This window comes from Dicentrarchus labrax, unplaced genomic scaffold (assembly GCF_905237075.1).
Source record: "Dicentrarchus labrax unplaced genomic scaffold, dlabrax2021, whole genome shotgun sequence".
Classification (NCBI taxonomy): Eukaryota; Metazoa; Chordata; class Actinopteri; family Moronidae; genus Dicentrarchus; species Dicentrarchus labrax.
The window spans coordinates 9,197,490-9,341,668 of record NW_026136710.1 but is presented as its reverse complement, the minus strand read 5'-3'; the positions used below and the strand labels follow the sequence as shown (position 1 = coordinate 9,341,668).

Sequence of the window (144,179 nt, the reverse complement as noted above, 5' to 3'; positions counted from 1 at the left end):
CTTGGCCCCTCCTGTATGCAAAGCAGGTGTCAGCCAGGACAAGGAGGACAGCGACTACCTCACAAAGGAGGCGACAGGGTCTTGGGGGCGAAAACACACACACATACACACACACACACACACACACACACACACACACACACACACACACACACACACACTCTTAACACGTGCAGTCTCCTTCTCTGTCTCTGCTGTGTGCCCTCTCTATCTACATGCACATGCACTTCACACATATGTGCTCCCTTTCTTTCACTCACACACACACACACACACACACACACACACACACACACACACACACACACACACACACATACACACATCACACACACACACACAAACACATCCCATGGGCTGGGCTGGGGCTGGGGACAGGGATAGCTGGAGCTGTCTGTCTGTCTGTCATTAGTATTCCAGCAGGAGGCTCCTGGCCCGGCCAGACATCTGAGCGGAGCAGCCGCAGCAGATAAAGAAGAAGCCATTAATCCACGGAAGATTACCAGCACTGATACTTTATCCCACCGTAATACAGCAATGCAACCAGACTCATTCCATTTACAATGCCGTCAGAGAAAGAAAGAGGGAAAAAGGAGGTAGAGAGAGCTAGGCGAGCTCACCTTGTGGATGGAAAGATGGCAAGACACACAGAAAGCCAGCTTCCCTTCTTAACCCTCGTGATTTGAATTCCTTCTTTGATGGAGCAGGGGTTGGGCAAATGTGCGTGCGTGTGTGTGGTCTTGCATTTGATTTGTAGATGTTTTGAATTCAGAATGGGTCACCCCCTCAATCGGTGTGCCACAGATGGCCACTGTTTCAGAAATCTATGTTGGTCCAAAGAACAGCTGGCTGTCTTTCCTACACCATGCTGTGTCTGTTTAAATCTAATACCCTTAATAAGTGTGTTTGTATGGGTCTGTGCATGTGTGTGTGCCTGATTAACTTCCAAACAAAACCCCCCAAAAAACAGCCAACCAAGCTACACCTCAAGAACACCAACATGGCCGTCATTCTTTTAAGATGAGAGATCATATCCACAGTTGAAACCATCGGTCTTGTGATAAGACTATCGGCACAGTCTGGAGAACGTGATACAGTAGAGGCAAGCTGTTTGAAGATACAGTGAAACAAAGAAAAGAGGAACAATAGCACAGCAGATGCAAGAGATTAGATTGGAGTTAGATTTATACACGCTCACTGATAAAGCCCAGTCATGGTTGGGATTTCTGGATGATGAAACAACACCAGGAGGAGGAAGGGAAGGGACGGTTGACTCAACAAGCAGCGATGACAGATGAGCAGAGGAGAGGTGGAGACAGATAAAGGAGACAAAAAGATCCTGGGCAGCGAGGAGGAAGAAATGAAACATTCAATAGAGACAGAAAGAAAGATGAAGGTGCAGGAGGGAAGGAGAGAGACAGTGGGAGCAGAGCGTCCACCGCTGGTACAGTGCTGAGCTCATGTGTCCTGTAAAAATCCAATCCTTCAGACTTGGCAGATAGTGTTACCATGAGAACAGCAGTGGGGTTATTGTGAGGAGAAAGAGAGTGAGGAAGTTAGAGAGAGAGAGAGAGACGGGGAAAGGCCAGGCTTGCTCCAGCAACCATCTGTTACTCCAGCTTACCCTGGCACTGAGACCAACCTGCCTCTGGAAAGGAATGTACAAGTCCAACCATGAGAAAGGCTGCAAAACAAGGCCGGACACCAAGTCACAGGAATGACCTACACCATCTACTGTACCGATCCAGTGTCCCTGCTGCAGTACACATTGTTTACAGTTGTATAACCACCAGTTGTTTTGATATTAGCACATTTTATAATTCATTTGTTGGGTATTTGATAGCCTTGCATTTCCAGACTTTCACTGTGACAGGTGAAGAAATGAACTCCACTGATGCTCCACTTGAGAAACTAGTACAGTTATGTCAAAGTACTGCAGTTAACCTTTCAGACAGCACCACCACTTGTGTCAAAAAGCATGACTAGCTGAGCTTGCAGTCTGCCCGGTGTGAGCTCCCACTGGACACGCAGTAGCAAACAATATCGTATCATTCTCTCTGGCTCTTTTGTTCCTCCTGGAACAAAGTTAACATTTCAAAACCAAGTAAAAGCCAAAGAAAACAAATGGATTTTATAAAATATATGCTCTGATTGTGCTTCTCTGAGACTTTGTGGGAGGATTTTCCAGAGTGAAAGAAACAACTGCAGTGGTGGTTGGATTTTATGATCCAGTTGAGGCCTGGTGTCCTGGCAAGATCTTTCAATGCATAACAGGCAACAAATTTGAGTTTTTACCATTTCCTGAAGGAGAGTGACAAAATGGAAGAGTATCTTTTGGCATTAGAACCACATGAAAGGTCACATCTATCACAAATACACAGTAAGATGTCCCATCCTGATACAGGTAATAAGATAGATGTGTTTGTTAGTAACTAAACCTTTCTATCTCTGCATTAAGGGGTTATGTCATATCTATTTTAATTACCATGTTTAGGCTCCATATAGCAGCTATGGAGATGCCACTTGGTGACCACACAAACTGTAAAGTAATGAGACAATGTAAATTTGGTGACTAAACGGAATAGTCTTATGTTCAATTAAACAAGGTGGCTGCCATAGTCATCAGTATTAAATCCGATGTTGAACTATAAATCGAAACCTATGATGCGGGTATCTGTGGTGAGACTCCCATTAATCCCTTGTGTCTGAATTGAATCTGGATCTGGATTTAGTTGAATTTGAACCAAGGATGATGAGATGTGGATGCTAATGGTAGCTAGGCTCCTGGGGAATACCAGGAATGTGTGCTTACAAAGGGCCTAACTGGATGACTTAGACTTGCGTCGCCGACCATGTTGTCGTTGAATTGGACTTGTTTCTAATTATAATGCCCACTGCGTTTTTTTTACGCAAGGTCAAATTCGTTCTGAATGTGTCCTTAGGGTAATACATGAAATAAATACATTGTACACTATTTCCATTCATGGGCCCCAAGAGGCTATTTTTGTTCCCAGACTGTTGCATGAGGGACCAAGAAGAAAAGCAACTGATAACTTTATTTCCACCTCTAGAGAAATAGAAAAAGTAGAAAAAGCTACATTAAACTTCCTCACAACTGCTTCATAACAGTGACATCCTCTTCCTGGGACAGGGGAAAGAATATACATCATGTGAGTCTTAGAAGACAACCACTCACAGTGATGGAGCTCCCAGACACTCAACACCGAGCTGGGAAGCTTCCAACAGCTACCTATCCAGTCTCAGAGGATGCAGAAACCTGAGATTTTCAGCTCAATCTCAACCTAATTATTTACAAACAAATACTCTTATTCTAGGTCCAAACTGATTCTTTAAAACAAAAGCTTTTCTTCTCAAATTGCCAACCATACTTAATGAACAAAATAGACTGGTGGTTAAAACCATTGCTTTGGAGTGCTAAATGGGTGTACAGCATATCCTTTGCGTGTCCATAAAGGAACAGAGGTCAGCACTTCATATTAAGCCTTACAGCCCTCAATAAATATCTGATGTGCTTTGAATTAAAAATAACCACTTGGACAAATGTCAGGTGCTGTAACCTTTAAATTTCACCTTCAGAGCAACTCACATTCTTAGTCTTAATGCAGTGCAAAAAATGTTCACTTCCCTTTTCACTGCACAGACAGTGAGTGGCAAAAGTAGAGCAAAGAAACTCTTATTGATGTGCAGGGCTCCAGCCTGATCCCAGCTCTCTAAAGCATCAGTATTTATAGTTGTTATTTCTCAGTTTCGCCCACTTGTTTTCAATCATTAATCTTGACTATCTCGGGAACAGTTTCATGCTCGTGTGTCTGGAGAAACTCTTCATCTTGATGCTCTCCCTGCATATATGCAAGCAAAAACTGGATTAAGACCCAGTCAGTCTGGGTATGATCAAATCAAAGGAAGTCAATGGCATGCATCTCTTTTTAAGTATATACGTATTATAGTAACAGGCATCATATATCATAAGGGGCTGTCTCCAGTTGTATAGCAGTCACTCCCAAAGTCAGTACTGTGGCACCATGCAGCAAAGCCCCTGAAAACGGTTTCATATCCTATTTCTGTAGAAATTGTATTATTCATGACTAAATAAGCAACAATCAAAACATCTAACGTTATTATTTATTAAGAGTTACATCAGGGCTGTGTGGATGTGGTTTTAACACTTTTTTTTTTTTTTAAAGTCACTTGGCGATGTAAGAAAACATACACAACCATTCATACAACTCGTATGTCATACAGTCTGCTTTACATCTGCAACTGTATCTTAAAAGTGTAATTTTGATTCCATTGTTTCGAAAAGTTCCTTTCCACAGAAGCTCTGTACATAACTATGTTTTAAGAGGTTAGTCTTCTGTGTAGGAATAACTTCTTGTTGTGTATCTACATACTGAGTGGGATATGTATGTGCTTGGCCAGACTAGGCTACAATAGAGATTCAGGTTTACCTAAAAATCCAGCTTCCCTCATGAAAACATATACCAGCCTTACCTATATATTGTTTGCAGCACACCTTTCCACCTTCAATCGCTAAATTAAGGTTAAATACACATATTTAATCATCAAACACATTTGAAAGTTGCAAGGATTGCAGTGAATATCCCTCTCATTATTTCAGCTACTGTACAGTATATATTTGGCAGGTGGTGATAGATTTTTTGGTATATTTAAATTATAACTTTGTGCTCAACCATTTTTGGAGGGTCTGACCAAATGCACAATTCCATGTACAAATAATAAACTTTAAATAAAATTCTATTTTTTGTTTTGTTGTGCTAAATTACTAGTAATTTTTTCTCAGACCCTTAATTTACTTATGTAGTTTGACTCAATTAGAAATTATTCTTTTAAAATTACATTTTTATCACTGTATGATATTCTACAAAGGACAAAGAAATGGTCACAATCAGTCTTTATTATTATAGCAATAGTTTACTTTTAATGATGCCGTCTCCTTCTGAGTGATCTAGTTTTTGTGGTCTCCAAGGAAGAAGTTCAATTCCCCATCCATCCGTGACCTCCACAATTAACTCAGCGACCAATCATATCAGAGAGAGATGGAAGTGGATATGAGCCACTCAGAACTCTGGAGACTACAGGTCCTCAATACTTCATCATCACTGTCATTATCAGACATAGACCACAAGACTTGATGTTACTGGGGAGAACTGAGAAAGTGTCAGAGGGGAAAGGAAAAAAGGTTTTTAAAAGTATCTCTGTACTGTAAAGTGTAAATCGGTGCTTGAGATTGTTGTATTGTTTTGTAAGTATTTGTGTTTTGGGGTTTTTGTATTTAATACAGAACAAATCTTCATCATTTTAAAATATAAATAACCAACAAAAGATTTTCTTTCCTTTTTGTGTCAGATGGATGGTTGTCGATCTGTCAGTTGGTGGGTTGGTCCAGCACTTTGGTCCAATCAGAAATATCTCAAAAACTATTGGATGTAATGCAGTGAATTTCTTTTACAGACATTGATGATTCCCAGAGGATGACCAACAAGTAAAATATTTAAATATTTACTGGATGAATTTACAAGGGTTTGTACCAGGCATGGTTTCCAAGATGATGTACCCTACTTTGGTGATCTAGCGCCACAATATATGGTTTTCACTGAATTTTCTAGATCGCATGATCCCTTCATGTTTTATAAAGTGCCATCATCAGAATTTTTTTTTTGTCACAGGCTAAACTAAGATGATTAGCAAGGCAAACATTATACCATTATACTAAACATCAGCATGTTAGCATTGTCATTGTGTGCATGTTAACATGCAAGTATTAGCATATAGCTCAAAGCACCACTGTGCCAAAGTACAGCCTCACAGAGCCAGTAGCGTGGCTGTAGACTTTTAAACAGGAATTACTACGCAACGGTCTGCAAGGGACAGGATAGCCTTTGTCATCAGAGGGTTGTGTGCGTAGGCTCTGTGCAGATATCTGCATACCACCAATGTGTGGCCTGGCTCGCTGTCTAAATGGCCAGAACACGTCCTCCAAGCAAACTCCAGAAACCAGAATCAATAGAACTACTAAGCGGCCCTGGTGTCCGCTTCTGTTTGAGAGTATATTCAGGCCGTTATTCCTGGCAAAAGCATTTATGGACCATCATGATCCGTATTCTGATATGTGTTCATGGTTTATAATTTAGGAAAAATCCAGCAGTATATATGAGGGCAGAACCACAGTACATAACAATATGATGCATCAGCTGGATGTCTCACAGAGACACCTACAGTAAGAGAACTAGCTAGACCCAAGAATCTGCCAATCAATCTTTTTTTTTAATTTTACAAATGCTGTCTTCTAGTGGACACTTTTGACCTCATACCTTAGCATCATGTCTTGCATGGCTTCTCATGGGACCAGAGCAATGCTGTAACCCAATGTGTTATTTCCTCCTACCCTCATTAAAATCATCTGCCAGTGGCTGCTTATTTAGTGGGCTGTGTAGTCGATTGTGGCATATCGCCACCTCCCACAGAAGGTCATCGATTTTGGGAGACACTTTGGTGTGTGTGTGTGTGTGTGTGTGTTGTGTGTATGTGTGTATGTGATTTGGGGGTGGGGGTGGGGGCTTCATCAGGAAATTGCCAAAGCTCGGCTTAAATCAGAGTGCTGTTCTTTTAAAGGTGGGTCTCCAAATAACAATTTCTATTTTGAGAGAGTTTTCTATACATTCCCACAGTGCGTGTGAAGAAATACTGTCTTTAGATTAAAGAGAGGGGGTTTCAGTAGATATTAGCAGGATGTGGTTTGGGTGGTTTTGTTTGGGGGTTGAATAAAATGTAAAGGATGCCTCTTCTGTCTTTTCTGTTTTAGGTGCCTACCTCTCTGTGCACAGTCCTGAAAGTCTTTATATTCCCCAGAGACATAATTTGTCTCCCTATTAATCGTTATCAACAAGAATCAAAGACATTTTCTTCAGACACAATGTTATTTAGTAATTTAAGCCTCCTGGCATCATGCATTTCTCATATGTATTTTTTCAAACTTCTATCATCTCATTCAGTGATGATTTCATTCCATTTTCAGCAGAGCTTTAAAACTGCAATATAATTTAAAATGTGATCCTTATATCATACCTTAATGTTCTCACAGACACACGCACATTAATAACACCACCTGCGGTCAGCACATCTTTTGAATCTCAACCTGATCTTCTCTCCTCACCCATAATCTCATCTTTGTCCCACAATGCACTTCCTGCCTCCTCACCTCATCCTGTTTCCTCTAAGCCGAGAACATCTCAGCCTTGCTTTGAAATCAGGAAATGAAAGAAAGTCTCAGTATTTGGCAGAGTGAGGAACCATTCTTCCATAAACACTGTATGATAAAGGTTACCGAGTCACAGTAAGAGATAGAGCACCACTGTTTTCAAGAAAGAGCTTATTCCCATTGGTGGATGGCTTTTTCCCATTGAGTAAAGCTCCTGGTGAATGATATGGCCTGTCTGTGTTGACAGGCTGGAGATAAGGAAGTGCCCTCAGGTATTAGTTGTCATTCCTTTTCACTGAGAAAAGCAGCTGAGAGTAGCTACCTTATTTTTTTTTCTTTCTCCTCAGTGGAGCACCTTTCCTCCTCTTTTGGATGAATAGAGAAATTCACAACAACAAAGCCTTCCACTCTCATTAAGTCAGCCGCAAAGCCAAGCACCACCAAGGAGCACAATATCTGAGGCAGATGAGTAATCCCCCTGCTCAATCTAGAAGCTGGCACAGAATTTCAAATGTCCATAATAACTGCTGGAGAAGGAAGTGAAGGACACACACAAGCACACAGTCCATACACACACACTTTCACGTACTGTGATGAAAATGAATCTGTTATTGACCATTAGTCCACTGCAGCAGAGCAGAACTAAAATGTCCTTCATCTCAGAATGTCACACTGTGAGTGTATGTGAATATTTGTGTGTCCACCAATATCTTCAAAGAGACAGACATTGACTCAGTCAGGTTTTTGACTATTTATTGACCATTGCTTTTAAGGTGACCATTTAATAGATTAATCAGATAGCCCTCTTTTAAATTGAGAAATTACCTCATGACGCAGCACATTAAATAAAATGTATGCATACACCTACATCCAAAAAATATATAGATACACTGCACTGTAATTAGCTGCAGCCTAAAGAGATAAATAGTCCTTTATGGCTTCAATTCAAAGTGCAGCAATACATTTTGATACTGTATTCCCTTCTTTTGCATATTCAGCAGCAGAACAAGAAGGTAGCTGTAACTGGTCAGAAGGCAAGGCTATTGGTAAAGCCATTTAGCTCCTGCCCACTTTGGAAATATGGAGCTGAAATGCAGTGATGAGTCAGCTCTTTTGGCTGAGAGGATGAATCATTCATCATGGCCGCCAGCAGGGTCCAGGACCGGGATGGAGGGATGGAGGGGCGGAGGGGTTGAGGGGAGGTCGATCAGGACCTGATGGCAAGTTCCTCTGCTGACTCCACATACAGCGTACAGTATGCTGTAGTAGCAGTTGCTCCTGGATTCTAATGCAGCTCCCTTGGACTCTATCAGGATATAGAGACATGGAAGGAAGCAAAAAAAAAGAAAAGCTTTACTTACTAAAAATGTATTTAACTACCTGTAGAACTGTGTTTTATTCTTTGGCCCAGGACCTCTGATTCGATTAATGTAAAACTTAATCCTGAAGCATACAGTGATATTTTTAGACTTCCAAGGCAAACATTTGGGCAAGGCCCTTTCTGGTTTCAACATTACAAATCCCAAAGTGTGGTTCATGAAGAAATAGTTTTCTGAGTTTGACATTGATGAACTAACCCTTTTGTCAGACAAGAATGTTGACATTGGACGATTCTGCCAAACCCTGAATTTGATATTTTTTGTTAAATACCAACTTCTTTTTCATTTCTTTCTACAATATCTGCCCTTTGGTGAAGGATGCAGAGAGCTTGCTGTTTTAAACAAATAAACTACTGTACAGTTAAGGCATGGTTAATAAACGTGGTTAGGATGCAAATTTCAGCCTTCCTCATGAAACTCAGATGCACTATATGCCTGTCCCCCCCCAGAGGGGCGAGTATGCTGTAATCATCCGATATGAAGAGAAGTCCTAGGGATACTGCCCAATATCAGCATCCAATCTCACTAATACTCTTGTGGCTGGATGGGAGCAGGTCACTGCAGCAAGGTTACAAAAGCTTGTGAAAAGACTTGGAGAATTTCCACAGTATATTGACGGTTCTAAAATGAGATCCTCACAAATGGATGAAATATTTTGGTGTCACATACTTTTGGCCATTTAGTGTGTTTTTTCTCTTTGTGTATTATTTGTACAGCACTACATATGATCAGTCTGTATGTATTTGTAACATCACGTCAATGAGCAGCACATTCACAATGTTTTTTCACGGAGTCAGATCGTCCTCTGAAGAACATGCCTGCTGTAATGTGCCTCGCATCAGCTCTTTCTTTTCTCTGAAGAGAGACAGAGCAAGACAGTGAGAGAGAGAGAGAGAGAGAGAGAGAGAGAGAAAGAGAGAGAGAGAGAGAGAGAGAGAGAGAGAGAGAGAGAGAGAGAGAGAGAGAGAGCTTAGTTACATCCTGGTAGGACAACCTCACCCAGAGGGCTGGGGAGAAGACGAAAGGGGAGGGGAGTAGACAGAAAAGAGGAGAGGAAAGGAGAAGAAAGGAGAGATGGGAACACAGCATATTAGGGAATATGAGGAGAGCAAAGGAGAGCAGAGTCGAGCTTAGGAGAGGCATCAAGTGACCTCCTCCCTCTCCATTGTTAAAGAACATAAGAGTGAGGCTGGCTAGAGGCCACCAAAGGGGTAGAATACATTAGAAACCAGCCAGAAAGAAAAAGGAAAAAAAAGAGTGACACAGAGGTAGAGAGAGCTCATGCTTTTCATGTTCTAGTAACAGCAGACATCAATACTTGCTGGACTAATAATGCTTTTTACACGGGCATTCAGGATGAGCTGTAGAACTGTTGCAAAGGTCAAGTTGATTGTAAACTGGGGCAATTGTGTGTATGTGTGTGTGTGTGTGTGTGTGTGTGTGTGTGTGTGTGTGTGTGTGTGTGTATCCTTAATTTTGAAAATGTTCATACACGGTGTCTTCAAAGGGGACAGTTTGCAGAAGGAGGATATGGATAGTGATGAGGAGTAAAGGACTGGATTTGAAAGGATGATGAGAACAGGAAGAGGAAGTATGACATGACACAAAGGAAATGTCTGGAGAGGAGAAGGAAACAGGTGGCAGTACAATGTGATTGAGACAGATCAACATGTGGAGATCCGATTGCTGCTTCTAGGAAGTACCACCAGCAGCCTGGAGATGATAACAATCAAAATGGTTTAGATATCTGGATGTTCTAAATCAATACGTCTGGTCATTAACCCTTTGATCATCAGTGGCTGAATAACTTCTTACAGGGTAGCAAGATCTGATTTGGAAATTGGAAGAGGGCAGATACAACCAATCCGAGAGGCAGTTTCTGGAGACTAAACAAATGGCTTCCACTGAATTATTTATAATTATTGTGCCTATAGTTTTAAAGAGATTTTGGCCAGCTGTCTGAGCTTGACAAGACTATACTCAGCCAAGTCTCCCAATGAACTGCATCAATATTAAACAATTCTACATCAACACTGAGTGCCAAAGCAGGAAGTAGTGTGTCCTACTATAGCTTATGTAGCAAACAGAAAATCAGGGTGTGGAAGTTGGGATGGTAGACGGAAATGTAGCGTGTCTGACTTAAAAAAAGAGACCAGAGCTGACATCCAACTGTCATACAAGAGACAAGTTTGCCTTCTGTCACAGACCTGCAATTAAAGCCTGCATTTTTATTATTATTTTAACAGTCACCCTAAACGTATCCCTAAGTGCTTGAGTTGTGTAACCCTAACCATACCTTTACCCCAAAAGCGACACTATTACCAAAATTGGCATTGGATGTAGAAGAAATGTCCTGGATATTGCAGAATCGACCAATATCGATGTTCTTGACTGGTGATAGATTGCTACACACTAACCGAAATCTCTGGCCAAGTTAAAAAGATAAAAAAAGAATATTCATACAGCATATGGAAGAGTCCAGCATATCCCTCTCCAATCCTGCTCCATTTTTTACAATTCTATGACTGAAAACATCCTTAAATCCTCCACCACAATCTGGTTCTAATCTGCTTCCTCCTCCTACACCAAGGACAAGCTCCAACATGGTGTCTGCGCTGATGAGTGGGTGAATGGCTGTCAGCTGCCCTCCGCAAAGGAGCTGCGTGATGCCAGGGTGACACAAAAAAAAAGGGGGCAGGAAGGATTGCTACCGAGCCTGCACACCCAAGCAACCATCTGCTCCGAAATCCTTCCTGTGGGAGACAGCACCTCCTCTTCACAGTCCCCTATGGAACTGTCTGTACACCTACCACAGTTACTGTTAATGTGCTATTTACTGTAAATTAAAGCTTGTTTGTATAGTCTCACAGAGAAAGTGAATACCCTCTGCAGTACTTAGTAATCATGTATTTTGTCCTTTTCAGTTATACTCCAGTTTTATGGTTTACTAGAAATTCCTCCTCTACACGAGCAACATGGCTACTGAAAGGTAGCGAAATGTAGTGACATTTATGTTTGATGGATATTGTCTACAGGGCCCACACCATGATCTCAGTCATGAGTCAAACTTCCTCTGATGCCCTCCATTACCACTCCCAGAAAGTAAGTGCATTAAAGATCCCTTTCAGACAAAAATAAACAATAAACATTCTTAAAATTAAACTTTCTTAAAAATCTGGATTTCTGTGAAGATGCAAATATTTTTCATTTATTTGAGAGTCTGTTCCTACTTCACTGTAAAGTCCATTCTCAATGTATGTCTCAAGGTTTCAAGTTTCCACATCACATTTGTTTAAGTTGCATATTGGATTATTGGAATTCCAATCTCGTTGTCATATGTCAGCATCATTATGTACTGTACGTTTACGTCTTAAGTGAGCACAGAGACTTTCACCTTCAAGCAGATGAATGTGAAAACATACTTCTAGTGTCAAACTCTACACGTACATCATTCTGCACAGTGAAGCTCAAACACCCAAGTAACAGTACACGAAACACATGGAGGGGTACTTTCATTATTTGGTTTTTCATATTCCAATCACTGACTCAGTGATTAAGTTTTATTTAAATGGAGTAGTTGTTTTGAGGAATCTTTATGAAAACAACAAGTGCAGATAAACAGAACCAGCTAACCTCTGACAAAAAATTATTGTCTCAGAACTTTATTTTTACTTTTATTAGTACAGCTCTCACCAGAAAACCTCCCCCAGGAAATTAGGGACCTGTTAAACAAATCGCTTTTCTTTTTCATCCTGTTGTTTCAAAGCATCTCCATGCACCATGAATAAACTTATGGTGGAGAAATACTGAATCAATTGTTTGTTTATTCTGTTAGCCTAAAAGTAGACACATTTACAAAATAAATTACTATGAAAATGACCTTAGTGTTCTCAATGGTAACTACAGCCCTGATTGATTTCTGTACATTTTGCATCATTTTGTTAGGCTTTATGTAAGATCCTTGTGACCAGATGTGTACCAGTATGTGCCAGAAATATGAAAATAGATAAATACATGTACATAGATTATAAGACGAACTGAAATAATTATCTGAAACATTTTGAAGACAACACAAACCGACTTTCACCAAGTCTCAAATTACTATCATTCTCTGGCAATTTTCTTTGAAATCCTGTTCAATTTCCCCAAACACAATTTGTCACATCTGTGACATACATACTATTTTGCCCATCACAGCATGGAGCTCCCAGTGTGTTTTTTCATCACACCAGAGGGAGCCCCTGTCACTGCTCTGCCTTGTTTTGTTCCTCTGCAGTTTGTAATGCCTCGTCCCTTATGATAAATTAATGCTGGATGATGATGACGGATATCACTGTGCCAAGGTAACTGCCATTATAAAGCAGTGACTGAAGACCGGTCAACCGAGGCTGTTGTTTATACTGTCTCCCCGGTGTAAAGTGCTGGTGTGGAGCCTGTGTGATAACAAGGGTCATTAGCTTGGGGAAGGTCAGCTGTGTTAAGCTTATGCACTTAAACGTGATGAAGACTGATACCCAGCGAAAAGAGGTGACTCGTCTGAACCTGCTAGCGAAATAGCTTTAGTACTGTATAGCTATCACCAATAGCATAATAAACACATATAACACAGCAGGATCAAATACTATAATATAGTTAAAGGCAGATATTTGGGCAATTTTAAGTGTTTAATTGTAACCTGTCATCAGATTTAATTTTACGCACATGAAAAAATAATAGAATATCAAACATTTATTAAGAGTTTATATACATGGAAAAAATGTCTTAAAAACTAATTTAGACATGTTGAGCTCAAAGGTTTATTCTTGACCTTTGAAATAAAATGACAATCGCTTACACACAGGCATCGTTTCCTGTGAATCCTTCATCAACATTGGATTCAAGCAACTTGAATCCTAGCAATCTGAATTGGGATTGCAGTTGTGCGCGAGTGATCTGGCAAATTACACCCGCCCACAAAGCTTCATATGCTGATGATGGCATGCTGGCATCCTCAATCAAAATGTGCTTGATAAATGCACGTTCTGTGGCTAATAAGGCTCACACTGAATGACTTGTTCATGAGGGAAAAACTGGCCTTTTTATTTCTGACTGAAACTTGAATGGAATTTATCCATTTAAATGAGCTATGTCCTATAAAGTGTTGTTATATTGGGACTCCATGTTTGTCAGGCCATGGTGGAGGTCTTGCCATTGTTTGGAAGAATTTGTATTTCTGCCAACTGGTTAGCACTAATACTTTTAATACTTTTCAAGTTCAACTGACCAAAGTTGGTCGGTTACAGCCTTTTTTTTTTTTAAAGTTATTTTTTTGGCCTTTTCATGGCTTTATTGGATAGGACAGCCGGGGATGACACGCAGCAAGGGGCTGCAGGTCGGACTCGAGCCCGGGCCGCTGCAGCGACTCCGTACATGGGTTGCCAGCTCTACCGACTGAGCTAACCGGGCGCCCTGGCTAAAGCCTTTTCACTGTGTTTTGATATATTGACTTCCTGGTCCAGCAGGTCAGTTTTTATTGGATTTTACATATTTGCCGACTTCTATTAATTCAATTAATCATATAAATTGTGAGGACCTACTGATCAGTATTTTCTTTGATCTCTCTGTGAATGCTGATCCCATTGTGTCCTAAAAGAAAACTACCAGTTGTCAGTGCATTTTTGCTGTGACGCTATCACTAATTCTAATGAAGTAGAGTTTTTAATGCAGTCTGTTAATGAGCATTGTTCCACTTTGCTTGACAAAGTGTCACTTTTAAAGGTTAGGACTAGGGCTATCTGCAACTCTTCCCTATGGATGACAGACGTTGATTGCAGCATGTGACAAAACTGTCGCAGGAAGAGATTTTGGAAGATTTGATGGATTTGATTAAGAAAATTAAGCCATCATCTTGCCCTCTGGATGTAATATCGTCTTTTCTACTGGTAAAAGTGTTACCAGTTATTGACCCAGCTGTATCAGCTATTGTTAAGTCCACAGGATGTGTCCCTTCCTATTTTAAACATGCAACTACCAAGCCCATATTGAAGAAACCAAACTTCGATCCTGCTTTGCCAAATAACTACAGGCCCACATCCAAATTCCCATTCTTGTCAAAAGTCCTAGAGAAGGATGTTGCCAATCGACTCACTGCTGCTTTGGAGAGGCACAATATTTATGATAAATTTTAGTCAGGGGTTTCGGGAACAGCGCTCTAAGGGTTCTGAGGTTTTCTAATGAAACCTGACTGTTCCATTTTAGTACTTCTGACTAGTTGATTTGACACGAGAATGCTAATCAATAGACTATGTGACTGGGTAGGCATCATCATGCAGAAAATCTGTAGATTCTGTAGATTCCTTGAAAAACCAGCAGAAGACACACTTGTTAAGCTAATTTGGGTAACATATAGGCATCATGTCTTTTTTTGTACATTTTTTATTGAGTTTTATGTGTGTGTGTGTGTGTGTGTGTGTGTGTGTGTAAACCAATCAGTCATGACATTATGACCACCTGCCTATTATTGTGTAAGTCCCCCTTTTGACACCACAACAGCCCTGACCCGTCAAGGCATGGACTCCTCTAGACTTCTGAAGGTCTGCTGTTGTATCTGGCACCAACACATTAGCAGCAGATCCTTTTAGTCCTGTAAGTTGTGATGTGGGGCCTCAATGGATTGGACTTGTTTGTCCAGCACTTCCCACAGATGCTCAATTGGATTGTGATCTGGGGAATTTGGAGACCAAGTCAACACCTTGAACTTGCGTTCCTCAAACCGTTCCTGAACTATTTTTGCTTTGTGGCAAGGTGCATTGTCCTGAAAGAGCCCACTGCCATCAGGAGATAGAGTTTCCATGAAAGAGTGTACATGGTCTACAACAATGCTTAGGTAGGTGGTACGTGTCAAAGTAACATCCACATCAATGGCAGGACCCAAGATTTTCACAGCAGAACATCAGCCAAAACATCACACTGCCTCCGCCGGGATGCCTGCTTCCTTGCACCCGGCCATCCATCCATGTAAAGGAAAATGTGATTCATCACACCAGGCCACCTTATTCCATTGCTCTGTGGTCCAGTTCTGATGCTCACATTCCCATTGTAGGCACTTTCAGCTGTGGACAAGGGTCAGCGTGAGCACCCTGACTGGTCTGCGGCTACGCAGCTACACAGCAATGCATTGTGTGTTCTGACACCTTTCTATCAGAACCAGCATTAACGTTTTGAGCAATTTGAGCTACAGTAGCTCGCCTGTTGGATCTGACCACACGGGTCAGCCTTCACTCCCTACGTGCATCAGTGAGCCTTGGCCGCCTATTACCCTGTCCCTGGTTCACCATTTTTTCTTCCTTGAACCACTTTTGATAGGTACTGACCACTGCAGACCAGAAACACCACACAAGAGCTGCAGTTTTAAAAATACTTGAGAAATAACAAAATAAAATAAATATAATTACGATAGGCATTATACATATCATTAATATAATAATACATAACATTAATACATAACGTTATGTTATACTGTCACTTATCTGTTATGGTTGCTTCACAGAAGGAGCTGTTAACATAAAACTCAAGAAAACGTCCTTATACAACACTAGTTTCTAATAAACTATGTATTATTGTCTCAATACTACTTAAATATGAACTGAGCTTGGCTGACACTTGCAACTTGACATATGAAATAAACTCTGTTGACCTTTTAACTTTTCCGGGAAATGTTACTATAGCTTCATATCTTAAGATTTACTAGAAACGAAACGATGCTGCTGATGGGTTGGCCAATGTGTGAAAATGACATCAATCTAACTTGAGTATGTGAGCTTATCTGAGCCTGTAAACAGTGTGTGAGTGTTTTGGAAACAGAAAGTATGTGGTGAAGTGTGTCACCCACTGAGGTGTCAAAGCAAACCTGGAGGAGCAGGGTTGTCCTGTGTGAAGACTATACGAAACCACTACGCTGTTGCTCTTTACAGCGGTGACAACAATAAAACAAGACAGGAGGTTTCATTTTCACATTTGAATTTGACCATCAGCCAAGAGTATTTCTTGACTCCTTGAACCTGACGCTGTTTTTCCACTTGCTTTATTTCTAGGTTTGTGGTATTGTCGCTACATGCTTGTGTGTTATTATCAGAACAGGTTATACCACTAAGAGGGGGCATCATTTGGCATATGACTGTGTTCAGTGTTGGACCGACACAACACATTTCTTAGTAATGTGTTACAGTAATGTGATTACTTTTTTCAGTAAGAAGTAGTGTAAGGAATTACATTTTAAAAAATCTCTAATGATATCATTGCAAATCATGGGAATGCTCTTTTACTTCAACCACTTGGGAATCGACATGTTTGCTATTTTAATGGCAGTTGGTGGAGGGTTGATATCAGTTTGATCTCTGTGTGTGCAGTAGAAAGACTGGTTTGGGTCGTGTTTGGTGTGGGTAGGAACTTAGCTTCTACCAAAAGTGAAATGTGACTCCCAGTGAGTCCAAAGCAGTCTTATTTGCATACTGTGTCTTCTGAGCTAGCTTTCTAATGTAAGCGACTGACAAACCAACATTGAGCGATCACTCTGTGATTCACAGTGATTCAGTCAAAGCATTCCCTCTGCAAACTTTATGGGGGGAAATGAATTACATATGTGATGTTTGGGAATTTATATCACCACAAAGAGTTCTTTGTTTTAAAAGTAAAGTAAAAATAATAAGTACCATTTAGTTTTGTGTGAAACTGCTCAGTGAACTACAAATCTCATCTCACACAGTATATATCACCAACAGCATCTACGTTATCTTTCCTGTTTTATCCAGTAACCCCTGGTCCTGGTGAAAGCGAAAGATAAAGCAAGACCCGTTGCTTGTGTGACTACATTTGGGTACAAAACACGCAAGGATCTAGTTTCAGCGGCTCTAGGTAGCTTAGTAAGAAAAAAAGTTATGACGTCACTTATGCAGCTTTTGGTGTATAGTCTTTCTAAACAATATCTTCACAGTGTTATACTTAAACAATTTTACGACATAATGCTAATTTCTTGCAAAGACTTGCAAAATTATCTTTTAAATTCACAAACATCATATGTGTTAATCATGGCACAATTGGGGATCAAAACATTATTTGTCTAACACTGTTAAAGTAGGCTACCTGTGTGTAAGATTAAGGGGGATCTGCTGGAAGAAATGGGATATAATATTAATAACTATGTTTTCATTCGTGTATAATAACTTGAAAATTGCTGTGTTTTCGTTACCTTAGAATGAGCCTTTTATATCTACAGAGGGAGCCGGTCCTCTTCTAAGGACCCCACAATGTTTCTGCCATGTTTAGCCCAGGATGGACGAGACGAGTTTCACGTCCACTGTAGGTTTTCCTACATGCCTGGAAGGGCAGGGTGAGGTGAGGGGCATTCATTTCTACACACTGGTCCATTAATCACCGTACATATTTCTTCTAAAATAAGGTCCCTTTGTTTGTCCTCTGGAAAGGGAGGGACTTGAGGTTCTCTGTTGCACTGGTCCAGAGGATTTAACATCTTGCTCAGTTAAGAAGAGCAGAGTAGTAGCACAGTCTGTTGAAATATTGGATTGTAAATGTTGATTTTCTTAAGAAGACATTTCGAACTGTAGGGAAATTAATGTAATGAGTAATTACTGTTGCTGCTATTTATCTTTTTTAATTGGTTGTCAGTCTTCAAAAGGGTGGGTGCAGTACAGCCATAAGGCTTAGTAATGGTTAAATCAACTGGACCTGAAAACAAATAGTTTTACTAATACTACCTGTGCTGTGACAGTCAATAATTAGCAATGTAATGTTATTACTTTTTCTGAGTGCTAATGAGCAATAGATTTTTTTTAAGTAACTCACGCAAGGCTATGTGTCTAGTATTATATAAAAAAAAGTATCTTGTCACAGATAAAGATGATACAATGAAAAAGGTAGGAATGGAATAAAAATAATTAAGAAGTGGGCAGTAAAAAGTGAAGTAAGGAAAGGAATTAATTATTATGGTTAAGGTGTTGTCTTTTTCTTTCTTTGCTCCTTAATCATTAAGCTCAGTATTCAGTTCACAATTCTCAACGCCTCCATCTCTCCATCTCCTTACAGCATTTCTTCTGTCTGTCATTTCCTCTCCTTTTGCCTTTGCACCACGTCGCTCAATTATATTTATTCATGCATGCCTTGGTGTACAGTATGAATATTCTTATTAGATGGTGTTGTTGAGACCCATTTCTTTATGGGGCGTTGAATTTATATTCATGACCATAGATGCACATTCTAAGGTGTGTAATGATAGAGGAGTCATGTCCTACCACACAAGGCTATGACGGGAATAACATTTGTTATGTTTGCATCAGCTGGAATGAGGGTGTGTTGCAGGCAGAGGATGACACCTTGACTCAGATGAAGAAAAGAAGAAATATATTGGCTCTGTGTGTGATTCACAGTGGGTTTTGATCATCTAGTCTCACATGTGACGCAGATCTAACGTAGGGGAGTTGTTTGTTGTTCAGTGATGAATATTGGATGCAGAAGGTGCAACGGGGTTGAGAAAAAAATGATTCCAACATTTTAAGGATCTTAAAGTAATAAATACATTCATGTTTACATTTGTTTTATTAATGTAATGCATGAATTCAATTAGGACCACTTGTTACCTGAGAGGCTGGATTACAATGCAGCTGACTGGAAGAGAGGAGAGTAGAGACAAAAAGAATTGTGACATTATGATTGTCTCGTTTATGACAGCCAGGTAATAAATCAGGGAATACTAGTAATTCTCAGCTCAAGTGACTCTGATGTTACATCTGTAATATTACATTTTTCCACAGAGGCTTATACACCAACACTGGTCGTATGAACAAAACATCAAGATCTCATGTTTTGTCATTCAAATACAAAACACTAGTCATTACAACGCAACATTAAGTCCTCACACTAAAAGCTTTATTGTACAATCACCAATTTGAATGTGTAAAAAAAATAAAAATAGAATGGGTCATATGTTTTAGAGCAATGAATAAGATACCACCAACGGAGAGAGTAAAAATGAGACAGTAACACAGCAGTTGCTCTAATTTAGCAGAATTGAGGGACAAACAGCTGATGGTGGTAGACACAGAGTAAAAAGAAAAAGCAGTTCTCAACATACATCTGTTCTCTGCTGTGATATTCACTCACTAGTAATACAGTACACAACTTTTTAAAGACAAGCGCTCCATTTCAGACTAACTCCATAAAATGTGTTTCCAAACTGCAATTAATATTTCATGTAATGAAGTTTAGTGACTACACTATGTTTGTGCTTATTCTCTTTTAAATAAATCTGTGACAACACTATGTTCTGTTAGGTTTAGGTATGGATGTTAGGAACAATATTTTTGGTTAAATTACTAATTTGAGAGACAGATTAATATAATTGTCAAAATCGATGCAAAACAAACTGAGATATCCTGACTGTATGGATATCTTGTAGTTGTTCATGTTTCAAAAAGATTCTGGATCCTACACTTCCTATAATACAGATCAGTCAGGCCCGCCCAACCTAAAACTTGACATCCTGAGTTTTTATTTTATTAGTGTATCATTTCCCAGACCAACCTGGGAAACTCAGATCATTTTTGCAACGCAGAGTACTACCCCCCATGACCAATACATTGACTCTAACATGTAAAATTGGTGCGGTGTCCCTTTAAGGAAGGTAAGGATATTCCAGAAGGAGCCTCAGTCTTTGTCAGCCATCATGGGACAACCAAGCCAGACTGGGCCTACATACAGTAATGCTAAACATCTGCCTGCATTCCTCAATTGTCTCTTGGTGCTTTATTCCAGAAGCAGAGGGAGGTGATGCTGGCCAGAGCTGTCCTGCTACAACATCTGGAACAATGTCAATTTTATCCGGTCCGTGTCAGCTGCTCCACTGAAATCCTGAGATTCCCCAGTGTGTTTCCTCAAACCTAATCTTGATTCTTTAATGCCATGATCGAGTTTTCTTCTCCATGAGAGTGAAAGGTGTTGGACTGAAATCTATAGTAAGTGCAGCTTCTCCAGGCTGTGGAGGAGGCTTGTGGACACAAAGCTTTGGACTTATGCCATGATTTTTTTCTGCTGCTGGCTGGCCAGGGCCAACATTGTCTCTGATGTAGACACAAACCTCTGGTGTGACCCAGCCCAGAGGTGGAATGCTAGGAATGAGCAAATGACCCTTTCTTTAATTTACCGATTCTCTTCTGTAGTTAGAGTTTGTTAAAAATCATTTCAAGAAATGTGTGTCTATATTTACAAACTGGGAAATAGTCAGACTGACAAAAAATGAATAACAGATGGAGGGACAGATGAACAGACATTCAACAAGTCAAGGTAGGCAGACAGACAGATGTATAAACAAAGAAAATAGGGACAGAGACTGTATTTATCATAAAGATGAAAATAAGAGAGGACGCTATGAGGGAGTAAAAACACAGTGTTCCTCTTTGGTTGGGAAAATTGAGGGAAAAACAGCTCTTCTCTTTCTGAAGAATAGATTGTCATTATGACTACCAGCTGCCGCACAGCGACACCATGGTGACAGCTCTGAGATTGGAAATATGATTGGCTAATCCTGCAGGATGAGATGAAATACTGCGCCTTTCTGAAGACCAAGGTAAACTTTGTTGAGGACGGGGAGTTAATTGAAGTGTCACTCCATTCCTGATTTGAATGACGTCTCGGACAAATGAGAATCACTGTTCCCTTCTCCCTCACACCCCTGCTCTGCATAAATCTCTGTTTGGAGGTCACTGACTCTGAAAACAGTATCCGGTCAGTTAGTTCACACCAATATCTTAGTCACTCTCAGGCATAAAATGGTCGCTCGGCTTTATCTGCTGCCAGTAGGCTTGACTGACATGCATATTAGCTCCTCTCTCCCAAGGCTCTGAAAACACATCATATTTTCCACAACTTTCATTTTCTCTATTCAGATTGCGGCCACATTGAGGTGTCTTTGTTGCATACTAATTGTGCTTTGCTCACCTCTGAGAACAAGCCAGACATCTATGCAAGGCACCAACTATTTTTCACTGTCTCTGTTGCAATAAAAAGTGTCATCCAAGACAAGTTGCCGAATAGCTAAGATTCTGCGTCATCCGTGGAGAACCGGTGTAGATCAAAACACGGACAAAATGTGATTGTTTGGGGACAAAAAGTCTACATGGCAATATAAACACAGGCTTTCTTCATCTGCAAATCCACTTTTTGTTCCTCTCGGCCTCAAGTGATGTCCCACATCCCAACTGCTGTTGCTCCCCTTTCCCAATTCTAATTCCATGGCAATCACCTTTGCTTTTGTTTCTCAATTAAATGACAAAAAATAAGCCTCTTGTTTTCTCCCCTGAAGGATATCTGACGATTTCTCTGATGCATCACTCAACCTTCACGCTCCCATTGTTCTGCTATAAGATATGTTATTTCCTGCCCCGAGAGACAAGATGATCACAAATAATCAAATGCTGGAATAACATGTAAAAACATTACAGTTCTGAGTAGAGAGGCTCACCCAGGTACCAGATGTCTCTCTAGCACAAACATGCACAGTTTTACCATTTAAATAAAGGGTTTAGTGGAGGGACAGAAATTCAGAATAACTGAGACAAAGACCAAATCGGAATGCACAAAACAGATATTGTTTCATCACTAAGACCTCTTTGGAGGTGGAGTGGCTGCTTGTTCACCGTATCTCATATCTCTATTATATATACAAGTCTTTTCATTATATGTGGAGAAAATTCTCAAGGAGAATTGGTCGCTCACATAAAACAAATGTAAAAAAAGAAAAGCAATGAAAGGCTTCGGTAACCCTGTGTTGTTGCCTATTTCATAGATGGCTTTGAGATGAAATATTGTCTGAGTAGGCCTTGTATTTGGGATGAAATGAGTAAGATGTGTGTGTGTGTGTGTGTGTGTGTGTGTGTGTGTGTGTGTGTGTGTGTGTGTGTGGTTTAGGATGGTATGAGTAACACGATGATGTGTGTTGCAGCCAGAGGAAGAATGAGTCGCACTGGAGGACAGAGGAAACAGCAGCTGCTGTGGCACGATCACAGACTTGCATACAAAGAAACCTCAAAAAGTAAAACCCAGGCCTCTAAACATGCTTTCTCCTTTTTTAAAATAAGATTACCTGCCACTTGGCTTTTTTTCTCCCCTCAGATCAACATGCTTCTATATCTTTTTTATTTGATTTGATTAATTGATTGATTGATTTCAGCATCTTTCCCAGCCTATATGGGCTTACAATACACTAAACAGCCACATCCATGGCAATCAGGTACCAGTTCATTCATCAAATTCACATAATGCATTTCAATCACAGAAAGCTTTAGCTGCTTTGCTCTTTCTGTAAATCTTGCCAAAACAAGTCATTAAAAAGCCACTTCAATAAATTACCTTTAAATAACTAAAACAAACCAGAACCTCCTTAGCTGTCATTTCTTAAACTGGTAATTGTACATGGGATAGATCAATAAAATATATAGTTAAATAAATGCCTGCTATGCACCAGTTTAGCCTATTATTTGTTAGTGTTTTACTTTAAGTGCTGTGCTAAATTGAATGACTGTGTCTGGCTGTAATTTGTCTCCAAAGTGCTAAAATCCATTATAAGGTTTGTTGTGTATACACTCTAAAAAGTAACTCAGTGGCCCTGTTATCACCACTTAATTAAATGCATGGTTTCAAGTTAAAAATTCTAATATATTGATTTAGATCGACCTTTTAAGTTGCAAAATTTTTTTTATGAGTTGTGTTGATATAATAATGTTGGTAGTTACGTCAACTTAATATTGTGCGTAATTTAAACTGACGTTTTTGCGTTATTTGTTTCAAAACAAAAGTCAAGTTGTAATAACTTGATAAAATTTGCTTTATAACTTAATTTTTCTCCACCTTGAGTTCAGCATTTCAAGTCCCCTCCCCTACCCATCCACCTATCACGTGCCTGGGCAAATTCAGACAGTTGAGACTCTGTGTTAGCAAATACGATATACAAAGGACATTTTTGAGGTGAGTATCATTTTATTTACAAATAAATTCTTGCAAGAATTTTGGCATATTCTCAATTGTGATTTGACCAGCAGTGGACTTGTGACTGAAGGTTAGGCTACATCTGTTAATACAGTTGATGGAATATGTTGTACTAAAAACATAGTTAAGGCTAGTCATATTTAGCAGCGTAGTTTAGCCATGACTACAAAGGTACACAAAATGACTACAGAACAACTATGCAAAGCATATACACAGGGTGTAAAATGACCACAAAGTAACGCAAAACAGACCACAAAAAGATTGTAAAGATTTGTGTCTTGGGGGCCTTTCACGTCTATGTCCAGTGGTTGTATTTGGACAGACCCCTGTCCGTCTCTCAAGCACTTCAAATGTGTGTTACAGAGCCATTAAATCAATCACAAATCTAAATTGTCTAGGCAACAGTTGGAGGCAAAGTTACTAGAACTAGATAAAGATGGGTTGCTACAAAATAAAAGCGACAGTTAAATGTATTTAATTGTGTAATTTTAACTGTAACCTCTTGATCAAAATAAACATTCCTATATAGGAGAAGCAACCTTGGCTTTTAAATTTGGGTTGCAGGTAAGTGTCAGAATGCCCAGATTATTAATGATTGAATGTGCATATGTGCAAAAACCCACTCTTGCTTTGACACAGATGTCTGGCAGGTGCATGTGAGGCCAAGTTGTCAGAGCAGCAGCAGAGTCTGTCAATATGAATATTAATGTACAGTAGAGAAGCTGCATTGTTATGCTAAAACCATTCTGTCCTTCTGTCTGAGGCAGATTTACAACCAAAATGCACTGATGTACAATTTACTGTCAATTAGTCCATCAACTTTATTTATTTATTTTTTTAAATTAAAATGGAAGAGGAGAAAAGAAAGAGATGACATGAGAAAACTAAGTATTGCATTATTTTTTAAATCTTTTAAAATACATTATAATTTTTTTATGTTCTGCCCTGTTGCACAAAGTCTCCAGCCCCCACTGGCATCATCTGACACATGGTGTGTGTGTGTGTGTGTTGTGAGAGAGAGAAAGCGAGGGTATGGGGTCTGACAAAGGAATCTCTGAGTGAAATGAATGGCTAAATCTGCCCATCAATAAGCAGCTTGGGCCGGTGCCACGAGGGCTGCATGCCTCCCTGCAGATGCAGTTCCACTTAAAAAAAAAGAGATACATCTGGATCTCGACTTGTGAGTGTGAGCGTGTGAATGTGTGTGTGCGTGCATGCCACATGCAACTTGGTGCTCCTTCCAACAAGGATTAAACTCTCAGACATAGACTCATCTAATCACTGGTGGCCCAAATGGAGAGAGAAAATCCAATCCCCTCCCAACAAAGTGTGATCACAAATACACACAGAAGCAAATGTGCACCACAGAGCATGACTGGATGAAGAGCTTCCCCTCTTTCAGGCCAGCAACTTGTGCTATTTAATAGATTGGTTTATCCAAGATATATTTATTGTCTCTATACCTCTAGATTACGGTAGATAAAATATTTATATAATTTATTTAAGTAAAAGCAGCAGTGCAACAAAGTAAAAATACTCAATTACAAGTAAAATTCCTCCTAGTTTCAAGGGAAATCTAACTACAACAACTCATCTAAAATATTAAAGGTTAAAAGCCAAAAACTTTAGAAAACCATTGGTTTAATTTTCCCCAATGAATTGTCTTTTATGAGCCTTTCACATTTTTTAAAATGTAAAGTAGTAACTGAAGCTACCAGATAAAGGTAGTGAAGTAAAATGTACATTTCCCACAGACATGTAGACGAGTGGAAGTAAAAACTAAATCTAAAAACATGAAAACCTGCGAAAGTCATGTGACCTGACAGGAGGATATAGAAAAAGATAAAGATGGAAAAGAAGATAGAGATGCAACAAAGTGCTCTGGCTGTTGAATTCATCAATATATAGTGTATGTATAGTACACACAGATACAAATGGTCAAAAAAATACAAATGTTATTGTTAGATGCTGTGGCAATACCACTCATCTGTCATTCATGCCGTAGAGCGCTGTGAATTGAAGTGAAATTAAGAGAAATAGTGAGGGAGGAAAGGGAGAGGGAGATGGAGCAGATCTGGCCTGGCTTTGATTGAATTCTGCACAGACAGTGGCCAGATACACCTGGGTTCCTCTGTTCATCTGAATCGGATATTACCCCTGATTATAAAACATCAGAAGCCTGAAAAGCTGCCTCTAGTGTTTCTGAAAAAGGTGGAGCTCCTTCAGACGCAGTTCAGATTTTCTTTTCTTTCTTTCTCTTTTTTTTCTTTACAGAGGTGCTGCCTTTTGCGAGCTGTAGTGCCCTCTCACATGATTATATGCAGAGGAGAGAGGAGTACGAACAGCAAGCAACAAGCAAAAGTCAGACACCTGGGGAATTCACTCGCTAAAAACATTTTGGTTATGAAAACTATCAGGCAAAATGAGTGTGTTTTCCACTATGTCAGGCTGAAACGTGACTGTTAATGCATGTAAAGTGGTTTTCATGCACACTTAGAAAGAATATGTGTCCATCAACAGCAGGAAAATGAATGTTAACAAATGCAGACACATATACTTCCCACTGAGGCGTACCCACCTACACAGCTAAAGTCTTTGCTTATTTAAAACAGACATGATTACCTCGCAGCTCAAAAACCTTGCAGTTCTCCAGAGCTACTCAGAGCTGTCATTGTTGATGTACACCAATTAGTTCACAAACCGAATGGATCATTAAGATGCTGTTTTCATTCCTGCTGCACTGTTGTTGACATCATTCATATCCAAATTTCATTCCACTCAACAAAAAGCTAATTACTGTGTGCTTCAAACAAGATTTCTTTCAACATTTTCGATATACTTCCTATGGAAAAAGATACAGTGGTGGTGGAATATTGACTTTAAGGTATTTAATGTGCTTATAAGTTTTACGTTCATTTTATAGCACAGATCATTAAGGAGAGCCAAAACCTACGCCGTCTCCACACAATCCTTTAAAATCAATAGCAGCACTGCAACACATATAATCACACTTCATCTTCATCTTTATCTTCATAACAGTTTGTAAGAAACAGACTGTTCACTGTGGCAATGTCCATGTTCCCTTCTAAGAATAACTTTAACTAAAATCAGAACAGGTATTCGCTAGTGTACACTGAGAACTTTTCATGCATGCATCCGAAATTCAAGTGCACACAATTGTGACATCCAGAATTCATTATTATTAAGCAATTGATTAATTCATGTTTTTAATTTAATTCAATTATTCACACATAAATGCTGCATTTTAGTATATTTGAATTATATAGCACTCCCTTGCTGGGTCTTTCATGTGTCATTCATGTAAACAAAGACAATGGAAGAATGAAAAGGATTTTGATGCAACTGGATTGATAGATTCACAGATCACTCTACCAACTCTCTTAAATTATTTTCTATGGAATTCAATCTGACTGAAACTGAAAGGTTAAGCAAAAGTGTAAAAAAATGTATGTCAGTGTAAAAGACATACTTGTAAATACTGAAAGAGAGAGAAAGATAAAAATGAGCAAAAATTCAAATGATGTTCTTCGTGTAACGTGTGTGTTAATCGTGTATATTATGTGTACAGTAATTTTCTTTTACAAAAGTGAGGCTTTGAAGTAAAATATGGACTTAAAATCATTCAAGTACTACAATAATGATGGACGTAAGCCTTCTCATTCTTATTGTCCAGTCCCGAACCAACTCAGTAAAGCAGTGTTTGTATGATATAGTTTATAATAATAATAAATAATAATAATTAACAAGCACTGTCTTATGAAGACAAAACAATAATAAATACTGATTACTGCTCATGGATTGTACCCCAGTTTTGCCCTTGCTATGACCTACTCTTAGAGGAAGTGTCACTTCCTACATAATATCACTTCCCATAATTATATCTAATTATAGCGTACACCTCCTGTCAGATCTTTCTTCCTTTTGCAACACTACAGTGCATGCAATTTTGATACCTGCAAATACCACGAAAATTACATCTATCTTTGCTGTGACATTCAGCACGGCCATTCATCAGATCAATAACTTCATAATGACGCCCTGTGAGGATTTTGATAGCACTGGGGAGGATTAGACTTTTGCAGACCTCTGCCTCAGCTCCATCTTACTGATTCTGAAGCCACAGAAAACCACTGCAGCCATAATCCAGATTCAGGTACTGCAACATTTCAGCTATTGCCACAGTTTTCTCAGATAAAAATCTCAACCTATATACCTGCTGCAACCCTCCTGTCATTTCCACCCAGTTACATCAGCAGCTTTGTGTGTAAAACCTGAAAGAGAGGCTCCTGCCATTTGGCCATGCAAAATTAATGAATGTAAACTTTTTTTTTTAATGGACTGAGGTGGGTGTTTGTTTCAGTGGGCGTACTGTATATAGGCCTATGTGTGTGTGTGTGTGTGTGTGTATGCTGTGAGGGAGGATGGTGATTATAGCTCTGCCAGAAACCTTAATCCATACCAACCAGCTACTAATTCCTAACCTGATTCACCTCACACCTACTTACAAACTAGCAGTGTGTATTGCGTGTAGTGTGTTGATGGCAGCATGACAAAGGTTATCCTTATATTAAAGACAAACTGAAATTAATTCATATTTTGAATATTGATATAGCAGCAAACATCTATTTGTTATGTAAAGATATAGAAGAGTAATGGCATCCTGAGAAGATCACCCATACTTGGTGTGTTTTGTAATCTGAGTTTCTCTGTTCTTTGTTTGGATTGCTGGTACATGCGTGCATGTTAGTGCATGTGAGTTCCTCCCTGTAAAACTGTTGACTTTGAGAAGAGCGGTATAAGGCTGTCTCTTTTCTCATCTACCTGGGTGACTTAAGGGTTATTATTAAGGCTTTAATAACAAGATAGACAAAGATATCTGCTGATCTGCTTTTTTTTTACCGTGACCAAATATTGAGCAGGACATTTTACTTTTGATAATGGGTCAACTTGTCCAATAATTTAAAGCTAGGCAAAGCTTGTGCAAAACTATGCAAAAACTTCTGCATCCGTCTCTGCTCTCATATCGCTTCACTGAGCCCCTCCCACCAAACCCACAAGTTCAAACGGCAGCAGCAGCCGTCGGTTGCTCAGTGAAACCTCATGCCTCATAGGGCCTGCTCGCCACGACGTGAGCCTTACTAAAACCTCAGTCATTCTCTCTGCAACTCGTCTTCTCAAAGACACCCCTCCAGCGCAGAGAACTCCAGGCTTCAGACAGCTGTGATGCCGTCTAACAGCTGGATAAGAAGCTAGTGCACTACACACACACACACACACCATCAAAAGTTGTTTCCCACTGTTTGTCATCAAGCCCCTTTGCCACTTGTCGATATGAGCACCACGGCATCGATCATAATGAGCCAGAAGCTCTGTGTGGAGGTGAAGAGGAGGTGCAGAAGTCTAGTTTTCTCTCTGACCACTCGAATTACAACATGATGAAAGGTTATTATGGAATATTTGCCCAATGACGCCAAAAAAATACTGCCTACGCCAGCTTAAAACGCAACCGAGATGGAGAATTAGCAGCACTAGCTGAACAAACCAGCTCCTAATGAATGAATAACAGTAGTGGATGGAAATGCGCATTCATCTGCATTGTCTTTTGCCCATTTTCTCAAAATTCTGTTAAATTTGCATTACATTTGGATGACAACCTGACTAGCGTTTCATAATTCAAACCTAGTTTAGCATTCCGTATTGCAATTTCTTGTTACTTATTGACTGATATATATACTAACTCCGGTATATCTGCAATAAGCTAATATTGTTCAATGTAGCGGCCTGGACAATTTATTGGTCTACTCCCTGTAGTACTTTGTAATGAGATTCAAATCTCAATGTAACAGTGTGTCCTGTGACTACAGGACCATGAAAGAAAGACAACTAGTGCTTGTTCGACTCAGTGAATGTTGAACTATCATGAACAAAAAGTAACATCTTGTGTTAATCATTGCTAACTTGGACATTCCATTTTCTGAGCTAGTTAGCGTAGCTTGCTACCTTCCACTTTGTGATTGGAATACAAACTTAACAGCAAAATGGGTCCTCCCCAGTGTTGAACAGAAAATGCTATTTGGGCTTGTTGAAAAAGGGGAAATGTATCAAGATTTGTAAGCTGTGTGATTTGCTCCAGTCAGTAGTGCACAGTAGTTGATATTGGGTCTCCTACGATGGCGTCCCCCAGCAAGACGTTTGGAGCTAAGATGTTTTTTTCAACATTGAAAAATGCATAGACACAAGAGCTGCAGTAGCATTATAGTTTATATTCCATCACACAAAAAGTGAGGACATTTCTAAGTCAGGTCAGCTTTAAGATGTCACCAAAAGCAAGCATTTTCTTGAAGCAGCGATCACAATACCTGCAGAACGAAACTAGCATAGACACACACACACACACACACACACACACACACACACACACACACAAACTGGGGAGCTACAAGATCTGTCGGCCCATGTGAGAACCCTATACAAGTTATCATATCGTTCAGCCAAAAGGACATCCTCTTTGAAAAGCCCCGCTCACAGACGCACCGTTTTATTTGTCCTTATAATTTCGGCTTACCGCAGCTGACAAGTGTGATGTCCTTTTATACACCGGCTGAGGTGGGAGAAAGTGCTGACATGGACACTTGTCCCCTGTATTTGGTGCCAGCGGCGAGAATCTGCTGACGCCGCCAACTGTCTCAGGAAGAAATCTCAACAAAGAAGTGAAATTAAATGCCGACAACTTCTTCTGTGCTTCCTGGAGTTACGCCCCAGCTTTAATATTTCATAACTGCTTCCATATCTTTTTATTGACAACTATGACCTTTCTAGAACTGATTTCAAGGAATGTAGGAAAAAGACAACATAAGGTATCTTTCATGGAGTGTGATTTAGCCACTGGTTAGTCCTCATTTTTGCAGAGAGCCCTGTAATTATCCTGGAGTTATAAAGAGTAAATTAGATTATTCAAATATCCATTCAGGCTGTTCATTTGTGAGGGAAAAATGAATTTGCCTCAATTAAAACTAGTTACTTGTCACACACTGCAATGTTTACAAATTATATAGAAACATGTTTTCCTCTTTTTCACTTATCAAGGAAATTTACAAAAGAAAAAGATCTATTGACAAGAAATTATATTCTTTGCAAGGAATCCTTAATTCCCAACTGTTGAGAATAGTAGTTCTGTATATTACATATAAAAATGTCTTATATTTCACCATGATTCTACTTTTTATAATTTCCTGCCTTTCCTTCCTCCTAAAATACATTGATATTTTACAACTTGAATGTTTGATATTAAAACATACTGCAACATCAGGGATAGCATTAGAGTTCAGGACAAAGAGCATTACCCTAGATCTGGGTGAAGTGAAACAAACAAGTCATGTGAGGGAATTGGCCACACAAAAAAATATGGGTCACTATGTTGCCTGGAGTCTTGGATTTGGTTCCTGAGATTTAACCTAAAGGAAATATTCACCAAAATGAAATTCACAAATATTGGGACCATCGCAGGGATGGCATTTACAAACATGATTGGCAGTTTAGAGTTGCCATTCCTAAAGTAGAAATAAAAATAATATATATTAAAACAATATTATGATTTATGAAACCTAATGGACAGGTTTTCAAAAGACCCTTTGAGGGATTTCAGAGGACCACAGCCCAGTGTTTGTTGCGGTTTCCACCCTCAGGATGCTGCATGCTTTTCATTTATTTCTCTTGATTGCATGGCAGCCTTGGTGGAGAGATGAAGTGTGACCTTGGAGATACTGTGGCACCTTGTAGTGCTGTGGGTGCATCACAGATATCCTCTTTATGTATGTTTGAGTGCTGAATATTTGTGCTGTTTTGCAGTCCAACACCAGACTGAAATATTTCAACAACTAATCCAACATATTTTGTACAGAGTGTATCCTAAAGAGTTTGGCGATTCAATGAATTTTCGACCAGTGCAACCGTGAGATTGACATTTGTGATTTTGAGAGAAATATCTTGACAACTATTCACATAACACCATCATCAGATCAAAAATTTACTTTGGTTTATGACCAAATACCTGCAAAACTAACACCCTTCCCTTGAGTCTTGAGTGCTACTTAGCAAAGTGCTTTAATATAGTATAGTTGTGAGCATGTTAGCATTTTGCTCAAAGCAACACAGTGTTAAAGTACAGTTTTACCGGCCCAGTCGTGGAGGCCTGCACGTCCAGAAATTATGGTAAGGGGCACCTACAGTATCATATTTTCAAGCGGAGAGCCACTGACAAGGCGTCAGTATTTGCTGAGTTGAGAGTGAGAATGTGTTGGCCTAAAAAAACTCAAATATCATGTGATAGATATCAAAGTCACATCAAAAGACAGTCAAAGTTAGACCTATTTTAAAGCTAACACATTGCATAATACAGAAAGACTAATATGATGTGCCCTTAGCTGCATCTGTAAAGGTGAGCGTGGGCTGAATCAGGCCAAATCCACACGAGAGAGACACCACAAAGGATTGAGAACCACATAGGTTGGATCTTGTGGGACTTCCAGATCCGCTAAGTTGAATGGGTAGTGGTCAAAAATAGTGGAAATACATGTGGTGGTCCAAAGCGGCAGCAACATCATGAAAAAGGAATAGGAGAAACTGAAAGAATAACAGGGGCCCTGTTATGGCCCCTGTTATGGAGAATGTGCAGATACTGAAGCATTTGGTGCGGGGACCTCAAAGTTGGGATAATCGAAACAGATAAGATATAGTGCAGAACCCTCAAACTACTTGGACTATGGTAAAAAAAAAAAAAATATTTAGAGAGACACCTATATTTCCTAATATAAATATAATCTTTAAGGGTTTTGACATTTGTATGCAAAGGCAGTTGAGCTCTGTTTCACTAGATGCTCATTAACCAAACAGCAGGAGGCAGGTCAACGTCTTCGAGTATGTTCCCAAAGTCAAGTACATTCATTTGCAACCTGGGCTTCAGTTGCCAAAAGCATTTTAGTCAATATTTTAACACCATGCAATTAGTCAATGGAGATGTCGATGCTTAGATGTTTTTGGGAAAATCAGCCTTTTATGTACAAGTTTGAATCTCTGAAGGACAGGAAAAGAGAGTGATTTGCAGAGAATTTGTCAGGAGAAGCAAAGTGAAAAGCATAAAGGTGAAAATTTTAAGTGTCTCTCAGTGATCCGGTGTGATTGTTAGCTATGCATGTTGGTGTCTTGTTTGTCTCTCTCCTGCACTCTCAACTCTCCCTGTATTAGTCGAGATGCTTTTAAGGGGGGCTGACAGCAAAATGGATTAAATAGGGTTTGCTGACGGAATACATATCAAATCTGCGGGCATGCAATTGTGGGCTGCGGCATTTGCAAGGCTTATGACTTCTGCTGAGGCTGTGGATCCATCATGCCTTGCCTGCTCTCCTCTTCTCCTTGCTATTCAGACGTGGAGGAAGAGAGAAGGAGAGAAGCGAGAGGGAAAAGGAAAGAGCTCTTGATCACCTGCTTTGTCTGAAGTGAGTCACCTTGCAAATATATGAATAGCAAATGCAGGAAAAGTAATCTGGTGGCGCACTGGTACATCCTCCTATTTGCATACCTGCCAGCCCCTGTAGTTAGCTGCTGCATTTCAGGACTTGGCACCTCAAATACGCAATGGTATGCATATATTTTCTTCCTTTTTTCTATAACTGTGTCTCTTTTTTTCCTATCTCGCTTTCCTTTGTCTCTTTCTCACTCCTGTCCATCTTTTCCCCTCCTCTATTTGCTTATTCCCCCCCTCCACCCCTCCAGCCCGCCACCCCACTCATCCTTTTCCCTCTGTCTCCCTCAGACATCAGGGTGTATTTCCCCCCCGGCAGGATGCATGACAGGGGAGCAGGTGGAACGGAGAGCAAATGACAAATCTCTCTCTCCGTCCCTCCCTGCATCTCTCTCTCTCCATCTCACCCACTGTCCTGCCAGAGGCCCTCCTCAGCCTTCCTTCCTCCCTCCTTCCAGCACCTTCCCATCCTATCTGACCACATTGATATTCAAATCTGCCCAGGCTGTGTTCCACCTTCTCTTGCTGTGAAGGTCTTCGCCAAACCACCAAGGAAGGAAAATGTCCCCACCCTGATTCTTAATCCACAGCTAGACATATGAAAATGATGGAACATATTCTGTAGGTGCTCTGCAGCAGTCGTATCTGGCTCACTGGCCTAAGATTTGTGACGAAAAGAGCTGAAGATGGTTTACAAAAGAATTGTGAGACTGCTTTGGTAAGGAAATGGTCCACCCTAGAGGCAAATTAACTCTCCACCCTGTTCCAAACATGTGTACATTATGAGTTTGTGTGTCTGTCCACATAGCTGCTTCTGCAAGACACAATCCCCAAAGAGAGGCGGTAGAAGAATGTGAGAAAAAGACTCTTTGTCTGTCTGTCTGTTGTTGTTATTGACATGGTCCCACATGACATGCGAGTCGAGCCAATGTCTCACATCTGGCCATGAGCTATCATTATCTTTGCCTTCTTCTCTCTGATGAATCTGCCCCAGCTCCTAGCTGAGGAGCTGGGCTTTATTTAATGGGCTCTTTCAGCCGTGGTTTGCTAGGCGGAAGCCTCTTACAAACCCATTTAAAGAAGGGTCTATGGATTTCATGGCTCCCCGGGCACTCTCTCCTTCTTTCAATAAGGTGAAGTCCAAGGCTTTATCCATCCGTCAATGGGCCAGGGGAACAGTGGATGCAGCAGTTTTTAATCCCAGAGATGCCACTGTCCACTGTATGCTTGGCTGTTCCCTGATAGGAGGACCTCCTTGCGCAACTCTCACCTGGGGACTTTTTAGTTCCTGTGGCAGAGCAAATTTATTGTTACATAGATAGGGATAAAGAGTGGGTGCGTTGGACACTGCCTGAAGACAGAAACATAGATAGAAGGATGGAGAGAAGAGGATTCAGAGAAAGAGGGTTCAGATGGTTTTGTAGCAACCATGAGATAAATATTTGAATACATCGGCTTGGCATGCATGGCACTTTTCATTCATAAGCTGCAGCTCAAAGAGTTTGCAGGCATGTTAGTTGCTTTGTGAGGCTGTACTTACAGGTACAGTAGTGCTTTAGGCTTAATGTTATCATCATCATGCTAACATGCAAGGTTTACCATGTTCACATCTTGGTTTTGTGTGTTAAATGCTAGCACTAAATACATACAAAGTCCAGCTGAGATTGATGGGAATGTCATTAGTTTTGTTTTTAATTTTGACCTGATGATGGTACTAGATGAAGTCAGGAGATCACCAAAGTTATTAGAATTCATCCTGAGGGGGACATGAATGTCTGTACCAAATTTCAAAGCAATCCATCCTATAGTTGCTGACATATTTCAATCTGGACCACCTGACCAACATTGCCATCCCTAGAGCCATGGTGCTAGCATGGCTAAAACTATTTAATACACTAAATTAAATGTCTGCAAAAAAACAGTCAAATGTTAACCTGGTTAAACCTTGCAAAAGCCTGTAGAGAAGAAATATTACAATTTAATTTGCTGTCAATTCAGTAAACATAGTAACATTAGAGTGCCACTTGTTACTGGCCATTCATTTGACCATCTTTGTCCGCCTCAGCCACTGGCATACAAATGAAAGGCTTAGCAGGTAGGGCCGATCGATGTATGATTCAGTTAGTTAGAAGCAAATAAAATGTGGTCAATTTTTGCCCTTTGATAAATCAGGAGCGAGAAACATCCACACCTCTCTCAGAAATAAAAGTATTTTCTATTCTGAGTCTCTTGACTGCGCCCCAGAGAATTGCAGGGCAGTGGTTAATGGCATTATCAGAGGCAATCACTTCACTGAGGTCAGAGAATGAGGACTTGAAAGCAATAAAATTCCCCACAATGAGAAATTATCCACCAGCACACACACACGCGCAGAAACACACATGTGCACACACTATGGTATTTTTACTATACAAAAATATATTGCAGAGCACTTTAAACAATATTGTGCAGAGAATAGTGTCTTTAAATGTTGCATCATGCATATTGTCAACTGTAGAAAACTGAGTACAGCAGCTAAAAGACATAATAAAAGGCTAGTGAGTGCTACTCATTTTTAGCCATGTTTGTAGTACGGGGCTCTATTAATGGCAATGTTGGTCAGTTGGTCAGTCCTCCACCTTGGTCCAGACTGACACATGCCATGAGATTTTGCACAAGACATTCATGGCTCCCAGGTGATAAATCTTTTAGCAGCACCAGCAGTAGCACCAGGTTAAAGTTGGCACAGTGAAATATCTCAATATATTCTAGATGGATTGGCTGTGCAGATATTCATGGTTCCTAGATGATGTACCCTAATGTATGTACGATAATGAACATTTATGGTTTTGAGTGAAACGTCAACTATTTCATAGATTGCCATGAAATTTGCCACACATATTAATGTACCCAACCGGATTAATTGTAAAAGCCTTACTTTCCATCCAGCACATCATCAGGTCAAAATATATATATTTTAAAAAAGACCTTCAAAACTACTGCCATTCCCATCAGCCCCAGCTGTGCTTTGTGTTTAGTGCTAAACATGTTAGCATGCTAATATGCTAAATTAAGATTGTGAACATTGGTAAACATTATACCTCCTAAACATCAGGGTGTTACCATTGTCACTGTGGGCATGGTGCCATGCTAGTGTTCATCCGAAATTTATAATATTAAGGGTTGACTTGTTGATGATCTGAGAAAAATAAAAAGCAGTGCATCCAGACATACCTATTTATCTGCATACAGTCCAAGTGAGAAAGCCCTCAGCACTTTAGAAAGGTGATATATCCGCTGACAGTGTCTACAGATTAGAATACAATAGCCAAATGAGCTGTGAAAAGGTTATGCAAATCACTGGGCAGAAGTAGAGGCATGCTGCTTCTGTCTTGTTTGGTCCATTCGTTTGAAATCAGGAATGTCTTACAAAATGCATCTGCAAGACTATAATAAATGCTCAAATGTTAAAATTACTCTTATCTACCCTGATGTGTATGTGAATGAATTGCTTTACATTTGTCAGGTGCTGATTGAAGTGAAAATGCATATTTTGTCTAGTACACTTTCATCAATTTATAGTTATTAGCTGAAGGTCAGTGGAAAACAACTGTAATGTCATAAAATGTTTTTTTTTAAGTTGTCTTCTGTTGAAACAATATATAGCAATTTGCTTTTAATAACTAAAAATGCTCTATAAATATGATGATTAGGAACATTTTGAGTATTCATATTTTAAGGGAAACAGCAACGTTTTTTAAATCTTGAAAGTAAAAATGAAATGCTCACTCTCAGTCTCTTTCCTTTGTCTGCCGTCACAAATTGCTGTGTTCCACAAAATATATAAAGTGCTCTCATTCAAAGGAGCATTTAAGTTAAGACTGCTGAAAATTGCATTCAGATTGCACAGCAGGTTTATCTATTGTCCATTGTGCTTTTTCTGATATGTACTGTAAGTCCACTATAATGACTGTACTGTCTGTTCTCTCTACAAACATCCAACTAAATATAGTATATACCTGTATGACTGGATAAAGTAAGTATTTTTCTCTAGACCCATCAGATGCTTCTCAAAAGTCTTGTCATTAATTTGTGTTGAACATGTTGCAGATGTTCATTCTTTTCATTGTCTGTATTTGCATATTCCTGTTTAGAGTCATGGGGAGCTGGACCCAGCATGTGTTGAGAAGACGGCAGGAAAACACGTTATACAGGCCACCAGTCTGCAGGGTAAACACACACACAGCTTTGGGCAATTTAAGGCCTCAAATTCACCTGATCTTCATCTTTCAACTTTCAAAGACAGTTGAGCACACGGAGGAAAACCATGTGAGCACAAGGAAAACAATCAAACATGCTAATTTCACACACAGCATGCCATATCCAAGTCTGTTTCCAACCATTTCTGGTAATCCTGAAAACATGGAGACATTTATGAAACATTTCTGATGAGTTAAAGGGCTTATCTAAATGAAATAGTAATTGAAGCATTAATAATTCATGATCATTTCTCCTTTTAGGCACATGCCATAACAATTTGCTGGATGTAACATCTCTGTCTAGAAGTCCTCGCAGGCAGCAGCCACTTGTTTTATTTTCATTTTATGCATATTGTTGTACTTCTGTTTTGTAATTCCAGTGATCCCTCACGCAGTATCTGTAGTGCTGTAGTGTATCTTTTTGAAGAAACAGCTAGTGTGGGGAGATGGTGTGGTAGAAACAATAATATATATTGCCTTTTCTTTCATCATAATCTCATTGAAAAATCCATTTCAATTAAGAAGACATGTCAAAATCCGTCCAACTATTGTAACAATCTCTTAATTTTTCTTACTTGAGAATTAAAAAAAAATCTACATCAGGCACACCTGGCACATACAACTCATATGTATGTTTATGTGTTCATTGTGTATGTATAGGGTTGTCTGTGTTTTATGAGGGAGACATCAAAGAAATAGAAAAACAGAGACAATCATATTTGTACTTGAAGATACTATCAGGGCAACAATCATTTTATCTCTTTCTATCTCCTCTGTCCCTTCTCCACTGGCACACCGTGAACCTCTTGTAATGTTTGCTGACCCATACAGGACTCCACTGTGTCTCAATTCCAGTCTTGGGGAGTTTTCAAGGAGAGGCGTTTGAGTTCTCACCAGCATATAGGCAAATATGCAGTATAAAAGTCAAAATGTAAACTCACCTCTCAGGTGCCCCTCATTTAATCATTTTCATTTGCAAAACCCTACAGAAATTAGTAACTGAAGTCAATGTTTTCCCAGTGAAATGGTGATACGTTAATATTAATGTATCCAAAAAACCATTGGCCACCTTCTAAATCTGTACAGCGCCCCCCTCTCCTCCCGCTCTCCCACTGCTTAGACCATCTGAATCCCTGACGACTGGTCTGTTTTTAGCCGTGCTGGATGGAAGCCTGGCACCGTGTGCGGGGGAGGCCGGACCAGTGGGGATGTCCTGTTGCAGTCTGTCCTCTGCTGTACGCTGGACTCCTGGCCATCCCATATTAATCAGATTTGCCGCAGCAGCCATATGTCCAAGCAGCATGATAAACCCCGGCTGCTACCTGGCACCCGCAGGACGCACTGTCAACACAGTGTGTGCGTGTGTGTGTCTGCATGGGTGTGTGCATTTCACACGCTGTTCCTCCAGAGACTTTCCTTCAAAAGATCTGTTGAGACATCAAGAATGTTATTGGCAGAAGTATCCCAGGTCTTTTGGATGTTTTTAATTTCTTTGAAGATGTTGTGAGTAAAAATAAAAGGATGAATAAACAAAAGGGCATCAGAGGTAACCCTGAAGGAGGAGGAAGTCATTTTTGGGCCAAGTGATCATTGCCACAGTGTTTGGGAACTACATGGGGCTATGTACGTCACTTCAACAGGAGAACTGGCACTATGGACCTGAATTTAAAACAGGCTCATTCCTGTTTCCATCTGTCACCTTATGCTTAACGGCATATTATATATTTCATATTTTCTCATGATTCAGATTCCAAGGTATCGCATATTTTAGACACTGTTTGCATTACAGTGTTTAACAGCATTGTGGAGAATCTAGCCTTGTATTAGCACTGGTGACACGAGAGCAGGTTGGTGATACAAAGACTGACTGAATATCATTTCTTATCTATCGAATTCCACAAAAAATATGTATCCCACAATCCATAATTCATAGCCGAACCCTCGCAAGAGGCAACACTAACACTTGTCAAACATGATTAACTACGTCTGTATCTTACACAAATTTAATTCCTCTCTGTGTCTCTGCCAGTAAATCAGTGAACAATCACCAGCGAGCGGGCTCACAAGATTTGTGACTGAGGTTTTTCAGGTGTTTGAATGTCACAGATGGGATTATTGGGAGAAAACTTAGTTTCTGGGATGCAAACAACTTTGTTGTGGAATATGAAAAACATGCTTTTGTTATAATCAGATTTTGTTATTGCCATATTGTCTGCAAAAGACAAGAGAATAACACAAAGTATCTCACTCACACACACATATTACTACAAACAGATATTAAAAATAAATATGTTGGCATTAAGATAAATATGTTAGATAGCATGTTCTTTATAATCTTTTACCATAATTCTAAGGCAAAAAATATGTCCTAGACCCCAGGAGTAGATAACTTTCAATGGAGCTTTATTGTGAATTTTATATCATGCATGATTCATTCAACTGCGAGAACTAAAGATCAACTGAGGTCAAGAAAAGAAGTGACTTTTACACCATGCAATAGATTCAAATCCAAAGACAGTTTGAGTGTGTGAATTTGAGCGCTCTTGATATAAGAACTCTCAAGTCCACGTTTTTCATGAGATTGTCATGACACAAAATATCACTTACATCATTATATGTTTTTATATATACATTATTATTATATAATATATATTAATGCAACATTCATGCTAATAAGCATAGCCAATATTATTTCCATCAAAAGCCATCGCGGCAGATAAACGTTCTCAGATGACATTATAGTCACTCAGTCATCCAAGGTAGCCTCTTCCCCTCACTACCCACCCGCCCATGCGTGCCCCCTTTCTTGCCGCTCAACCCCCACCTACCCTTCCACCCACCCATCCTTACACTGACATACATCTGAGCAGGACCCTGCACCTTTTGTCTTGGGCTCCCTCTTTGTTAGCAGCTGGTGGACAGAGCAGCAGCCTGCAGCAGCAGCAGCATCATGTCTACTTTACAGTAACATTGTAGTGACAACATACTGCAACACATCAGCCATGTTTTCATGTATTATTTCTGAATGAAGGACAGAAGGAATTAACACTCTTATGTAAAAATGTTGTTTATTGTTTTGATTTTATTTGAATAAAGATGATGGACCTTATAGATAAGTGGGATTATGGGATAGGACTGGTGATATTTTTTTAAATTAATATATTGTATTATACATGTATTTTGATACATTATTTTATAAAATCATTTATCAAGTCTGTATTAACCAATCTATCTATCTATCTATCTATCTATCTATCTATCTATCTATATGTTTGTTTGTCTGTCTGTCTGTATGTCTGTCTTGTTGTCTCACTGTCTGGTTGAAGTGTGAAGCAGCATCATCATCACCAAAGTGAACTGCAGATAACCCCATGACGTGGCAGACACAGTATGGAAAGCCTATATAAAATTCACAGAGCCCGCATGGTGCATCTGGTGGTGGTCTGAGCCGCTGATAAGGCTTTGCGGGGCTATCTGACTTCAGTCTAGATGAAGGATGAGCTTCTCAGACGTTGTCCATCCTGCTGATGCTCCCTCGTCTCATCGTAAACTCTTGTGCACCCTCTGGTGCTTGCTAGTCTCCCAAACTTCTTTGTGTAGCCTGCTTTGCAGATTGTCTTCCTTGTCTGTGTGGTTGCTCATTATTCAGAGACAGACGGATCTCAGGTCATCTGCAGCTGCAGCAAAGAAGAAGCAGGAAAGATGGCGATCATCCATTAGACCGACCGGGCGCACGCATGAAATACGAGGACAACTTTTGGGAGGATCGCTTGAGGAGAAGATTGTACCAGTGAGTTTTTTTCTCCCCTCTCTTGCACTATATTTTCCAGTTTCGCCAAGATTTCGGCTGGGCTTTCAAGGTCTGCGAGAACGTCGGTATGGTAGATCATGGGATATAATTTGAAGAGCGCCTCGTGAATGACCTGGAAAGAGCTGACCTCCCCTCCTCCGTTTCTCCCTTTTTTATAGTCCAAGGTCCAGCCGACTTGGGAGAGGAAGCCGGGGCGAGATTTTTTTTTAGTCGGGTGGGCGCTCCGGCGGGCACCCATGCAGCCCCAAAGTCAAGTGGGTCTTCTCGCTTCCCAGTTAATATCCTAACCAACCTACCCCTCGCTTCCTTCCTCGCTATGTCGCCTTGTCTGTTTGTTGTCAAAGTGACACAAGGAAATGGACGCGGCGGTGTATAAAAGAGGGGTCGCCTGCGTGTGTTTCAGCAGCACCAGGAGCGGAGTGTTTTGTTATTCTGACATGTCTGGTCAGGGGAATTACTGCTGGCCCCGGCTGTGTGCGTCCCCCCCTCTCTCCGGCCGTGCGTGTTGTTGCGCGTTAGCTTCATGGAGAAGCCATTGCACGGATTGCTCTCCTCTCCCAACCAACCAGCCTCCATTAGCGACACAGAGGAGCTGGCATAGCCGCTGGGGTCCAGTCACATACACACTATGAAAAGCCATGTCCAGTGTGAGGAAGCTATATGTGCTAACCACCACAACCACCACCTCCCTCTTCTTCTTCTTCTTCTTCTTCTTCTTCTTCCTCTCTCTCCCCTCTTCCCCCTTTTTTTTTTTTTTTTTTCTTAAAAGAAACCTTGTCTGGTGGCGATTTTGAGTCGGTTCTCCACAGGGTTTGGAGCTAGATATCTCTTGATGGTGGTGACATGAATGTAAGCGCTGGTGGACCTTGATATATATATTTTTTTTATTCTAATGTTTTTGCTCTTATTGCTCACATTGTTACGGTTGTCCCCCTGCACTGTTTCGGATGCCTTATTTTGCTGTCACTGGTCTCAAGTCAGGTATGTCAAGACTAGTAGAGGGCTTCACCATAAAATGGAGGAAAGCAGATGAGTCTCCAAGGAGAGCCCTGGAGTCAGACAGACAGGATCTCTCACGCCAGAACAAAGGTTGTGTTCAAGAAATAATCGGCCACAATTTCTTCTTCTTCTGCTTCTTCTGCTTCTGCTTCTTCCTCTGCTTCCTCTTCTTCTGCTAGCCTTTTCTGCGTTTTCAGCTCGGAAGTTTTTAGTCTGCCATAGGAAGCAGAAGAACTCTGCAAAGTGAGGTTAGATCCTTTTTAGTGCTGCTTTCAAGGTTAACTTCAGTGTTTTGACTCCATAAACTCGCTGCTTTTAATGTACCCAATCTGGTTATAACGTGGTGAATTGGATTTTTATTTTTTTTTTAGTTAAGATTTGCAGGTGGCACTTTTGTCACAGTGCTTTTTGTGATGGCTGAGGGACACTTGCAATGAGATAGGAATGCAATGCTGAATAATGCAGTGTTTTTGGCCATGCAGGTAGTTAATGTTCAACTAAGTGGTCTCAACACATGCACACTCTTTCTCTCTCTCTCCTGTGTGTGTGTGTGTGTGTGTGTGTGTGTGTGTGTGTTGAGAGAGAGAGAGAGAGAGAGAGAGAGAGAGAGATTGGGTGAAGTAATGGCTGTTGCAGATAGTTTCTTTAAGGAAGTTCTCAAGATGATTCTCTGCTTTTGTTTTGCACAGGTTTTTTGGACCTATATCTTTTACCCACACACTCTGTTATGGCTTTAAATTCTAAATGAATTATTTCTGGAGGGACTAGTCCCCCCCATCTGTTTATTTGGTGGCACATGTGCCTGTTATTGCCGGATTGTCCTGTCTAAAAGTTATCTAATGGATTAAGGCGGTTGGTCATCTATTAACAAGCTGTAAGTTGTAATGCACTGCACAGCCTGAGGTGACTTTTCACACATTATATCCTAAAGGTGTCTGTTGACCAGCCTGTCAGGAGAGAGAAGGAGGTGTGTTTGCAAACTGTAGCGTGTGCCTGTGTGTGTGTATGTGTGTGTGTGTGTGTGTGTGTGTGTGTGTGTGTGTGTGCTGTGCTACGCTCTGCAGTTTCCCCGGCCACTGTGTGAAATCTTGCTGACAAGGAGACTGTGAGCTTGACACACTGTGCTGCGACAATGCTGGGGCTGAGAAGAGCAATCAAAATGGTGGCGATGCTCCTTCTCCCTGGCGTGGCAGGGCAAACAGGTTCTCAAGGAAGGAGCTGATAGAGGACGGGCCGGGCAGGAATCTGCTGCGGTCGACACATTTGTCTCGCAGACGGGTGCGGTGGATGTATAGTCTGGTGGATGTTCTGCAAACGAGCCCAGTGATTTAACACTTGATGTGATTGTGATGTTTCTTTTGTGGAGAAAGCTCTTAGATTGTCTCGGGGATACTGACACTGCGTGCTGTCTCTTTGCATTTGAAGTTCTTGTAGTAAGTTTCACAAGTCTTCAACACATCCGTGAGGCTTTTCTCAATTGTGAAGCATATTCATGCTACGCTAGAAGCTAATCTGTGTGCTCAGGTTCTCAGTTCAGCTCACCGGCTAAGGTCATGTGGGTCAGGGCTGTTTGCTTTCGCTATGGCAGAGATGGCATTTCCAGTACTTTGTGTTATAGTGAGGCAAGGCTGGATTACTAACTAAAAGTGTGCAACTGCCAAGGGGGCCCAGACCCTTAGAGGCCCCCAAGGTCTTGGTGTGGCAATTACTTTGTTGTAATTTGATTAATTAGAAATTTCTCTGGTAATACACACCACTAAAGTAAATTAAAAACTGAAAAGCTCAAAGCCCTACGCATTTTTACCTGATCTTGAGACCCTGTCTTATAAAGGGCCTGTGTCTAAGTAGTGGAGCTGAAACGATTATACAATTAATAAGTTGTTTGATCGACAATCCGTTAATCGTTTAAGTCATTTTTCAAGTAAAAATGCCAAACATTTTTCCAGTTACAGTTTATTCAATAAGAGGATTTGCCACTTCTCCTGTAAAGCTCCTATTAGAAACTAACATAATTATAAACAATTGCTTTTCTTTGTCATACTGTATTAGAACATTAAAAAAGAAGGAATATGAATACATAGGTTATAATTGTAAAATAACAATTTAATATATTAAGCTTTTAGTCAATGTCCTCCTAACATGGTGCATATCTTTAAACACCTTTTGTGTGTCAATTTATCACAAACTAACTGACATACTGTAAAGCTCAGGCTGGGTTATATTCCAGCTTAGAAATAGTGGTTTCTCTGACTTTAGGCGAAATGCACTGAGGAGTATGTGTGTGTGTGTGTGTGTGTGGGGGGGGGCTCAATAGGGGCCCACAGCTCATTTTTGCCCCCGGGGCCCTTAGTAGGGGTTTATCCGGCCCTTTCTGAAGTTGCCGTAATATGTTAAAGAGACTCCATTTTTAATATATGTACACGGCATTGATTTATTAAATGGATAACGAAGAATCCTGCAACATGGGGCTTGTAGCTTTAATTGTAATTTCATGGTCCAAATGTGTGACTGACTCAATACGTTGTTTGGAGGCTATCTAAATCAAACTGGTTGAGTTTGACCTCTGTGTTAAATATTTAACACGCATTGTAGCTGCGGTTCAGCTTTAAGGTGACAGGGCAGAACTGAACTCTGGTAGATACTTTTAGAAAAAAATTACATAACTGGATTTTTGCAAGGTATTTCAGGATTATGCTTAAAAAGCTCGACAGAGAGGACAGAGGATTAAACAAGAGAGACTTCTGTGATGGTTTGAACGCTGGAAGGAAGTGGTTGTGAAGCTCATCGCTCACTCTGATACTCCTTCTGTGTCTCTTGCAGACACACACACACACAGACACACACACAACTGCCCTCCCTCCCTCTCTCTCATTCACTCACTCACATTGGGTGATGCACTCCTCCATTCTTCTCTACCTGGGGCAGTGAAGAAGGCTAGGGAGACGCACAAAAGCAAATTGAAATGCTCCAGTGAGTGCTTTCTTGACATGATGCATGGCTCATGAGATGCAGCTTGGCCCTGCTGCTACACTTGTAAGTGTGCTGAAACACACAGGCCCCCAGATCCAAAAACACTATAGTCATTACAGTGCAGCAAAAACCTCACTACTCTCTCTTGCATTTTACCAACCTTCACTCCATAAGCATGTTTTCTTTCTTGATTCAGATATTTCATGTGAAAGCAGGGCTTTGTTACTGTAAAAACCTTGTGAATAATTGAATGCTGTGTAACAACATATGGGCCGATGTGAACAACTAAAAAGCAGCATCATGTCAGGGTTTAAATGGAACAAGGAAGTGGCTTGCTAGAGGTGTCATTCCAGTTTCTGTTGTCAGTTGCCACGTCACATTGCTGCAAAACTGGTTCCTCCTCTGTGCTTTCCATCAGAACATCAACAGTTCAAACGTTAGCTTTACTCCTGCTGTAAAAAAAAGAAAAAAGAAGCTTGTCGCTCAGCTCATAGTTGTATCTCTGCTAGTCTTTTCAGCGTGCATATGGTTAGCATATAGGGGGTTAGTTTCATACACAATGCAGACTTAAGGTTTAAAGCGTCCGTCCTGATGTGATAGTTTATGCAGTGAGATAAATTAAGCCATCTACACGGCAGACTCAGGTTTCCAGCCTGAATTCAGGATTTATGCCCTTCCTCTATCAGACTCAGGGAACCAACTCTGTCAGCCTCGAGCTGCCTGTGGTGGAAAAAAATCCTGAATTCTTTGGAGACGCCCGTTCCTTGGGCAGTGTGGTGCCACTGGACAAGGCCCTCATTGAGCAGGAACAGGAGTGGTCTTGTAGAAGGGATCCACACTGGCTCGGCCTACGAAGCAACAGAGCTGTCCAAGGACGATTAAATATTTAAGAGCTTGGAAAGGAGGTCTCGGTGGTAAGTTAATATTGATGGGTCTCTCATCTTTCCCTTCTCAAACTTGCTGCCTCAAGAGGTCGGTTTGGTGGACCTGGAGAGGAACCTCTCCTCGTCTCTTCTTAGATACATTTATCTTTAAAAAGGCTGTGCAAAAGTCTGTCCTCCAACGTTTCTGCGAGTAAACCAGACTTGAGTTTGACTTTTTCAGTTCTTTTTTTTTTTTTTATTACTTCCTGTGTCCTCTTTTGGTCACTCAGAAATACTCCATCCGGACTAGCTTGTAACCTCACCCACTCTCTGTAACTGTAGTAACTGCCATGTCAGGCTTATAAGGAAGTCAGCATTGCAGTGTTTTCTGGCAGTTGTCCACTGAGCACCGCTTAAAAGAATCCCTTCAGTGCATCTCACAGCCTTTTCTCGTCATCTTTTTTTTGTTCTTTTGTTTGTGAATTGGTGGAATTGGATTGTGCACAAGGCATTTTAATGGATAAAAAGAAAACAGGAGTGAAATCAAGATTTTAGACTGTTGATTGAGATGAGTGAATTCAGTGGAAGTCACATCATACAAATAATATACTTTACTCCATTACTGGATTAGAGTTTGGCACATTGAGAGCTGACCTTAGTGTGTGTTTGTCCCAGTTATCGATATATGTTGTCTGATTTAATACAGGGTTTATTCGAGACAGCAACAGATCAGGAAATGGTTTCCTAGGAGAGATGGACTACAAGGCTGCATGGAATGTAAGGTTTCCTGGAGTAATTGTCTTTGTGGAAAAACACTTCCTGGTTTCTCTCCAAGATCTGTCCTTGGACATCCTTCACTTGCCCTGACTCTTCAGTGGTGTTTATTTAGCCCATAAAGGACATCTGAATGAAGCTTAATGCGAGCCTCATATGTCTGTCTGTGAACACGTATGGTTTAGATTTGTGTATTGTGTGTGTGGCAGCAAATGCATTTGTTTTTCTGATGTAGCCTACTTGTGTACAGTACTTTATAGAATTCCTTTTCTGAGAATTTTTCTCTTTGAGCTCGAGGGAAGAAACCTCTTGAGAAAACCAAATATATCTACCTATTCCTTCCCATATAAAATTGTAAAAATAATCACGCCTAAGGCTATTAATTAAATTATGCACTTAATCATTTTTGGATGGAATATTTAATCATGTTGCTGAGGGTTGCCCCAAGTTTTGTCTTTTATGCTTTTCAGTCTAGAATGATTTTACTTCTCATAGAAGCACTGAAACATGTTAAGAATTTTGTGGGTCACCTGTAGTTGATCATGTTATCTACAAGAGATTATATCTTCTTAAAGTTCTGTATGACAGGATGAGTGAAAACTCCATATTTAGAGGCACGATCCTCAGATCTCATCAGGACGTTGCCTTCAGCTTGTGAGGAACAGCGGAGCCGCACTCTAGGTGGCCATCTTTGCAGCGTACAAAAACCACACATCTCACTTCTGCTTTTGCTGACTGCCATGACAGTCTGCAGAGGAACAGACAGGAGGGGAAGCTGCTCGCTCAGGTCTGTGCTGTTAAAGTTAAACACTTCCATCTGTGTAACAAGATAGCAGAAGCGAGCAGAGGCAGCTCCACGCAGCTGAGCTGAGGACAGTCAAAGACCTTGAGGAGCACAAAATGGTGGATGGCCATGCCACTGATACTCCTGCATGATTGGCTGTGTCTCCTTGGCCACAGTGGGGCCGGCTGTGTGAAATGGAGTCCTCTGTGTGGAGCCCTGGCCCAGCCTCAGCTCTGATGCAGAAGATAATTCTGTCAGCCCCAAGAGAGAGAGAGACACAGAGAGAGAGAGAGAGAGAGAGAGAGAGAGCAGCCAAGTGAGGTGACTATACTAAGGGGAGGTTGAGCAGTAGACTTCCAGAGAATTCAAACTCATGTATGTCTGCGTGTTTTCACCGTGTAAACACGCAGACTCTCACCACTTGATTTTTTTGGGTTCAGACTTTTTTGTGTGGTGCTTTTCGCATTGAGTTGACACGGGGTGGCTTGAAAAAGAACGACTAGATGAAAAGATTCATTTATGGTTTTGTTAACAGGAATGAAGAGAGTGACTATGTAAGGGTATTCATTATCTAACCTTTACACCCAGCAGGCTTTAGCTGAGGGATTTACCAGCCCCCTGTTTTGTTTGCTTTGTGAAAATTTGTGGCTTGTGGCTTGAGGGTCACATAAATATCTCTCACGATTAAAACGTAAATGCATAAAGATGAAATGCAGATGTAAAAGACTGTAAGTGCCAACATTTGGAATGGAGTAGTATTTTTTGGGTGAGTTTTCACCATGACAACCTGAAGACAGTAGCCACATGGAAGATGGCCATTAATGCTTGTCTCCTCCTAATCTGCTTGGTCATTATCTCCTGTGCAAAAGAGGTCAAATGTTGTTACCGAGTGCTCTGTGTTGCTGCCGTTCTCCTTTTCAGAAGGAACAATTGCTTAACACAAAGGCTACCCTTGGAGCAAGGTTACTTGTACCATCATGGCCAGCTTCTTTCTTCTTCTTCCTTTTTTTTTTAGTGCAGCTTCAGAGAGAAACATGTAATTAGCAAGTTGGATGTCTTTTGATTAAGAAAAGAAATGTCTTGGGTTGCAAAGAAAGAATATAAATAGGGGAGTGACTGCAGTGATATTAAGTATTAAAGGCTGTCTGACTGGGTGGGTGATGTCAGGTAACCATCTGTCAGAGAGGCAGGCTGACACAAGCACGGTCTGACCTTGCAGTATGGACGCCACACACATAAAATAGAAAATGATCTTCTCTTCCTGGGATTAGAGTAGCATTTGCAACTGGGAGCTATGCTAATGGCTTTCCTCCCTCTCTCTTTCAGCTCTTCTTTCTCTCCTTTTGATGCGAGGACTTGCTTGAAGGCCTCAGTCAGCAGAATACTTTGAGGTCCAAAGATCAAAATCCTTCACTCCTTCGGACTCTGCTCGTTGTCCTTTTTATTACCGAGGTGGCACATGTTCATACAATGTAATGCGTCAACTCTGATGTTGAATTAGATGATCCCCAGCATGATATTGACCATTTTTAAGGTCAGTAATAGTGTGTAAATAACCATACAGTAAAATATAATTCAGGTCTGCATCTCCCGCTTAATTTTGTTCTTCTCCTTTACCTGAAATCTTTAAGGGTTGCTTGGGTCCGGCAGTGGTGAGGTGTTTCTTTTTAAATGCCCTCTGAATGTGGCACCAGTGAAGGTCAGGCTGCAGACAGATCAGCAAAGCTTGCTGGATTGCAGTGTCTGAAAGGCTCTGCACCTGTATTTACCAGTCCTCTGAGACAATGTGGGATTACTGAGCTCGTTTCCTGAATGTTCACCAAAAATCCAGACTTCGTTTTGTCTCAGTCATTCAGTTAAAGTAACCAGTAAAAGGCAGTTAAACACAAAAGGCTACTGTTTGTAGTCCCTCTGTGCTAGAATGGATGAACATATCAGTTGCACAGTATGCGCGCATAGCTCATTAATTCAGGATCGTAATTGTGTTAAGATTCAGTTAGTTGCATTGAAAATCAAGAAGCTAATTTATCATTTTAATCTTAAATTAAGTGAAGTCATAATTAGATCAAATAAAACTAGATTTTCATTAAATGTCAAAATCTACAGAGACGAGCGTGGACAGCGAGGAGCCAACACATCATGTTTGAGATGAAAGAAGGATATAGATTAAGAAACAGACAGAAAATCAGATCTAAGACCTTTTAATTTTTTCCATGCCAAACTTGAAGACTTGGAGGAATTATGGCGCCATCAGGACCTTATCTAGATCAGGTCATCTTTGTGTGATGGATGGTCATGTAAAGAGGAAGCTCTAAAGGAAAAACTACCAAGAGGCCAACAGCAAGCTAAAAATAACTGAAGGACTGTATAGCAGAGGCATCCACAACATGCACTTAGCAAGAGTTTTATGTGTTCTGAACACTTCTGAGCTGAAGGGCAACAAGATGAAGACTGCTCCTCACCAAAAAGCACATGTTAATTTTGCAAGCATGTGGTTCATTCCCATGACAGGAAGTGGAACTTGTGATCTGATAAAACCAAGGTAGAATGTTTTGATCTTAATTCCTAAATATAGAGCGATGGCACATTGAGTACAGGTCATTCATTACCTTAAGGACAATGTAATGCACGGCCCGTAATACTACACAGCTGTTGTGTAGGCCAGAGGGGGAATAGTTTAAGACACCAAGACAGAGAATATGTTTCCCCTCTAAAAAATGGGTTAATGGTTGGAAAGGAGTTTCATCTTGTATGAGAAAAGTACCCAGAACCCACACAAGCAGAAAAGCAATGTATGCAATTCTATGTAAGGTCCAAACTGAAAAGTTTCTAACACCAAATTTAAAAAAGGACTTTTCTGCTGAAAACAAAAACAAATCTGTAGACCTTTTTTTAAGAATCTATCAAATGAAAACAAAATTCAAATTTAAAAAATAAACTACTTTAAGTGAGTTAATACATTAACCACTAACCACATCCTGTCCCCACATTGAACCAGTGCAGTCAAACTGAGCAGTACTACATGATGGGCAGACCTCCCTTTAGCTTCATTTGAAGGACCAGCGTGTAACATTTAGCAGGATCTATTGGCATAAATGGAATGTAATATGCATAGCTATGTTTTCATTAGTGTATAATCACCGGCGACTAAGAATCATTATGTTTTTGTTATCCTAGAATGACCCTTTTATGTCTAAAGATGTCACAGATCACCTTCCATAGAGGCTGTCATGTTGAACTGCCATGTTTCTACAGTGGCTCAGATCAGACAAACCAAACACTGGCCCTACCCTTTATTTAGTTTTTATTTAGTGCTTGGAAGGTGAGGGTGAAGTGAGGGATCCGCAATCTGCAAACATTTGCTAAACGAGTAAACGGTGGCAACAAGTGGCAATTATGGGACGACGGTAAATGCTAAAATGTAGTTTAACAATGTAGCATGAGTAGAGAAGAGTCATAAGGCTGGAGAACCGACAGACGTTTGTTAACTTTGGTAACATTAACCCTACCAGGTCAGGCTGTAGCAGCAAAGCACATGAAGTACTGCACGTTATAATTCATATTTATTTATTTTTTGTATAATAGTGTTATTTCTCATTTCATAAATGACATAATATTGTTTAATGCAGAATATTTTGCTCTATATCAGATATTTCAGATGGACTTGTGGCTTAAGATGAAGGAGTGTTAGAAGAATGTTTCTTGTCAAGGCCGTGTCAGCTGGTTAATGGTTGACCTACTTTTTTGAATGCCATATGCTTCCTGAAACAGATTTGTTGCCAGATTAACACCAGTGTTTTTATCAGGTGGCTGATAATATCTCATAGTAATGTTGGTGGTTTAGGACTTTTTGGGCCATTCACAGTTGACAGTTGATTCATAATGAACATGATGTGGTCTCAGCATCTGGATCCATATGTGTGAATATTGCTGCTCAAGCTGCCATATTTATTCAAAATATTGACCTCTGGGAATAAAAACCAAAACAGAATCTATAAAAATTATCATAGTTAGAAAGTACCCTAAGGCTTAGATGTTAGTTTAAAATAATGAAAATCTAAATATTGTAAGTTAAAGATGTAAGCCAGCAGTTTACAGGGAGCTGTGTGATGGCATTACTGTTGTATTTCCAGCTCTATTCTGCTTTTTTCTGCTGTATTTCATGCCATTCTCATCCCTTTCATCCCATTCCAGCAGATGTCTGATGAATGTTATGACAAAACGTTCATACCGAACATTATTGATTCCTCACATCTCCTCTGAAAAGGCCGGGTCCATTGATCGGCCAGGTGGGATCGATGTCTCATCTCTGTGTATTCAGACTTCCTCAAATGAGCAGCACCATGTGATCATATCATTTAAGGAAGCGCTCTGCTCTGATCACAGGCAGAGAGCAGCGGGGTCACTGTCCAGCCAACTGTTGTTCTTATCACCAGAGAGCTGAAACGCTGTTGTAATGAAACAGATATGTCAAGAGCACAGTAACAATCTAACTATCTGTTAGAATAAGGTGGTTAGATTGTGGTATTGTAAATTAAATTGAAGTGAATTTTTATGACATGTTTATATGCATGTACAATAATCAGAGTATTAGAGGCCAAAGTGACCATACTAGTTAAAGTCGTATAGGGTTCTAGCCATATTAGTTTGGAGGCCCATTTTTATTTTGTGATTTTATTTTAGACTTTTAGATTTTTTTTTTTACTTAAATATATAAAAAGTTTTGGAAATTAGATTAAAAAAAAACATGTTCAAAAAATTTGCATTTATGTATGTATTTATTAATTTTGTATTTATCTTACTTTCAATTGCTCTTGTGTAGCGCACAGGAAATTAATTGGCAGCTGTTTTGATCATCAATTTCTGATTCATCAAGCAACAAAACAAAGAGTCTGCAGCCATGCTAGAGGCTCTGTGAGGCTGTACTTAGAGACAGCAGTGCTGTGAGCTAAAGGCTAAAATCAGCACGCTAACAAACTCACAATGACAATGCTAACATGCTGAGTTTACCATGTTGTCCATCTCTGTTTACCATGTCAGCAGGCTAACATTTGCTAATTAGCCCTAAGCACAAAGTGCAGCTGAGACTGTCATACACTAAAAGTAAAGCTTGGCCCGATGATGGAGCTAGGTAAAAAGTCATTAGGATTCATCCTCTGAGCACCAATTTAACCAAGATAATTCAGTTAAATGTGGATTTGTTGTTTTTCTCTGTTTTTTATTGTTAGGAACTATAATCTTTGGGGTTTGGACTATTTGTCAAAACATGCATTTTGATCATCACATTGGGTTCTTGGAAACTGAGATTGACATTCGGTACTCCTTTTTGACATTCTGTTGAAATAATTATCAGACTAAAAATGAAACTGTTAGTTGCAGCCCTACCCTCGTGCAAAGACAGCACCTCATTTGCATTTTTCTTTATCTTCACTCTCCATTGTCTGCTCTTTCAGCTCTTTATTTTGCATGAGGACTGCGTTTACTGTAAACTTTGGTGTCTTCTCGTTGCAGGAAACCCAACACTTTTGGGTGCAACGACACAAGACTGTGTGAAAATAAGTTTAAACTGATCTGATTTTCGTGAAAATCTGTAAAAACCCAAAATGATGAGCATTAATGAAACCCAGCTCCTACATACGGTATCTCCACTTTACATGCTTACTAACACAATATGAGACTCCCATGCAGTGTTGTGGTTGTATCTGTCAATATGTTATTCTTTTGTCAGGGGATTATTGGAATATGAAGGTCACTCGGGTCAGACCAGCTTTTCTCTTTTGAACTAGTGTTGTTATCTGCTACAGTGCCGACAGATAAAAGCCTAACTGTGAGCCAACACGAGTGTAAGCTGCACGCAGGCCAAAGAATCACTACAAACCAGACGCTGCTATTTTGGCTTGCTTGCATTTGAGGTTACCGTTTCTAATCTGAAAATAACTTCCAAAATGTATATTAAGAAATTCTTGGGATATTCTTTTTATGGAATAATGCTCTGATATATTCTGAACCCATTTCTTTAATCTGTATTTCGAGACCTTCAGGTATGACAAAGCTATGAAGAGTCCAAGACAAGTTGACACTGGAATTCATACCTTTGTGTGAGGTGGTGATGGCACTGAGTAACTGTGTGCATGTGCGTATATGTGTGTTTTTTTTCCTATGAATGCTGTGCCTGCCTGGATAAGAGAATGTAGGCACATGCACATATGGTTGCATGTTAGCTGACAGTGTAACAGTCCAAACGTTAATTATGCTTCCTGGTTACCCTTTGGCTGTAGCAGCTCTGTGTCTGTTCACCATAAATAATACAGCAGGAATGTGCTGAGAATTATGATGTAAATGTGTCTGGCCCCATAACACTGTTAACAATGTCATGTTACTTAATTTTTTTTATTATATATTTTTCATTTAAACCTTCAATATCTAATTTTCTGGCTTTCATTTTTTTGTTATGAACACAACATCAACATATCATCACCTTTTCAGTTGATATGGCAAACTCGCTAGCAAACAGTGGATTATCTACACATCCAGCAGTTATGGATCAATATTAGCATTTATTTGGAGTCGTGTTTCTGGCCAATATTCGCTCTATTTTCTCTCTGTTATTGGCGTCCACCAACTCCTGAAGAAAATATGTGTCCCTTTACCAGCTAAATGTTCCACTATGTTCACCAGCTGGTTGTTAACTGTGTCCGTCTGCCATTTGGTGCTGAGCAGGTATTGTACAGTGGGTTTTTAGAGCTTTTTCCACTGACAACAGCTGCCTGTTGAGGCCGAAAAAGATGAGTGAGTGTGAACCAAAACAGTAAAGATGCCGGACAGCTTAACAATGAGCTGAAACTTACTATAAGGCTCCATAAACCTGTGTGGAGCATCACTACGGTCGACCACTTTTCACATTGTCATTTGATTATAGCCGCTTTAAAGGGAGATTACACACAATTTGCCAAATAGCAGCCACAACCTAAAGAATTATAAAGTCAGTGAACTGACTCAACTACACAGCAATATCTATTTAAATGTACATTTATTAGCTAACATTAGCCACCTAGAGTTACTGTTTTTACCAGACCAAATAATACTGCAATAATAACTTTCTTTGTCATATATGATAGTAAACGGTTTATCTTTGGATTTTGGATTAACGGTCAGATAAAACATTTTAACATGACAAAACAAATGACCAACCAGTTCAGTTAGATATTATAATTCGTATACACACCGATCAGCCATGACATTATGACCACCTGACTAATATTGTGTAAGTCCCCCTTTTGCCACCAAAACAGCCCTGAACGGTCGAGGCATGGACTCCTCTAGACCTCTGAAGGTCTGCTGTGGTATCTGGCACCAACATGTTAGCAGGAGATCCTTTAAGTCCTGTAAGTTGTGAGGTGGGGCCTCCATGGATCGGACTTTTTTGTCCAGTACATCCCACAGATGCTTGATTGGATTGAGATTTGGGGAATTTGGAGGCCAAGTCAACACCTTGAACTTGTTGTTGTGTTTAAACCATTCCTGAACCATGTTTGCTTTGTGGCACAGTGCATTGTCCTGCTGAAAGAGGCCACCGCCATTAGGCAATACTGTTTCCATGAAAGAGTGTACATGGTCTGCAACAATGCTTGGGTAGGGGGTACTTTCACACGCCATGGTGTTATGGCTGATTGTATATGGGCATCAAGGAAATTCAGGTTATATTTTCATTAGATTATTATATATGCAGGTGTCACAAAATTGTTTGTTACAGATCAGACTTTTTTTGGGGGGGGGATTAAAAAAGGATGCTAAGGTTAAGTGAGTTCACTACAGCTCAAACAGCCATGGTGAGTTAAGATTTCCTACAGATGTGGAAGGAGTGACTCAGTTGTCCTGACCCTCTAGTCAGCGTCTGGGGTGGCTCTAAACTCAACCTGTTTTAGTTATGCCGAATATAGTTAGCCCGACATATTGTCCTTTTTGAACAGATTTAGTGCTCCCTTCAGTTAGTCGTGGTATGAAGACTTAAAATGTTTTGCATTGAAATGCAGCTTGCACATTGTTTAAGGGTCTTTTACAGCCAAAATGGAAGACTTGTGGCGGAAAATGGTTCTGAAGTAGCTCTAAAAATACAGAAAAATGTATTCTGTGATAAGTGCTGCACATGAAAGAAACTGCTTTTGAAATTGAAATACTTTTGTGTGAGTGTGCGTGTGTTTTCAGGCAGAGAACACACACAAATCAGCTGCCTGGTCTAGAGCTGCAACTCCTATTTATCTTTGTCATTGATTAATCTGGCAATTATTCTCTTAATTGTTTATTTGTTAGTGTATAGAATGTCAGAAAATAGGTAAAAATGTCCATCACAGTTTTCTGAAGCCAGACATGATGTCTTCAGATGGCTTGTTTTGCTTGACCAACTGTCCAAAACCATAAAATTACTACACAAGACAAAGAAAAGCAGGAATTCCTGATACTGAGATGTTAAAACAAGAGAATGTTTGGTATTCTTGCGTGAAAAATTACTGCAATGCTGCATGTAATAAGTATCCATTTATGTTAATTTGTGTGACCACTGACTACTGTTCGTCTACAAAAATACATTATAACTGTAATATTACAAGTTAAAGGCTTATGGAACCCAGCACAGTTGTGAATAATCTCATGCACAGGCTCTAAACATCACTCTGCGTGTTACACCTAATGATGCAGTCACCAGGTGTAGCAAAAGAACAACTTTGACTTTGAAACTAAATCCTTACCTCAGACTTTCTGGTTTCAAAGTCCCTCAGTTGTACCTGTTAAAGAAAATGATTAAAGGTTAGGTGCCAAAATAAATATTTCTTGCTGCTGCTTGACTTGGCCCATACTTGCATCAGCAGATGTTGGATTTCAGGACGATGATTTGAGCCCTCAGATACAAAAAGCTACTGAAAAGCTGCACGGTCTATGATAAAAACAGGTATTGTTGAAAATCAGCCCAGACGTCCTCAAAGTATTTTATGTAAATACATAAAAAAATCAAAACAAGGGTATATCTGGAATGTGATGATTTTATTAAATCATTAAATCTATAATTGTATTAAATAAGTTTGACTAAAATGTCATCCTTCCATAAAGCACAGTTTGAAAATGAAATGAAATGAAATAAAAGCTGACCTTTAATGACCTAATAAAAAATGCCATATGATCCTAAATGTTAATTTAATAAAATAATAATGGAAAACATATTTTAAATTGGTGTAACAGTGCAAATGTTTCTGAATTACAAATAGATTTAAATATTGTATCTTTATGTGTCAGGAGTGTGTTGCAATATGTGGAATCTCATTATTTTGACTGGATATTACTTTGTGTAAAGATTCAGAGACATGTAGGCAGATTTGGCACGGAAAAGCAGGTTGTGGCGTTAATGTTAACTAAACTTAAAACCAAAAGTGTGATAACAAGGGTGGCTGGGCAGGCTTGCACATGGCATGGGAAGACTATATACCAGTAGGTGATCCAATGAAAATAAATATGTGTTGATTGATGCAACTTATGTTACACTGGTGGTAGTTCAAATACATTACAATTGTGTTGTGATGTGTTCATGGTCAAAAAATGTCTCCCTTGTATATTAGCATAAACTACAATTAAATCTAAAACAAAGTTGTTAAAAACATTGACAATTAATAAAAAAGTAAAAATTTAAAATGAGAAAACTACCAAAAGGTGACATGTAAACACAATTGTACTGCTTGCTTAAGTGTAGAGCTGAAATGATTAGTCGAATAATCGATTGATGTAGATTGTTGCCAAATAAGTCGCTTTTCAAGCACAAATGCCAAAGTTTGATGGTCCAACCTTCTCAAAAGTGAGAAACATCTTTAAGGTTTGGAATGTTGGTCAGACAAAACAAGCAATTTCAATTTGTTTCACTTTTTAATAGACAAAATTATGAATCAACTCTGTGAAAACAGACATTCAAAAGATCAGAAAGGAAACCATTTGCTAGTTGCAGCCCTACTTCAACATGCATGGCATGCCTGCAGCTGCTTCACAGTAAAAACCTATCATTGCTGCCAGTATTGTACCTCCCTTAAATTTGACTCAGTTTTCATTTCCATCAGTTCTTATACAAATACAGCACCTGATGCTCTTAAAATCTAGTCTCTACATTTCATGAAAATAATCATCATTCTTATTGACCAAATATGTTATAACCTTATTGCAGCATCCCACTACTGGTTGGCATATTTCATGGCCCGGCAAGTGCTTTAACGTGGAATAATGTGCCCAAAAGACAGGTGCATATTATTACCGTGAAGAACATTTTGGGGTAGGAAATAGTGAGAAAAGGGAATTAGCAGTAATGAGATTGTCACAGAGTGTGAATATTAGCTATTTACACAGAGAGCCAGTGCAAAGGCTGCTGGTTATGAACCAGTTTGCTGTGTTGTGCATACGTCTTGTGTCTCGTGCCTGTGATAAATGTATGATAAAATAATCACAGCAAAGAATTCATGTAAACAAATCTCCCTGACACCATGTTTGTAGGCATTGAAGCCTGGTTTTCTGTTTTTGGATACCTTCTAATATTTACACTTGTAGGAAGGTCTAATACATGTTTTTGTTGAACAGAGATGATAGTTTGCCGTTGGTTTTGGGGGGTGCGGGGGGTTTGTGGTTTGATGGGATTTATTATCTAAAAATCAGAAATTGTATTTTCTGTTCTTGGTTTATGGAGCATTCTTGATGAACGTTGTCATGTAAGCAAAATATTTAGAATGAGGTTTGGCTGGAGTTTGAAAGGTCATGTGTTTAGTTTTGCCATACATTTGCTGCTTTATAACAATTTTGTGTTCTTTTATGTGTCCAAGTTGATTTTGGTCATGCAGCTTCATATTCATCCATGTAGAGCAGGGGGACATCTAAACACCTGTACAAATACCAAACCAAACAGTAGCCATGGTACCAGTATCCTGTTTTGGCCATAGTTTATTGTATTGCACTATATTAAGCGGTGTGTTATTTGTGTATGAGTAACTGTTAAACACAATATCAGATATCATATGTTGAGTTCTCCAGGGCTGATGACATCAGATGATGGGAGTAGCCATCTTGATCTCCAGCTCTCTATCTCCTGTTTGTGCAAGAGGCCAAATTGTCACTGGTCCTGTGACGCAACATTTTCTGCTCGTCTGCAGACACAATGAGATCTTTCTCTGCTGTCTTTCCGTTCTCTTCTGGTGGAGACTGTGGGCTAAAAAGATCTAGAAAAATCTAAGAAAGAATTTAAAGTGTTACACTATTACCTTTGCTGTTGTTTTTCTCTCTCTCTCTTTTTTTTATACCTTTCTTGAAACTAAAAATGTATTGATTTTTCTCTGGTGTCATCTCATCTCTGCAAAAAAAATCAATTTCTGTGACTCTGGTTACCTGCTGTTATTGCCACTGTATTTTTCCTTTAAAAAGCAGGCTGTCATTTCCAATCAATGGGTCATTAATTATTGAGGGTGTGCAGGTTGACAAGATGCACGTCCTGTCTTGTTTGCTAGATGAATTATCTGCAGCCAGGGTGCTCGGCATATAATAATATAACAACACATCAGTGGATTTTTCTCTCCCTGACGGCATGAGATGGTAGCACTAACCAACAGTTAAGGACAAAACCTCTGTACTCCTAATCAGCTTAATGCTGGCTTATTCAAAGGCCCTCTTTCAGACAGAGCAGCTGCTGTCAGCCAGTTTGAGTAGAGGGTGTGACTGCTGGCAGAGCTCGCCGATGCAGAGAGACCGGTTGGTGATTAACAAATGTCAGTAGACTTTGGAATCTGGGGAGCCCAGTCTGATGGCTTTGTCCTCTGTTGCTTACCACTGAAGGTCTTCCAGGTGGCTCTGTCATGCTCTCTCGCTGCCTCCCTTCTCCTCCCACCCTTTCCCCTCCAGGCCCCGCTCTCCCCTTCTGCTTCTCTCTGCCCTCTTCTCGTCTTCTCCTCGGGGCTCAGGGTTTACAGAGCTCTGAGATAAAGAAGTTCAGACATGCCTCGCATTTTTAGACCCCCCCTTGTGGAACGTAGTTGGCAGCTTCTCCACAAAGTCTTGGTGTGTGGAGCTCGTGCTGACCTATTCTGTCTTTCTTTGGCATTTCTCTGAAAATCTCTTGATGTGAGAGATAATGTCCCAGAGAAATGAAAGTGCAGAGGCAAAGTCAGCCTAGCAAGAGTGTGAGATGTTTTCTGCTGAGCTGTGTGGGCAGAGGGCTTGGGTACAGTGCTGTACATCTGGCAGATAGATTTCCGTCAGCAGCTCTCCAGTGTCAGGCTGCCTGCCTTTGAGGAAGAGGATCAGATCTGTGGGTCCATGTTGTGTGCTGGCTGAACACCTAAGCACACATAGTCAGCTCCTAAAATGGCTGCCCTTGAAGCTCGGCTCAGAGGAGGATCTGAGCAGCTCAGTCGCTGCCTGTTAGAGCCCCAGCTGACTGGATGAAAGCAGTTACACAATCTCACCCATTAACTTGGTGTGGCGCAGGGACTGACTGGCTGAAAAGACACAGCCAACTCTAAGGCAGATGGTGGTTGTGTAGGAGGCTTTTTTTTTTTTCCTCCCCGGGCATTCCTCTCCCCTTTTCTCCGAAAGGATTCTCTTGATATCCATGTCAAGGAACCTGGCATTAGGAGGCAACTTTGTTCAAAACAGCAGTGAACTGCCAAGAGAGCAGGGTGGGGCCCCGTGGTGAGGCTGTAACCTGACCCTGAACAACAATGGATCCCCTGGTTGCTCAGGGACATACTGGCAGCTTGGCTGGCTCACATGGAGCTCTCCACTTGCTGGCCAGTTGGGTGTGGGAAGCAGGGCGGGATTCCCAACTGTCTCTGGCTCAATCTCACTTGAAATTTCTTGGTTTCAGTGTCCAGATCAGTAGACTGAATTTGATCGTGCTACTAAAGCTATATTTTATTTTGTCTCTCTTAAAATCAAAGCTGACCTGGTAACATAATACACAGTTTCTATTTCACCTCACATTTGGAGCTACTGTGCAAATATTGTGTGAAGACATTTTCTACAACTTAAATACAGAAGCGTTTTTGTTAGAAGAAGTTAGTACAGTGTATCCAAAGTCTGTTTTTTAACTTCAGTAATAATTCTGTCACAAGATAGTCTGACTTCTGGTTGGCACAGTTGACCCTGCATATTATACAGCAAGAATTCATCACAAGTACTGTACCAATTTAGGTTTACACAGATTCACGGTGGACTGTTAAAATACGAAAATCGAAAATCAACCCACTTTGTGGAGCTCCTTCTGGATCCACAAAAGGCTTTATACAATATTTTTCATGTATGCAGTAGTGCTCCCCAAGGCCTGTAATCAGACTTAGCGCTAAATCAGCGCAATTCACCTTGAGTTTGGAATGGCCATGTCAGCATACAAATTACGTTAACTTCAATAAAATCACTCTTTTATAGATGAACTGAATAATCTATAGGACCAAAGGGAAACATAGACCAAGAGGCGTCATATGGTGAGCTTTATTTACTACACCACAGCCTTTGCATTCCTTATTAATCTGCTTATTGGTCTGTTTTGATCATTTGGTCTAAATTATATAATAACATAATATATGGTAATAATATAATATATAATAATATAATGTTTACATAATATAAAGCGCTGAATTAAATAAAACATGTTCACATATGTTAAATGTAACATCAGGCTGAATGACATAAATATATGTTCTCTATAAAGCTAAATGCTCAAATCAAAAATATATAGCTGTGCTGTATTTATGCCACTCCTGCTTTAAAGCAGTGTTATAATGCTGCTCTTGTATGAATGTAACTTAATTAGGATGTTTTTCCTCATATCTTTAAGAGGCATCAATTAAAGTAGTAAGTGTTGATTATGATAGTGTTAGGGAATTTAGTGAGTTTTAGGTATTACTACAGCCATCAACAAAAACTCCTCATTCTCTAGTTTTTCAGCAAGAATATAAGGAGAACTGATGGTTATAAGATTGGATTTGGTTGGACTCTGGACACAAACCACGACGTATTTTGATTTAGACTTTTGGCATTAAGGACAATGGATTGATAAAAGGGTCACACTTTATGTGTGAACTATTAATCCTCTTTGAATAATATTGTATGGAATATTTCTGTGTCTGCTTTATAGGAAACACAAATAAATGCTAGTTATAAAGAAGTAGTACTTAGAAAAGTGGCAGCTTTCAACAAAATGTGTATTTTAGTTTGGAACGGGCCCATCCGTGTGTTACCATTTCTATTAGTAATAATATAGCATAGTAATAGTTGCCTTAAATTTTAAACTCTGTATTGTTGTACAGTAAAAGCAAACAGTGTCCAAAAAAATCTATTATTACTGTGTCAGCACACAAAGGAGTGGCACAAAAGAGAAACACATCAAAAAAAGTTGTTGCATACTAAGGCTTCCGTTCCTGGTGATTTTAACAGTTACAAACATAACAGACATGCAGTGTACACATCGTGTGTGTGTTCACTTTAGTTGTGTGAACTTCATTGTTGTTTTAGTGTTGTATTTCAAATTTTTTTTATTTTTCTCTATGTGATATGCAGGGCAGGCTTTATATGAAGGAGTTAATGAGGTGAATGTCTACCAGAAGAGCTTTAATCCATCTTGAAATTCTGTCAGAAGATGTTGCTGTGCGTTGGTTCAAATATGTTCAGTGCTGGAAGATTTCCATGGTGTTCATGAAACTGCTCTTAAGCTTACTTACTTAGTGGTTTGGGGATGTAATCATCCTGAAATATGGAAACATCATGAGCGACCAGCGTTGTACCACAGGGTGCACCTTGTCCTATAAAATGGTCTTATACTATAAGGCTTTTGGTAATTATGCATCTATGGAGAGCAATCAGCAGACCTAATGAGTCCAACAACATAGGCGTAACCTTACCCTTACAGATCCTTCATGTTAGCCCCATCTTTGTGCATGGGCCTTGGGTATTAGCAGTTTACATATGAATGAAATGCCAGCTTTGTAAAATCAAATGTACAGACTGGCTTATAGAGGTGTTGATTCCGTTCCTGTTATGCATCCATTGCTTTACTTTCTTTAAGCCGTGTTTCTTTTGTTGATGCAGTTTGTATATATTTAATATGTGCAGTTTTTTTGCGCCCCATGTACTAAGGAGTCCTTAACCCATGGCCCTTTGCTGCATGTCCCATTTGCTGTCTGTGTCTATTAAAGGCAAAAATATGTATACATATATATGTTTTTTGTCCAAAACTATGGCGTGCACCTCAGTATGCACCTATTGTCTAAGCAAACATAATATGTTCACAGAAACACTGTACTTTACTTGTTATTGTGTTCAAAAGACAGTGTGAAAAGATTGTATTGATTAGGATTTGATTTGAGAGTCAAGGTTGTAAACTCTGCCCTTTAACTACCTGTATCTCAGAACCAGTGTGAGCTACAAGTCCTATTTGTGATATTATATGGTTTTTGAGACAAAATGACAGTTGATTAGAAAGCCATGATGAAAGAGCTGTGAAATGATGGCCACATCATCAACATCCATTTCTCTGGTCAGGTCTAAACTGCAAAGCAGCCCAAAGACATAAAGCCTTCATCTCTCAGTTGATTCATTCAATCTTATTTCAGAGCAGTTGATACAATCTGATGGAATAGTCTGCTCTAAATACTGAGCTGTGGAGCTGCTCTCCAGCTGTTGCTTATCCCAAGGTAATAAAAATGGGACAAATCAGCCCATAATCCCTCCTCAGTCCCTCCATTGTTCTTGGAATGATGCTATGCTAAAAAATGGGACCTTCTTAGTATTCTAAGTAACATCAGCATCTGCTGAATTTTTCTCTTTGTCATGTTTTGTTAGGCTTTCTATCAGAGTTTGTGAGCAGCTTCAGGCATTTCAGTGATTGAAAATATTCAAATTTTTATAAGAATTGGTGACCATCCATGTGGTTTTGTCTTCATAATGAGAAACAGAAATTTGTTGCAGTTTTGCATAAATGAACATTTAATTTGTGAGAATATGACTTCTTGTAGAAGCAAAACTCAATCATTTTAATTTTGTGTAATTTGTTTGTTTGGTAGGTATATCAGTAACATATTTGATTTAGACTTGAAGGCTCGTAATGGTTCTGATTTTTTGATTTTGTTAAAATTTTATCTTCTAATCTTCCATCTCATCACTACTACATATTATCAAAGCAATCATAAAGAAATAAATGCATTGTAGGCTGAGTCTTAATTTATCCTGGTTCAAATGACATTCACAGTGTACAATTCTAACACAATTTTTCTCTCCAGTGCCAAATTTACATGTGTGATACATTGTGTTGCAAATTCTTGCGAATGCAACATGAAGAATCTCTAGAACTATAGTTTCTAGAACTAACTAGAATAAGACTCTGCTGCTTTAGAACGATGGCCTTTGAGCTCATAATCATGAACATTTGAAAGCATTACATCTTTTTCTGGCCAATGTCTTACTTGTTATGTGGAAAAGGTGTGCCATCCACCCTGTACTTGATTATTCTTTGTTCACAGCAGGAATTGCCATTGGTAATCATGCTAGATCATCACAAAGCTAATTTCTATGGAAGGAGTTGTTCGCTACACTGAATATTGAAGCATTACAGGATATTAGTCCTGAAGTCTTGAACGGACTTAACTGACCCTTAACTTGCATTGTAATGGGAAGTTAGCCTATGGCTCTCATGAATATTTTAACATTATTTTCATAAATTACTTTTCTTTAATCACAACTGCTTAATTAGACATTTACTCTACCACATACCCCCTTGGAAAATGCTGTTTATCCTCCTGATGATTTTTTTCTCTCTCTTTTTCTTTGCAGGTTTCCCTGATTTTCCAGGGAGTGCTCCCTCTTTTTAGGGATGGAGGTATTGCAGTGTGATGGCTGTGACTTCCGTGCAGAGTCATATGATGACTTGAAGACCCACATTCAGGAAGTACACACTGTTTTCTTGCAGCCTGCAGATGCAGATGAGTCTGACTCTCTGAAAGACGAGGATGAAGATGAGGAGGAAGACGAGGAATATGAGGATAAGGATGACAAGGATTATACGCCTCCTAAAGCTGGAATGAGTATGCCTACCACATTAATTCAGATGTTACAGTTAATTTGTTGAGGATTAGGAAACACTGTTTTCTGTTCCCGTTTTAAAGGACTCTTCGTAGTAGGATGATATAATACATTATTAAGCAGAATAAAAAATATTGAATTGTTGCTGGTTTTATTGACAGAATCAGCAGAAAGTCTAAATAATAACAGCAAAATGTTACTGAGTTACTATTTTTCTCACATGCTTTCTCGTCTTTTCAGGCCCCAACTCTACTGACAATTCCAACCAAACTCCACAAAAGCAGACAGCTGAAACCCATCTGCCGTTTTACCAGTGCAAGTTCTGTGTCCGTTACTTCAGATCGAAATCATTCTTAAGAAACCACACCAAAAAAGTGCATAATGTTGTAGAGGAGGATTCAGATGCAAGTATCTCCTCACAGAAAGCTAAACAACCCAGCTACACTGTTATAATGCACAATGACCATTCAAAAGTGTATTCCTGTCAGTATTGCACGTACAAGTCTCCACGCAAAGCAAGGATAATGAAACACCAACTAATGTATCATAACAAAGTTCCCTCAGAGAGGGCTAGAGATCCTTCAACTGAGACTGGAGAGGAATCTGACTCAGCCATTGGACTCATGAAGGGAACATTTGCCTGCGAATGGTGTGACTATCAGACTGACCAGAAGGACAGCTGGACTAATCACGTGGTGAAAGAACACAGCGACAAGGTCAAGATAGTTTCCTGCATTGCGGAGCTGGAAGGGGAGACGAGTGCAAGCTCACCCAGACCAGATTCTCCCTCAGCTTCCCGAAGCCCGACTAGATCAAAGATGAGTTTCGCTGGAAAGGAAGAGTCAGTAGGAAAAACAGTAGAAAACACATTGGAGAAGTCAGTCCCAGAGATCTCATCCTTTCAATATGCACAGATAAGTGCAGTAACACCAAACAGCACAGGTTCCTCTATTTTGTCCAAGAGGTTTGCTTCATCTGATGTCTCTAACACTGTCATAGACATGGATGCCAACTTACTTAATGAAGACGATTCTAGGAGCAGCTTAGATGATGATCATGATGATGATGATGATGAGGAGCTGGGCGATATAGATGATCCCAGCTATACTGGGACCCTGTCAGCAGATGCAAAGCAGCTTTTAACTGATGATGATAATAAATTACTGGAGACTAAAGGAATACCCTTTAGAAAGTACATGAACCGATTTCAGTGCCCCTTCTGCTCCTTCCTCACCATGCACAGGCGGAGCATCTCCCGCCACATTGAAAACATTCACCTTTCTGGTAAAACCACAGTGTATAAATGTGATGAATGTCCGTTTATTTGCACGAGCCCTCTTAAACTAGGCACGCATAAACAGAGCCACAATTCCTCAGATTTAGAGACCATGGACCTAACAAGTGATAGCCCAGATCCTCAGAATGACAGCGCTGCAGAGCCAGTCAATGGGGGTAATGTAAGTTCCAAAGTCAATGGAAAAAAGGTAACCAGCACATCGAACGACCAGCCGAATCCTCATCGCTGCACACTCTGCAGCTTCTCTACCACGACTCTGAAAGGTCTTAGGGTTCACCAGCAGCATAAGCATTCCTACTGTGATGACCTTGATCCCGCTGTCTTTGAAAGCCAGCTGACTGACCAGCCAGACTCTGAAGTGGACGCTTCTCCAATCTTTCTACAAAAAACCCAGACCTCCATTTTAGGACTTGCCACCAAAAAGCCCTTAGTAACAGGGAAAAGAGCCAGGAAGTCTATTAATGACTTGCCTTTGGATTTGTCCTCAGTTAAGAAGAGAACTAGAATTGATGAAATTGCCAGTAACCTTCAAAGTAAGATAAGCCAAAGCCAACAGGACATGATTATAAACCTGGATGACATGGATGATGAAGATGCAGGAGAAAATCATGCCAGTGCTGATAAAGAGGATACAGACCATGACAATAAAAACCCTGTCTTTACTTATAACACACAAGAGCTTCATGCAAGAGAATCAATGATCTCGCACGAGGGAGGCAGGATAGGGAAAAGAAAAAGCAACCCTAAGTCAAAACCTAGAAACATTCCTATTTCCCTAACTCTTTCAGATGATAGTGAAAACATCTCTGCTGACCCCAGTGACAGTACTATTCAAGAGAACGCTGATTATTCAGAGGAACCAGGAACTGCACGTTTCTACTGTAAACACTGTGATTACCACAACAAATCAGCTCGTAGCGTCAGCACCCATTACCAGAGGATGCACCCTTACATCAAGTTCAGCTTTAAGTACATCCTGGACCCTGAGGACCAGAGTGCGGTCTTCCGCTGCTTAGAGTGCTACATTGAATACACGAATTACAACGATCTACACCAACACTATATGGATCACCACCCTGAAGCAAGCAATGTGCTCAACTTCAATCAACCAAATCTTGTATACATGTGCCGCTTTTGTTCCTACACAAGCCCCAATGTCAGGAGCCTAATGCCCCATTACCAAAGAATGCATCCTACAGTGAAAATTAATAATGCTATGATCTTCTCCAGCTATGTAGTGGAGCAGTCCCACAAGACAGGCGAATCGCAAACCCTGAGGGAAATATTAAACTCTGGCCCCAAGAATTTTAACTCAGCCACGTCAACCCCCAGGTCCTCCTCCAGCCCAGTGCTGAAAACTGTCTCCAAGACCCCTGAAGCCAGTGCTGAGACAGACCCTCTCAAAGAATCTGTAGGTGGCAATGTTGTCGTCTATGATTGTGATGTTTGTTCTTTTGCTAGCCCCAACATGCACTCTGTTTTGGTCCACTATCAGAAGAAACACCCAGAGCAAAAGGCCTCTTATTTCCGTATACAGAAAACCATGAAGGTCATCTCAGTGGATCAATCACAGTCTGCAAACTCTTCATATAATCTTAGCATGGCTACACCTCCAAAACAACCAAGCACAGCACTGTATGGATCAGATGAAGAAATGTACTACTGTAAACACTGCGTGTACAGCAACAGATCTGTTGTTGGTGTGTTGGTCCATTATCAAAAGAGACACCCAGAAGTAAAAGTGACTGCAAAATATATCAAACATGGTGCTCCTACCCCTGGTTTGATGAAATTAATGGACGAATTGCAAATTGCAGCTCCCAAACAGTTTATGAAGCAGTTTCAAAACAATGGTCACGATGGCTCAAACAACTCAAGCCCAAAACCAGGAAGTGGTGAGAAAGGTGAGGACGAGCTGTTCTTTTGTCAGCACTGTGATTATGGCAACCGCACTGTAAAAGGAGTGCTTATTCATTACCAGAAGAAGCACAGAGAAACCAAGGCCAATGCTGACCTTGTACGTCGTCACACTGCCGTTGTCCGGAGTCAGCGTGAGCGTGCGCAGATGGTTCAGTCGAGCAGTGTCTCTTCTGCTGTGATCCAAGCCCCTCCAGACCCTGAAAACGCTACATCCCTGCGTTCCCTTAAGTGCAGACACTGTTCCTACACATCCCCTTACGTCTATGCCCTGAAGAAACATCTGAAGAAAGAGCACCCCACTGTGAAAGCCACAGCCATGACCATTTTACACTGGGCTTACCAAGATGGCATTCTGGAGGCTGGCTACCACTGTGAGTGGTGCATTTACTCCCACGCTGAACCCCAAGGCCTGCTGCTCCATTACCAAAGACGCCATCCTGAGCACAATGTTGATTACACATACATGGCCAGTAAGCTATGGGCTGGTCCAGAGACCACCCAACAAGGGGGAAATATGGAAACTAAACATTACAAATGCAGAGACTGTGCCTTTGAGGCCTGTACAATATGGGACATCACTAGTCACTATCAAGCAGTCCACCCATGGGCCATTAAAGGGGATGAATCTGTGCTTTTGGATATCATCAAAGGAAATGGCTCAGCTGAAAAGATCCACCAGCAGGTTGCCAAAGAACATGCGTCTTTCAATTGTCAGTCTGTTGAAGATGATGGAGCACTGGTCATTTCCACCCCACCTCAAGAAAGCAATCCCCATCCTCCCCACCCACGTCTTTCCATCTCTAACAATCCTTATCAGTGTACTGTATGTCTGTCAGAGTACAACAGTCTCCATGGCCTCCTCACTCACTATGGGAAGAAGCACCCAGGAATGAAAGTAAAAGCTGCAGATTTTGCACAGGAGGCAGACATCAACCCCAGTTCTGTGTATAAATGTCGTCATTGTCCGTATGTCAATTCCCGCATCCATGGTGTCCTAACTCACTACCAGAAAAGACACCCTTTAGTGAAAGTCACTGCAGAAGACTTTGCAGATGATATAGAGCAAATCGCTGACTTAAATGACGGGGATGATAAGTGCAAAACTCAAAGGCAGGGCTATGGTGCATACAGATGCAAAATGTGCCCGTACACACATGGGACACTTGAGAAACTCAAAATCCATTATGAGAAATATCACAATCAGTCAGCCTCTGATATGTTCACTCCCTCTATGACAACTTTCTCCCCTGGTAAAGAAACAGAGCCAGTAGCTGAATGCAGTGCTAGTAATATATCAAGCGGAGCGAAAGTCCAGGAGGTCAGTGAATTGGATCTTGCCCTCTCCCAGTTACCCATCAACAAGACAGAGAAACATGCTATATTCAAGTGTCAGCTCTGCAAATACTTTTGCTCTACCAGGAAAGGCATTGCTCGCCACTACCGTATCAAGCACAACAATGTTCGTGCTCAGCCAGAAGGTAAAAACAACGTCTTCAAATGTGCTCTGTGTTCGTACACAAACCCTATACGCAAAGGTCTGGCAGCACACTACCAGAAGCGGCATGATATTGATGCCTATTATACCCATTGTCTGGCTGCTTCCAAGACTATGACCGAAAAGCCTAACAAAGTGGTGGCACCCCCGCCATCAGAAGGGGACAACTCAGAAATGAGTGAAGACTTGCGTTTGGCTGTGGAGAGACGAAGGTGCTCTCTTTGCGCCTTCCAGGCCTTCAGCAGGAAGAGCATTGTCTCACACTACATTAAACGCCACCCAGGTGTCTTCCCCAAGAAGCAGCATGCTAGCAAGCTTGGTCGCTACTTTACCGTTATCTATGCCAAAGAGCCCGAGAAGATTGCTGTCAGTGCAATGGCAGAGGAAGACAAGGAAGTGCTGGAGGTTCCACTTGAACCTGAGCAGGACAGAGAAGTTGAATGGCTGCCATTCAAGTGTCTAAAATGCTTCCGGTTGTCCTTCAGCACAGGCGAGCTGCTCTCTATGCACTACAACGACCACCACAGCAATGACTTGAAGAGGGACTTTGTGGTATCGCCCAGTCCTGTGGATGAAGACTCTGAGTTGTACCAGTGTTCTCACTGTGAGCTGAAGTTTCTGGCTCTCCCAGTTCTGGCTAAACATCTATTGAACCACAATGAAGAGTTTCAGAAGAGGGCCATGAGGCAGGAGAGGAGGAGGCAGCTTCTCAGCAAACAGAAAGCTGCAGAACTACCTGAGACCAAACCTGAGAAGGTGAGTGGAGATACAAGTCTTCTTTAAGCCTTGTAAATGAAATAAAAAAACTCATCAGTATACTCTAAATCTATTGATGCCATAGTTGCAAGCTACCACTGTCTATGATTTTATATCGATGGAAATAGCTCATAGCGAAATAATGTATCACTGAGAGTATTGTTAATTTATCATAACATGACTTTATAAATATACAGTTATTGCAGCTGGTGTAGTAGTCCTATCCTGCCAAAATGGAATTAAAGAGATAATTATGTGTTTCAAATTGCCCCTTTAATCACTAGGAATATATAACGATAATATAATGATGTGTTATAATTAGTTTCATAATAAGTTCATTCAAAATACCATTGATCTTCTTTTAATGTATATTTGAGAACAATGACAGTCTCTAACTTCATGGAGAAAAGGTAAACCTTGTGAAGAAAAATAATAGTATGTTCTGATACAAATACATCAGCTGGTTTGGATAGATTCACAGGAATTAGTGGTGCTATGTAAATGACACTGTTTAACCGAACAGCTTCTTTTTCATGTCATTCTTTGTCTGTGAACAGGAAAGCCCTGTAAATAAAGCTCCCATAGGATTCAGGTGTAACTTCTGCATAGAGGTGCACCCCACCCTCCGAGCCATCTGCAACCATCTTAGGAAGCACGTCCAGTATGGAGAAGTCAAAGAGGGACATGTCAAGGTAAATGGAGTTGAATTTATTTTTTAATTCCAAAGACAAACATTTGTATTATATTATAGATTTATTACATCAAGTCTGAAACATATTCATATTAACTATGTCAATGTTAAAACTTATTTTTATACAAAAGACTAAATTATTTAATGTAAATAATATTTGATAACACAGCACATGTTTCTTAATTGTAAAATGTGTTAGAAATAGTTTTTGGAAAATACACTTCCTTCACAAGAGTTACCGTAGATGAGAGGATTGATGTCACTTTCATATCTGTCTTATAAATATGAAGCCAGCAGCCAGCAGCTAGTTTACTTAGCTTAGCATAAAGCACTGACATTAATAAGGCTTAAAGATTCTTTTATTTTATTCGGACAGAGCCAAGCCAGCTGTCTCTCCCTATGCTAAGCTAATATGCTGCTAGTTGTAGCTTCATATTTAGTGTACAAATTTGAGAGTGATATCAATCTTAATATCTAACTTCAACACGAATAAAAATAAATGTATCTCCCAAAATATCAAGCTATTTCTTTTTAACAAATTGTGCAGCTACTACTTCAGAGATCAAGCAAATGTACAGTATGTGTTATTTACTCCTATTTTGATCAAGTTTTATCAACAATATATTTTCTTAAACAATATTTGAAAGACCCACTTTGTCTGTCCCTATTGTTTCTGTCTTATAATCTAACTCTCATCCTTCTAGCTCTGCAGTGATCTGTTTTACTGAACTTAGGTTCTGTTTCCCATTTTGTTTATTACTGACGGAGGCTTCTGGGTAGACAGTCTGTCAGCTTCCCCCAGAGAAAACAAGCAATGCTGTCCCATTGCAGTGGAGGGGGGGGGGAGTGGAGGACAGAGTGGTGAGCCATAACTTTTAGGGCAGTGGCGGGTAACCATTCGAACATTAGTATTCCACTGAGGCTGCCAGTGCGGGGAACAGGCCCAAGGATCCAACGCCTCACCCAAACGGAGGCCTGGTTCTTCCGTCAGACACTGAAGTCTGTCTTTTATGTATTTAGGATGAGATGGTTTGGGGTCACTGAGAGTGATACAGTGAACTATTAACTCGGATAACAGAGGTCTACTAAAATAATGGGACTATTTCTGTTGCGACTTCGACTTTTAGGTGTATTCATTTCATGGGATACCCTGACAGGGTTATGGGTTAACTGCAAACATTCATGGCTTACAATATCTCTACCAGATGGAATATACTGTATGTTTTACACATTGCAGAGGGTAAAAATGAATGTTGCTTTTTATAGTATCATGAATACAGTTTCAATCTAGAACTGCAATGGTTTCTGATACAGTTGGATGAAGAACAGGCTGACAGTGCAGTCATGGCAGACTGGATGGCAAGGTTGGGTCTGTGGATGCCACATCTTATTTATGGCTGCATGAAGTGCAGGGTCAGGTCCTTCCACAGAAAGAATGAGCTTCCTTGGGGCAATAAAAAAGTCATGGTGATTGTCTGTCCACTTGTGACGACTACAGAGCCCAGCCTGCGCTCCAGCAGTTGGAGGAAGAAGAAGTAGGTGGAGTTCTGTTTTGAGTTGGTTTGTGTGGTTGGTAGATGTGTGAATGTGCGGTGTCTTCGGTTTTAGCTCTTTATCTGTTTTGCTGTATGACTGTTTTTTTATCATCCCATTTCGTTTCTGGGTGATTTAGCAGCAGCAGGGCAGCAGCTAGTAATGAAACAGGTCTAGCAGCCAAACAGAGGAAGATTATTAATCAGAATAAATCCTTGTTGTTTGGTATAAAGATAAAACTGGGTGCATATTGTGATTGATTTTGTTATGAATAATTTTATTGCATTTATTCTTATTCTTAGAGTTATACTGTTGATATATATATATATTAGAAAGATGGAGGAGATTTGGGAATAATATGTAACAACAAAGCTTCTGGACAGATAAAGGCGTTGGACTTGTGTGTGTGTGTGGTGTGTCAGTTAATAACAGCAGACTGCAGAGTTTCACATCATGGTTGGAGTTAGCCTAAGGTTACTGTTAAGGCTTGCCTTTTACTGGGCTCGACTCAGTCATGTTTTTCAGCCATTCGTTCTTTAGAGGCACCTTGGAGTATTTTGAGCAAGTGCTGTGGCTGTTTCTGAAGTATTTCAGGAAAATGTGTTGCATAGAAAGGCTTTCAGGTCAATGATATACCCACATGTTGATCTTCCAGTAGCCAATACTCAAGCATAGATTTATTCAATTGTCAATACAGTGAGTGAGAGAGAGAGCTGTGACCAAAACTTAACTGAAAATGACTGCACTGATACAGCATAGACTGTTGCTTATGTGGTTAAGGTGCGAAACTCTAGGGCCCTGTTTAGACATGCCATTAACATGTGTCTTGGATGATTTGATCACAAGTGGACAGCTCTAAGCATGTCAGTTCACACCCGGCATTAAAACAGGTCTCCACTGGCGTCTTGAGTGACAAATAACATTTTTACCTATAACGTTTCTCCTTGTACTGCAGTGTTGTGCATTCACATAATTAAAAGGCTTTAACAGACTAAATCAACCGGCACAGAAAGGTTACTAAATATCTGATACTACTTTGTTTTGCAGCAGGAAGTCAGCGAGGTCCCCCTGACCCTGCCTTCAGAGAGCCTAACTAATGGCGACCTGGAAGGGGATGAAGCAGCCGAAGCAGATGACCTCGAGAGCCCTGCGGCTACAATGATGGGCCCAACCTTGGGTTCTACTGTTTCTGGGGGTGTTGCTGTTGCCACCGAGACACTGGAATCAGAAACGGATGCTGTCGAAGGAAGGGCAGCGGCCCTTGTGGCTGCAGCGAGGGCCGTAGTGTCAGGGGACCAACTGAAGCAGCGATTGACAGCAGGGGGTCACCCATGTGCCCAGTGCGACCGAGTCTTCATGTCCATGCAGGGACTGAGGTCACATGAGAGGAGCCACTCAGCCATGGCGCTGTTCAGCAGAGAAGACAAATACAGCTGCCAGTACTGCCAGTTCGTCTCACCCTTCCGACACAAGTAAGTAGGGAGGATACGGTCCCTGGAAAATAGGATGGTATTTTATAGGGAGTAAATTTCAAGTTGTAATCCGTGATACCCGCGATTAATGATGGTTTGATACTACAGCAAACACTTATTGGGCAGCTACTTTTTCAGAAGAGCAAGCAATGGATCTTTTTTATATTTTTTATATATACATATTTTTTGCCAGTGGTTGCAAGTAGCTTTTACTTACAGCCCTTCCTCTATGACTGTGGTTGCTCCTTCTTGTTCCATTACTCATTTGCAATTAAAAATCCTCTGTCATAGTCTGGAAAAACCTCTTATAACCTTGGTGACAAACAAAATGTGCTTCCTGTGTCTTCTTCACAATAAAAGCCATCCTGTAACTTGCCAGTTTAATGCTTGTAATGTGAAGCAGTGTCAGTTGGTGATGTTTGACTTGCATTAGCAGTAACTCATTACAGCTGTGATGTGGCCTGTGAATCCCCCATGCATGACAAGGCAATTTTTAATCTATTGCGCGAATGGTTAAAAAATTTAAAACTACTATATTGTGAGTTCATTATAGAATCTAAATAGCCTGAATGGCTATTGCTGAATACATACTGGCCATCAATAGTATCAAAAATAGGGGTTTGATTTTATTAAAAAATCCTAATTTAATTTGCTTTCATTTTGAGAGGTGTGACTTTCATGTCAATTTGTTTGCCATCTATAAAAAGTCATTTGTTTGAAGTGCTAGATCAGTGTACCCACACCCTTATAATATATGCAATATGTAGCCCTGGTAGCAGTATATTTGAAACTCTCACCCTTGTACACCATACCAGTCTTAACACCAGTTGTTCTGCAAATCAACTGGATGTTAAACTCATTTTGTACATAGCACATTTTTACACCTTATTCTGTTTGCCCTACCACAATACTTTTGAGTCTTCAATCTTCTCTAAGATTCCCTGCCTCCTAGGAGAGTAAGACAAACATTACAGCAAGACAGACATTTTGGTAGTGTGATTTGTTTTATCCATCACAGAGACACACAGAGCGAGAGGGAAAGAGAGAGTCCTCATCTCCTCTGAGCTCCCAGGTGTAATCCCTCTGTACTGTATGTGCCCTGACCCAGAAAGAAGCCGCATTCCCATGCCACCTAGGAGGCTGGCATTAAAAACACAGCCACCGTCCCCACAGGCACTCACGCACTCATTCCCACCAGGGGATTGTGGGTAGATGAGTTCACCCCACGGCTCCTTGTTCTGTAGTCATTGGAAATGTGCGGCTGTTGTTTGTGAGGTAAACAGAATTGAGCGCTTTAGATGCTGCTGAAAAAACCCCGCTGTTGAAATCATCAAAGTGGATATTGTAGAGTATAGCTCTATCTTTCTTTCCTGGACTCTATGATTGTCACTTTCTCTCTTTATCTGCTATCCTTTTGTTCCCATTTCATCTGGTTTTTTTTATGTCTTTTATCCTCTTATCTCATATCCCCCCTTCTTGTTTTTTATTTTTTGTGTGTTTTGTCTCATCACCAGTCTGGACAGACATGTGCAGTCTCACCACGGGCACCACAAGCCCTTCAAGTGCAAACTCTGCCCCTTTAAATCTGCCTACGTGAGTCGCTTGAAGAGCCACCTGCATAAGGCACACACAGGTAAAAACAGACACACACACACACGCATTAAATCACATCTTACAGCTGTATCCATGACTAACAAGGTACTTTTGGGCCAGAATAGCAGCCTCCTGTTTATCATCTTCCACATAACGATACTTTGCTTGATTTAGCTTATCCAGCGCAATGCAACCAGTGGATTAGATGGAGGAGCAGTTTCACCATTCACTGTGTACATTAGATACACTTAATTACACATCCAAAAGAATCATATTTGGATTCAGGTTTTAGAAAAGATGGTCCGGATGAATGTATCGTTATTTATTAGAAACATGGTTAGAAGTGACGCCCAGCATGCTACCAAGGCATACAGGTGTCTGATATTATGCCTGTGATCGCTTTTGGTTTTTGAGGGAGCCAGACGGCAGACAAAGGCATAGACATTCAAGCAAATGCAAAAAAAGCTCCACCTGAGAGATCAATACATGAGCAAAAGAAAGGATCTTAACACCAACAAACTAGAAAGGCCAATTTTCAAAAGACATTTGAGTGCTCTCAGCTATCTGATTGGAGAGAACAAGAAACAGCAGTAAGAGTTAACAACTGCTGTAGATAATTGACCTAAACCAATTTTGAGCTGTGATTACATTTGAAAAGAGGAGTTTGGCGATTTTGAGCATTTTGTGAAAACCATCAGAATTAAATTTCATCGTTGTGGCTCAGTTCTTTGCCTTTGTGCCTTTGCTTGCAGTCCAACAAGCTAGAGATACTTTAGATTGATTGTCTTAGTCCAAACATGTTCTTACCAGAAACAGGAAGATATCTGCAAGTAGTTTCCTTATAAAACCACTTCTGGCAAAAACATGTAACTAACAGATCAGATTTGGCTGTCACAGTGATGCTACTCAGCACGCTGCTTGCATTCGGTTGTTAAACAAATCTATTCAACAGCTACAGGAAGCAAGATGCTATAAATCCTCCATGGGCATGTTTAAAACTCTTCCAAAGTGTTTGCCAATCAACTTTGTTACTTTTAAACTGCCTGTAAGGAAAGTTGGAATGTGAATCTGACCTATTATGTTATTTCATAAGTTTATGTTTATGTGTGATACCTCAAGATATTTCCATTTGAATTTTTATGTAACTTTAATAAATGTTGCAGCTCAACATTCTTTTTATCCGAATTATGCTAATTAGTCCAAGGGGAACACCAAGGCGGTACTAGATGACATATTTGTTACAGATTGAATCAGAGGGGAATAGCTTTGTTTGTGGCGGAGGATGTGTTTATTATCACCGTGTTTTTTTTAATAAAGAATCTTCAACCGTGTACAGATCCCTGCCAATCCTCATCTAATGCTGTATGGTAAAATTCATATAGCAAGTTGCTGACTTGTGATTGATGATGATTTTTGATTTTCCTTCAGGTGAGCAGCACACATACAAGTGCTTGTCATGCCCCTTCTCCTCTATGACCATCAGCCAGCTGAAGGAGCACTCTCTGAGAGACCATGGTGAGGCCCTGACTCTCCACAAACTCCGGGCTGCTACCCAGGCTGCTCATGCCTCCCTCAGGCCCTCCCGGCTGGCTGGTAGCGCAGAGCAGACTTCCTTGGCCCCAGATGGTAATAATGTAATTTTAATGTATATAAGATTGTATGAGAGGCTTGTTAAGCCCGATTTGGGAAATCTCAATTGGGCATTAAAGCAGAATCCATTGAAATACAGAAATATTTAAAATATTTTTGCTTATTCCAAAGGCCCTATGTGGGTTTTGATGAATTTGTTTAAATATAAAATAGACTCTCTATATAATGTATATTATATGTATGACTGACTGCAAATAACAATTATTATCATTATTAATAATTCAGTTGATATTATTAATAATAATCTATTTTATAAATTAATTAAAATAGTGAAAACTGTGCATTAGAATTTCCCACAAATGAGGAAATGTACTCAAACATGTTGTTTAATTAGACCAGCTGTCCAAAGCCTGAAGAGATTCACCTAACATCATTATATGACAACAGCAAAGCATGAAATCCTTACATTTGAGAGGCTGTCCAATGCATGTTTAGCATTTTTACTTGAACACTTACAAATATTCTAAAAAATCGATTATCAAAATAGTTGCAGATTACTTTCTTGTTATTAACTAAATGCCTAATCAGCTGATCATTGCAGCTCTAGCATATATGTAATGCTCAGTGCTCTTTAAAATAAAATAGTGTAATAAATGTCATCAAATAAAACTCACAGCAACATTTGACCTAAAATGTAACCATTTTTGTTAAGCCTTTTCATTGTTAGACTACCAAATGTCCAGTGTGTAACATTTAAGAGGATCTATTGGCAAAAATGGAACATATGTATGGTATGGTATGTTTTCATTAGTGTATAACCACCTGAAAATAAGAATAGTTTTGTTTCTACAGTATCTCAGAACAAACAAAACAAACACTGGCTAAAAAAAAGGATAGAAAAGGATAGGCCTTTTGCGTTTTTTGCAAGTTTCATGGCCACTGTAGTTTCTCCTACATTCTTGGAAGGCTGAGCTGTATTCAAATGGTTGGAATCTGCATCTTTACAGCCAGAATCCACTAAATCCTACACACTGGTCCTTTAGTGTAACACATTAGATTTGCTATAAATACGGACAATCAGCACATAGCGTCGTGTCATAGTCTTTAGGAAAGGGTTGTGCACCCCAGATTAAATAAATGATATGAAAATTTAGAATGCTGATGTTTGATTATGGCACTTTTTCTTTACTGGATATTTACGGGAAACAGACACCTTCACTGGCTCCTTGATGTGATGCCGTGATGTAGGTGTTTTAGTGGCTTTGCAGCCGCGGCTTTAGCTTGCAGACTGTTCTTGGCAGCAGCTGTCACCTTGCTGCTGGAGCTGTGGAATCTTCCCTGGAGCTGAAGCAGGGCAGCATTCCTCAATGCACCAACCACCACTGTCAGCTGTGCCCTACCAAGACAAGTGAAGCATTGAGAAAGAGCAGAGCTGGCATATTGAATGTCTCTCTACCATGCCAAGCTAGCTACCTTCAGTTGAATATCTAAAATTCTGATATTTGCGGTGGAATGGAGGTTTTGTTTTGAAAAGATTACATTTGATTTGCTCTAGTGTTTACTTGTATTTCTTTAAAAAATGGTTTGAATAAAGCTGCGGTTTATTATTTAACAGATACACCTGATCCTGCCGAAAACTATGAATATAAGGTTCAAGTTCTTCGAACTTGAATTTTTTTGTTGCTTTAAAGTCGTCCTTCAAATATTTCTAAGGCTTTCTCTCCCTCCCCTGTCTTCTCCAGCTCCTCACAGAAGTATTCCACCTCTCATTTATGCAATGTAATAGACAAGTTTTGACCATTAATCCGTTCAAGAAGACACATCAATGCCTTATGACAGAATTCGGTCTCCATCTGCGATCTCATCTCCATACATCTCCACAATGCAGAGAGGATATTAAAAGCATGAATCAACTGTGGCATTGTTTGATTCGTACGAATTCCTCTGCTTCCTCTGCAAAAGTGAGAAATTGGATCTCAAGCATTTTATAAAGAAAAAGTTTAAAAGAAAAGTTTGTTTTTTTTCTTCTCCCATGCTTCCTCATACTGTGTGAGTGCTGAATGAGGCATTTTTCACATGGATAGATATTCTATTAGTGTCACTGTGGTTTATTTATTGATGTGTTGGAGGCTCAAAGTAGGACGAGAAGATGAACTTGCTCACTGATATTATAGACTCTTGAGAAAGGGAATGAGGAGGGAAAGAGGTAGGGGACGAATGATGACAGTCATCTTGATACTTCTGTGTGAGGCAGGGGGACGGGGGGGCGGCACACGGGGGGTGAGTACTTGTTTCCCTTATGGAGGAAAGGATCGACTGCAGTCTGCCGACAGACTCTCATTAAATGCAATGTACACGTACAGAATATCTTTTTGAAGAAATAATCAGACATCTCTCACAACTGCAATACAAGACGCAGATAAATCGATTTGGAGGAGACACACAAAGTAGGTTAAACTTCCTGTTGTGAAAATATGTGAATTTAAATAAGTGACTCTTGTGGGTTAAAAACTGGTACCCAGATCCTCTTAAAATGACCAGAAAAAGATATTATTTTAATTTCAGCAGTGACTATTTTCTTTTTAGAGTGGTTACTTCCTGTTCGTGTTAGAAAATAATCATGAAAGTGGAATATACGGAGTAATAATAGCACACATATTATGTGCTATGATAAAACATTTTTCTCCATAATAGTACAGTACACAGATCCTTTATTTTAGTAAAAGTACCAATAAAACAATGTGAAAATGAAGTTAAGCAGGTAAAGGTCTTTTAAGTATCAAATGTACTCCTTTTGCTGGAAAAATAACCCTTTTTTTTACCACTTTATGTACAGTGAAGTAGTTTAGAACAGTGCTTCTCAACCTAGGATTTGGGCCCCCTCCAGAGGGTGACAAGATAAATCTGAGGGTCCGTGAGATGATTAATGGGTTACAAAAAGAGGAAAAAACAAAGTTCTGCTACATAAATATGCCTTAATTCTTCAGACCTTTCTCTAATTTCATTCCTCTTGTGAAATATTGGAGGGCTTTTCCTCTAAGGGCCTCAAACTGTTGTTTAAATGAAACCATCTGAGAAGGTTAGAAGGGATTTTGTAAGTGGACACAAACCAAAAAAGTTGTGTTTAACAATGTGTTGTGTTTTATAAGCTGTTCCTTTTTCACTTGTATCTTTACTGTGTGTTACAATATAATAAACCACAAGTTTCTCTCAATTCCTGTGCACCTCTCTCAGATCCATCATACCTGGAGCCAGCGGATGTTCGTCAGCAGCTTAGTCATTACCAGCTGGCCTCCCGCAGTCAAATGTCTTCCGGCTCAACACCTGGTGGCTCAACAGTGGCTGACAATCGACCAGACGGCGTCCTCACTTGTGAGTTCTGCGAGTTCAGCTCTGGATACATGCAGAGCCTGCGTCGGCACTACAGGGACCGCCACGGTGGCAAAAAGCTCTTCAAGTGCAAAGACTGTTCCTTTTTCACCTGCTACAAGTAAGGACATTCTTCAGCTTGGCAGAGGGGAAATGGGAAAATGATAACAATGTTTTATACATAAGCAAGGAGTATTTAAATGTGCAGATACTTGATAGACAAGCGCTGAATAAATACCCTCATTAGTTTAATGATCCTTCTTTCTGCCTCTGAATCTGTCTCAGGAATACCTTCACCATGCATGTGGAGGCTGGTCACAACAACAATGCACCTGAGGACCTCCCTAAAGACCTGCGCTGCCCTCTTTGCCTCTATCACACCAAACACAAGAGCAATATGATTGACCACATTGTCCTGCACAGAGGTACTCATCATGCTTTTTGAAGAAATAGTTTAGTAATTGTTAGTGTTTATTTTATTTAGATGTGATAACCAGAGATGGTGGCTTTGCAACCATGTTGGCACTGGTTTGTTAGGGTCATTTCTTGTAGTTCTTTTTTATTAAAAGACCAGTGTTTAAGATTTAGTGGCATCTAGCTGTGTAGTTGCATATTAGAACTCTCTCGCTTCAACCTCCCCTTCCAAGCACAAAGGAGAAAAAAATAAAATAACCTCATTGTCAGAAGATACAGATACTATATCTGACTCTGAATTAGAAGCTGGAGGTTGACATTGCGATTACTTATGTACGGATGAAATAAACAAGACAAAACGTTCACTATTAGATATAATGTCCGACTATTCCTTTAAACGTCATCAAAGTCAAATGAAAACCTCACTAGCGTTGGCAGTTGTACTGTGGTATGACTGAATGGTTTCAGAAAGAATGCTGTGGCTTGGTTGGCACTGGTTGACAAATTGATCTTTTTTTTTCATTCAACACCGATATGCACCCTGTATTCCACTGTAAGAAATGTAAACATAATACAAACAAAGTAAACACAAGTAAGATAAACCATGTATACAAGTGGAGCTATTTGTTTGAATAATTTTGCGTACAGTATATGAGAGTGATCATGATAATCAGGGGTAACACTGGGGTGTTTTTCATGAGGGTTTATATGAGACTTTCTTCAGTTATCTAGAGGAAGTGTTTGTCTTGAAAGTGACAAAATAACAAAACGATAAAAAGGTAACAGCCACTGATTACTTTTTTCCTTTGCTACTGCGTGTGTGTGGGTGTCTTTCACCCCCCACATCTCCTCTTCCCATTTTGTCGTTAGCTTCTTTTTTCCCTCTTCGCTGCTCTACCATTTCCCTTCCCTCTCTCCAACCTAATAATCCACTTCGCCCTCTTCTCTTCCTCCTTCAGAGGAGCGCGTGGGTCCATTGGAGGTCAGCCGCTCCAAGCTGTCACGCCACCTTCAGGGCCTGGTATTCCGATGCCACAAATGCACCTTCACATGCTCCAGCGACCAGGCCTTGCAGCTGCACCTGCAGAAGCATGCTGAGATCAAACCCTACCAGTGCCAGCTCTGTTATTATGACAGTAGCCGACGGAGCCAGCTAGAGGAACATCTACGCCTCGAGCACAAGGTCAGTTGGAGCCCACATATGATGCAAATTAAGTTTCTTTGGTAGGAAGAATATGGCCATGATTTTCCTTTGGCAGATAAGACTCTTTATCACCAAGTTTTATTGAACATAATTTACTCATAAGAACAGGTCCTAATAATCAGCCTGCCTAATGGTTGTAACATTAGATGTTTACAGCTTATACCCTCTGTAACTTCAAACTGTAAAATTAATTCCATCTGGCCGTTGGCGGGTTTATGGGAGGTAATCCTGAGGCCTGTGCCAATCAACTGTCTATATTCCCACAGTGTCATGATATTATACCAACAACTCCTCCAGCTGCTGGATTGTTAAAAAAAATCCCAAAATATCCTGAAACCATTTGAATCCCAGATAATTAGAAATAAAAAAAAAGAACTGATATCATTTTTAAACTAAATAATCTATATAATAAGGGAAGGAAAGAGTTCCAGCTTTTGCATCTTTCATCTTTTCATATAGCAAGATAGTAAGGGAACCTACAAAAGTATTAAAACTGCTAAAATAGTTGGAGTAAAACTAGTCTTTGGCAGCCAAAGATAACGATGATGGTGGAATGAGAGTGTACATAGATTGGAACAACAACAATCGATACACAGTAAAGCCCAGCACAGGAAAAGTCTGTGTTTATTTGGTGATTTTAGGTTCACTCAGTAAATGCTGGAAGCTCTTTGCCAAGCATGTTCACTTGTGTAAAACTGTTCAAATGACAGTTAACTGTAGTTTTCTTTTTTTTAACATCAGTTAAAACATAAATAAGCTACTCCCAGTGAATACTTCCTACAGCAGTTTCACATTAAAATCCATATCAGCCCACCTTAAGTTTAGGGAAGGGAAACCCTGTTAATGATTCCCTTGCAGCTACCATTTATTGTGTGAGGTATAATGTTTTTGAACATGTGTTAAAAAAAACTTTATTAAATGAGAAATTATTAGAATATTTCATTCACGGTTGGACCATAAAACAGTCAGGATTATGAAAGTATTTAAACTGTCTCTTCTCTTCCCGGTCCTATTTTAGCATTCAAACTTCTTCATTTAGAGTCCTTAAAATGGAAAATTACCACATGGAGGGCATTTATTGAAACAACATTGCTACACATGCTTATAAAGCCAAAATTAAGTCTAACTCTATGCCGCTCCCTGACAGATTAGGAGTTAAAAATATCAGTGAAATGGCTACTGAACAATACAGTGGAATAAGATGACATGGTGCATACATATCAGATTGCTGGAGCCTCAGTGTATTCTAACCACATCCAGGAGAGAAAAGGTTTCGTCTCTCAGTCTCCCTTAAATGTGATCATTCAAGAGATGATGTGAGAAAGCAGATTGTATTTTAGAAGATTGTGTTTTAGAAATTTATAATTTTTTATTGTTGACATGACTAGATCCCTGACTTTACCCAGTGCATGCTGGGATACGGGCCAGCCATCCTGTTACCTACATAGGAGTAAGCCGGTATGGATAATGAATGAATGGAGTTCAGTGTCAGACATGAGATGGATTGCAGCTAGCTTACTGGCACTGATCAGTGTGTGTAGGTTCCTGAAAAAAACATTTTGAAAGCCAGAGCCATGTTTGATATAGATATTTATGTTCTGGGAGGTAGAATACGACATCTGTGGAGAGAGACTTGATATTTCTGGAAATTTGTAAAAATCTGTTATTGGAGGAGGCACAAAGCATCTCTAGGACTGGGACAGTGAGGAGAAGGGACACGTTTTTATGTGTGCATTATATTACACACCTTTTTCATTCAGATCATCATTTGGCAAAGATGTGGTGCTACGTGTGATCAAGGTCACACCAGACAGGTGCAAAAACTCTTATTTTGAAAGAACTGAAAAATCACGCACACTTAATAATACATAATAACTCCTAATAATTAATAAGCTCATTAACCTTAATTTGTATGGATACCAAGAGCTGTAGCTGGCATCTTCTGACTTTGTGAGTTTTTCCCCCAGTGATCTTTGTATGTATATGTTATGGAGGTTTGAGGACCAAAACATCATAAATAAAGTTTTAAAAAAGGCACATGATTGGCAGTGTGTGAGAGTTTTTGGTCCTTTCACGTGTCGCTGAAGGTCAAAAAATGTCGAGAAGAAAATGAAAGCAACCCGAAAATATTTCTCGGACTGGATTCCTTTTATTTTTTGCCATCGGGATACTGTAAATATGTGCCTCAATCTTGAAAAAGGAACGAGAGAGCAGGACTCTATCTGGGTTAGACAGAGAGCTAAAGCTAATTCATGGGAGGAAGAGTGGAGGAGCAGGCGTGGTCACTGCTGGGGAGGGTGTTCAGGGAAAAGGGAAGGAGGGAATTGCTCAGAAAGAGTGATATAATTTTCTGACAAGATGGATAAGATAAGCGAAGAGATGATCTGGTTCTGTCATCGAAATCTTCCATCTTCGTTGTTAAAACAATTCTATTTCAGATCATTTTAGTTGACTCATCATCTCATGCTGCATTGTGAAGTATAGAAATACACCTCCGGCTCTGATGATGACAGGCCTTTACTTCAAAAGCCATATTAAACTCAGTCTAATATAAATTTCAATCAGCTTGAAAACATAAAGGTGTTGAAAAAACACTTAAGCTTCTGCTAAAACTGTTTTACTGTTCATGTATAATCAGGGTGTGAATTTGTGTTGAACCTAGATCAGAAACATCAGCTTTACTTTACTGTCAGTTGTAAAATCTTCAGAATTTAGTTTGAGCTTTTATAATTAATGGTAAATATAAAAATTGTAAATAACAAGAACAGTCAGCCTAAAATGCATGTATTGACTTTATAAAAAAACAAAAAATTAAGCCCTTAACAGACATAAATGTAATGATTTGTGCAAGTATTCCCACACTTTCACCTTTTTTTAATGTTTTTGAAGGCTTCAACAAAAAGCAGTAGAAAAGAAAATGGAATTCTCCGAGATGAAGCCTGCTCAGAGAACACTAGCAAACTGATTAACACCTCCTGTTTCTGATCAGGTTATCCGCAACTTTGAGCTGATGGGTCGGGTCAACCTGGACCAGCTGGAGATGATAAAGGAACAAGGGAGCAGCGCAGAGGAGGAAGAAGAAAGAGAAATGATGGAATTGGTTAGAGGTGGAAAAGTAGCTGCTGCAGACGAGGAGGAGGAGGAGGAGGAGGAGGACGACGATGAAGGAATGGAAATGATGGAGAACATAGTGGAGGAACAGAGAGAGATGGATGATGAAGAGATGGAGGACAACATCAAAGAGGAAGAAGAGGAGGAGGAGGAAGAAAATGAAGAAGTAGAGGAAGAGAGGCCTGCCCTCCAAGGTAAATACAGCTGAAGAAATACTAATCTTTGTTGAATATTATCCACTCGTTATTATGAATTTTCAAGTGACAACATGCCTGATACTTGGCACTGTCTTTGCTTCAGACTGTCAAATACAACCACTGATGTTTGCCGAAAGAACAAATATATACTCCACACCTGGCCAGTCAAGACCAGAACACTACAGGATACTATTTAACTGCCATATACAGTATGAGCCTATCTCACAACAGATTTATTTTCCAAAAACCTTTTGGGATTACACTATAAATGAGTTTCTGCTGAAAAGTCATTTTCTGTCTTCTGTTCTCAGTTATTTTATACCAAATTGTGATCTGTGTGAAAAATCTCCTGTGTCTCCCTTTAAGCCAAATAAATGGGCCCATAAGTAAAATGCAATATATAATGAGTAATGAGTTATGGTACTTTTTATGAGCAGTGTTTGTCTTCCAAAATAGCCAAAGTCTCAGTGTAATTCTGAATAGATTTTCTCATTTCATTCTAGCTTAAAAGTTACTGACTATACTTGACAGGTATTGGTTGCTCAAAGAGGGAAGAAAGTAGATTTCTAATCTACAGAGGAGCCAACATTAATTTCTAATAAATAAATAATAAAATAAACATCTCCATTGTTTTCAAATATTGTAAAAAAAATACGAAATCAACACTTCTGAAATCAGTGTGTTCTGAGACTGACCAAATATTCAAACTCTATTTCCCAGAGGTCCTTGCATCTCCCACCAGCAGCACCAGCAGCACCTCTGGGCCAAGCGGTGTAGAGAAGCGTCTCCCCTGTGAGTTCTGTGGCCGCTGCTTCACCAACAACCTTGAGTGGGAAAGACACGTCCTTCGACATGGCATGTTAGTGTTTGTTTATTTGTCTTTCTCCTCTTCTCTACCTTCATTTTGTGTGTGAGCTTGTGTACTTTCCTGACACAGCAAGCCACCATGGTCCTCTTTACCTGTCTTTCTGGTCTTTGTGTCAACAATAAAGACCTTTAGGTGGGTCTTTATTTGGTAAAGGCATGCATTCAGACTCCATGGTTACACATGATCAGGATACAACTGCAAAAATCTGCCACATTAGCGGGATGGCGTTATGGTAGTAAAATGTTTTACTCAGAATCAGAAAACAGGAGGAAAAGGATAAATACCAGGCAGGAAGAGAAGGCAAAAGTATCTAGGGACCGGTCAAAGGGGCAGGTGTCCACGGCAAGCAGGGGTCCAAACTGGCCGGCAGAGGAAAAACAGCTAGACATATTAGATGATCTGATGGAGAGGGAATGGGAATAAACCAATATATTTACTGCAAGACTAATGAGGAAGTGAAAACAGGTGTGCAGGTAGGCGAGGTGAGCTGAGGTGAGGACGGGTGATTTGAATGGCAGGAACACAGGGGTTACTGTGGAGAGAGTGGCAGGATCTGGAATGACAGGAGCGTTAAAGCTGCAGTGGGTAACTTTTTGTTATATTTGCTGAAACTTTTACTATATCCTGACAGTGGTACACAAGATAGGTAATCTGGAAAAAACAGGTTCATCTGGCTCTTCCTGGTGCTCCCAATGGCATTTGCAAGAATCTAACAGGCCTGAACAAAAACCGCCAATCAGAGCCAAAATGTATTCACAGATTATCTGTCTCATGTACTACTGTCAAGATACAGTGAAAGTTTCAGCAAATATTTTTTAAGTAAGTTACCTACTGCAGCTTTAACATATGGCACAGGTGAACAGAGAGGGAGAGAGTAAATGTGGCACCAGAATCAGGCTGATGTTGTGAGACATGGACGGTGATCGCCTGACTTTTCATTTAATGCCACCATAAGGTTGACATTTGTGGTCATGACAACTAATGGATTGTCATGAAATTGGGTCAGACATTTATGCTCCCCAGAGGATGAATTGTAATACTTTTGGTTCCTGACCAAATACCAGTAAAACTAATGCCATTCCCATTACACACAGTGCTTAATTAGCAAATGTTAGCATGCAAACACTCTAAACTAATATGATGAATATGGTAAACATATCTGCTGAACATGAGTGCTGTCATTAGGGTCATTATGTTCCCAGGGTCCTGTGTTTCCCAGTTCTGGGTTAGGGATAGGGTTAGGATTAGGGGGTTAAGGGGTTAGGGAGTTTAGGACCCAAGGGACATAGGCCCTGGGAACTTAAATACACTCCAATTGTGAGCATGTTAGCATTTAGCTCAATGCACAGCTGTGATAAGCACATCAGCCTCTAGCATTATTAGCATTATTACTCTATATCTGCATATTAGAAATCTTATCTCCTCTGTCATTAGCTTGTCCATATATTTCCACATTTTAAAAGCATTTATTTTTGCTCCCTCCTTCATTGCCAGGATGGTTAACAACAGTCGAATGGACACCAGCACCACATCCGCAATAGAGGCCTCAGCTTCATCTTCTACTGGTTCCTCTGTCCTGATGGACACAGGATTGGACCTGTCCAGTAACAGAAAAGAGGAAGCTGATCTAACACTGAGAAGTCAAAGCCAGTATGTTGAAGACAAAGAAATGCTTGACACCAAAAAGGATCAACAGTTTGGTTGAACTGATTGTGGCCTCTTGGGATATTGTGCTAGAAACTGATAACATTGGGTAGGATCAGCACTGAGTTGGATCTTAAAATAGGACGTCAGAGGAAATGAAAAGATTGAAACTGAAAAAAAAAGTGACTTCTTATGAGTTGGCGCATTACTAGATTTTAGGTGTTACATATTTAAGTATTAGGTTGTGCTGCATAAAACGGCTGAGCTCTTTAAATGGGCAGTCCCCTAGGACAGATCTTAATATATTGGTAACCAATAGTGAACAGAACTCTTTATTGCTGACATTCTGGTCAAATCTACAGTGAAAGATCCCACCTAGATAAAACTAAGCTATTTATAAAGAATGTTGTCCAAAAAAAAAAGAACTAAATTTAGCATTTTATTATTTGAAGCACCTTTTACACTCCCCCTGCTCATCTAAAACAGGGTTACTGTAAATTTACCTAAAAGGAACAAGGAAGATATAAAAGCATTTACAACTGTGGTCCACTGTAGAGCTACCTTTTCTTGTTTCTTGTTGAAATCTGAGACCTTTTTCATCTTAGCCTTGTGTTAAATGTGTAGAAGTATTCCTTGAGGAAGAGTCGCACCTTATCTATTTTAGTGAAATCTGAAATCATTTTTTTTCTTTATTCGTAGAAATACTTACAATTTCCCCCAATGTTTGTAGCAAATTGCTATATTTTAGGTCCCTTAATATTATACTACGTATAAGCCTTCAGCCTGTGGCATCCTTTGCATTTTGACTGTGCTGTTTTATTGTCCAGTAATTTCACTGATGTGATGAAATCATGGAAATAATGGGATTAGTTGAAATCTCCCCTCCCCTGTAAAACATGATGTTGTTTGTAGTCCAGGTTAAACAATATCACAGTTAACCTGAGCACTCAGCATAACAATATAACAACAGAGATATGTTTAATGTGTCATGACTGTATCCATATGATATACAGTAGGTATCCTTTAAGCTTAGCATGGCAAGTTTTGCTTGGAACATAACTACAGGTTTTAGCAACAGTGGTGTGATATCTGTCATCATGATCAATAGACAGAGATTACACTTGTCTTTTCAGTGCAAAATTTTGTAATTGGAAGTGCAAAAATTTCACTCTGTCCACATACTGTAGGTGCATTCAGAAATGGCTATTAAATGCATAGTTTGGAGTGAGGCTTGCTGTTAATGACATATCCATATGTGCCAACCAGGATGCCCCTGTTGTGGTCTGGCTAACTGGAGTAAACTGTGCACAAGTGTTGACCACCACGGCTGAGTGTTGAAGCCAGTGCCTAAGTGCCTTAAAATGCAGTTCCTCTAGTGGCCACTATATGGCTATAATTGCTTTAAAAAAAACACCCAAATGTTTTGAAGTAACCAGAAAAATCTCCTAACTTCTCTCTCAAAATACAAAGTCAAGTTTGTAAGGGCCTCAACAGCTAATTTCTCTTCTTCTAATGTGCGCCATTTTGAAAGTCATTGTTTAATTAAGATTAGATGAGGTTAAATTAGATTTGACTTCATTGTAATTGCATTGGAAGTGCTAGTACAAAGAAATGTGGTTCAGCATTTAACCAGGTAATGCATACATTAGCGAAGAGGTGCCCTTAAGTCAATATTTTTATCTGGTATTTAGACATGCAGATAGCTTTGGTTTCTTTGCCAAGGTTTTGAGATTTCTGCTGATCCAGTAGTTGCAAATGGAATTTCATTTGTCATACTCACAGCATTGAAAAGCAGCATTCGAGCTGTTTTCATCTGAACTATTTTCTATCAAATAAATAGTCCAAATGAAAACTGTTGACAGCGTCTTCTGTGTGTTGTACTGTATGTTTATTTTGATACTGTGAGCACCACATAAGAAATTCCATACTAAAACAGACACGTTTGGAGCCATGTTTGCTTGATTGACAGAATGTCTCTGCCTTTCACAGTCAGCCCTGGTGATTACCTCAACTCCAACCAGGTTCCTCCACAAGCCCAAATTATTTTTTCAGGCTCCAAATGACTGACAGGCTGGCATCAAGGATTAAACTCAAACCTAGAGCTTCAAAACATCCCTTCAAAAACTTATGGCTGATGCCACAGAAACCACAGACACGCTTTTCTACAGTCTATGATCTGGTTTTGATGTGATGGGATACACTGAAAAGACAAGTGCAACCAGCTCAGAAAGCCCCAAACACCATTTGTTTCCACATAGCATATTTGCCACTGGGACTGTATGTTGAAGATGGACTTTTTAAAGGTGTCAAATCCCCCAACTTTAACCCCTTTAAATTCTCATCCAATATTGACACAACCTGCATTTGTGTGCTTCTTTTTAGACAAAATTGTCACGTTATTGTTGATACTGACAAAAGGCAGAGATTGTATTTGTTGGAAGTTGCTGCTTGAATGCCCTAAAGCCTTATAAGATGAAAAATAGCAATTAAGTCAAATTTATGTCCAATACCAATAAGACCAATGAGCAACGTTAAACTGTCTGAAATAATATGGCTAAAAACTACAATATCAAATTAGTATAGGAGCACAATTAATGGAATTGTGTTCTTGGTACCAAAATATTTACCAAGCCTGCTGTGTTTGCTGCTGTGATTGTCCTTCCTGAGCATTGAACCATTGATGGAAATGGGAAATCTGGGTTTGGACCATAGAATTTTGGAACTAGAGTTCTATGGGTGGAACCCAGGTGAACTACATGTTTGCAGCCATGTATAGAAAACAAAACTACTTGTTAAGTGTTTGAACTGTGGTGTTTCAGAAAGGATACTTTAACCCTTTTTCCTTTAGGTGTTCTCATTTAAAAAAAAAGAAGAAAAAAAAAAGAAATCTAAAGATGATAGCTAACCCTTAGGGGCTTTTTGAGTCCCCAATCCAACATTATTACACTGTTGTACAATGTCTGGTTACAATGAAAAATATCTCCTTTTTTGTACTGTAATGGGAATGAGCACATAGGAAGAGCAATGTGGTTGTACAATATTTTAAACATGTGAAGGAAAATGATGCAGTTACGTACTAATTAAAGGCCAGGGCTTTTATTGTGAAGGAGAAAAACATGGCAAAGTAAGAGACAAGAAAAAAAATGTTCCTTTGGGGGCATTTACCTAAACTGCTTGGTCCTTTTCTGGGATTGGCCACCATCTGGGTTCCCAGTCAGCCTAATAGATCCCTCTGAGATCTAGCTCACGCTTGTCCAATCCGACATCTGACACTCTAGTATGTTCTGTCTATGACCAGTAAGGGCATCAAGTCACTTTCTCCAAGCAGGCTTGCCCATAGTCTACCCAGTTAACAACAGGTGGGAATGTAGCAGCCCCACTATGCTCCTCAATCCTTGTAATACCTGAAAAACCATTTGAGTTGGTGCTCAATCTCAAAGCCCATTTTCTGTTTTTCAGGACCAGCTTGTAGCTTTTTTGAAAGTAAAACTGTTTGAAAACTGTTGTTGTAGAAATAAGCTTTGTAAGGCAGCTTGTTGCCCAGCTTGAAAGCCCAGTGTAAACCAGATGATAAATTGGGACAATCTGGCTAATGAAGCTGTCAACCCAAAACTGTTTGTTGTTCTGTGATCATTTTAATAGAAAATGACTATGAATCCCTCACTGTGTGCAGTCTCTAGACTGTAATATTCCCAGTTTACCCAAAGTTATTCCCCTGCTGACAACACACTGGATACTTGTATATATGTTTAGTTTGTTTCTGATGCATTTCTCTTTTCAGACTGTTGTCTCCATAGTTTGACACTAGAATCTCTCCTTCTTGCCTTTCTTCCCATATAAATCTGATTACCTGATGGTGGGTTGTGATGTTGCCTAGAATGATTGTTTACAATTTTATTCCATTTATCTCTGGATATTCTGTAAATATTGTAATTCATTGTCTTTTTTTAACTTGATAATAAAGTTATCAGATAACGGTTAATTGTGTTTATCTCTTCTTTCTTTGTATAGACACATCATATAAATTCAATTAGGATCCTAAAATGTGTCTTTCCTCCTTGCTTAACACTAAGACTTTAAGGGAACAGACTGAGAAATCTGATCATTTAAATGTAGAATTGTGGGAACATGCTGTACTTTTACCTTATAAAATAACTTTTTTAGATTTTCCTTGTTTTCCGATCAGTGAATTATTCATATCAGCACAGATGTCAAACTATTAAAATTCCCTGGTTAGCAAGCTTCCTGAAAAAAACTGAGAATAAGGTGAAAGTGGTGCTTCACTGTCAAGAGAAAAGTGATGCCAAAAGAGTAAGGAAATGCAAGTTCACTAAAGAAGTGGTTGGCATAGCTTCTTCATCTTGATCATAAATTAAAAATAAAAAGATGAGATAGGCAGTCATTTACAGTTTGTGGCAGCTACATTTGCATGTAAGGGGTCCTCACATAAGGAAGACCTGACGTTTACCATTGGAGCCAGCCTTATTTTCTGTTATCTTACTAAAATAACAGCAAGTTTTTTTTTCACTTATGCTGTGATATATCTCAACATCCACTGGATGGATTGGCGCAACAAATGAATGGTTCCCAATAAATTCTAATGACAAAGAATGGAATGAATGGATTGCCATGAAATTCACTAGCCATTCAAGTTCAGGATGAAATATAATAGCTTTCATGACCCCCTTAGTTTTTATCTAGCCCCAGGTCCGAATTTTAATGTGTCAAATAATGCAATCAGCTGCACTTTGTGTTTATTGCTAATTGACAAATGTTAGCATGTCAACACACCAAACTGAGATGGTGAACATGGTAAACATTATTCCTGCTGAATATCAGAATGATAACATTGTCATTGTGAGCATGATAGCATACTGACATTAACAACATTATTACTGTATATCTGCATATTTGAAACCATGGCCCCTCTGTCGTTAGTCTTATGAGTACATATTAATAGTTTCAGTAAGATGGACACCAGAACAACTTCAGCTTTTGTGTAGTATTTGCTAGTGACACTAATAATGCAGTAGTTCACGCATTTAAAAACTCCTCCTCCAAAGTTAATCATATGTTTTGTAAAATATCTTCATGGTTATCCATTCCAGCTTTTGTGCAACACATTTCTCCTATTCAGTGACACATAGTATTTCCTTGGAACAACCAATAATAGTCCCAGCCGCTTGTCCACAGGAAATAGCTTCGGGCTGAGAAGGCATCTCAGTGGCCTTCACTTTGTGTTACACCCTTCCACCCCTCTGTTGCTCTCTCACTTTCTACTCCACTCCACACCCTGTAAGAGCTCTGCAGACCAAAACCACAAACCCTGCAAATGCCAGACCTGTGTGTGTGTGTGTGTGTGTGTGTGTTATGGCTTTGTGTGTATGTGTAATATACATACACGAAACGCTGCAGCTCTTGCAACATGAACTACAAGTCAATGAGATCAGCAGATTCAATCAGTTATGTTTCCACTTTATTTTTCACAGTTGGTCTTTTTATTTTCTCAACATCTCCCTCGGTTTCACTGAAGAAAACGCATGTGGAGTAGTCTATTTCTAGTGTCTTTCTACTGAAGGTCCAAATTTCACACGTCCTCTGCATTTCCTCTCCAGCCTATTTTAGGGGCCATGTCTTTATTTCACATGTCTAACATCATCTCTTAAAAATATCTCCAAGTCACCAGGGATCAGACTGTAATCTCTGTGGCTCACCACTTCAGAGGGGGCTGATGGCAGACTGACGACCCCTGGAGACAGGAGCAAGAGGCACAGCCACAGTGGAGAGAGGGGAAAGGAGGACACTGCTGCTGCTGCTGCTGAGTGGAGCAACATAAGGAATGCCTGATGAGAGCATGCTCAGGCCAAGGCAGGCGAGGGCACTGCTCCTGTCGTAATAACTGGATGAAAGAGAGATGGGGGAGAGGATTGGGTGGAGAGATAGAAGGCAAAGTCGGGATAGAAGAAGAGTGAGAGTGGCAGAAGGACAGGAACAGACAGTTAAGAGGAGTGACAGATAAAGATAAACAGAGTCATAGAAAGTGAGTGGGAGTGATATGAGAATAAGGGAGAAGTGGCCTGGGGAAGAGACCCCATTGAGCTTCAGCATATTATCTTTTGTACTAAACAGTCCTCTCAAAGTCAGAGCTGTGCAGCATGGCAGCATGCGAGACAGAAGTCAATAAAGCCTCAGAATACTGAGTGCTGGATATTAAAATTCCTCCATGCTTGAAGGACCCGGGATTGTTGAAACGTGTGATAACAGCATAAAATGCTACTCTCAAGTCCAGTAAGGGCGGCATGTTTATTCCACCAATGTCAAGTCTCTGAGAGGAACATGATGAAGAAGCACCAAAAACATTCAACTTACGAATCCAAAGGTAAAATGCAAGTAATGTTTTCAATTAAAAGTTAACATGAGATGTTCAATGTCAAGGATTCTTGAAAGAGAAATTTAAATTAGCCAGCAATGCATTTGGTTGAGTAACCAAGTTGTTGCTCTGAGGTGACAACAATGTTCACCATTACACTGTGAATCAACCCTGTGTGTTTGTGTTTATTTTTTATGTTTCTCTTCTTATACTTCTATTTTAAGTTACCCTCATTAGCATGCACTGTATTAATCATCATTAATTGCTTTTTAAAAATTCAATTCATAAGGGACTCTTTAGGGTAGACAGGACTAAAAGGCAAAAAAAAAAAGTGGCAGTGTTGTAGAGAAATGACACTGCAGAGTGCATATAATTAAACACTCAATTTGACTCTTGTCAAGTTCATGAATTTCATTTATTATTAATATTATTTATATTATTGAAGTTAAATTAAAGCAATGGTGGCACATTCATTTGAGTACTGTACTTAGCTTTACTTGAATATTTCTGTTTTTTGTTACTTCACACTACTATACTCCATTTCAAAGGCAAGTATTGTACTTTTTATTCTGTTAATATATATATATAACATAAGGAACATAAATAATAAAGAACATGTAATCAGCTTTCTGCAACATAAGTCTACTCTCACTTGTTGAATGCAGGACTCTAAATTGAGCTATTGCGACAGTTATTTAGTAAAGGATGTGATGAATATTTCATCCACTAAATGAACTAAATGAAATGGAAAATTGGCCATTTTCCCCTGCAATGTCAAGGCCAACCAGCAGGGGCGCTGTAGCCCAAAAAAACCCCAAAGAAGAAGAAAGGCGAAGTCATGGCGGCTGACAGTTTGTAATGAGCAAACAAAAACCAAGATTCTTGCAAGTTGGACCTAACAACGTTTAAACCAGGCCCGGGGATACAAACTCTGACGGCAAAATGCAGATAACTTTGAAAACCTTACAACAGCAGACGTTCAAAATCGACATCGATGAAGAGGAGACGGTGAGAGTTGAAGCCATGCATTTGTGAAGGGGGGTGGAGTGGGAGTTGGGTCACATTATGTCCTGGAGCGGAGTACTTTTAGAAAAACAAAAAAATGTCAAATTAGGCGATGGATAGATGGGTTTGAGTACACATGACAGATATGTTTTAGGTGGACTACATGTTCGGGATTATATGGCTTAGTGTTTGACGCAGGATTTGAGATATTTATTGAATGCCGGTGAGGAAAGTAGTTTTCAGTGTCAGCATTTAGCCGTAGCCCACTTCACGATCCAGGAGAGAGGGGGTGACAAGTTAGCATCAGGGTTTGTGAATTATTAAGGTATTATACATTCACACTGTTTATTTTCTGTTAAATTAAATCAAAATTGGCGTCATATTCGTGGCAGTAGCAGTCAGTAAACACTGTGTAATGTATAGCTAACGATAGTTGTAGCCTTCAACTGAGGTAACGTTGGTGTCAGCTAACAGTTAAATATAATACAACGTGAACATCTGTGACTAAGACCAGATGTTCACTGTTACAGTTTAATAAAACTGTATTATTATTATTTTTTATCTTTCGCTTTCGATAAGCCTGCATAAGTACACAGCCATCAAAGTTACCTTGGTTACACTCACATGAAAACAGCATTTTATGAACTTTTAGGTAATAACGTTATATAAATGTTTGCTAGTCTGTAATTCAAATCCAGCTTTCAGCATGCTGTCTGGTGTAAATAGTTTTCCTCAATGAGCCAGCACTGTCATGTCTCCCCAGCTCCAGTTTTATGATGGTGTTAGCAGCTTAGTTCACACTTTGGACTTTTTTTTTTTAAACTCGTGCTATAGTTAGTTGAGGCAGGGCTACATTGCAGTGGAAGTCATTTTATAGTGGTCTACAAGGGTGAAGAAAAGTAATATAACATTTATAATCTTTTCCACAGGTGAAGACGTTAAAAGAGAGGATTGAAGAGGAGAAAGGAAAGGACCATTTTTCAGTTTCAGGACTGAAATTGATATATGCTGGTATGTTGCAGGCTGTTTTAACCCTTCTTATACCATCTTATTCCTCATCTCTTTCCTATGCACTGACAGTCTCCACTGCCTTGATTTTCAGGTGATCAATAGTTTAAAAATCCTGCAAAATAGCTGCCTTATGTTTATGTATTGGGTGTTCTCACTCTCCAGTGTGTTCCCAAGCTGTCACCTGGAGGAATGGATCTATTTGTGTGATCTCAAGCTGCATTCGACAGTTTGCCTTCATCTTGTCTGTGTGTTGTATTCTGTACCGTCCCAGGGAGCCTAAATGTGTCATAAAAGGCAACATGGATCTGACCAAGCTAGTAGATTTGATTCACAATGCCCTTAAAGCCTGCAGTTGGGCTACATTAAGGTTATTAAAATATTTAAAATGTTCAGCAGCTCAGTTGGTCCACATTAGGAAGGTATCGCCTGCCCGACAGTTGTTCTTTAAGGTTTATTGTAATATTTTGTAGCATATCCCCTTACATATTGTATTTGATAAATGGGGAGGGGAGAGTGACTCTTCAACCGTTGTGGCAAAAAAGTTAAACAGTGTTTGATAGCTTTTCTTCGTAACTGAGCATGAAAATATACAGGAGTTCAAATGCAATTTTGTGCTAAAAAGAACTAAAAGCACTTTAAAGGTGTGGTATACCCCCGGAGTATTCCAGAAATCAAAGTTGTTTTTCTTAAGCCTAGATTAGCTTGCATATCTTGCTGCTGCACGCTGATAAATAATTGATACTGCTGGCTGCTGTTTAGTCCCTTGGTGGTTCAGTCATGGTTACATTGCTTTCACTGCTGTGCAGTTCCAGTGTTTTAATGGAGGACAGTTTGTCATGTTAGACAGCATCTCACAATCAAAAATGGATCAGGATTTATAATAACCCAGGTTAAATCATTCCATCAATCATCCACTCCATCCCCTTTGATTAGCTCAGAAGAACATCCCTATTCATAACTTGTTGTTATTGGAAATGCTTTTTTATTTGGTTGTTCTACTCTTGTGTTTAAAAGCAAAACTGATGTAATTAAGCCTTAAAAAGGATCAGAAAAACGTAATTATTAGATTTAGTTTTTGTTGTTGTCTGTCGCAGTTTGTGAGTCATATCATGGGGCTTTTCTTTGGTTTACAGTTGAATCAAGGTTTGAGCCTTTAGATGGCCTTAATTGAGACACCAGTTTCAACTCTTTGGTTCCCATGTTATGTAAAATGTAATTTTTTTTTGTTATAGAACTTATGTAATTGCAAGTAATGATCTATTATAGATGGTGCTGTGTTTAGCAAATGTACACACACAATATTTGTTGTACTTATGTTCTACATATCAGTGATTATGTACAGTTATAAATATACAATGCTTTAGAGCACTGTTAACAGTTGGCGAAGGCCTGCAAATTCTTTTCTGTTTAGAAGGTAAAGTAGATGCATTAAAGCTACAGTAAGAGCTGGTTTTCTCAAATGGTTTTAATCTCCTGTTGCTTATAGCAAGAAACCTGCCAAAGAACACGTCTGCCTGTCAGACTAATTAAGATGTGAGCCAGATAACTTTAGGTTGCAGCTTGGGAATTTTGTCAGTCTTAAATATTTCCAATTACACCACTGGACTTTGTGTTTTTAAAACAATAAAACATGACAAACTCCAAGTGAGGCTGGATGCATTTTTATAGGCACTGTGTATATGTATTAGCATATTGTAGCGTTTTAGACACTGGGGTTTTGTGTGACCTACTTAAAGTGGCTTCTCAGACACATACATAACTGTTCAACAACCCTCTATTGAATGATAAAATATGATACCATCTATTGTTACATCCCTGCATGTTGTTTCAGAGTTCATTGCAGGTAAAGCCACTAGAATTGTGACACTGTTCTTTCCTTTCTCTTTCCAGGTAAAATCCTCAACGATGACACAGCTCTCAAAGAATACAAAATCAGCGAGAAGAACTTTGTGGTCGTCATGGTGACAAAGGTGTGGGAATTACAATAGTTTTAGTAAATGGCAGGTTTTGTTTATTTTCTGGTGTTTTTTAGTGGAACATAATGTCCTTGAATGAATAAATAGGAGCTAACACTGATGTATGATTAGGTTTTGTAACCTTCGCTTTCCACTGCCAGCCACTTATGTCTGTCTGTTTGAGCTGTTAAACAGGCTCTTTCGGTGCACTAAAACAAAGAGCTCACTTTGTGCTCACTGCTGACTTAGAGTGGGGTCAGTGTTGTCAATGCGTGGCCCGAGTTTACTCCTATATATTCCAGTATATTTCAGATATAGTTAAATGAAAAGAAGTTTATTTTTAGAGATTGGCTTGTTCCTTCCTACACTAATAAGTGCACCATTTTATCTTTTTTCCTAAAAAAAAACCAGTGTGTTGTGTTTTTTTATCTCCTCTAACATGAATGTATTTTTTGTATTTAACCTTCGATGGCCTGTTTTAGCTTTATAACTACATTTGATTATTATTTGTCTCTTGCTGGAGATAGAGAGGAGCGGTCTTAATCTGCTGTAACAACGTACACATACAATGTAATAAGACATACTATAGGACAGTGTAGGAAACTATGATTAGGTGATATTTTCTTCATGTGGAGCTGTTCAGAGGTCACATATTTAAATAGCTTCACTAATTTTATTATTTAATCTGTTGATGCACAATATTAAAAGATATTTTTGGGGCAAAAAACATGATTTGGACAACCCTAATCGGTAGCAAACTCAATTGGACAATCAGAATATCTGGAAGAAAGCTTAATCTAGCTACATCATAAGAGTTTGAGTCAATGATAGCCAAGACATTGCTTAACCAGAACAACCTAAAGTCAAATACAAAGATTGCCTAAAATTAACATTTTGATGACCCACTTATAAGCAACTTATAATCAACTGACTCATTGTGACTAAGTAACATCAGAGAAGTAAAATATTTTTATGTTTCAAAACTTGTATCGCAGGCTAAAACGGCCTCATCAGCCTCACAGCCTTCACCTGCCACCTCAGCTCCCAGTACTACAGCTCCCGTAGCACCCCCTGCCGCATCATCCAGCTCGGAAAACACCACAGAGCACGTCTCCACAGAGGACAAACCAGAGGAGAGACGGTCCTCGACTGCTGAGCCAGCTACCACCCCTGTCGGGTAAAGATGGGTAGATGTTTGTCCTTAACAATCTGTCTTGTTTCGGTGCGTCTTGCTTTGAGAAGCGATGTGCAGGTCACGCCTCACCCAAAGTCTGTTTTCTCTTGCAGAAGCTCAGAGGCCTCAACAAACACAAACCTAATTGATGAGGCAGTTTCAACTCTAGGTAAGGATAGCGTAGTTTGCCGGTCATTATTGGATGGCATTTGTGCAAAAATTCCTTTAATCCTTAATACCTTTTAAGCTTATGTATATGCAATAAATCTGTGGGCCCAAGTGTGAGTCAAGGTTGTTGGTTCATTTTGTTTCTTGTGGATATCCATAGCATGCTCGCATTGATGTATCTTAATCAATAAGCAGCCAGATACTGTGGTTCGGCCAAAATATAATCCCACAGTTCCCCATGGCCACATGCTCTGAGCTTTGCAAATATTGCTTTGCTCAGAGCAAATCCTGTAGGTCTTATTATGGCTCATGAAGCCATTGATGTGAACTTGCAGTGCTTCAGGCAGATTGTTTATTTTTATGGGACACAGTGGAGAAAGCGATCTTTATGCTTATGATTCTTTTCCTCTGCAATATAAAGTTGTGATCAATTTAAACATTATGTTCATTCTGCTGTCATAGTATTCAATTTTAGATGTGTTTTCTGAGTTATGCAACCATAAAAACATGTGAGCAGCATGTATTCTGCTTGCCGTCCATGTTTTTAAGTAAATGACTAATCATTTTAATTGTCACTAATAATGATCTGGTTAGAGTTCTTAATTTTCTGAAATGGCTTTAAAATGCAGCCAGTCACAGTGCTGTACTTAACGTTAAGTTCACCCATTATGAAGCTCTTCCCTGTACTCATAGTTCTCTTGGTGTTTGTGTGTTCCTTTAGTGACAGGCCCATCATATGACGCCATGGTGAACGAGATGATGCTCATGGGCTACGAGAGGGAGCAGGTGGTAGCAGCTCTGAGAGCGAGTTTCAACAACCCAGACAGAGCTGTGGAGTACCTGCTCACAGTAAGAACTGCTACACCTTGGTACATAACACATGATAGGTTGTACCTCAGTGTGGTATTGGGCAATCACAGAGCTTTGTATCCCTGCTCAGGTCTAGATCTTGTATGTTTATCATTTACTGTGCCTTTGGAATGGGTTAATATGTAGGAATGTTTGGTTTACTGACTACTTAATTTGTGTCTTGACATAAACATTCATGACATGGTTATACAAATCTTCTACCTCTACCTAAATTATTACCTTTTCCAGTTGCCCCATGATAAATCAGAATCATATATGTACAATATGTATATGACATGATGTAAACCACAGTCTTACAATTCAAAGTGTGTTATTTTGTGTGTTTTATGATGTTTCATGACCTTCCTTTTCAGGGTATTCCAGGCAGAGATGCAACAGGACCTGATGCGGTGGCGCCCCCAGTGAGTGGAGCTCCCGCTCCTGCTGCACCCACAAGTGGTATTAGCGTTCCCGCCAACACTGGCTCTTCATCAAGTGCTGGGGGAGGTAAGTGGCCTATTCTGCATATGCCAGTAGCCTAAATGAGGAAGTATTTGTTTCTATTAAATATCCTCCTGTGACTTTCTGACTCACACTTTACCCTTTCAGGTAACCCCTTGAGTTTCCTGAGAAATCAGCCCCAGTTCCAAGTGATGCGACAGCTGATTCAGCAGAATGCCGCCCTACTTCCTGCCCTGCTGCAGGAGATCGGCAGGGAAAACCCAGAGCTGCTGCAGGTGAAGTACTGACGGAGCTTGATGTGTTTTTAGTGACAAGAGTGTTGCAGTAAGTGTGAATGTGTTGGGGTGGCAGGGGCTCGGAGTCAGTTCAGATATAAGTTCATGGTTTAAGCATTGTAGTCACAGTTCATTTAAAGAGGCACTACACTGATTTTACACATGAAGCTCAGTGTTTCAGTTTTGTTATCCCAAGTTTTTCTCTTATGGACTTAAAAGTTTTAACAAGCCTGCGTTACAGAGTGGAGGTGTGGGGTTTGAATGACAAGGGATTTAGGAGGAAGGAGGTTCAATGAAATACCCTATAGACCAGACCGGAGTCTCGTCATCACAAGTTATTGCCTGCCTTTTGGGGGAAAGAATTGCGCTTTCAGATAACGAGAGAAACAGAAAAATGCCGAAAAGGCTGTTGTGTAGTGGGTTGTAAAACAGATGCAGATCCCATCCTTCCTGGAAAGGAAAGGGATCCCAAAAGGAGATCAGTCAGAATGTATGAGCCTCCAGAGAATGGTAGTTCTTTATTTGGGCAGCAGTATAAATTCCTTTTTGATGACAATAAATATGAATAAGCTTCTGTCATTTAAATTATGCCGATAAGAAACTAGAAGCAACCATATTAATAACCAAGACTTTCACAGTGAGATTTGAGGCACATAAAGATACATGAATATTCAATGTCATGGTTGTAAATAGCCAAATGATGCTGGTGACAGTTTCTTCTGATGGATAGCTGGCTTGAGAGGGAGGCTGCTGGAGTAGTCGTACAGTATAGCCGCATCAGTAAAAAATCACTGGTGTCAAAGTAAATCTCTATATTAAACAGATATACTGAGCCCAACCTGGTGATTCAATGAAATATGTATAGATTTCCAGATAACAATATCTGGCCACTGTGTTGGGTTTTGCAGTATTCATATGTGCCGTCTGGTGTATTGAGTTTGCGGGATTATCGGAATTGATGGCTCCAGTGTTTTGGAGTTTGACCAATACTGGAGACTCAAAGATTTTGACCATTCCCTTTTAAATGTGTCTCCTGTGAGTCCTCTCCTTTATTGAAATTACTTAAGAACTATAAGTGCCAAGGAACAGTGAGCAGTCATATCTTACTTACTTCTACATCTATCACTGTAGGAGATAAGCAACCACCAAGAGCAGTTCATCCAGATGCTGAATGAACCCAATCCAGAGGCAGTGCCGGTAGGTGGCGGAGGTGGAGCGGGAGGGGCAGGGGGAGCCGGAGGGATGGCAGGTGATACACCCGGTGGGAGTCACATGAGCTACATCCAGGTCACGCCACAGGAGAAAGAGGCCATTGAGAGGGTGAGGATGAGCACAAGATTGTCACTAACCTTTTTCCTTTAGTCTAAAGTTCACAAGTACTGGAATGTGAAACGCAACTCTGCTGATGTTGCTAAAATCCTCACTTTAATTTTTTATCTTTCACATACTGGTAAACATTAAACACAGATTGTCATTTGTTTATTAAGGTATTGTTTGGCTAATTTGCAACTCTTCTTGCTCTAATTCCAGCTAAAAGCCTTAGGATTTCCAGAGGGACTTGTTATACAAGCCTATTTTGCATGTGAGAAGAACGAGAACTTGGCCGCCAACTTCCTTTTACAACAGAACTTTGATGACGATTAGAAGAGCCATCTTCATTTTGACTGTTTTTTTTTTTCTTTTCTTATTTCTTCCTCTACTTTTGATTGCTCATATTGAATATATGTGTAAAACAAGCCTTTTACATTTCCAAAAAGTTTTATTCACTACTTCCACATTCACCTTTCTTAATAACACTGGATCAATATCAGCTGGTGTGCAAGGGCAGGCTGTTTTTTGTGATCAGTTTGAAATGGAGGAACAATTAAAGTACAGTAACTTTGCATCAGAAATCACCTGTGTGCTATTGATTTTTTAAATACTTTGGTTAAGACTTATGATTTTTTTAAAGTAAGGAAAATCAATATGGTTTGCAATGGCATTACGTATCACGTTATAAATAAGTTTAGTTCAGGCTAGATCTGAAAGTTATGACAGTATTCATGCACTCTTATTGTTCTGTTAAGTAATGGACATATAAAAACAAAATTAAAGTTGTGCATATAAAACAAGCAACATGTATGGCACTGGTTCTTTTTCTGTCCCTCATCTGCATGTAAACCAACAGGATTATAGACCGGAGTATGAATTGTAATTCTTATGTGAAGGCATTTTAACATGTATATAGTTAACATACATGTGATAAGGTTTAGTTGCAATGGCTGTAATTTTTACAGAAAAATAAAAAAAAATGTTTTTAAAATAAACTGAAAGCTGTGCCTTTTCTACTGTCTTTGCATGTAGTGTTACTGCACACATCTGTGCGTAGGCTGTGACTTAACTGCAAGCACTTTGCTTTAAAAGAGTACATTTACAGTAAATGCACTTTTTTGTGTTTGTATATTATCATTTTTTTACATTACCAGTTGATCCATGTCCCAATTTATTGGTAAATGTTGCCTTTTTTCAGAGAAAATCCAGTAATTCTGTCCAATAGATCCAAAATATCTGACAACGTCCGATACATCATACCCCTGAATTACAGGGCAACATAAAAAAGGCAAATAACTACGCAATGAACACAGAAATGTGACCAGGGTCAAATATATAATACAAAAACAAAACAAAAATCTGATAATCTTATAATAATTTAAAGGTTACCTCAGGCTTGTTGGCGAACTGCAAAATTACTTTCAAAGGCTTAAAAGGCACTTCCCACAATGCTCAATAGAATAGAAGTTGAAAGACAAGAGCCCTGAGTGTGCTTAGATTAACCTATAGGGGGCAACATAGACCACAACATGTTTCCAAATTCAACACCAAGTTGTATTTACCAGCATAAATATGAGATTTGTATACCATTAATTAAGTAAATATAAGAGGCATGCTTTTAATTTTTTTACTGTGTATTAAGTAATTGTTGCAACATATAAACTAATGAACTTGAACTTTCATAGTTCATATTAATAACAGTATTCATTTGTAAATCATGTGCTCACTGCCTCAGATCAATTTAAACTACAAACATGACCTCTAACTTTTAAAACAGGTTTACAATATTTACTGTAAAGAATTTTGCGAGTAAAAAAAAACAATTCTTTTAACACCAATATTAATCGTATTTAGGGTTGTTTTCAGTGTTTTATAAATCACGTAATCGCGTATGGCAGAAATATTGTGTGTAATTTTAGTTTTATACTGTTGCTGTCACATCACACAGATAAGATTTGTGTTTTTAAAATACATATATACCTCGAAACATTACATACATAAACCACATAGAATTATCGCAGAAACACATCAAGACACTATCTCACTGTAGCATCTTTATGCGTTTTATTCATATTGTGCACCTGAGAGTTTCAGATTTGGTGTCACCCTTGAATGTCAGCCAGTAACTCGGTTGTCCTCCCCATTCTTCCCACTGACAAGTGGAAAGAGAACTCCATAGAAACAGGACATTGTAGGAGTGTATTTTTTTGGAGAATCTTTTTAACTGCGACATTGTGTTAGCTTGCCTGCGGCAATCTCACTATTATCTGGGGGGATATTGTGTGTGAGCTGACTGTGAGCTATTGCTGCCATTTAAATGTGCTTCTCCATTACACTATCAGGGTAATCTACAATTACTGTAACTGCTGATGTTCAAGGAAACGCTTCTCAACATGCAATTTTTTTTATGCAACTACTGATGTTTACTTTATGGTGTCAACATGTTTTCTTGATTTCTTTCAGTGAGATAATGATAATAATGAAGGTAAGGGTATGCGAGTATAAAGGTCATTATGGTTTTCTTATTTCAAATACATTTTATTTTATTATACTGTAAAATACAAAACAATAACAAAACATTTTTATTCACAAATGTACAAAATTTCAGATTATATTACATATTTTGGCTATAAACAAAAAATCTTTGTTCAGAGTTCACTCATTCAATACAAAAATATGAATGTCTCATATAAATTATTGCACTTTGCAGCTGCAGTGCATCGAAGATTGCCATCACCACTTATAAGTGTTCACCTGATTTAAGTCCAATTGTGGAAGAGAGGTTTCACACAAACAAACCAAATGGCACTTTTCCATAGTTTTCACCCTTTTGTATGTTTCCCTTAATCTTTGGTACCTTTTCTTAAAAATAATAAAAAAATAAAAATAAAAAAAAAACCTTCTTCAAAGTCACTGAGCACCATTCTGTATAAATTAACATTGTACCTGAATTTAATGGCATTGCAGGTGAAATGTGTATATAAATATAAATGTATTTATTAATACAGTATTTTGAACAGTGTGTAGTTGTTAACAGAGCCTATATTGGCATGTTGCTGGTAGAAATCCTCTGGAGATGTTTGTCTGTTGCTCCTGGTTTCCCTGACAGAAATACATTTCCAGTTAAAAGCTGTTGGCACCTGGTCCTCCAAGTTTTGTCGGTTAAATAAGACAAATTCCAGTTTGGTCCCTTTCATAAAAGTTTACAACCCTGACTGAGAGGTCTTGTCAAGTCACCTGCACAATGTGCGAAGACGGGATCGGCCTCGAGAGATATTCTAGGCTCTTGAGGGAGTAATGCTCTTTTTTTGCCATGAACACCACAGCTTGTCTTGTTGCTTGACAACGGCCTGAAGGCAAATTATGGTTTTAAAGAAAGTTTGTTCAGGGTTCCGCTAACATCTTTTGTCTGGAGCCTTCATTCCATCGCCTTAAGTCTCATAAGTGTCTCTTCATATGGAGAGCAAGGTGGTCTGACCTCGAGAAGGCCCGGTCACATTTCTGACACTGAAATGGCCGGTGCCCTGTGTGTTTCCTGTAGTGGCGTGTGAGCTCGTCCGAACGTGCAAACTTCCAACCGCAGCCCTCCCAGTCACAGTGGTAAGGCTTCTCCCCTTTGATGGAAACACAATACACACACATGGAGCAGTTAGTGACGGCCCGGAGGTTAAACTGTCCCAACCTTTCCCACCTTGAGGAGAAAAGAGGTCCGTCCTGTCCTGCAGCTAGTGTATAAAGGCCAAGCTAATCAGCCTGAGGTTTGTATTTGAGCAGGGATCAGTATCAACCTGTTTCACCACACCTGCCAGACAACTCCTCTACCCCCACCCCCCACACATCTAACCCCCATTCATGACTCAATAATTCAGTGTTTGCACCTAATGTGCAACAGACGTTTAGGATAGTAATTTGCTCTGAACAATGAAAACAGCATGACAGAACTGTGTTAAACAGTGTTTAATAGCTGGCAAAAATATGCTTCCTGCTACCTGCAGGTGACGTTTAATTTCAACCAGATAGAAATAGCACAAAAAACAATAGCTAACCAAAACACTGAAAAGACCATCTCACATACAGTTACATACCTGTGTGTGTGCGGTGATGTGCTTTGAGGTGGGAGCTTTTTGTATAAGTTTTCCCACAGCCAACATAGTCACACGTGTGTGTAGCAACTCTCTTTCTCGGCCAGGAGCGCCGACCACGTTTAGGCTTTGGTTCTTCAGGCAAGCAGTCCCCACTGGAGATCATGAGGGGCTCTGCGGGGGTCAAAAGATCTTGATCATTATCATGTTTGCAGAGAAAATATTCAATGTATAAATGTTTCAGATATAACACGGAGTAATAAGGTCACAGGTTCTCATATTTGACTTGATTATATTGTATTTTGGAGCTCAACTAAAGAGTGCACAATCAATTCCGACATATATGTTGATGTACAGTAGCAGCTGCAGAATGTCCATAATCATTCAGAAGTATGATTTTCTCTGTCATGAACTTTAAGATGCAATAGAAAATATCAGTTTCCTTTTTAAAAAACTTTTTAAAAAAAGCCAAATTCTCAAAGAACCTCAAAGTACTGTAACATAAAAAGTTAACACAAAGGGGCACAGCGATGAACACCGAACGCTCATCCTATGAAAACAACAAAATAACTATATTTTGTTAAACATCTGGCAATGTCTTATATCTATTTTGGCTGGTTAAAGAACTTTATGAGGTTTGTCCAAGGCCATGGGATGTAGGTTTCAATCCCTTTGAACAACTGGTTTTGGGGGTATAATTAAAGCCCTTAACGTTGTATAAGATGTATTTAAATAGACTCTGTATTTCTGTTGTCTAATCTACTCTGTGTTAGTCTTTTTTGCATGTATGTACTTGTTCCCTATGACTAACAGACAAAATGTTAAATCCACACTTAAGCTACAGCATTCAGTAGCCATAACGGTGAGAAAAAGACATGTGCTCTAACCTTGGTACTGCATGGACGATGGCTGAGGGTAGGAGGAGTAGCCCTGCGGGGAGGTATGGTGGTATCCCTGGGGAGGTAGAGTGATCTGAGAGTGGGGATGCCCCAGGACCTGGTGCTCCCGGCTCAGAGGATGGTCAGGGGAGAGGGAGGAGGACGACGATAACCTGCCGCCTGTCATGGGCCTCCCTCCGCCAGGAAAGCCGTGTAGGTCTAAGTGGCCGGGACGCTGTTGCTGGCTCCCTCGGCCCTGGGAGTTCACCCCAGTCAGGTGTAGGTCGATGGGCTGCGAGATAGTGCAGTTACTGGGGTTCTCCTGCTTTATCCTGTGGCATGTAAAGGAAGGTGAGGCACGTGAAGGAGTAGGGTCTGACGCTGCGTTCACGCAGGCCTTGCTTACGGTCACGCCTTGGCTGTATTCTCCCATGTCCATTGTTGTCTTGACCACGAACTTGCCGTGGAGGCTGGTGGGGTGGAGGTACGCCGGGTCCAACTCGGGTCTCATGAGCTCCGCCACAAAGCCTCCAGAGGGTGAGACGTCACTGATATCTGGGATGGTATAGAGCAGCTCGCTGGCAGTGCCCTGAGGGGAGGGGAGAGGGTAAGATGAGGAGAAAGAGCCAGGGGAAGGAGACAGGGCCTGGGCAGAGCTGCATGCCATGGCCTCCTCCTGCTGTTGTTGCTGTTGCTGTTGCTGCTGCTGTTGCTGCTGCTGCAGAATGGAGTTAGACAGAATGAAGTCGTAGTCCAAGTCCAGATCTGGCTCCGTGTGTTTTTTGGACATGCTGGGGCTTGTTGTGCTGGTGGCAGTGGGATGGTCTGGGTCAGAACAGCTGCTTCCGGTTGGCACACTGGGTCTCTTAAGAAGGGACAACTCCTCCTTCCATCTCTAGAGGAAAGTTACAGTGGCATTAATGACTGTACTCACAGAAGCTGCTTGTTTGTGTCATGTTACTGTTTATGAGATACAAACAGCAGACAAGAAAATCACACTTGAGTTTGTCCTACTTAGAAATTAGTGCTCGCTTTGAATAGATAAGGACATCAAATACGAGTCTGTGCTTCATGGAGAAAAGAACCTGGATCTGTGATGGAAAGTAATCATTATGACAGCTCAGCTGTAGAGCTAAGTCTGGCGTAGCAAGTGTCCTTGGCACAGAGCACCTCCTAGAATACAGATTATTCTTATTCACCCAGAAATTGCACTGGGAAGCACTAGTGGTGGCATAGTGAGTAACACTTGATCATATGATCAGGCCATCAAACATTGATTCTTGCAATCAATTTGCAGCCTGATTAATGACCCCTTCTAGATAACTATTAGAATAATCATAATTTAGCACCAGGATGTTTTCTGCATGTATCCCATGTAAGCTTTCGCTGCCTCCATGCTCGCTGGAAACCCTACACAGGAGTAGCCTATGTAAACTGGTACACGCCCCAGAAGAGCGTGGTGTCAAGCCCTGACTGTGCCCATAATAACACATTGGAAAACAACTGTAAATAAACTGCATGGGCTACATTATTCCCCCCCCCTTCACAGATTCGTTGATGCCCGTTGCTATTTGGCTTGCGCATGCAATAAGAAGTGACCACAGGCTACTCACTGAATTGGCACTTCCTATGGATTTACTCTTGACAGTGGGGCCGCTGGCAAACGTGGATATGGATGGCAGAAGCGTTCCACCTAAAGCCATCTCGACGTCATTTGGAGGCTGCCTGAAATTAAAAGAGACAATATCGTAAAAATCCTCGTGGAGGGATCCTGGGTGAAGAGCGAGACTCTCACATAGTCCACAAGTAATGCGCATCAGTCAAAATGTTGTTATGAGAAGTTTTGGTCTGAAGGTCCACACCTCATCAGTGAGAATCGGTGTAGGACGTCCTTGCGGCTGTTCTTCGGTGGGACTGAGCTGGGTTTTTGGTTTGGTATCCCCGGGTTTGAAAGTTTCTGCTCCGCGTCGCGCGTTATACTGTATTCCAGTACATGCTGCCCGCTGATGGGCGCGCCGGGTGGAAGCAGCCAGACAGACTGATTCTTTAACGCTTTTTTCTTTTTTTCCTTTTTTTTCCTTTTTTTTTAAAGACAGAGAGGCGACATACGGGGGGAATCCCTCGCGCCTGTTGCCATGCAGCAGACCGGCAGGCTGAACTGAGAAAACCGCGTGAGAGAGGTATCCTTAAATCACTGGAGCCGAGCTGGACACGCCTTCATTCGTTGCCCCGCAACAGCAAGCGAGGAAAAACACGTGGGGGAGGGAGGAGGAGGAGGAGGAGGAGGAGGAGGCTGGGGCGAGCGGGGAAGAGAGAGAGAGAGAGAGAGAGAGAGAGAGAGAGAGAGAGAGAGAGTGAGAGAGAGAGGTTTGTTTGTATTCATAGCAACGGTACCTCCTTACTGCTGTTGTACCTGTGAAATGTGGGTGAAGAAGCGCATGATAATGAGAATAATAATGTCTCTGGTTGGGTCACCTGCGGGCAATGGGCATCACCTTTATGGCCTTCATTAGCTAGTCAAAAAACTAGAAAGATAAACGCACACTGAGGGGCTACAGGTTAGGTGGGTGGGTGAACCTGTACTTTATTACATTTATTAAATAATAACACTTTGTTATTAATCCGGGGCAGGTTATTCGAGCCTTATAATGCTGATTGACTGAATCTGAATCCACAGATCAAGCATAACCAATTTTCTTTCCAAGACTGTTCTTTTTTCACCTTTACATGGACATGTTTAAAAATAACAGTATCCACATATTTACATTTCATTTTCATATCATTGTTAGTCGGAGCTGCAGGTTGCCTACCTCTTGATCTGGCATTTACGAAAGTAGCCTATAGGTGAATTTGTTGGCAAGTGATAATAGATAGGTCTACTAATGATTAAACCAGTCATAGGAATTATAGTTAATTATACTTGCAATTATGTATTGTGGGTAAGACTGCAACAGAAGCCAACTCCCGTACATCACATGCATGCACTTACAAAGCAACATTTAAGTTTTTTTCTTTTTTTGTTATTACATTTTTAAAACAATATCATAAGAATATTATTTTTACTTTTACAGTTAGCTTTATGCTTAATTAAGCAAGTAACACAAGCCTATATTTCTAAATTATACATGTATACAGACATAATGTAGGCCTAAATGCACATATGTTGTACATAGTAAACCTCAATTATGCATAGCCAAATTCTTTACACAAATGTCAGACTGATGTGATTTAAAGGAACATACAAATAGGCCTAATCTGAATAAAAGTCCATACCCAAGGCTTCTGTGCACCTACTTTTTTGTTTACACCAATTTTATAGCAAGTAGCCCTAATCCTGTTAAACAGTATGTTTTAGCTGCCCTTGCTAATCACACTCTCTCCCACTATCAAACAGTAAATCCCCATGAAAAAGGCTTAATTTACCACTTCAGTGTATGGGAAAACAACTTACCTTTCCTGGGAACTTCAAAATGCTGAGAACTGTTCGATGTTGAGTTTGAATTGGGTTCAGGCACTGTTTGCTCAGAGCTAGCAAGCTAACACAAACCTCTCTGTCCAACATAATTAGACACATTTACTCAAGAGTTCAGTGCAAGAGCAAACAAACGCTTGCTGCTGATCCTGCTGCATCAGGATCTTGTCCGTTAGGCATGTCAAACAAACATGCCGTCACTTAAACAGGACACATTTGCTGTCATTGTATTGTGTCTTCATTCAAAGTTTTGGATTGCATGAATGCACGTTTCTCTGGTTGGCAAACAAGAATTGGTGGGAAAACTATAGACTACAATGGCATGGGAACTTTGTAATGGATGTGTATCCTGTTGGGCAACCCATGATGCACTGTTTGATTTAATTAACAGTGAGACACTTAATCTAATGTGTATCCAAATGGTAATATTTGTGTTGTCTTCAACTTACTTTTCCAATTGCGTGGTGAGAAGAAATGGCTTTATACCCACAATGTTTGCATATATCTCTTGTTCTTGAAGACCTGTTTCCTACAGCACAATGAAAGCTGTGTCATTATAGCCAATTCTTTATGGTGGGAGATAATAGTTTTGAAAATGATCCTGAAAACAAAGGCTTGACTTTGACAACTGAGGTGCTTTGCGTCGCAATAATGACAGAGGAGGAATAGAGAAAACAGATAAAGGGAGAGAAGATGACACCAGTGTTTGCTATTCCCGACACAATGAAGTCATGGTGATTTCGAAACTCACACCAAACCCTTGTATGGAATATGTTGATGCAACACTTACAGTATTAACTGAAAGTAGTGAGAGTATTAAAGTGCAAACTGAACTACCCTGTGATTCATTGTCGGCATTGTATCACTCCAGATTTTGACATTATGTTTAAGGTATTGGTGACGTAATTCAAAGAATCCATGAATCGGATGTGGACATATTGAGGTAATGTTATTGTAACAACAAGGACAATTGTTGGGCATTAACTTGATACTTCAGAGGTGTCACATTTTCCTCTCATTACTTCAGCAAGTGTCATGATAATGTTGTTTCTGTGTGTGCTTATCAGCGTGGATCAAATTTAAGTGTCAGGACACCTTGAAGAAGCACCTTCAACACAATTACTGTTTTAAATGTGAGCTCAGGTGCTGTTCTTGGCTGGGCCAAGAGTTTCGACTGCTTAGACATTTAGTATTTTCGAAACAGTCTTAGCACAGCCGACATTTTCTGTGGTTATGCTAATAATTCAAATCGAGATCAAACACAGTTTATAATCCAGTCTCACAGTTGTGAACATTGATATTATGTAAATAGAGTGTAAGTAGTCAAATCACTCGACTGCGCAACTCTGGAGTATTTCGGCTTCCTCCTCCTTGGTGTGCATGGGACTGACATGGTTTCCACCGGTGTCCCTCAGTGAAGTTCCCCCTCCTGGAAAGTATCCAAGTGAATATGAGTACCAGTGGATCATAACTCCAGATATTGAGGTTTTCACTGCTCTCTTCCAGATGCTGTTCAGTAATTAAAAAATAGCTTTCATTCTTTCCTTAATTCTTGAAAGCTGAGTCAAGCTTTTTTGATTCTTAGTGCTGCACTTCCCTCCACTCCACCTCACATTAGCTGTAATACAATTACGCATGTAGGAACTTTCTGTCTCTTTTGTCACCCTGTGCAAAGCCAAAGAACCTTTGAGCAGCTCAGGCAACATGCACCGACTATAGTAATAATAATAATAATTGTAATAATCTTTTCCTCCGGCTCTGCAGTTCTTTTGTTTGTCAGAGTCATAATTTTGCATCTCAGAAAGAAGAAGACTTTACTGGTTTTGCACAAAAAAGAAAAAAAAGTCATTTCACCTAACTCCTCCTTTTGCCTTCATATCTAACACAGATATATGTTCAAAGATCATTAACAATCATTCAGGCGGGAAATTCATAAAGAAAACCATAATAATGAAAACCATGCTGCTGGTCAGATATTCAATTATGATGCAAACTTCAAGGGCAATTAAGGATGATTTATTTGAATCATTTAGGCTGGGAAATGTGGAAAGTAAAGGGGAAAATGTCCACCATCGTTACCCAGAGCCCAATGTGACAGCTTCACATTTTTAGTTTTTTCTGACCAACAGTCCCAAACAAACGCTAGAGATCGAAGGTATGTTTTGAACCTGAGTCAATAGAGGGGGCAGATTTGATCTGAGGCGGGATGCTGTTCCACAGTCTAGGGGCAGCAACAGCAAAGGTGTGGTCACCCCTGAGCTTGAGTTTGGAATGTGGGACAGCCAGGAGCACTAAGTCAGCCAACCTGAGGGTCCTGGATGTAGAATAAGGGGTTAGGGGGTCTGCAATATAGGAGGGGGTCAGTTCATAAGGGTATTTATAGACAAACAGGAGAACCTTAAAATTATTTTTTGCTTGAAAAATAAGATGCTGCTTAATTTTCTGTTACTCAATTAATTGACTAATTGTTTCAGCTCCACAAACTAGAGGCATTTGTTTCATATCATACTTGTAATGGCAGCATCTGCAAGTGTATATTTGTAACTAAAATCAAAAATGTTTAGGTGTATCACATTCACATTACAAGTTATGTGGGTTTATTATAACATCACTTAAGTGCCCATTTATAATGTTTAATGTCAGACATCGTCTTTGACATTGTCTTTACCAATTGTCTTAGAACATGAGTGACTGACCAGGACTGCTTGACTTTTTAATTTCTAATAATCTATAATAATCGAAACTGTCTGAAAACACTAGATCTCGGCCTAGTGTTCGGCGCAACACAGTTTTTAGGCCTGCAGACTTCACCACACCTGTTACTGTGGTCCAGACATTCACCAGCAAGTGGAAACCTAGTACATAAATCATCACAGTGACAGAAATTAGCTTTGGTCATTTTTATGACAAAATAGCTCTGTATTTGTTTTCAAAAGGGCTACTATACTAACAGACGGGGCCGGTTGACAGTTCTGCTGTGTGATGGTATGCATATGGATGAGGTCTGAGTCAGTGGGGGCTGTTTGTTTGGACAGTCCCAGCCAAGCCTCTATAGCTGGACAGAGCTGCGGCCTGGCTGAGATGCAACCAACCAACACTGAACTTTCAGCACATCATATAATTCTGTGGTGGGCTTCCACAGGGGTAGGAAAATGTGGTTAAGGTATAGGGTGGTGGTCATGGTCATGTTGCAGGGCTTGTGTAAAGTTAAATGGGTTTAGAGAAAGAAGCAGAGAGAGTGAGAAGTCAGCGAGAAAGAGACTGAGAGGGAGGAGAGAGCTCCTGCCGGGCGGCAGGCTGTCCAGCCTTTGCCTGCCCTGGGATTCCTCGGCAGCCTTAAATATGCCAGTTATTTTTAACCAGCGACGTAACAGAGCCCAGCGCCGGCCCCCTCTGTTACAATATTTCCTTTCTGTCAGGAGGGGAAATGGAGGGGAGCCACACTTCCTGGTCATGTGATGCAGCTGAAAGAGAGGCATAGAAGAAGGGAAGTGGGGAAGAGCGAATAAAGGGAGGAGAGGGAGCTTGGTTGGTTGCCTCAAACCCACACCAGCCCACATATTCTCTCAGCCCCTCCTTTCTCCAAAGTTTAACCCCCTCAGCTGGCCAGATGAGGCAGTCTGTTTTAATCAGATGCTCAGACGTCAGAGGCCTAAAGGACCCGAGCAGAGATTGGCGTTCGTGAGCTGCGGAGGAAATGAGAGTGTGGTACAGCACATCAACAGACAGAGGGGTGGGGGGAGGGCCCTGTGACGTCAGACCAGGGACCCGCCAGGATTAGAAGCCTCTAAAAAGAAAAGGCCTGGGACTGGTCTGCCAGAGCTGGAGAAAATGTGTTTCTCTGTCTGTCTGACATGGGAGAATCAGGGACTTCCCATGAGCTCACCTTGTTGACATACAGAGAACTTGGACTGGTTCGTGTCTCAATCTGCACTAACCTCACTACCAGCAAAATAAGTACCAGCCTCACCATCATAGACTGAGATGTTTGACTAATTTGTATTGCTTCACATCCACAGCAGACACATGTCAAATGGTCAAATGGATGAGCATGCCACACATGTCAGCTTAATTTAAATTCACATAAAACCAGTGGATGTTTGTCTGATACACACACACACACACACACACACACACACACACACACACACACACACACACACACACACGCACACACACACATGTTTCACATTTTTAACTTACATGTCTATTAATTTTGTAGCTAAGAATGTTTTATGCACACCGTTGTATGTTTTAACATTTTAAGGGCAAACTTGAGCTTCTTGTGTCTAACACTGGGCCAAAAGAACTATATTTCAGTTTATAACAATTACCAACAGTAATATGAAAAACATTTACTCAAACAATGGGTTACAATTACCTATTGTTGGGTTTGCTTGATTATCAACCCATTGGTACTGGGCTAACTCACTCTGTGCTATATAACCCAAAGGGATTTTTAGTGTGCAGTATATTTGATGTTGAAACCACTTAAATGGTGGGCACTAACAGAGTCAAAGTTTAGGAAAACTTGGAAAAAGTGGGATCAACATTCAGGGATGATTCGAATTTAAAAGGAGAAACATTTCTGAATCCATGGAATCTCAAACTGAAATATGGTGCTTTTGTAAAACTTACTAATAATAACAAAATTACTTTCCATTTCAACCTCAGATACATGTAGGGTTCAGAAATGGAAAAATAATCAAAAGATTGTGAATTCTATTGATTGGTAATCTTGGACTTAAACAGGCTGAACATTAAATTACTGAACCCCTCAACCTGATTTTTCATGCTTTATACTTTTTGTTTTATTTAAATGTCACTCACTGTCCAAATGGTTACGTCACCTGCATAAACAGAGCAGCGTCCATAATAAAATAGATACTGTGTGTACTATCTATCCAGAGGTAGACAACATAATGTAAACAAGGGAAGGAACTTCCTTCGGTACTTTAATGACATTTACAAATGCTGAGTCAAACACCGGTCATCTAAGGTTGAATACCAGTCCTCAGCATCTGGCAATCATCCCTTTGATATGAGTTTTCAGCCCAATAGGAGACAATTAACTGAGCTCCAAGGAGGCCAAGTCATGTGTGCAGAAAGTGCATGAGCAGGAAAAAAAACAATGGAATAGGAACACTCTCAGAAATCATGATAACATGTGGTAAACACTGCAACGGAAAGCAAGTATTGCATTCACAAGCTGAAGCTGACCAACAGGTTGGAAATGTATAGTACATTGTTCCATATAGTTCAGCTAATCAGCAAGTAAATATGATCCACATCTGTAGCATGTTAGCAGTAAAAGTGATTTATCTTAAAATGTTTCCACTATTTTGTCCACCCTGTATCTATGTCTTAAAAAGTATATTCCACAGCAACATGAGCTATAGAACAATCTATTTTAACACGAACCGTTTCAGTCACGCTTGTACCATAAAAGCTAAGTGTACAGGCTGTCAGTAAACCAAGACCACATCTTTACAATGTTAGTGAGGTTCCTATAGAAACATATGAGTATGAACGTTTTTTATTTCTCTATATGAGCCTGTATCAGACCCCTGCTGCACAGCAATTATGTCAATCACCAGCATTTTCAAACCTTCAAGAGCGTCCTGGCATTAATTCAGAGGCAGCTAACTGGTCGCCTGTTCTCTCAGTCCACTGCTGTCAAACCATGGCAGTCACATTTTCACAACACTTGATTAAATCTTTATGTTTGTGGATTTTGAGATACAATTTGATAAAGTCTCGGGTTCAGAGACACAGTCCAGAGTTGTGATTTACAGAGCTTTGAGCCTGCTTGCACTTGAAATTTTAAGCATTAAAGCAAGTAAATGTTGAGCTCTCCAACAGTTGACGCCTAAATACTTTAAATGCATAGCTTTTACAGTTACAACTCCCAAATAGCCTACCCATCATCTGCTGATGATCTCCAGACTGGCTGAACATGGTCTGCAGATAAAGTGTTTGGCATTATAATATGCCGAAATACATGTGGTAATTGTTGTCAGATTTCAGGGTATAGTAGGCCTCTGCGTTCCTGAGAAGGTGTGGACTCTCCTGTTTTCCCACTGGGAGCGGTTGGGAATGTGCAACCTTTTCCATGGATTGCCGTTTTTCAGGCCCTGGATTAACTCTGGAAACATGCCTGCAATTGGTGCAACCATTCAGAGATGTGGAGGGATGATAATAATCTTGAATATCAGCACATAGGCGCTACAGGATGATCCATGGTTTGTAGGAGAGAGAAGACAGTCTTGTTGGGAAACTCCCATTGCTTAAAGCAAGGAACTCCCAATAAATTTGCTGTGCAATAAGAGAGGAGAAACATAAATGTCACCACTGTTTCTCCAAACCTCCCAATGGTATGAACTTTAATATTCAAGCATAAATCTGGGAGCTAGATGGCAAACTTTGGAAGAGTAAAAAAAAGAGGAATGTTGTGAAGGACTAAGAGGAGAGACATGGAAAATTATAGTCAGAAAAAAATATGTTAAAGTTCAAAGTGGAAACATATTTCTTTTTTTTTTTCTCAGTGTCATTAGTTTTCTTTCCTCAGTGCATTTTCTCTATGTGTATACTGTATATCCCCAGAAATAGGCAAACAACTTTTATGGCAACGTTTTCAAGCCAAGTGTCCAATCAGATCAGAAATGGCACGTTGTGGTTACCATAATCACACTACAAATCATTTCAGATTGATCGACCCTGCTGGAATGCTGAGGAAAGAACAATACTTGACAGGCCCAATTTAAGTGATAGCTTCTCCAGTCTGACGTTTTATTGACATCATGCTGAGTCTAATTGAGGAGGGGGGTTTCAGTAACTCAAACCAGATGGGCCACCAGCTCATGAGCTAACAGCCCCCTCTCTCTCCACCCTTTCTCACTCACTGTCTCTCTCTCTCTTAAACTCAGAGCTATTTTGGCTCAATGAAATACTTAACTGTGAAATAAAATGTCATAAAACTGACCTATTTGGTCAAATTTATATTGATTGTTAGAATCTGATACCATGCCATTTATCATAAAGATACTTGAAGCTGTCGAGGAAAGTAAGTACTGAAAGCATTATCTTTGTAGCTCAGTAATTAACATCTTGTTTGATTCAATCTGAACAAAAAACAAAGTGTAAAAAACGCTGTTGTACATATAGGTTCATGTTCACGAAACCAGTTGCCAGACAAAGAAAATATAGCGTGTTAATTAGTGAGCTTTAGATGTGTTGGGAGGCGGGTTTTGTTACCTTTGGACAGGGCATGGTTTACCGTTTCCCCATGTTTCCAGCCCTTATGCTAAGATAAGCTACATTTTTAGCATACAGACATGAGAGGAGTATCAAGCTTCTCTGCAAGAAAGCAAATAAGCCCATTTCCCAAAATATCTAGCGATTCCTTTGAAGCCGAAGTAAAGTTCCAATCGAGCATTAACAGTACACACACATGTGCACACACTCATACGGAGAGAGAGAGACAGAGAGAGTGAGCTACTACACAGGCCGTTCATTAGACACATGGATTTAATGAGTCTGAAAAGAAAACTGGCTGTTAGAAGCGAACTAAATTAGTAGGTTCACATTCTTTAGAACCAAAATGGGAAATTTGCCACATCAGCAAAACACTCTTCATCTGCGGGAATTTTTGAAAAGACATCAGAGACTTTCTGATTTCATACCCACTGCGATCAATAGGGAAGGCATCAAAGTAATTTCACCAACTGTTAATGACATTCATGACGCAGCTTGTAGACTATGGTACTGTAATCAAATAGGCTCGAGGGAAAAAAAACACACTAAGAAGTTAAGTTAGGAATTAAATTAGGATTCCCCTGGCAAAATCTTCCACATAAATGGCCATAAACATGACAAAAACATGGTAATCATTAAGGCTCGGCCATCAATGGAAATACATCTAAGTCTGTTTTAGCACTCTGAATAGTGTGTTTCTTTTTTTCAAATTGTATTAATTTTTGGTGGGAAACTGGGTGACTTGTGTAAAGATGGCCCAGAAGAGAAGTATTGGAAACATTGGAAAAAGCATGTCAGACCACTGCAACTGATGTAAGATCAACACTTGATCCTGGTCACATTGCTTGTCTCAGTTTTCAGCTACTGGCACAGGAACACTGTCATATGTACATGATACTGTTAGAGCTTTAGAGCTTTGGCAAACAGTGAGCTTCACTACAGCAGAACAACAAATATCAGTATTAACCTATCAAGTTCACTCTCTGAGAGATGGATGAATACATGATTAAACCTCAAATGTATTTGCTGTGTTACTTAAGATTATTATTTCCCTATAACCATGCAAAGGCCAGTATACTCATTGTGACTAGTCTGCTTAGTGCCCTGTTTGCCATTGGAGGAGATTGTGAACTGTAATGGCAGCAGATTATGGGCTGGGTAATCATTCAATTCTCTTTTTTAGCAGGGCAGAGTAGGTGCAAGAACAAAGTTCCTCAAATTCAGGAACTAAATCTGGAACTGGTGACGAAAACTTGCATGAAAGGGCAGGTAACCAGATATCACTGTTTGGTATGGGCTATGTCAGTTGAGACTGTATGGTGAATGAGACTGTAAGTTTTTAATATGTGTTACTGGTCATTGCCTCCACAAGCTGCAGTGTTTAAAGCATCATTTGCTGCAAAGTTGCCATTTTGCCTGTGTGTACACGCCAAATTAGAACCTGAGGTGATGCCAACTTTGTTGGAGGAATCTACTCCTTCTACAATTACTTTTCAATGAATGCTTTCATTAGTTGACCGAATAATCTTGAAAGATATTTTACTTTTTCTCACTGTGTGCTTTTTCCAACAATACCTCAAGCCACCAGACTTTTTAAGAGAACTGTGTGACTCACACAGTGTTTTTTTCTAACTATGTGACCTTGTTGCCATGCGTTGGTTTATAGACCTTACAGCCAGAGTGGACGCTCTCCAGCTTGTTGACGGCGTGTGAGAGTGTGTGGACTTATTCCACTACCCCACAATGCCAAGCTACAGCATGTATGCCTGCTCACATACATGGCAGACGTGAGCTACATCTGTACCAGGGAAAATGTGATGCAGGATACTGTGCTGTGGTGAGATGTAGACATATTATGGAACTTGACAAAAAGCCAGTAAGACGTGGGCATGCAAACACAATGTAAGCTTATGCACAAGCACACTCGTACACACCTCACTCTGAATGCTGAGGGAAAAATACAACTTTTTGTTTGTCTTGGAGGCTTCGGCACCAGTGTCACCACATTCGCATACAGCAAGAAAAAGTCATTTTTGCTATTTAAAGCGCACCCATGTTAACAATAAAGGGCTCATTCAGCTGGCCTTGTATTTGTTTTTTCTTGGTGAATGGGTAAGGGGCTCCTTCCTACATAGAGCAAACAAGTGCATGAGATGACGTGAAGAGAAGAACAATCAACAGAGTGTGTGTACCTGTTGTGACTAAAGTGTCGTTGGGATAAACGGTTGTGTTGGTGTGCTCACACATACCCAGGAGCTATGACTATCCTCACTTCCTCATTCTGCATGTGCTTGTGTGTGTGTGTGTGTGAAAGAGGAGAAGATGAGCAGTGTATTGTATTAGGACCTTATAGTTTAGTGTGTTAGTTTCTCTCTGTCACAGAGCTGGGAACCACCACAGGGAGGGCATAGAGCTATTTTTGGAACCACTCACTCAACATGACACATGAACATGGCCACAATGCAATATTTCTTATTGAAGTTTTTTTGCAAATGTTTGGGGTTATTCGAATAGTTAAAAGAAATTTACAGTTTATTACAACATATTTTCTTATTTATTAAAATAACAGGCACCACACAGTCCTCACTATAAGATCTCTGCACCGAGGCAGTTAGACTTAAAGCAACCACACAGGACCCTTCACACCCCCCTCCATAACTCATTTTAACTTCTCCAATCAGGTTATAAAATCCTTCTGGCCACTACAAATATGTTAAAAAAAATAATTTATACAAACTGCCAAGTATGATGATCGCACTGGATGAAAAGTCAGGTGATCACAAAATGGGATTACAGTTCATCATCTTGGGGATATGAATGTCTGTAGAAAATATCATGGCAATCCATCGAATAACATTTGACGTTTAGACACATTCTGCAGCGACCGACAGACTGCTGTTAGCCAAGCAGCTAGTGTGACTCAAAAGAAGTTAAATGGGCAAGAAGCACAACAGTTTGCATAATGGCTTTACTCAAACCCCCCAGGTTAATCAAACTCTTTGGGAAGAGAAAACACAGGTCAACTGTAAAATTATAGCCTCAACTGTCCATTGTTAACATCCAACACAGTTTACAGGCCAACTTCCTGCCTCAGCTGACACAACACAATAACTTAGTTGTGCGCACGCAGTTTTCTTGTGCCATGACTGATTATTACCAACATTTAAAGCACCCTCACTTCTGTTGTTCTATTACCTCTCAACAAAGTGGTTCGGTTAATCTGGTTTAACTGTTGGCTTGTCTACAACCTGTTTTATCTGTATTCAGATTAGCGATGGCCCTGATCTCAGTGATTACTTTGATGAGCACTATATTATAATAACTGATATAAATGGTCGAAACTGTGAAAATAAGAACAGAGTTGTAATAAACCATTATTCTCCTTTAATGTAAATTACACAGCAAGATAAAATTTTGGAGGGTGGATTAGATTAAAATATCATCTCTTCCAAATACTATATTGATTTTTCTTTTTCCTCCTTCAACTTTTCTCTTCATCTCCAGCTTCTTTGATATTTCTTCATACACACAGTACAGTAATGTGCATGAATACCCCTCATCTACGCATCCACCTCGACTTACCCTGCGTTCCATAACAAGAGAATCCAGATTGTGTAACTGTCTGTCAAACCAGTTTTTTTTTCCTCACTATGTTAATACCTCAACACAAAGTTGCAGAGGGAGGGAGGACCCTCCCCTCCCTGTGACTCATTCTTATATGTGCGTAAGCAGCCGCTACAGACCTGAGAGTAGTATTCCATTACTCTTACCAGTATTATTGTCTTCATTTTCATCATCATTACTGTTCGCTCCTGGTGCCAAGCTGGTGTAAATGACGGGCATGTTCAAAAACAGAAAGAAGCTCACTGTGGCAGCCAGGCTTAGATCATAACGTAGATAAAGCGTCTCCATGGAAATGTTAAGCTGTTTAGTTGCTTTCTGTCTCACAGTGTTTTTTGTTTTTCACTGTAAAAAAAGGAAGTAGGGAGTCTGAAAATGAGATGATAAAACCAGTACAGAACAAGAAAATAAAGAGGAAAGGGGAAAAACACAGGCAGATGTGAGATTGAAAGAACAGAGAGGCAGCAGCAGAAAAGCAAACTCATGAAGAGTAAAAAGGGATGTGGAGGGAGGGAAAGGGGGACAATGAAAGTGGGGAGAAAGAGTTGAAGAGTGAAAAAAGCAGGTGTTGGGGACGTAGTAATACAACTATGGGTCAAAGAAAGATCATTGTCAAGGGGGTTTTCCATCAAGCTGAGGGTCTCTGTAGTATTATGTCATTCTTACAGCCCCATTAAGCTATAATGAGGGTGTTACCTAAATTAAAATGTCACAGTGGCCACTGCCAGCAATACTATTACACTTGGCTTCACAAAGTATCAAAGCAGTCACTATATCAGCTTGTTCATATGACAGTATACAACCCCGCTCTCGTAATGTTCTAACATTGAGGGAAAACTCAACAGGAATGTGAAACTTTGACTGTAGCTCAGATCAAAGTATGGCACCATCCACAGTTGTGACATGTTAAGTGAGAATGGAGGCACAGAAACCACGTCAGATGCCATCGTGAGAGAGAAGATAGGGCACCAGGCCAAAGAGTAAATATTCACTTGACGATAATGTGCGTGCTGAGCTAGTGTACACACCCTCTGCCCACAGATAGGAGCAGCCTTTTATCTTAAACTGTACACACACTGGCTTAGTACCAGGGATAGAAACGGGATAGAAAAATAGCACCACTAAGCAGTGAGAAAATGCTCAAGGGGCATCTTCAGTGAGAATGGAAATCAAGAATGCATGATATTTTAAAGATGCAATGTATGACGTTGCTCAATCCAAGCACAGACTCATATTACATGTGATATACTGTGCCCACATTATCCAACCATACAAGAGAGTCTGTGGGGCCACTCCTCTCTCATTTCAGTTTAGGTGTTAGAGTGAATTTAATTGTTTGCTCACACATTACTGAATTATCTAAGGTACTTCATTTTTAGGATCCCTGTAAAAAGTCTCATTTATGAGTATGAAAATATGGCAAAGGAAAGGAGCCAAGGGAAAGTAATGAAAACCCTACACTCACACATTAAACTTGTGTATTAAGATAGATGTTAAATTGTCAGACCGCTTGTCATTTCTTACCTAAATGCTGTTATAGCTTTTTTTTCTCTGTTTCTCACTCCATAACGTGTCTTATTCAGCTCCTTTTCAAAAGGCTCCCTTTTTCTGAGGACCATGGCCTGAGCCGCAAAATGTGAGTAACAGACGTTTTTTGTCGCTGACAGGAGCAATTTGATGCTTATCACCATTTCAGTGCGCCACTTGGTCTCCACTCCATGTTGTGACAATCTGCAGCACAAAATGTTTTAGTTTTTGCAGTAGGAAATGTTAAAGTGGACCCCAGAATGCTGGCTTCATCTCACAGTTCATCAGATAAGGCTGCAGACCGCAGATACAAAAAGCACCTGAGGAGCTTCTCAAAGAGACCTTTTGTGACTTTGTCCGCTTCTCTGTCTAAACAAAACTAATAACTGTGCTCAGAGCTAAGGTCCATTTCTGAAATACACACGAGCGTGTAATTATTGGCAGCTAATTGGGTAGCACAGCGTTACGGTACAAGGGCAGCGTGGTCATTAAAAAAACATTTCCTGTTTGAGTTCCCTGATGCTTTGATTGATAAGCACAAAGACAGTTTTATATCGTCAGAGGGTGTCGGCACCAATCCAAAAGTAGAGAAGTTCAATGCTGTCCCATGGTGAGTTGTTGGAAAGTGTCACAATATAATATTTCCTTTTTTAGTTCATAGTAGTACAAGCTAGAATTATGCTTCCTGTGACAGACAGCTGGAGTTAATGTGCGAAAATCATACAATCGTAGATGATGGCGCACACTTTTAGCAGGGTCCCCGTGAAGGTATTCCTGGTATTGTCTTTGGCTGCACACGCACAAAATGTGACAGGAGTAATTCTAAAACAAAACTAAGAGTCTACAAGCATGCTGGCTGCTTTGTGAGGCTGTACACTGTGCACAGAGGTGCTTTGAGGTAAATGTGTCAGCATGCTAACATGCTCACAGTGGCAATGCTAACATGCTGATGGGAATGTCATTAGTTTTGCAGGTAGTAAGTACATTATGGGACAAACTGACATTTTGACCTGATGATGACGCTAAGGAAAAGTTCAGGAATCACAAAAGTGAGAGGGATGCACGAATGTCTGTACCAAGTTTCTTGGCAGTCTATTCAATAATTATCCAGATGTTGTCAACCTCATGGTGACACCAGAAGAAAGTCATGGAATCACCAAATATACTGTATGTTAAGATATTTCTCAGGATAAGTGAAAAGTTTGATCTGCTGGTGGTACTAGAGATAAGGTCAGGAGATCATCCTCTCAGCACTATGGACAACTGTTCCAAAGTTTATTGCAATCCATCAAATAATTGTCAAGATAGTTCATTAAATACCAAGAATGTGAACTTTCTGGTGGCACTGGAAGAAATCCACCAGTCTGGCCCAAAGTGGTGGACAGACTTTGCCACCATATGGTTAAATTCTTATGAAAAAAGAGAGCTTGAGAGAGAAGTTCAAATCCTGCCAACTTTGATACCATTTCACACCTGGATGAACATGACACGAAGTGGGTGTACTTGTTAGATTGTTGGTTTTGGAAAGATACAAAAATTGTAAGCAGCCACCAAGGTGTGGCAGGAGAAGTTTTAGTCACTGTTAGATAATCCAACAAGCAGTTAACATACTTGAGGTTACAGACATAATACAATAGCTCTTCAATAAATGCTAACTTTGCTATGCTAACCTTCACTTTTTATTCTTTGTCGAGATGGCGTCAGAAGGTCAACTTTATGGTATTTTTTGTTGAGCTGAATTATTCTCAGTGTTATTGTTTCCACCCCCTGTATGCGCACCTACTGTAGCAAGAGCATGACTTAACCTCAGACTCAGACCTACTTTCACTATATCACAGGATGCACTCAGGAAGGGAGGGATAGAATGGAGCTTGAGCCTGGCTGGAGAGGAGTCGGCAGGCATAATGTCGGTCACAGGATGATGACCTCATAACACCATGCCTTCAACCTGTAGTTACGCAACATCCCCAGCGCCACCCGTGTTGGTGAGGCCGGGGAGGAAGCGCTGAGGACAGACAGACCCCTCTCTCTCTCGGGGGGCCGGGTGGAGAGACAGGCCAGAGCTCAGATCTGATTTCGCAGGAAGGAAAGGAGAAGGGAGGGGAGCGTCGGATAAGAGCGCTGCAGTTGCTTTATTTTATCCTCTCTCCCTCTTAACTGTGACCCAAGCCTGTGTTATGAATGCCACAGAGGTGGAGTTATTACACACACACAAAGCCAAGCTAGGTCTAATCTTGTTACTATTCTGTTCAGAAACAATACATGTCTCCTTTTACGGGGGCCATGATTCAGATAAGTGTAGTTCAAGAGAAACAAAATGGAGCAAAAGTTATGTAAGCGACTGCTGCCACTTCAGGGCTGATTTAAGTGTTTTACGGCTTGGGCTCCAGGCCCTATGACATTTTAACATTCTTAAATTCACCTCAAAGCTTGAGTCCTGTCTATTCTCTTTCACTTTCCTCTGCTGTCATAGAGTTTCACATGATTTTAAAGTGCTTGCCTGTGTGTCTGCCCTGGGCCAAGGGGCGCCTCAGTCTGGCTATGAAAAGACAATTACTACAACAGGAAGCTCCTGTCAGCTGGAGGGATACACACAAGAAGGGCCCAGCCATGATCAAGGAATGCACACACCCATGTTCCTGTCTGTGCACACAAATATAAACACAAGTACCTTTGTACATGGTGGATATCTTTCTTTCTGTGTACACCCATTGATGCTTACAAATGCATCTCAAACGACGTCCATGCCCACTCAAGTCTCTTATCCCTGCCCTCATTCATCTGCCATGACGGGGCACTTCATCACCAGACAACGCAGAGTCTCTCCACCCACCAGAGGATGTGGAGCCCTATGCCAGAGCTTTGAGGCAGAGGAAGTAAACCCACACCCTGCTGGCCAGGAATCAACCACTGCAGACTTTACTACCTGTCTGCCTCGCCTGTTAGTGACAAACAGTCACCCCCCCTGACATGCTGCATGTGTGTGGCTAGTATGTTAAAATCTCTTTAAAGGAATAGTTTAACATTTTTCCCATTGAATATGTGAGATAGCTACAGCCATGTGACTGTTAGTTTAGCTTAGCATAGGCAAGACAGCATCTCTAAGGTTCCCTAGAAGACTTTTCTTCCAAGTAGGAGATTTTACCTTGACCTTGAATTAACAACTACCTAAGAAATAGTCCTGCACAATAGATTCCACTACATCCTACACACTGGACCTTTAAGCTACTGTACAGAGTCTAAGCATATATTTGACATAGCCCATGTTTTTCATTTTAACCGTTTGCTGAAAACTGATTTCTTCAAAAATATAGCAAAGCAACAAAACACATCACAACAAGCAAAGTCAAAGACTTGTGTTCTCTCCATGCTCCATTGTACAAATGGCTCTAACAGTATTAATTTAGTCATGTTGTCTTATGATTGTGTCAGCCAGCTCAGTCTTACATAGTGTTGTGCTCCAGCACATTGATTTGAAATGAAATAACTCTGATGGAAAGTGTTGACTTTCAGATTTAATCCACATCAGATGAACTGTGTTGAAATTGTGGCCTTTTTTAATACAATCCCCCAAAGGGATGTGTATGAATATTCCTACAATGTTCACAAGCATGGATGTGGTCACCTTTAACACCCTTAACACTGAAATTCTGCACTTTAACCTCACAGTCATTGTTTAATTTCATATGCAAAAATCTGGAGTAGAGCCAAAACAATCAAAGTCATATCACTGTCCAAATACTTCCAAACTGCACTTTATCAGTAAATCTCTATGTTTACCATATGTTTCCGTGTTAGCCAATACTGTACATTTCAATTTTAGAGAATAAATTCATAAACATTTTGAACACATTGAATAGCTGTATCAAGACTTTCTCATATAATCTTTCATCTTTCTGCTGTGAAGCGTTGCTCAAACATTGGCAGAGTTAGTTTTGTTTCTTCATCTTTGACTCCCAACTACTAAAGTTGTGCTTATAAAAGTAAATTACATGTCTATAAACTGACCTCCTGGGTTTGTGGGGCCATATTTGAAGTTGCGTCATTGCAGCAAAACAAATCCTAAATTATGTAACACAGATACTTTCGGCTCAGCATCTGTAGGTACTAAGATATAAAATACATTTATACCTTCAAGGATATTTCACTCGCTGGTCCGTGACTCTTTTGATAATTGTTTGACAAAAACATACATGTGAGCAGTCACACACTATAATATAATCAACGTGTATACCTGTAACCTGTACCTGTATAGTAAAGCTGTTTTCAGTTTTAAATTTTCTATTTTTCTACCCTCATGACCAAAAGAAAGATTAGTTCAATTCAATATAAACGTCACTTAAAGGATATATGCATAAAAATAAAAAATAAGGAAAATGAGTGCAAAGTCTGGTAGCTAGTTTCAGCTCTGCCAGTAAAAACAGGGCTGCCAGAGTCAACTTGTGTCTGTGAATAAAATGCCAGTAGGCTACTGGTAAATAAAAGTCTCAGAGGCTGACTGGTGTCACAACATGCTCTTATCTGTCATCTTCTGCAGGCATATCTGATTTCTACAATTTCTGAAAATTAGTTGCAATTGACCACAATTCTCTAGGTATGCCAAGCCTAAGAACGACACATGCGAATGCTCAAACAGTTATCGATACATATTCTGCAATGTACAAATACATGGGTGAGGTTGAGTTCTGTGGCTGAACTCCATAGTTACATCCCACACCTGAATACCTGTCTCCCATTCTCAGACTGACCTACTTTCACCCACACATGACTCATCGTCGACTACTATCTGATAAAGACTCATTGTCCTTTCCTCTATTTTGAGGAAACAAGTTTGTCTACCTGGTTGTCTACTGTTACTATTTCCACAGGTCCTACCCATTCCTATAATAATATATTTAACTACATATGCTGTCAGTATATAGCTAACAGTGTGTTTCTTTAAATGTTGTGACAACATCAAATTGAAAATTAACAGCCATAACTGCTGATATGCTCTTATCGCTTTTGGACTGCGTGGGAGGTTTGTGGTGCAATTTACGGCCACAAGGAGGCCAACCAAAGTCCAAGAAATGACACAGGGTTTACCTTTACTGACAGGAAAAAAACAAGCTTTAAGGAAAACCCACTGGTCTGTGGTCCACGATGGGAGACTACAGGAGATAAGATTAAACATGCAATCACAGGTATGTTGTGCTCTAGATCCTCTTTAAGCGGAATCCCTGACTACAGCTTGTTCAAAGGTTACCAGTGACATGCGTACCTCAGGACACTTTTCAACTTCACTATAATTACTCTCTACTTCACTAATATTTTAGCCATGCTAATGGCTTTAGGGATCGCAGTGTTGGTTGGTCAATTGGTTGGTTGGACCACATCCATACACATACCTCCAGAGGATAAATCCAACTGCCTTTTGTGATCCCCTGCCTTTTCATGTAGCGTCACCAGCAGGTCAAAGTTTTTATATATCCTGCAAAATATCTCAACATCTACAGGATGCTACCATGAGGTTAACATTTGTGATTTTGTGTGAAATGTCTCCACTAAACTATATACTTACATGCTAAACTAAGAAGATAAACATGTTAGCCTTGTCACTGTGAGCATGTTGGTGTTAGGTCAAGTACAGCCTCACAGGGCTGCTAGCATGGCTGTAGACTCCTGGTCTTGTTAGTCTCTTTTACGATTTCCACTTTTATATCACGTTACATTTCTGTCATTTTCCTTCCTGCTTTTCTTCTTTCCTCTTCTTTTCCTCCTGCTCTTCCACCTCCTCCTTTAACTTCTCTTCCTCAGTCCTTTCCTCCTCCAGTACAAATGCAATAGTGACTGACTGCAGAGAACCCCAGAGGACACTGCATACTTTCACCCTGCCCTAACATGTGCACACACACACACACACACACACACACACACACACACACACACACACATACACACACACAAATACACATAACCCTTGTCAGCTGCCTGTCCAATCACCACACCCGTCTGCATGACATCAGCCTGTGATGTCATCATGGGACCAATACTGGCATGCTGTCCAGTGCAACTTCATCATCAGCATCATCATCCCTTGGCAGTGGCAGACGAGCCTCGGATGGGAGGCAGCTGGATTGTAACAATTCCTTCACCCTTTGCACATGTCAGTATGTATGTGTTTGTGTGTGTGTGTGTGTGTGTGTGTGTGTGTGTGTGTGTGTGTGTGCGTGTGCAAGTGTGCATGTGCGTGTGTGTGCGTGTGCATGTGCATGTGTGTGCAGAGGGAGCAGAGGGGAGGCTAAAAGACGCAATTGCTCTAATTCAAACAATCTGAGCCAGACGGAGCTTGGCTTTCTCTGGCTACTTCGCTCTGTTTATAAAGTGCTTTCTGGGCAGATTTGCATCGTGTTTGTCAATATTTCAACCGCAAGGTCAATATTACAGTGACAGCACTTATTAAAGGGGGAAAGGAGAGAGGAATGTGGGGCAGAGAAGAGCCAGGGATCAGATGAGAAGGGAGAAAAGGCCGACACATGGGAAGAGAGGCAACAGTCCTAGGAAAGGAATAAGATGGCATGGGAGGGATTGGATAGGACAGGATGGGGTGGGATGACAGGGAAAGGCGAGGCGTGACAAGACAGGATGGGATGGGACAGGACAGGACAGGACAGGGAATGGTATAGTAGGGTGAGGCATCACATGGTGGGGCAAGACAGGAAAAGTGCTGCAAAAATATGATGACATGTGCAAAAAGAGGATTTGATAGGTGAATTTAAGAAAATACATTTTAAGAGGAAAAAAAGGGGACAAGATAAAAGGTGAGTAGATCTGAGGATCTTGGCATTTAGATATTCTGTGATAATCTTTTACTATTGAGAACAGTGTTTTATTACAATAATAAAGATGGGGTACAATTTCCAAAATGGAAGAACATTAAAAAGACTTAGAGGAGAAGGCTGGCTGAAGTCTTTATTTTTGTTTTTCTCAATAAATCCCTTGAAAAGACCAAAACCAACAATGTTGCCTCTCAATACTTTCCGACTTCCCAGCCCTATTTGTAACACTCAGCCCCAACCAGATTTGTCCGTATGAAAGGCGTAGATTGTGAATTTGTTGGGAAATATTCTTAGTCATGGACTTGGTGCTCTAGTGAGTATTAACTGCAACTGGAGTAGCAAATGTGTGGTGTGTTTCTAGTATTACTATTTTCTGAACGACGATGGAGCTCTATGCAGGCTTTGTCTACACAGGCATACCAGTTAGTGGGATAAACTGATTTTGTTTTATTCATGGGATATGTTGAGAAGGTAGGTGCTGCATTTTATTGCTGTTTTTCCAAGTTATGTGCAATATTTCCTTCTCTTTTATTATTTTTGATATGCATTTATTTTGTTATTTTGAGTTACTAGTTGCTTTCTTTATTGTTTTATCCTCAGTCTTTGTTATATTTCTATTTTTTTGACTTGAAGTACCATTTTAAACTGCATTTCCCATGTGTACTTGATTAACATTTGTTGTCATTATAATCTATAACATAGGCCCTGATGCAGAGCTAGTAACCAAAAGTTTGGCTCTATCATTAAATATTTGCATGTAAGCTAAGTGTGGAGAGCCCTGTCTTTTCTATATTTGATTCTTTGCTTTTCTAGAACCTCAACAATCTGTCATGAGTGCGGTGATCTTCTCAAAAGCTCAAGTTTTTCTCTGCTAATGAGAGCAGTGCTGGATCAAATCATGTAGCTGCCATTTGATGACAAGATTTTGAAAGAAAAGAGCATTGGTTCAAGCATTCACTGGCTATTCCACACTGCTGGAGTTGGTCAAACTAATGAGCTTGGCATGAGTCTGAATAGCTCAACCCAAAACTGCCTTAATGATAGTTAACCAAGACTGTGTTACTCTGATTTTGTGTCACTGCCTCATCCAAACCAACAGTTACTGAAAACTTATCATGAGGAACCACAGCACTCTGGCGCCTGTGCAGTGAGTGTATGGAAACAACCACAGAGTTACAACACACCTGGAGCCCATCCCAGGGACAGAGAGACAGAGAACGAGAGACAGACAGAGACGGATGGATGAGCCTATAACCTCAAAGCTTGTGACAGCATCCCAGCTCTCTACGCCTGGATTAATTGCTTCATTCAGAGCAGCCTGTGCTGCTTTTAGGGATCCTCTCTTCATCTCCATCCCTTGCTGTCAGGCATTAGCGCTAATATCATGCTGCCATTCTGCATAAATGACCTCCAGATGTTGTCATGTATAGTTCACATTCGCTAAAGCAAAATACTCTTTATCCAGTTACATAATGTGAGACATAAATTGTCAGTCTTTTTGCTTACCTGGCAAAGCAGAAATCTAAAACAATTGTTACTTGTGAAGATATTACTTTATAACTGAAGCAGCATTCACAGCACTAGGCTCTTAGCCGGTGGCCTTTAACCCACTTAAGGGTGTAGAGGACAAAAGTATGTAAATCTGATGATCTCAAATATGCTGTTTCTGCGCGAGAACCCTAAAGCTGCCAAAGGGAAAATACTGCATGTACTGTACACTATCCAGCTGAGTTGGACAGCAGAAATCATCAGTGATTAATGTTTTACATTAGGGTAATAAAGTGGACTGGAAGAATCCACACTGGATCAATAGCACAGGGCAGCTTGCCAAACCATGTCATTAACCGCATATTAATTCTGGCAGCAGCTGCTGAGCCACATTCTGATCGGGGTGGTTTCTAGAGAAGTGTTTACCAAAACAAGGCTTCCAGCTCTGCTTAAGTGGTTTCACAGAGCTATCCAGTGACGTAGGAAAGCTCAACATATTACTGACTTTATGTACGCATGTAGAAATGTGAGGTCACGTCAGTCACTCTTGTAAGTGTACTTTCTCACCAGAATGTGCTATGTTGTGGACGGATTCCCAAAGAAAATGAAAGCCTGGTCCTGCAATGGATCAAAAGCACAATTGCTCTGACATAACTTTGCTCCAAACAATAAGAGAGTGAGAAGTTGTCGACTCAAAAACTTTAATGCATTTAACACAAGTTTAGTCCAGCAATAGCAATTGCACTAAAATCAGGCTATTCATAACAGTAATGCAATCAAAGAGCAGACATTTTAGTTGGGTGTAAGGTTGAGATCTGCCCCAAACTTAAATACACCTTATGGACTCTTCATCATCAGCAGCATATTGAATATCACCCATAAAATCTTCACCATCCTCCACTGCTGATATCTCATTCTTCTCACTCCAAATATAAGACATGTGTCAAAATGTTCCTCCCCTAATTGACCCCTAATCACATTTGCTGAACACACAGACGTCTGGGGGGTCGGTCGGACTTATGTCTCCTGAGGGTGTCATGTTTGCTCGTTCCTTTCCGTCTGGTACGGACTCGGTCTCACAAGTGCATCATACTGTCCACATATATTTTCTGTGAGCCTCTATTTTTGACCTCTTCACAGAAATTCAACAAAAGAACAAATTAAATCATCCTTTTTGGTATTTCCTCAGCTTTGTGTATAAAACTTTAAGAAGAAGAAGATATACAAGAAGAGAAAATTACACATCCTCGCCCTCACACACACACACACACACACACACACACACACACACACACACACACACACACACACACACATTTGGGATTAGTAAAGTAAGGAAAACAGACTTAAGATTTACAAATGGCTGATGGTGCAAATGTGAAAACTAACTTTATTGGAACATAATTTAATGAGAAAGACTGAGATTCAATCCCTGCGCCGAGAGCGATAGGCTGAAGATGATGGAGGTGAGAGTTCATGCTGATACTTATTATTGGCTGATTAAGATGTATGATGACCCCTGACCTCTCCAAAATCCAAACCACATGTGGCCAAGAGACGACACTAATAGAACTCTGTTGAGCGTTCATATGTGCTTTTATTTGTACGAAAGCTCATCAGTTCAAGTTGTATATCTTTGTCTACTTTCTTTCTCTTGCAATAATGATGCAGTTTTTATGTCACCAGGCTTATAGACGCTTCAAGCTCATCTTGCTTTTCTAGGTGTGAAATATCAAGACAAACAAACCATTAAAACCATATTTAAAGATGCTGATAAAATGGCCAGTGTAAAAACACAGCATTTAAATTGAAGGAACACATTGTTAAAGTCTTGGCGAGTTCACAATGTAAACCCGGCAAGTTACATGTAATTGTTCCAAGTTGATTGATTCCAGTTGGACTGAAAGTATTTAAACACCAAAAGGCTGGATGTTAATTTGATTTTTATTAAGTTTCTGGTCAAAACAATGAATCTAAATGAATGAGTAGCTATGTAGATTTATACTGCCTTTTTAAACTCCATACAAAGTACAGTCGACTGTCAAAAACAAATAAGGATAAGAGTTAAAGCCATATTATCCTGTTAACTTTTTCATAGTCTAACAAGCAAACTGAATCATTGGCTTCAACCTTCACCTCCGCTGCATCTCTGACATCAGCGCTCAGTAAACCATTGAGAAGAATTTGGCAGCTCGTATCTGGCTCTAATTAGGAACTCTGTCAGTACTGTTTGGAATACACAGAGGAAAAGTTGGCAAAGGGGGTTTAATTTTGCAATCAGAGATACTCTCGAGTTAAGTTTTCATCATCAAAGGAACTCTTTATTTTACTTAATGCGTGTAGTTTGATGTGAACCATTCATACCCATCAATGCTCCTCAAAAATGTACATGAGCATGAAAAGTTTTAAAATGCAAATATATTCATGTACATGAAAAGTGAGGCATTTCCCCCACCACAGCAGGATTATGTGGAGGAAACAGCCAGTGGTTTTCATATTGAACTAACGTGGTGGAAAGTGGAGGGTGTTGTGGTTGGGCTGGTCAATGGGTGGATATGACCTTAAACTCTGCTAACCTGGGTTTAATTCCCTGCTCACACCGAGGAGTTTTCTACTGTGAGTGAAGTGTCACTTTTTAGGAAACTCTTTTCTTATTTAACCATTAAAAAAACATATCCTAACTTTAGTTTCTCAATCTTAACCATAATCTGAACCAAAGTTGCCAAACCATAATCCATTTCTTAAGCATAACACTATATCTAGGCTTTGGAAAGTAATCTTCACATGATTTATGTCGACAACATGCAATCAGAATTTAAGAGTTGTGCTCATTTTATTTTGTTGGATCATGTGCATATCACTAGTACAGTACATCCACTAGTTAGGATAGAGCAAACAGCCAACTTCACTTTGTTAAAAATGTGCGTCCACTATTACAAACCCTACGTTGACAACATATAATAACATAATTTTGTCATTGTATGCTTAACAGCTGAAAATAATAAAATAATAAGAAGATAGTACTATTAATTAGAATAAACATCTCACAAAAACTATGTCTGACTGTTTTTTTAAATAAATGTGTGGTTTTAGGATAATTATGTCTTAAAAAAATATTGCCATTTCTGTGATCTTCACTTAACAAAGAAAAAGCAAAAAAGAGACATATTGCTTCAGATCCATGCACTTGGTTTTAAGCCATGCCTTAAAACACTTTAAGACAGCATTTGATGGACTGCTCTGTGAATGTTGTTTTTTTCTTGTTCAGTTTTTTTGAACATGGAACATGATTCACAGAGGATGAAGCCTATGTGACACCCTGGCTTTTCAGAAAGTGCCACCAGCAGGTTTTGAGAGAAATGTCTCTACAGGCCACACATTCATGTTCCCCTCAGGGTGAACTGTAACAGATTTAGTTATCCTTTGATGTTGCATCTAGTGCCATCATCAGGTCAAAGTTTTGCTTAGTCCAGAATTGCTTTATGACCAAATATAAAAAAAGTACATTCCCATGAGCCTCAACCTAAGGTTTTTCACAAAATGAGGCAGAGGTGGTACCATCCTGGTCATGTGGACCTGTACCTGTATGCCTTCATCTAGCTCAAGTACATGTTGTTTAAAATCAAATAAAGGGGGGCTGCTGCACCTACTAAAACTAGATATTATAAAAATTGATTAAAAACTTTAAACTTTAAATAACCATTTTCCCCTTTCCTACTGGGATACAAATACAAGTATTTGTCCTGGGGATTATTAAATTCCTTGTGACACAAAAACATTGAGTTGTTTTAGAAGATGTTTTTTAAGTTTCCCACTGAATCCAAGTAAGAAGAAGAAGATTTACTTTATTAGTCCCCAATTGGGAAATCAGACAGACCCCTGGAAAGGGTTCATAGGGTAAAACTGCTGTTACTGCCGCAGTACAGCGACACTGTACTCAGAGATAGAGAGAGAGTATGGACAGAAGTGTTGACGTGATACAAAAACTTGAGTCCAGTGTTACGAGTAGAAGCTGTAATCTCATCTTGATGTTCACCGTAATTGAGCCAGAAAAGGATTAGCACTGACACAAGACAATGAATTAAATGTCAAGACATAAAAAGCAGGTTATAAATACATTTTTGATTCAAAACTTACACACAAATCACACACAATGTCAGTATACTTATGTAGTATGGATATATTACTTTGTTGTAGAAGTTTCTTCCACTTTTCTGGGACTATATCTTTCTTGAAAATGCTGGAATAAAAAAACCCAGAATGGTATTAAGTCGAAGATGGTTCAATGGATTCAGGCCAGGGAAGAAAATCAGCTCAATGCTTGAGTAAACACACATTTCACATATGGATGGCAGAGGCTCACAATGAGATTTCATTAGTCTGCCACAGTTTAACAAACTGTACACTCTCACACACACTACTACATGTTCAAGATATTATGGAAGTTGCATTTGTTGTATCCAAATTTACTTGTGTAACTGACATTTATACATATTGAATCACACTGAGCTGTAGCCGTTAGCTATGGTGGTAGGTGTACTGCCAGATATAACAGTGATTATAATAGAATTAATAATAACAAAACATTATAGATGGAGTGATACTTTAGTCAGCATTATCTCACATTATGTTTAGGATAGCTATTGAAAACACTTTTATAGGATCACTGAGTTTACCCACAAACACTAAGAGATGATTACTATAATGATATAATGTGCTAACCACCTCCAATTTTTCCCCCTCGACACAGAAAGATTGATGGTGGCCAGTCAGACCGTTCCCCGAGGAATCCTTTGAAACCCTGCAACAATGTTGATATAACAAAGATTCATTATGACTTTTATAAAATAAGTTGTCCAATAAGATTGTGAATTGCGATTGTGAAATGATTTATGGCCTTTCAAGGGGAACATTCCTATATCCTAATAAGTTGCAATAATTTCAGAGCAATCCGCTTCATCTAAACCAGTTATACTACAATAGATGTAATGTCCTTTACTTGTTAAATGAATTAGCCTTTGCAAACAATGATTTTCTCTTGGGGCTTTAACCACAGGAATTTGACAAACTCCCGCTATTAATCCTAGCTAAATACCAAACTCCAGACAGCACAAATATAATTGTAAGCCAATATAATGCAGCAAGGGTTCGCAGTTGCATTCTTTTAAATGTTGCATTATCATGATGTGCAGCGTCATTGCTGTGTGTATTTCTCAATCCTCCCTTTTTGATGTGCTTTAAAGATTAAAGCTTATTTAGTTTAGAGTATTTGTTTCATTGGATCCAGGGAACATCATATCCCACATTGAATACAAAATTTACAGTGTAAAATGCAGTGGTTCAATCAAAAAAAGACTGATCAAAAGCTGAGATTGCGCTACTAATGATCGGAGAAATCAATCATTCTACGATCACGTGCCACTGACGCCTGATCCAAGTGTTGATCTAACTCATCACAAGCTTTTAAATCAGCCCTCAGATCGACTAATTATTCACTGTTACTTTTGCTGTGGTTCACTGGCCTTCTTAAAAATGGATTGAGTCTCTCCTGCTGAGTGAAACATGGTTTCAATAACAACACTGTAACAATTTGACAATCATCATGGTTGCCATTCGCCACATCTGAAATCAGCACATTCTTGGCTCGATGCGTCACCTTGAGGCAGCTCAGAGGAGCCATACCTCTTGTGAAATGAATGCATGCTCCTCTTATGATATTTCTCGCCAAGGTCAAAGGTTAAAAAGTCTCATTTGACAAATAATACTTACACTGACCCGAGGCAATCACTTGAGATACTGTTGTGAGTCAAAAGGAGCTTGATTTGTCATTTGGCCAATGAAATGAGCTCATCAGTACCACATGAGGCAACATCTGGGGTGTAATGAGCAACTGCAAAAGTTCTGATTGAGAGAGTCTTTTCACCTTTACAAACACACATATGACTTAAAGGCCCTGAAAACTTGGTTTCAAACCTTAAATATTACTCTCTAACATTAAAGATCCAGATAGTAACATTTAGGCGGATATACTGACAGAAATGGAATATAATAATCATAGATATGTAGGTGTCTAATCACCACAACATAAGAATTGTTTTTTGTTACCTTAGAAGTCCACCACGTTGAACTGCCATGTTTCTACAGTAGCCCTGAATGGACAAACCAAACACTCGCTGTAGATTTTTTGTGAGTATCAAGGCCACCGTAGTTTCCCCTATACACTTGTCACTCGGTGACATTCATAACTACTAGATGTTTAGGTTTACGTTACTTTATTTGTACCCATAGGTAGATTTGGTTTGCAGTAGAAGACAGGGCATTCCTGTATGTATGCTCCTGATGTAGCACTAGAGCACCAGCATCTCAGGCCAAAACAAAAGGATGTGTCGGCCAACCGCCTGCCCTTGGTAAGGAGCCATTTCTTTGATCTGCCAAGTGACCCTAATCCATGAAATGTAATTATTTGCCTGCCAGTTATCCCGCTAATGCTAGCTGCTAGTAAAATATGCTAGAGTTGGATGGTTTCAATTGAATGTTTGGCAGACTGCTAGCAAACTGTTGGACTTGCATGCACAAACATGCATGCACAGCCGACTACCAAAGCAAAGAAGCTCGTATTACAACAGTCAGATAGGGAGTGTGACTTAATTCTCTGCTCGGGACGTCATTACTCCACTATATCTTTACATAGCAAATAGTTGTTTGCTGCTATATTAATGTTCAAAATCTCATATAACCTTTAATTAAGAGTTTAACAGTCAAAAACAGTGGCAAATAACCCAACAACTTACATTTGATTCAAGCATAGCTAAATCCTGATTGGTGCATGAAAGTGTGTGATATCACCATTTAACTGTTCTAACTCTCCAGTTTGTCTTTGCTCATTGTAAGAAGCTGATTGAGAGGATTCAGGTTTTCAGAGACTTTAAAATTTAATCCAGAGAACTGTGTCTCCGAATCCAGATCTCAGTTCTGTTTTACTTTTGGGTGTCCTATGGAAACTAAAACTACATTTCCATCTCACTGAAATCAGAATCTTGTAACACTGGCAACGTTAGTCTTGACACTGCTCAGTCAGTAACATTTATTCTCCTGAATCTCAATGCCACTGTGATTCAGGAAGATAAACAAACCTGTAGTTAATGAAAAAAATGGGAAGAGCATTACATTCTCCATAACATGTGAAATGACCGCAGAACCTTGAAATCAGAGCGAACCATCAGTAAGATGGGAGAAAAAACACTGGAGGTACAATTAGAGTAGTTTTTCAAGACTCAGTCAACACACTTGCCACAAAACACCACAAGTTGACAACATGCTGACAAGAACGATATGTCACTTTAACAAACACCTAGACGAACGTGTGTGTGTACAAATATTTTTTGAGTTTGTTGCCTGAAGGAAAGGGAGATGGACAGTGAGATAAAGAGGAAGCAATAGACGTTTTTACAATGTGCCATGAAGAGAGGAAAACAAACATATGTTTCTAAGCTGTAATATGCTTTTCATTACATCCTGGTTCGAGAAGAAAAATACAGTATATTCCTTTTTATTCCCCTGCCAGGTAATAAAACCCTAATTGATTATTGTGATAAAATTAAATAAACCTTAAACTGGATTTTATGACTCCAAACTGCCTGCAGAGTTTGGTAAGCAAACTAAGGGTGACCATCAGGGCAATACACTGTAGTATCACACTCAGAGAATGACCTCACATCAAACAAAACACAGTGGTTGATTTTTGGGTTGCCATTCTTTTATGACCATGGTTATTTCATTAGGCATAGCAGTGAGACATTTAGGATTGAAAGGAACATTGCATAAGTAGTGTTTTCAGTCAAGAATATTAATAACAATTTCATGCCTGCAGGTCCTACAGAGCGATACCTCCAGGATGTGTTTTCATAGCTTAGCACAAGGACTGGAAACAGTGGGGAACAGCTAGCTCCATCAACAGTGAAAAACAATGATTCCAGCTGTCTTATTGACATATTATCTTATACATTCTTATGTTATAGTTTGTTTAGTTATGAGGCTTTAGAGGCAGTTACAGAGTTGGATTTATTAAATAATAATTTATGAATCCATCCAGGACCTCTGCACAGTATCTCTCGCTGCAGCAGGTGTTGCTTTGTAAGCAAGGTGAAATATTAGAAGAGATGTTGTGAAGCAGTTAGGAAGCTACAGTCCTTGCAGCATATGAGAGATTACTTGTACAGGCACTGGTATTACAGTACACGCAAAAGAATATTGTTTCCAATTTTTCAAACCTCTGAGCCAAACATATGTTGGGTGGACTGAAAGCATTCGTTTCTGTAGTTCATCTAAACTGTAATCTATTCCTTTATGTCGTAAGACATCAGTCTTAATATATTTTATTTTCCTTGAGAAAATAACACAGTTTCATAGCACAGCACACAATTTGATCTAGAATGATTTAGGATATCTCCTTGAGAAAGTTTGTCCACAAATTTAAACTTCTACACTTCTAAATCTCTCAGTGAAGCAGAACTGTCATTGTAAACTAAATATCCAATCACCTCCAATCAAAGCACATGGTTTTATTAAACTGATCTGCCTCAGAGGCTTTCTACAGTTTGACAGTGACTCAATTCAAGCCAGAAAAGGGTGCAAACTAAGTCAAGGATATCCTCACCGCACCCTGCCTCAGCAGGCGTGCAGCCTGCTGCCTCGTGCGCAATGCTATGCTCGCTATTTTCCATTGTTCGGTCTCATTCCAGCTCTAATTTCAGAAAAAAAACATGTTTATTTAAAACATGCGGTCCCTCTTACACCTCTGTGTTTTTACCACTTTTTTCTCCTTTTCTTTCCTCGCCTCTACCAACATTCTTGTGATTTTCTTTTTCTCAGTTTTTCCTCCCCCCTTTGCTTTGTCTTTGTTTGTCCTCTCCAGCATGTGTCCTGTCCTGTGGTCTTTCTTTAGTGTCCATATGCTCTTAGAATTAAAAGGGGGGGATTGGAGGGAGAGAGGAGGTGGGCAGCTCAACCCTCCTCCTGAGGGAGCATCTGCTTCTCTCTTTCCTCTTGTTCACAATCATCTCCCTTTCTCTCTCTCTTCCTCTGCGGACTAACAAACAGCTCTGACCTCAGAGACAGTTGGATGCATTACAGAGGAGCAACATGATATAAAACAAAAAATATGTAGCCAAATGACAAATCAGGTTAGGGATGTGGCTGAACTCCAGTGCATCACAAACATTTGAAATAACTATTCCCCTCATGTTATAATCTGACAAAAACACTTCTTCAACATACTCTTCACAACATCCTACAAAAGGGTGCTATGGTTTTTATATTGTAGCTTTACAGAAGAAACATCATGCTGTCAGTAATGATTTATGCAAGCACAATTTAACCAATGACAAATTATTAAATTCCCAACAATGATAAATAGTAAATTTATTTTACCTTTATAATATATAATATAATCACTTATTGTATTTCCGTGTTTTTTTATTTATTTCAGTGCTGCATTTAGTTTCAACTCATCTGTTGCAGGAAACAATGGCAGCTTGCCTGAAAGCATATTACATATAAATTGTACACTGCAATATGTATCTGAAAACATTTTAGGCAATGAATAGGCAATGCAGTAACAAAATCTTTATTCATATTTGATCAGCGCTGTTTTGATAGCTTGATCCGAGTGTCATTGGACGGGCTCACTGATAATGACTTGTCAATCACAAGGTAAAGGTTAAACAAACACTCAGAAACTAACTTCAGCTGGATAAACAAAAAATATACAGTCATCTAAAGCGGGGCGTTTTTTTCTTAGACTTTCAAGAAAGTCACTGAAAGTAAACAACATGGTCATATTGCATCATGGCCTGTGGCTCAGTACTGTCACTGCAAAAAGGCTGGGGGTTTGGTGCAGATATGCTGTATTGTCTGATGCTGTATTCATGCATGGATGGTAGAGATGGAAAGATTCCCATGTTAACGACTTTTGATTGTTAACGTCATCAAGATGGTAGTATGATTACAGAGCTGGTCGTGTAAATACAGTGAAATTGGCAATATAACATTTTGTTGGTTCAACATTGAACAGCAGTCTTTGGATGATTTGAGGCATACATATTTGTTTTGTTTTCATGCAATACCAAGTCGGATATATCAGAGTTTTCAGGAAAATCCAAGTTTCCCTGTCGTAATTCTGACTTAGAAGTTGACGTGAATGACATTTACAGGTCGGAAACTCGTGGGAAATCACCCTCTTGTTTGCTCATTCCCTACTCCCTATATAATAGATACTATAGTTTACTGTGAGCAGTAAAGCAAGATTTTTTAGTAACCATCATTTTAAGTCATCACCGACAGGTGTAAAATAATCTATTAAATGCAATCAATTGCATTGTGGGATTGTTAGCAGGAAGTAAGGAAGTGTTCATGCAAAGGACACAACTTTATTGTACTATTGTGGAAAATTTTAGGGGAACTACATAGAGAAAAAAAATCACATTTATCTTAAATACAGAGCACAATAGTAAATAGTTTCAGAAACATAATGTGAACATGTTTTAAAAACATCATCGGTTACTGTGTCATTACTGTTAGTGCTGTTGGCCAATCTCATGTTGTAAAATAGGAAATGATATATAGCAGTTTACAGATTTTGTTTCAGCTATTTATGTCCAGATAATTTCAGATTTGAACGCTGTCTCACTGTGTAAACACACATCTTTTCTGATTGACTCTACAGCTTCCACATGTCTGTCAATAAACACTGAGAGCAGCTGACGTGTTATGCACTCAATATGTCCATAAATTACAAATGAACCCAGTAACACATCCCAAGAAGTCATTTTCCATGAGCAATTCCAAAATATGACTGATATAACATTTCATATCTCCAAACGATGCTTTGAAACATCCTATGAAATACATCAGTGTTGCCCTTGAGAGGCTGAACAGCTGTTTAAAGCGAGACGTGTAACAAATTCGGGGCCCTAAAACGCAGGCGACATGTAATGTATGTCTCCGTGGGCTCAATAAATACTGTAATAAAATTATGATAGTGTCAATGTTTCCAACCTCCACGAAGGGAGAGAAGTGAAGGCGAGATCCAAGCATTTATGTCAGAGACAAGGTCTTTTGTTATGTGACATATAAATTCAAATGGGTCCTACTTATATGTGATAGTTAACCAGGAGTATTTAATCAAAATCTGCTCCGTTAATATCTGTGAAATGTGATGTTGCCATGCTTTTCATCACTGACACATAAAAACCTCCTTCTTCTGCCAAAACTATGAAACCATTAGATACTATTTCATGTCACTTGACGTCAGAATTTTACCTGTAAATAATCTGAAAGTGATGATTTCATATTTCTGCTTATAAAAGCGAAGCAAAGCAGATTATTTTCATTTTTAATGACATGGAAGACTTTCACTTCTATTGTTTTGTAGTACAATAGAACTGAAACCCATGCTTTTCTATGATTATGTAATTACCTCTTAAATACCTTTTCACATACTATGTCATTAAAATTGCCAAAACCATAGCTCAGCTCTTGTGTGTCTTGTGTATTCAATTTTGTCTCCAACCCCCCTTCCATGTCTGCTCTGCCCTGTTCACACAAACATGGGCTGAATCTGCAGGGCACCATCTCCGCTCTGCTGACTCAGACCAGATCAAGGCGTGGGGAGTCCTCTTTCTGGCACTGGGTTTTTGTGAGGATCTGGAATGACTGGGCATCGCGCCATGTGACGACGTTTTGTACGTGTAAATGCATAGCTGCATGCTTAACGTCAATAAGACTGTACAAAGGGCTTTCCTCACAGCATAGGAAAGGGTGTGTAAAGGGAGCAAGCTTCTGTATTGTTGATGATTCATATGCACTTTTAAAGGGATGACTTCTTTTTCAGGTTTGCATACAACATGTCCGCACTTGACCTCCATGTGCAAACTCAAGGTGAAGGGTTTGGTCCATTTCTTAAAACCATAAAGCTCCTGCTACGTTGAGCTGCAAGCATGATGCAATTGCATCATCGAGGAACAGATGTTTGTGGCTTTTTGTATCCAAACTCTCTCTCCCTCGCGCTTGCCTCATTCCACTTCTCTTCCATATACTGTATGTACTTTACCCTCAAATAAACTCTTTCTTTGATGTCAGTGCACCTTCTGGGACGTTTACAAGGCTTTCCCATGAGGTTCACTGGCATAGTGATGATGCATTTACTTAAGCAAGTTTAGATGACACGTTAACAAAACAGCATATCACAGCAACCAGGGTTTAAGTCAGCCATAAAGTAAGGAAGAAATCGAAGAAGGGGAAAACACGGATAAGAAATAATGACAAAATCATGCTGTTCGTTTGGCAGCGAACACAGAGGAACACTTCAGAGGGAATCCAGAGAAACTGAGTAAGCATATTTGCTTTTCTCTCTGGAGGGTCTTCAGCATGTACTGCAGTGGACTGAAGATAAGTCGTGCTATGTATTATTAAGGTTTGAGATCAACCTAGTGTATGACAACTCATCTGTCTGTTTTCGGCAGTTCATGTTCCACTCCGCTTGTCTTCCTTATACATGTACAAGGTATGGTTCATTAGCAGTGTGAGAAA

General features: G+C 39.9%; 3 protein-coding genes across 6 annotated transcripts; 2 read left to right on the top strand and 1 right to left on the bottom strand.

Annotated features, from left to right (window-relative positions):
• The first annotated feature begins 41,012 nt into the window (after nt 1-41,012).
• On the top strand, nt 41,013-91,853 carry znf462 (zinc finger protein 462). Of its 3 annotated transcripts, none has more exons than XM_051411954.1 (13): nt 41,013-41,221; nt 64,469-64,719; nt 64,958-70,185; nt 70,743-70,877; nt 73,457-73,881; nt 75,396-75,514; nt 76,903-77,100; nt 80,299-80,554; nt 80,719-80,858; nt 81,807-82,030; nt 85,041-85,356; nt 86,080-86,218; nt 87,722-91,853. In XM_051411954.1, the coding sequence occupies exons 2-13, from the start codon at nt 64,509-64,511 to the stop codon at nt 87,930-87,932; spliced, it is 7,602 nt and encodes a 2,533-aa protein (XP_051267914.1). In that variant the 5' UTR covers nt 41,013-41,221; nt 64,469-64,508; the 3' UTR covers nt 87,933-91,853. The 3 variants fall into 3 exon arrangements, with proteins under 3 accessions (XP_051267914.1, XP_051267916.1, XP_051267915.1); XM_051411956.1 differs by lacking the exon at nt 41,013-41,221 and adding an exon at nt 42,044-42,091; XM_051411955.1 differs by lacking the exon at nt 41,013-41,221 and adding an exon at nt 45,795-46,125.
• A 3,192-nt stretch (nt 91,854-95,045) lies between these two features.
• On the top strand, nt 95,046-103,446 carry rad23b (RAD23 homolog B, nucleotide excision repair protein). Of its 2 annotated transcripts, none has more exons than XM_051412964.1 (10): nt 95,046-95,249; nt 96,176-96,257; nt 98,148-98,227; nt 99,208-99,389; nt 99,503-99,555; nt 100,276-100,403; nt 100,778-100,910; nt 101,013-101,140; nt 102,272-102,460; nt 102,671-103,446. In XM_051412964.1, exons 1-10 carry the CDS (start codon nt 95,184-95,186, stop codon nt 102,782-102,784), a joined length of 1,155 nt encoding a protein of 384 aa, XP_051268924.1. In that variant the 5' UTR covers nt 95,046-95,183; the 3' UTR covers nt 102,785-103,446. The 2 variants fall into 2 exon arrangements, with proteins under 2 accessions (XP_051268924.1, XP_051268923.1); XM_051412963.1 differs by having other exon boundaries at nt 95,047-95,249; nt 99,500-99,555.
• A 1,522-nt stretch (nt 103,447-104,968) lies between these two features.
• klf4 (Kruppel-like factor 4) lies at nt 104,969-109,589 on the bottom strand. The gene is made up of 5 exons (XM_051412957.1): nt 109,274-109,589; nt 109,025-109,136; nt 107,421-108,306; nt 106,537-106,707; nt 104,969-106,065 (listed from the first exon to the last, which is right to left on the bottom strand). The coding sequence occupies exons 1-5, from the start codon at nt 109,276-109,278 to the stop codon at nt 105,890-105,892; spliced, it is 1,350 nt and encodes a 449-aa protein (XP_051268917.1). The 5' UTR covers nt 109,279-109,589; the 3' UTR covers nt 104,969-105,889.
• Nucleotides 109,590-144,179: the final 34,590 nt, after the last annotated feature.

What these genes read in the sequence shown, in the direction of transcription:
- znf462 (XM_051411954.1), top strand. Translation starts at nt 64,509, where the DNA reads ATGGAGGTATTGCAGTGTGATGGCTGTGACTTCCGTGCAGAGTCATAT. An exon ending in GTCTCACCCTTCCGACACAA is followed by an intron (nt 73,882 to 75,395) that starts GTAAGTAGGGAG and finishes TCTCATCACCAG; the next exon opens with TCTGGACAGACATGTGCAGT. An exon ending in TCCTTTTTCACCTGCTACAA is followed by an intron (nt 80,555 to 80,718) that starts GTAAGGACATTC and finishes AATCTGTCTCAG; the next exon opens with GAATACCTTCACCATGCATG.
- rad23b (XM_051412963.1), top strand. Translation starts at nt 95,184, where the DNA reads ATGCAGATAACTTTGAAAACCTTACAACAGCAGACGTTCAAAATCGAC. An exon ending in CTGTGGAGTACCTGCTCACA is followed by an intron (nt 100,404 to 100,777) that starts GTAAGAACTGCT and finishes CTTCCTTTTCAG; the next exon opens with GGTATTCCAGGCAGAGATGC. An exon ending in AAAACCCAGAGCTGCTGCAG is followed by an intron (nt 101,141 to 102,271) that starts GTGAAGTACTGA and finishes CTATCACTGTAG; the next exon opens with GAGATAAGCAACCACCAAGA.
- klf4 (XM_051412957.1), bottom strand. An exon ending in CCATAGGAAGTGCCAATTCA is followed by an intron (nt 108,307 to 109,024) that starts GTGAGTAGCCTG and finishes ACTTTCCTCTAG; the next exon opens with AGATGGAAGGAGGAGTTGTC. An exon ending in ACATCACCGCACACACACAG is followed by an intron (nt 106,066 to 106,536) that starts GTATGTAACTGT and finishes TTTCCATCAAAG; the next exon opens with GGGAGAAGCCTTACCACTGT.